Genomic DNA, 111,582 nt, shown 5'->3' on the forward strand with positions numbered 1-111,582 from the left:
TTAGGGTCTTACAGCTGCACGGTGCTGTTAATATGTCTCATTGCAGGACCACAATGAAAGGTTTAAGCAAACAGTGTTTCTAAGCAACCAGTGTTCTCCATTCTTTCCCCCATACTTTCATTACTGATTTGTTCTTGCAGAGCTCAGAGTACTTTATTAATGCTTTTCCATTCATTCCAACAATGTCCTTAGAAAGACAAAATAGAAATTATTTCCCCATGGGACAGCTGAAAAAATTAAGGGCAAAAGAAATGAAACGAAATGCCCTTCAAAAGCACATAGCTGTCTGGGGCAGAACTCATAGTTCCCATGCACTGTTAGAGGGACTGCAATTACCATGGAGCAGCTTATAACACTGAGAGCAAGATCACATTTCAGAAGAGTCCCACTCTGTCCCAAATCTTAAAGTATGCATTTCATCCAAGTATTTTCTATGTGATAGAAATGTAATACTCGTATGTGCCTCTGTACAGCACTGGCCCTACGTGACACACTCGTATATTTCACATTCCATGGCATCAGCCAGTGCATTATCTCCTCTTGATCTCACAGAGCCCAATTTCAGGGCTGACTTTTGCAGTGAAAACACTGTGCTTCCACATGTTTATTTCAAATTGCAGAAAGTGCAGACATTGCAGTTAATGGAGATTTGAGCACGATCCCAGCAGGTATGTTTTAAGAATATTTAATACACATTATTGTAATGCGCACCTGAAATTCACAGGATGTATTACGTTGGTGCAAAAGTGATTGTGGTTTAAAAGGTTAAAACCAATTGCAAAAAGCGCAATTACTTTTGCACCAGCCTAATAAGAGTCATGCAGAGCCTTTCACCTCTCCTCACACGTATACCAGAGGTGCCAAAAAAATATACACAAGTGGACACTTTGGTCAGCGTTGCTCAAGCCGTAGTTCGCCGTAACCAGAAGTGTCTGGATGCTGACGGTAACCACTTTGACCATCTCTTGTCATTGCAGACGTCATGCAGACATGACTTGTATTCATCTTTTGTGATCGGTATATATTGAGTATTACAATTATAATGCAGTTTTGCCTTTCTTAAAATGTGTATACTTTTTTGGGCACCCTCTGTTTATCTACATGTACATGCACACACACTGCCCCCCAAACAGGCTGCTTGGTCATTGGGAACAAATACCTTAAAGGAATAATTCTCTGTCCTGTCCTTCTAGAAAAAAGTCCCACAGTGACTGCAAGTGAAGAACATTCCATTTATACATTCTGGAACCTCTGCTCCCAGAGTAGCTAAGGGATTCACTTGGTTCAAAAGACATGTTCTTTGCCTCTGTTGGAGGCATAGAAGACATCTAACAAGATTGGGCAACCCTTCCGCAAATCCCATTGTTCTTAGAAAATTCATGAGCTCCAACCAATGGGAGCAAAACCATTTATGAAGAACGGTACATCTGCATTTCTTTAGCCAGAGCTGGAGTGTGCCATATTGAATTGTACTCTTTGCATGCAGGTGTTATGTCATACAATAATGAGCAGTGGCTCCTAATAGCATGAGTGTTTACTTCCCCTAAAGGGCTAGGGCTCTGTCCCACATGGTGTTCAAAACTATTCAATGTGCCCTTTATAGTAGCCTGGTGTATGGCCATCCACAGAATCAGTTAAAACAGACAATGAATGAATGTCATATATCAGGAAATAGATTCTTAGTAGGGAATGGTGTTAAACACAACAACAATACGATGCATCCAAGGAATAATCACTATCACCCTGCTGGTACTAGGTCTTGGAAATACATGAAATGTACGGAGAGCCAGAAAAAGAAAGGTGCTCGGGACTCCAGCAATTAAGCTTAAGTTGCCAATTTGCTGCAAATCCTTTTTTCCACCAATCTACTCAAAGCGATGATATGATAGTGTTCTTCAAACCGTGTGTCTTGCTACAGAAATACCCACAAATACTGGCCAGCTTTATCTTCCTATGTCCTTTATTAAAGTATATGCATAAAATTGTTGTTTCTTTTATATATTATGGTTTTGTTAAGCCATGTTGGCAAAGCCTAAAATTTCATACCACTCTGATGGAATTTTCTTTACATCTCATTTCAGGGGGTTTAGTGGCATTTATTCACTTTTAGGTTAATTGGTACGTTTGGTATGTAGACTCCTTGGTAACATCTCATCTTGCAAACACCCCCCTTCCTGTGCTCAGTATTTCTCTCTTACAATTCAACATGTATATGAGTTGGGAAATTAGCAGCAATGGCTTTTAAACAGAAAGCTGACTAGTTTAATGTTCAGTCTCTGCTCAGCCTCACACACCTTTTGCCTTTATCTCTGTTTTTGTGATAAAGAAAAAGAAAAAGGAAGAACCTGTCTTATGTACCTAAGGGTGATATGAAGTCCGGTTCACATTTTTGTACACCTACGACTATGTTTATTATTCTCCGGATGCATGGCACTAGAAAAAAAGAACAATGATTCTGAGAAAAGAACACAGTGGTCCACTTGCTCCTGACTTATACATTAGCCTCAGAGAAATATTTCAAGAGACACTTATGAAGCCCCCAAATGAGGTTCCCCTCAATAGATGCACTATTTGCACAAAAGTCCTTTTCGGACACAATGGAGAAAATGCCCCTCAATTAGCCAACAAGAAGTCAGAAGTCCTCGAACATGCAGAGCATTGAAAGCTGAAGTTTGCAATAGTCATTAGTGACTGTGACTAAATACAAAAAAGTACTTACTTTGTCCTAGGTAAAGACCTCAATCATCTCTGACGAAAATCCCATTTTATTTATTCCAATGTATCACCTACAAACAGCTGAAATTTGCATCACAAACACAATAAAAAACACACAATTCAACCAGAAACAAAAGACAACTAATTTTTTTCTAGATAAAAAAAGGTATAAAAGAAGAGACGTTTATACAAGAACCTTATTTGAGTAGAAGTTACTAACGAAATTCAAGGTATAGATGTTTAAAAGGAAACTTTATACATATAGATATAAAGACGTATGTATAATGGTTTACGTAGGAATGTGTAAACATTAACATGCATTTTCTTCATGTTATAAACAACAAAATTTTCAAATTAATTACCTCACCATTTGCAGGGACATTGAAAAACTAGTCAGTTTCTCTTTGAATATTAAAATACTCATTCTCACACAGTAGCATAATGTTTCAATGTTTAGACTTCCAGCTCTACAGGGGTGGAAAATTTAAGATATCAAAAAGCACATTTTAAGCAAACTTTTAAAAAAGTATTTGAATATGTTATGGTTTTGAAAGAAATTTTCCTCAGAAACCTTAAGTGAAATACTCAAAATAATTTTGCAAATTAGCACATTATCAGACCTAGATTCTAACAATGTTGGCAAACACTAAAATAAATCTGGCTTTAGCATATAAGAATTTAATGGCATTTGTGACAATATGGATGGACCTAGAGGGTATTATGCTAAGTGAAATAAGTCAGACAGAGAAAGACAAATACTGCATGAATTCACTTATATGTAGAATAAAAAAATAAAATGAACAAACAAAACAAAAACAGACTCATAGAAACAAAGAACAAACATGGTTGGGCTGTATATAGAGGGATGGGTGAAAAGAATGAAAGGGAATAGAGTCAATAATAGTGTGCTAATTGCACAGTGACAGATGGGTATAAACTTAATATCTAATCACTATGTTGTACAACTGAAATTAATATAATAGTGTATGTCAACTATACTTTAAAAAGGAAAAGACAACTACAAAAAAAGAATTTCAATGAAAATAAAATACAAATCACTGTAGAGGGAAAGTAAAAATTTCCTTCTTGGAGCAATAAAGGATTGTAGGTTACTAATTAGTCAAAAATTGTCATTAAGGTATACTTCCCAATCCACTGTGATACCATACATAAATTACCTCGGACGATTAGAAAGCACTTACTGGAGTATTGTGATTCAGAGGGACCCAATACAAATTCAATTCTAAAGTTGCTTCTGAATCACACAGTCTGACAGTTGAGGGCCGAAAGTTCTGTTTGAGATGTTAAATATCAAGGGGAGCTACTGGGGGAAATAAACCTAGATGAGAGATGAAACATTAACATTTTAACCCCCTTTCCACTTGATTATTATTTCCTCTGAACTTTGAAGTCTTCTATTTTCAATCTTAAAATTGTAATGTTGTTGAAGGTAAAATTAATTTACCTCTTCTACTTCTATCCTTTTAGCTGACTGATCCAGAGACAACTTCAGATTTGCTCTCACTGCCTCTGTCTGATTATCTTAACAGAACTATCTGGAGCATCTATTTCTAAACATTATATTTAAATATTTTCATTTGTCATCAACTTATGAAGTTTTCTACTTTTTCCTCACCTGGAAGTTTTGGATAACCTCAGTTCAGCCAAAGTTATCAGAAACAACTTTATATTCACATGGCTGTTGTCAAGGGGACTAGACACTACAATCCCACTTGATTAATAAAACAATGTATTTGGGCGGGGTATGCTTTTATTTCTCTTAGGTATATGCCTAGGACTGGAATTATTATTATACCGTGTCACTGTATGTTCAACTATGTGAGGAACTGCCAAACTGTTTTCTAAAGCAGATGCATCATTTTACATTCCCACCAGCAGTGTATGAGGGTTCCCATCTTTCTACATCCTTGCAAACATCTCTTAATTTTTATCATAGATATCTTAATGGGTATGAAGTGGTATCTCGTTGTATTTTTTATTAAAGTATAGTTGGCAACAATATTATGTTACAGGTGTACAACACAGTGATTTGACATTTCTGTATCTTATGATGTGATCACCATACTTAGTCTAGTAACCATTTGTCACCGTGCAGTTATCACACTATTATTGACTAGATTCCCGTTGCAATCTTTCTACTGCTATCCAATCTAGCTTTTAAATCTACTTCTCCATGATAATAGTTTTCACTGCCATGAACTATCATCTTTGTGAACACTTATCGGAAAAGGGGGGTAGTAGGAACAATGGGACAGAGAGAAGTTGTTTGAACTTAGTTGAGGTTGTCTTAAACCAAAGACCCTAAACCTTACTTTGGTCATACATACACACACAGAAAATTTTACCATTTCAGAGGATTTCCAGAGACTCTGAAATATATTCATATACCCTAGTTAAGAATTCCTACCCACAGAAAAAGCAGAGAACCCTATGATTTCACTGATATGCGGTATATAAACCAAAAACAACAAAAGAACAAGACAAACAAATGAGAAAGAAAAACTCATAGACACAGACAATAGTTTAGTGGTTACCAGAGGGTAAGAGGGGTGGGGAGTGGTGGATGAGGGTAAAGGGGATCCAATATATGGTGATGGAAGGAGAACGGACTCTGGGTGGTTAACACACAATGGGATTTATAGATGACGTAATACAGAATTGTGCACCTGAATTCTATGTAATTTTACTAACAATTGTCACCCCAATAAACTTTAATTTAAAAAAAATAATTCCAACTTTAAATTGGGTCCCATCTTTACAGAATTATCAAATGAGTGAACCTGTATGTGCTACTGCGTTACCTTATCAAACTGGGCTACAGGTTACGAATTAATGCAAAGTCTATTACTGAGGTTTATTATAGTTTCAGTATTTGCATACTCCTCCACCGGATTACCTGAGGCTTTGGAGAAGTTGGTTGAACAGTAGAATGGTTGTTGCTAAGGATATCGGAGAGATGGGTTATTTACACAGCAAGTACTATGTAAAATCCTCTCTTCAGACAAAGGGGCCAAATGTTTCTCATCAAATTCAAGAAGTTTTAAGATGACAACTGTTTGTCATCTTCTGTTATTTTTAGTGAAGTTGACATTGGTTTTTAAATGTCAGAAATGGGTTTTTAAAGAGAGTTTTCTATCATAAGCATCATATTCCTTTTTATTCTTATTTTCTCTCTGAGAGAAGTGGACCACTTGCCATGCTAACTGCTCTGGAGTAGTGGCGTAGAGGTAAATTTTAGGGATTTTAAAAAATATATGGTATTTTTCCCATTTTTATGTATCTACAGTTGACAAACATGAAAACTAACTAATTTCCAAATCAAAGGCCTCTAGTAGAAATGTTCAAATTAAAAGCCAAAAAGTACAGCATAGAGAATATAGTCAATAATCTTGCAAGACCTATGTATGGTGTCAGGTGGGGACTAGACTTATGGAGGGATCACTGCAGAAATTATATAAATGTCTAACCACTGTGCTGTACACCTGAAATTAATATAAAATAATATTGAGTGTCAGCTGTAACTGAAAAATACATAATTTTAAAAAATAAGTAAAATTGGAAATAAAATCAAACATTTGAATTTACTTCTTGGCTATAACACCCAGCTGTCCTTCCTCCCACACCTCAGCAAAACCACCACCAATTCCTTTCTAGAGCACTAATGGCATTGATCATACTTAGGCCTCCCTTGTCAGCATCCAGACATCATTAGTTCAATCTAAGTCATTTCATGTTACAGTTCCAGTTGCAGGAAATGACCCACCATCTTCTTCACTGCATTACAGTTGGCAAGGCACCTACCAGAAATTCACAGGGTAGGTAATGAGACATGAAGAGCATAATGGCTTGACAGAAGAGCTAAGCATACATCTTGGGTCTGCCAATTAGTGAAGATATTAAGGAAATGTACAATTCTAGGACGAATTCTTTTTTCATCCTCTCTAACTTACCAGTATGTACAGTACTGGGAAGTAAAGAGTAGAGGAAGGCAACAACAGAAAGGAAAGCCACATAAATGAGAACTCCCTAGAACTACAAGTGAACTCAACAAAACGCAAACTATAGTGGGCCAAAGAACTGACTCCCATTTCGGTTTTATCTGTGGCTACAAGCAATCTACCAACTGAGAAGTTTGGAAATTAGGGAACAGTTTCAATGTACTGAGGGATAAATTTATATAAAGAATATTATTAAAATATTTTCCAAGAGTTGTGTGTGCTTCATTGTTGAATTTTGTGCCAACAGTCAAGAAATAACCAAATAAATAAGACTGAAGTATTTCCTTTTTACTACACCCAGTTCCAAAAATTATAAAGCATCTTTAACACAATTTTCTCTATTATTCCTCAAGTGAATTGCTAATTCAGGTAGAAAGTCAAAACATAACTGTACTATTACACAAGAGAATTAATTTTCCTTCAATAGCTTAGTCTGTTCCAAAGTATTTCTGTCCAAAATGTGTAGGTGCAACAGGATGGAGTTCAGTAGTTAAAATTGTGATCTCTGGAAACTCTTGAATGATTGATTTGGCACCTTCAAAAAAAGAAGAGGAGGAGAAGGGGAGGTGATTAGAAAGCACAAATTGGTAAGTACAAGATTGTCATGGGGATATGAAAGTCAGTTTGGGGAATACAATCAATAATGTTATAAAGATTTTGTAGGGTGTCCGGTGGGCATTTGTCTTATTAGAGAGACCACTCCATGGACAGTGTAGATAGCTGACCACTGTGCCGTACACCTAAAGCTGAATAATATTGCATGTCAAGTATAATTTAATATGTACACAGTCACAGGACATGGAGTACAGTACAGGGTATAGAGTCAATGGAATTGTAACAGCTCTGCACAATGTCAGAGGGGCAATAAATTGGGGGAGGGGGTTATCCCTTTGTGAGGGGTGTAAATGTCTAACTATTACATTGTTTTGTATACCTGAAACTAATAAAAATATAAATGAAGAAGAGGAGGAAAACATTATACTCATTGCAGGATTTTTTGGTAACAGTAATTGGAGTTCATGAATTTTATAGTCAGTCACTAGACTCCATATTGACAGAGGACAGAGAGCAGTGACCTTTGGATACCTAGTCAGACTTCGTTAATCTCTCCTTACTTTTTTTAATGTCTAATATCTGAAAAGCTCTGACAGTAGTCAGACTACACCCTTCCCACTCACTAATAAATTCTTACAATTAAAATGTTTTACATCCCAGAGTTGAAAAAAAATCAGTTACAGCAACTTTTGCCCTGAAGAGTCTTTCATTCTGTTTTATTTTAAAGGCAGGTGGAATAGAGAGAATACAGTTCTTTCTGAAAACGATCATACATAAGATGACGGTCTCTCAACTGGAACACAGGTGCAGGGACTTCTTGGTATGTCACATAGATTTTTTGATGTCATTAAATATTTTTCAAAAACATGATTTAACAGTTACATAATATTACATCTTTTGAATATATATTTGTTTAAGCATTTCCTTATTGTAAGTCATTTACATACGTTTGAATTTTTTCTTACTCTAAATATAACTCTACAATGATTATCTTAAAAACTAAATTTCTATATGCACCTATGATTATTTTATTAGGATACTTGAACAGTTGTCCTAGATTGCGTGGCCAAAAAGTGGGGTCTGGAGCTGGCCCGCTGGCTAGGTGGTTGGAGCTCTGTGCTCCTAACACTGACGTCGCTGGTTCGATTCCCACGTGGGCTAGTGAGCTGTACCCTCTACATCTAAGACTGTGAACAATGGCTCTCCCTGGAGCTGGGCTGCCGTGAGCTGCTGCAGGCTCCCGCAGGCTACCGTGTGCACCGCCATGCACCGCCGTGAGCAGCCAGTGGCCAGCATGAGTGGCCGACCGACAACCAGTGACTGACTGCCTCAGCCAGGGGGAGCGCAAGGCTCATAATACCAGCGGGCCAGGGAGCCGTGTCCTACACAGCTAGACTGAGAAACAAACTAGACTGAGAAACAACAACTTGAACCGGAGTTGGGGGGGAGGCGGAAAAAGGGGAAGAAACAAACAAACAAACAAAAAAATGGGGTCTGAAATTCGGCTTACCTGCCTCAGGAAATGGCAAACACTCAGTTCTATCACCAGGCTGTTTGAGCACAAGTCTAACTTAAGAAACAATAAAGTACTGTTCCCCTTCCCCAATAAAAATAAAAAAGAAAGAAAGAAAAAGGAAGAAAGAAAGAGAAAGAAAGAAAAAGAAACTTCTGCTCTTTGCTTCACAGTGTGAAGCTTACTTCAGTAAGACCCCCCAGGGCTAGCTAGAACCTCTCGTTTCTTGCTGTTTGGAGAAATAGGGACCTTTCAGCCATTTGCAGGCTCCACCCAGGAAAATACGGCCATCAGGAAAACAATTGCAACCTCCTTCCTTGGGCTTATGTCATACTCTCCCATTTGAATGTAAACATGAGAATCGTGGAAAATATTATCACTAAGCGTAGAGATTACAAATACAAGTTGTAACTCCCAAAATTTGCTTTAGATTTAATGTGGAAGCAAATAAGCTTTCCGTCAGAATGAGAGGCTGGACAGATGGACATGCAGGGCCTCAGGCGGAACTTACCATGAGGCGTGGAGAACAGACTGAGAACGATGATAACATTGGGCTGAACTCCATGTTCTATGAGAACCTTCACAGCTTCAATCACAGTGTTTCCAGTGCCTGAAACAAAACGCATTGCCAACTTAACATTTATCTCAAAATGTCTTCAATGTTTCTCTGAAGTAAAGGCAGCTTAGTATCTAGCATAAGACACCACTCGGCAAAGCTTCATTTGAAGGTACCTGTTCTTTACCAGAGGCGTTAGTTTCAGTAAATGGACACGACACACACATTTTTCAGTTTTCTAATGCACAACAAGTACTAAATTCATTCAGTATGAGAGACATCAAATTTAATACCCACCCTCCAGCCCTAACCCCAGGAGGCCATGCCATGTGTGATCTGAGTAAGCTTAGAAAACCAAATAAGACAAAAAAGTATTTTGTCCAGAGGGAACAAATCCTTGAGATAATCATGGCTATACTCACTGGGCTAGACAGGGGACACGTTTCAATCTATGTTCAGTGTTCTATAAGTTGTCTCATTCGATCCTTTGCTTCAATGTATTCATTTTAAGAAACAATCTCTTTGGTGCTAATAAAATTTGACTCTTATCACACAGTGAAAATTGTCCAGTGAACTGCCCAGAGCAAGTCCAGATCCAACAGAGAAAAACACATTTAGAAATAATTTTTGCCTTGATACAAAGGCAAGCTTTAAGTGGAATTTAAACCCTAACCAAAGGTTACAGATCCAACTCAAGCCACTCACTGAGAATCGGATACATCAGAAGGACTTTTCTCCTGTAAATGTCTGGAGGGAACTTGGCATAATATACTTTGGCTCTTTGAGTCTCCTCATCACTCTGAATCAGGATCTTTCCAATCCGTATGGATCGACAGCAGTCTCGTAAACCTTGTTCCATTGCTTCACCTTGAAGAAAGAAATAAAAAAGAAGGAAAAAACAGTTACAGGGAGATGGAGTGAAGTCCAAGAATAGGTCAAAGCAGTGTTTGTGAGTGTAACAGAAAAACTGTACTGATGAAACTATACTATGTAACTGTTTTTAATGAATCCATATTGAAAACCACTGCGCTCATGTGATCTAATTAAATTGTGACCTTAAAATGTAGGAGGTGTAGACGTGGTAGTTGGGAAGCTGAAATGAAACTTATCTGTAAAACAAAGAAAATAGGATGATGATTCTTTAGTTCTGATAAGTTCATATTTTATACTCAGTGCAGGTCAATGAAACTAGGATAAGCTACTTTAATTGTGGCTTGCAAGTTTTAGAGCTATCATGCTTCCATGATTACAGGAAATAAAGTGTTTTGTTAAGCTGCTCCCTGATTTTTTCCAATATCATTGAACATTTTACTCCTATTATTTTAAGGGAGCCTTTAAAACACCTAAACTTGTTATTTTCATCTGAAAAACTATAAAAGGTGTATGTAAGAATGGGGCTACAGGCCAAAGGATCTCCTTTTAGATCAAGGTGGCATCAGGAAACATCACTTAGCCTCAGCAATGACTTCAGTTGCAGAGGTTTTGCTGGCAAATAGTGAAAAAATAGTGTATTAATTCCCTCTCCCCCCAGAGAACCACAACCAATAGCATTCCCCTCCACCGTGGGTTTCTGAACATGGAGCTATTTTTGAGTGTGAATTCTTTTAAGGAAGCGTTTACCAAAGTCAATCATTCTCATACCACCTTCAAGCCACATGTCTTCACTCATATGCGGGATATAAAACTGAAAGCAACAAAGGAACAAGACAAACAAATGAAGAAACAAAAACTCATAGACACAGACAACAGTTTAGTGGTTACCAGTGGGTAAGGGGGGTGGGGGGAGAGAGGTGAGGGTAAGGGGGATCAAGTATATGGTGATAGAAGGAGAACTGACTCTGGGTGGTGAACTCACAATGGGATTTATAGATGATGTAATACAGAATTGTATACCTGAAACCTGTATCATTTTACTAACCAATGTCACCCCAATAAATTTAATAAAAAATAAAGAGTTCTGCTTGTACTATTATTTACTTAATATTTTTTCTTTAACTGTTTTCATTTATATTTACTTTAAGAGGAAACCTTATGCCACTACTATAAATGTAAAAAGCTCCTAATATATATGAAATTTGACCACTAAGCTCTTAAGGTTAAAAACAACCCTGTCTCTGCATCACTCCAAAGTCATCATTGTTTGAGAGCTACCTTTTAATACAAAGGGAGTTTAAATCTCCTATTATACTTGAGGTATTCAATTATTCACACACAAAACTTCACAGCCAGAAGAAGAAAAAAGAATGTTTATATGTTTTTAAAAATAATAATCCGACTGTTTCCAGTGTAAGTGGGACTTCTACTGTCTCTTGGATCTTGCACAAAAAAAGAATTAATTAAATTACTGAATGGAAATAATCATCCCCATGTAACAGGTATAGGTTCTAGTTACAGACATATGATTTGGCTGCACAAATACAGAATTGTACACCTGAAATTATGTAATTTCATTAACAATTGTCACCCCAATAAATAAATTTAAAAAAAAAGGTTGGTTTTGAAGGGTAATCAGTTGGACTCAAACACAAACACAACATTTATAAGACCAGCCATTGGAAATACCTGAAGTTACTGACAATTTACTGCTTTTGCCTATATGGTCACATACCCATCAAATATAAAACTAGGTTACTATGGCAGATGCAGTCAGCAACACACAGGCCGGGATTCCAAGGCACCAGGAGGGTGGGCAAAACAGGTGGTGAGATGTAAGCTAAATCTGCAGTGATGACACACAAGACCACCTCTGCTGGCAAACAGCTGAGGGTTTCTACGCAGAGACAAAATCACACATATGCAGACCTACCGCTTCTCATTATGCTGACCCCACAATTTCCCTTCTCAAATTTCACTCCTTCATACTTGTACCCTGTTGAGAAACAAAACCAAAGAATTTATCTTTCATCATTGGAGCAACCTACTTATTTTATCAAGTGTCTATGGCTTAAAGCAATCCTTGTCCAGACATATTGCATAACGTCTTAGGTTCCCTGTGAAAGTAATCAGAAGAGTCAAGATTTTTCCATAGTTATTTCTTAATTCTTCGTAAGAAACTTGTAGGCTTCATCAAGTGTGAATAGGACATATGATACTATGATATTCACAAACACACTCCTCAAACTGAATTCAGAGCAGAATGCTATAAACCTCATCAGTTCAAACTGGCCCCACTGCGAGCCCCCATTCTGCCTTAAAAAGCAGGTGACAGACACTGAAGTCATTACCAAGATATGTTCAACCCTTGGTCTCATCCTGAATTTGTATCAATTATGATGCAGTAAGCTCAGCCCTCAATTTGCATAATGTCAGCCTTTGAATACAACAGCTTCCATTATTTACTAAAGAACTAAATCAGAATTTCAGATTCCTGAAATAGTGCGCTTGGTTGCTTTCTACTTGAGTAGAACAAAGCACCTTCTCCAATTCGCATTGTTTCTAGTTTTCTTTTTCTTTTTTACTTCTCATCCTTTTACCTGGAGTTTCAATGCCAAACCAGTCCAACCACTTATTAACACCAGCAGCTTCCCCACAGGGCTAAGATAAGCTGCCAGCAATTCTTAACTCTGCTCCCAATGGGCCTTCATCAAAGCAACACCTGCACCCTGAAGAATATTTTTTAATCTTTAAGTTGAATTGACAAGAAGCCATTAAGAAAAAGTCAGCCACACAGATTTCTTCACTAAATGTGTCCAGGTTTACTAACTTGTTTAAAAAAGCAGCTCTGGGGTGGCCGGATGGCTCAGTTGGTTGGAGCGCGGGCTCTTAACAACAAGGTTGACGGTTCAATTCCTACATGGGATAGTGGGCCGTGCCCCCTACAACTAAAGATTGAAAACGGCAATTGGACTGGGAGCTGAGCTGCATCCTCTACAACTAGATCGAAGGACAACGACTTAGAGCTGATGGGCCCTGGAGAAACACACTGCTCCCCAATATTCCCCAATAAAAAAGAAGAGCAGCTCCACCTAGACTCGTCACTCTGCATACTCAGACTGCTTTCTTTCCATTTCCCCCCAGTTCTATCTCAGAATTTTTATTAGGAAAGTAGGAGAGTAACAGCCATGGTTACCTGTTGGAGTGGTCACCATGCATTCCTTATATGGTAGTTGATTCAATCCCTCTTCCACAACAAGTCTGATCTAGAAAGTCAAAGAAAGAGGAAATTGAAAATCTGCTAAGAATCTCCTGTTCCCTCTTAGCCTCCAGAGCTGAACACTAGGTAAGATTCAGTAACACACTAGGCAAGTATGCAGATAGATCCAAATGCCAGGCTGCTAGGTATCCAACCGTGGTTAGGCACATGACTGCCAACCAAAGCCTCCAGTATGCCTTCTGATTCTCATTCGGTCGGTCCATACTCTATTAAGAGAGATTCACAACTACAGCAAGTGACAAGAGTCATGGTAGACACCCTTGGAAGTAATAAACTTCTGGTTACTCTGGACATAGCACCCAGGGGGAACTTGTCAGCCTTGCTCGGTGCTTTGAAACTGTTAAGTTAGATTCTTCTTAAGAAAGTCCATCATCATGCAAATAAACCCTGAAACTTTTTAGGAGGAAATAAATGAGTGGGTGGGGCTGAACCCATTTATGGAGCTTCAAGGAGGAACCAGTTGAACTGGGGCTTCTCAGCTAAAAAAATAATAATAATTAAAAAAAAGGCTCACACTGATCTTAATATGTGATACAGAGGACAGAGTCCCTGGAAACTACTAGAAACAGCCTTTACAAAGCACATGTGATATTCCTTAGGACAGGGACCTGGAGCCTACAAAAGTAAAGGCAGTGCTGGATCTGCAATGCAAATGTGTCCAATCAATATTACATTAGTGAATGAGAATGAGGAACAGCAGGGACAAAGGGCAGGATGCTGTGCTGTCATCACAACACAATACCCTGTTGCCATTAAAGTGATCAATGCTAAATAGGTTGACACTTCATCTGCCAGCAGCACTAGAGTGAATGGTACAGGAACCTCGATATACTGCTGTGGGCACCCGCACTCACCTCTAACCTCAACCTTCTGTAGAGGTTAATGTTTCTTTTCATTTTTAATTTATTAGGGTGACAATTGTTAGTGAAATTACATAGATTTCAGGTGTACAATTCTGTGTGACATCATCTATAAATCCCATTGTGTGTTCACCACCCAGAGTCAGTTATCCTTCCATCACCATATATTTGATCCCCCTTACCCTCATCTCCCTCCCCCCACACCCCTTACCCTCTGGTAACCACTAAACTATTGTCTGTGTCTATGAGTTTTTGTTCCTCATTTGTTTGTCTGGTTCTTTTGTTGTTTTTGGTTTATATACCACATATCAGTGAAATCATAGGGTTCTCTGCTTTTGCTGTCTGACTTATTTCGCTTAGCATCACACTCTCAAGAACCATCCATGTTGTCACAAATGTTCCTATATCATCTTTTCTTACCGCCGAATAGTATTCCATTGTATATATATACCACAACTTCTTTATCCATTCATCTATCGAAGGACATTTTAGTTGTTTCCATGTCTTGGCCACCGTAAACAAAGCTGCAATGAACATTGGAGCACACGTGCCTTTATAAATAAATGTTTTCAGATTTTTTGGGTAGATACCCAGGAGAGGGATTGCTGGGTCATATGGCAATTCAATTCGTAATTTTTTGAGGAACCTCCACACTGCCTTCCATAGTGGCTGCACCAGCCTGCATTCCCACCAACAGTGTATGAGGGTTCCTTTTTCTCCACAGCTTCTCCAACACTTGTTACTATTTGTCTTGTTGATGACAGCCATTCTGACTGGGGTGAGGTGATATCTCATGGTGGTTTTTATTTGCATTTCTCTGATGATTAGTGATGTTGAGCATTTTTTCATAGGTCTATTTGCCATTTATATGTCCTCTTTGGAGAAATGTCTCTTCAGATCCTCTGTTCATTTTTCAATTGGGTTGTATGTTTTTTTTGTTGTTGAGTTTCATGAGTTCCTTGTATATTTTGAATATTAGCCCCTTATCGAAGGCACTGTTTGCAAAAATCTTCTCCCATTCACTTGGTTGCCTCTTTATTTTGTCGATGGTTTCTTTTGCCGTGCAGAAGCTTTTAAGTTTCATATAGTCCCATTGTTTATTTTAGCTTTTACTTCCATTGCCTTTGGAGTCAAATTCATAAAATGCTCTTTGAACCCAAGGTCCATAAGTTTAGTACCTATGTTTTCTTCAATGCAGTTTATTGCATCAGGTCTTATGCTTAAGTCTTTGATCCATTTTGGATTAATTTTGGTACATGGTGACAGATAACAGTCCAGTTCATTCTTTTGCACGTGGCTATCCAATTCTCCCAGCACCATTTATTGAAGAGGCTTTTCTTCCATTGTATGTTTTTAGCTTCTTTGTCAAAAATTATCTGTCCATATTTATGGGGTTTTATTTCTAGGTTCTCAATTCTATTCCATTGGTCTATGTGTCTGTGTTTCTGCCAATACCATGCTGTTTTGATTATTGTAGCCCTGTAGTACAAACTAAAGTCAGGCAGTGTGATACCTCCAGTATTGTTCTCTTTTCTTAAGATTGCTTTGGCTATTCGGGGTCTTTTGTGGTTCCAAACAAATCTGATGATGTTTTGTTCTATTTCTTTAAAAAATGCCATTGGGATTTTGATGGGGATTGCATTAAATCTGTATATTGCTTTGGATAATATGGCCATTTTAATTATGTTGATTTTTCCAATCCATGAGCATGGAATGTCTTTCCATTTCTTTGTGTCTTCTTCAATTTCTTTCAAAAATGTCTTATAGTTTTCAGCACATAGGTCCTTCACATCCTTAGTTAAGTATATTCTTAGGTATTTTATTCTTTTTGCTGCAATTGTAAAAGGAATTGTTTGTTGTATTTCTTTTTCTGAGATTTCATTGTTAGTATATAGAAATGCAGTGGACTTTTGTATGTTGATTTTGTAGCCGGCAACTTTACAAGATTCCTTGATTGTTTCTAACAGCTTTTTGGTGGAGTCTTTAGCGTTTTCTATATATAGCATCATGTCATCTGCAAAGAGTGAGAATTTAACTTCTTCATTCCCAATTTGGATGCCTTTTATTTCTTTCTCTTGCCTGATTGCTCTGGCAAGGACTTCCAACACTATGTTGAAAAGCAGAGTTGATAGGGGACAGCTCTGTCGTGTTCCTGAATGTAGAGCAAAGGGCTTCAGTTTTTCACCATTAATTATGAGATTAGCTGAGGGCTTGTCATAGATGGCCTTTATTATGTGAAGGTATTTTCCTTCTATACCTATTTTATTAAGTGTTTTAATCATAAATGGATGTTGTATCTTGTCAAATGCTTTTTCTGCATCAATTGATAGAATCATATGATTTTTGTCCTTTATTTTGTTTATGTGATGTATCACATTGATGGATTTGCAGATGTTGAACCATCCTTGTGCCCCGGGAATGAATCCCACTTAGTCGTGATCAATAATCTTTTTAATGCATTGTTGTATTCGATTTGCTAGAATTTTGTTTAGGAGTTTCTATCTGTATTCATCAGAGATATTGGTCTGTAGTTTTCTTTTTTTGTGTTGTCCTTACCAGGTTTTGGTATCAGGGTAATGTTGGCCTCATAAAATTACTTAGGGAGTACTGTCTCTTCTTCAATTTTTTGGAAGAGTCTGAGCAGGATTGGTATTACATCCTCTTTGAAGGTTTGGTAGAATTCACTAGTGAAGCCATCTGGTCCCAGACTTTTGCTTTTGGGAAGGTTTTGGACGACTGATTCAGTTTCGTTGCTGGTGATCTGTTTAGATTTGTCTGTTTAGATTTTCCAGTTCTTCACAGTTCAGCGTTGGAAGGCTATATGTTTCTAAGAACTTGTCCATTTCTTCTAGGTTATTGAATTTGGTGGCATATAGTCCTTCGTAGTATTCTTGCATGATCCTTTGTATTTCTGTGGTGTCCATGATAACTTCCCCATTTTCATTTCTCATTTTGTTAATTAGTGTCTTCCCTCTTCTTATCTTAGTGAGTCTAGCCAAGGGTTTGTCAATTTCGTTAATCTTTTCAAAGAACAAGCTCTTTGTCACATTAATTTTTTCTATTGTCTTTTTGTTCTCTATTTCATTTAGTTCTGCTCTGATTTTTGTTATTTCCTTTCTTCTGCTGACCTTGGGTTTCATTTGTTCTTCTTTTTCTAGTTCTTTAAGGTGTAACATGAGGTTATTTATTTGGGATTTTTCTTGTTTCTTGAGATAGGCCTATAACGATATAAATTTCCCTCTTAAAACTGCCTTTGCTGCATCCCAAAAATTTTGGTAGGATGTATTTTCACTGTCATTTGTTTCTATGTATCTTTTGATCTCTCCTCTAATTTCTTCTTTGACCCAGTCGTTCTTTAAAAGTATGTGGTTTAGTCTCCATGTATTTGTGATTTTTCCTGGTTTTCGTTTGCAGTTGATATCCAATTTCAAAGCCTTGTGATTAGAGAATATGTTTGTTGGATTTCAATCTTCTTAAATTTGCTGAAGCTGATTTTATGTCCCAATATATGGTCTATCCTTGAGAATGTTCCATGTACACTAGAAAAGAATGTATAGTCTGATGTTTTAGGATGAAGTGCTCTATATATGTCAATTATGTCCATTTCATCTAATGTGTCATTTAGGGCTGCTATTTCGTTATTTATTTTCTGTTGGATGATTTATCCATAGCTGTCAATGATGTCTTTAAGTCCCCTAATACAATTGTGTTTTGGTCAATTTCTCCCTTTAGTTCTGTTAGTAGTTGCTTGGTATATTTTGGTGCTACCTGATTGGGGGCATAAATATTGATGACTGTTATGTCTTCTTGTTGTATAGTCCCCTTAACCATTATGAAATGTCCATCTTTGTCTCTTGTTATCTTTTTCATTATGAAGTCTGTTTCATCTGATATAAATATGGCTACACCTGATTTCTCTGGGTACCATTTGCTTGGAATGTCAATTTCCACCCTTTCACTTTGTGTCTATGCTTGTCCTTGTAGCTGAGATGTGTCTCTTGGAGACAGTATATGGTTGGGTTTAGTTTTTTGATCCAATCTGCTACTCTGTGCCTTTTTATTGGTGAGTTTAGTCCATTTACATTTAGGGTGGTTATTGATATGTGAGGATTTCCTGTCATTCTATCTTTAGTTTTCTGGTGAGGCTGTGTCTTCATTGTTTCTTTGCCTTTTTGTTGTTTTCTATTATTTCTGTGTGGTGGTATTCTATGATGTTTCCCTCTGTTTCTTCTTCTTCTTTTTTTTTTAATTAAATTTATTGGGGTGACAATTGTTAGTAAATTTATATAGATTTCAGGTGTACAATTCTGTATTACATCGTCTGTAAATCCCATTGTGTGGTCACCACCCAGAGTCAGTTCTCCTTCCATCACCATATATTTGATCCCCTTTACCCTCATCACCCACCCCCCACCCCCTTATCCTCTGGTAACCACTAAATTATTGTCTGTGTCTATGAGTTTTTCTTTCTCATTTGTTTTTCTTGTTCTTTTTGGTTTATATATCACATATCAGTGAAATCATAGGGTTCTCTGCTTTTTCTGTCTGACTTATTTCACTTAGCATTATACTCTCAAGATCCATCCATGTTGTCACAAATGCTCCTATATCATCTTTCCTTAACGCCGAATAGTATTCCATTGTGTATATGTACCACAACTTCTTTATCCATTCATCTATCGAAGGACATTTTGGTTGTTTCCATGTCTTGGCCACCGTAAACAAAGCTGCAATGAACATTGGAGTACACATGTCTCTATAGTGTTTCTTCTTTTATTACAGTATATATTTCAGTTCTGGATTGTTTTTGAGTGGTTACACTTAAGTTTACGTAAAAGGAAGTTTCATATTTAGAGTACTCCATTTTCTTCTGCACACTTACTTTCTCCATTCCCATATTCTAGTTCAGGCCTTTACTCTCCCCCTTTTTATGTTTTGGTTGCCACAAATTGTCCCTATTGATGGTGGTCGAATAGCCTCCTTCAGTATTTCTTGTAGTGCAGGTCGTGTATTAGAAAATTCCCTCAGCTTCTGTATGTCTGGAAAGGTCTTTATTTCTCCTTCATATCTAAAGGATATCTTTGCTGGATATATTTTCTTGGATCATAATTTCTCTTTTTCATTAGTTTGAATATTTGGTTCCACTCCCTCCTGGCTTGTAGAGTTTCTGCTGAAAAATGTGATGATAATCTAATGGGCTTTCCTTTGTAGGTTACCGTCTTCTTTTCCCAGGCTGCCTTGAGGATTCTTTCTTTGTCGTTGACTTTAGACAAGTTCAATACAATGTGCCTTGCAGAAGGCCTGTTGAGATTGAGGTAATTAGGTGTTCTATTTGCTTCTTGGATTCGAGGATCCAGTTCTGTCCACAAGTTTGGGAAGTTCTCATCGACAATTTGTTTGAATATATTCTCTGTTCCCTTCTCTCTTTCTTCTTCTTCTGGTATGCCCATTATTCTTACATTGCTCTTTTTGATGGAGTCAGCAAGTTCTTGTAAAGTTCTTTCATTTCTTTTAAGTCTCAAGTCTCTTCTTCCATCTGTGTAATTTCCAGGTTTCTATCTTCGATATCACTGATTCTTTTCTCCATCTGGTCAACTCTACTATCTAAGCTGGTTATTTCATTCTTAATTTGTTCTATTGAGTTCTTAATCTCCAGAAATTCTATTTGGTTCTCTTCTAAAATTTCAATCTCTTTCGTAAAATGCCCATGTTGTTCTTTGATTGTGTTTCTGAGTTCATTAAACTGCCTTTCTGTGTTTTCTTGCATCTCGTTGAGTTTTTTAGAACTGCAATCTTGAATTCTCTGTCATTTAAGTCTCATATTTCCATATCTTTAAGTTCCTTTTCTGGAGACCTTTCACTTTCTTTCTGAGCTGTCTTGTTGCCTTGGTTATTCATGGCAATTACTGATTTATTATTTGTCTTCTAGACAGCTACAGGAGTGGCTTCTGCAACAGGTTGATAGAAAGAGGTCTTTCTTTTGTTTTCCAGTACTTGTTGGTAGAATATTTTATTTTCTCTCTGACTGCAGCCTATTTTTCCTCTCTCACACAATAGCGCTATGTTTTCTCTGCATTATTCCAGCTTCTCACACAATGGGGGGATTCCCTGGGAGACAGGCTTCTCCTCTGTTAATAGTTCGCCTGGGTCAAAGGATGCAGTGTCCGTGTGGGTATGCGGAGAGCTTTTGAAGTTCCAAAGCTCTTCCTCCACCAGATTCAGAGCCCGTATGTTTCAGCAGTACTGTTTACAACTGCAGGGATACGCCCAGATAGGTGAGGCGGGGTGGGGGAGTGAGTTGTGAGAGGTGGCCCAGAGCAAAAGCAGCGACCACCACCACAGCCTGTCCTGCTTCCACAGCTCCCTCCATTTTGCCGGAACTAGTTGGGCTGCGAATCTGTGTCTGCAGTCCACAGTTCTCAGAACAGCAAATATTCTGTTCTTTTGATCTGACATTGCTACTGTTCCGCTTCTAGCACTGGGCAGGTGGGGGCGGGGCGAGCTCTGGGAGGGTAGGGAGGGGGCAGCTAGTCTCAGTGCCTAAGGCTTCCATTCTCTGCTCAGCGGTGAGGGCTTAAATCTCCGATTTCAGCCTTCTTCCCTCAGTCTTTTCTCCGAGGTCTCTGCCGTGCGCCTTGGGTTCAGCCATTTTATATGCTGCCCCCTCAGCCCTGTAGGCCATAAGCGGAGCCCTAGCAGTCCGAGTTCTTCCCTTTCCCACAGCTGCGGTAGTTCCGGGATGCAGCAAGCTCGGAGCACTGAGCCAGGTCTGCGTTCTGTGCCCCGCGCGGCTCCGTCACGGCACTTCTCCCTTCCCTCCTCCCCCCCTCGCGCGATTCTCCTACCTTTAGATGAATTTAGTAGTGGGCCTCTTTGTCTTGCCTGTCTGCTGTGCAGGGAGTCCTTTGTGGAGTTATTTTTGTTCAATTAGTTGTAAATTCCAGGGGAGCTTTACAGAGGCTCACCTCTCGCCACCATTTTGATGACAATTCGAGGTTGATGTTTCTCTTTTCTTTAGTTTTGTTATTTTATATAATTGCTCTTTAATTCAGTTAAGAGACTAAAGGAGAATAAATATGCAATTAAACTGTATTTTGTAAGAGGTTAATGTTTCTTAAGAGCAAATTGCAAGGGAAGAAGAGGATCCCTTTCCTCGAAGAGCCTAGATCTCCTCCAAGGGGACTAACACTCCTCTAAAGAGTCTTACTTCTTAATCTGACTGCCAGGGAAACAAATGCTGATAAATTAAGGGTTTAACTGTCAACTACAATGGGAACCATGTGCTAGAAGAGACAGTGCATTAGAAACCCTCAGCAGTGGAAACCTAAAAGCTCCATCACTCCACCCCCACCTCCCAATACCAGGACCTTCACAGCCAGCTGCAGAAAACATAGGGGCCCAATTATCACCCCGTCAGGTAAATTACACCTTGGGTCCTTATTATCTCATGTGACTAAGACATAATGCCTGCCCTTTCATGCAAGCATTTTACAACATTTATGAACTTAACTCCTAGTTTCTATAGAAAAAAGAAAGCAAAAGAAAGAGCAACCATTTTCTACCAGTGAACACCAAGACCTCTGTTTTCCCCACAGCAGCCATTGACACAAGTTCCTTCCTCCTTGAATCTGTTCCTTTGGTTTGATGACATTTATCAATGACAGAATGACCCATCACTCCAGGAATGTCAACTACATTTGTCTTGATGCAATCAAAGTTATGGCTGCCCTTACAAACTCGAATAATTGTAAATGGAAGCAGCATCTGAAGTAAGAATATTTAAAGCCAGAAGTAGAACAGGAGTTGTTTACATTCTTTTTTTTTTTTTGCCATTGTGCACTTTTATTTTTTTTATTTTTTTGTAAGTTCACATTTTAGTCAATAAAAATGTGTTGACTTCAACAATGCAGATAGTTTTAAAATCAAACAACAGATTTTACAGTGTGAAACACAAGTCTTCTGCCCCTATACTTCCACAGTCAAGATTTATACCCCAAAGAAGCAATAACTTTTAACTCTTTTGGTTTACTTTTACTTTCAAAATAATATGCTTATAATGTTTTCTCTTTTTTTGTTTATTAGTTTCAGGTGCACAAGACAAGGTAATATTTAGACGTTCATCATTTATATCCCTCACACTGTGGCACTGTGGATCCCCTCCCCCCACTCCCCCTTCCACTATCCCTCCGACATCGCACCGAGCCATCACATTATATATATAAAATTATAGTTGGCATTCATTATTGTTCAGCTTCAGGTGTACATTGCAGTGATCAGGCATCTACATCTTCCCTGAGGTGGTCTCCCAAATGGGACACGTGTCCATCAGATACCCTACAAAATCTTTATAACATTATTGATTACGTTCCCCAAATTATTTTTCAAAAACCCTGAGGCCATTTTGTGGTTACCGACTGTTTTCTAATCCCCTCACCTTTCCCCTTATCCCCACCCCCTCGCCCATCTAACAACCCTCAGTTTTTCCTCTTTGTCCCCAGAACTGTTTCTGATTAGTTCATTCACTTATTCTTTTCTTTAGATTCCACATATAAGTGAGATCATATGGTACTTGTCTTTCTCTTTCTGACTTATTTTGCTTAACATAATGTTCTCTAGATCCATCCATGTTGTTGCAAATGGTAAGATTTCTTTTTTCTTTATGGCTGCGTAATACTCCATTGTATAAATGTACCACAGCTTCTTAATCCAGTCATCTACCAATGGGCATTTTGGTTGTTTCCATGTCTTGGCTATTGTGTATAGTGCTGCAACATAGGAGTAACATATACATAGGAGTGCATAATAAACATAGGAGTGCATACAGATTTTTGAATTGGAGTTTTGGATTTCTCCGTATAGATACCTAGGAGTGGAATTACTGGATCACAGGTTAGTTCCATTTTCAGATTTCTGAGATACCTCCATACTGTTTGCCATAGAGGCTGCACCAATCTGCAATCCCACCAACAGTGCACAAGGGTTCCCTTTCCTCCACATCCGCGCCAGCACTTGTTGTTTGTTGATTTATTGATGATAGCCATTTTGACTGGGGTGAGGTGGAATCTCATTGTGGTTTTTATTTGCATTTCTCTGATGGTTAGTGAGGTTGAGCATTTCTTCATATGTCTGTTTGCCATCTGTATGTCCTTTTTAGAAAAATGTCTCTTCATGTTCTCTGCCCATTTTTTAATTGGGTTGTTTGTTTTTTTTGGAGTTGAGTTGAGTGAGTTTTTTTATACATTTGTGATATTAATCCTTTATCGGATATATCATTGGCAAATATCTTTTCCCATTCAGTAGGATCCCTTTTTGTTTTATTGATGGTTTCCTTTGCTGTGAAAAAACTTTTTAGTTTGATGTAATCCCACGTGTTTATTTTTTCTCTTACTTCCCTCGCGCGAGGGGATATATCAGTAAAAATCCTACTCTGGGTAATGTCTGTGAAGTTTCTTCCTATATTTTCTTCTAGATATTTTATGGTGTTTACACTCTTTTGAGATAAAGATTTTCCAGAAGGAAAATCTAAGTGAAAATTAACAAGCCACTTTTCTCTGTTTCCCAAAGTAAATACTGAATTTCGATTGTAAACTCTACGAGATGGGACCATGTCTGTATTGTTTACTGCTGTACGTCCTCCCCCTGCAACACAGCCTAGCACAGTGCCTGACTTACAGGAATTCAATATCTATTTGATGAATGGATGAATACTAATGAGCACAGCATTCCAAGCACTGAGCACACTTAGATATAAACCCAAGAAGGAAACACAGTGCTTACCCTAAAGACGAACCAATTTGGCCTGAGATCCTCTCAGATCACTCTATCTAAATAGAATCGAGCATGGTAAATCCTTAACAGAAAGTCCCTGAGGAAAGCACAGATAGTCCAACCTAACATTTCACCTGTGAGGATAGTACAGGAAAGAAGCAACAAAATAAATACTCCATGTAAAGTATAAAGAGAGTTATCAGATTCTGTGCATTACATGGATATCATAGGATAAGTACTGTGTTTCCCCGAAAATAAGACCTAGCCAGACAATCAGTTCTAATGTGTCTTTTGGAGCAAAAATTAATATAATACCTGGTATTATATTATATAAGACCCGGTATTATGTTATATTGTATTGTATTGTACTATATTACATTACATAATATTGTACCGGTTCTTATATTATACTACGTAATTACTATGTAATATAAGACCCGGTAGTAAAATAAGACCAGGTCTTACATTAATTTTTGCTCTAAAAGACGCAGTAGAGCTGATCGTCCGGCTAGGTCTTATTTTCGGGGAAACACAGTACGAGGTCTTCCTTATATCCTTGCTTTTTCTTTAATGTACTTCACTGCCCTAAGATGATGCATTAAGGGTCACTCGTGACTAGATTACTTGCAAGATCCATTTGAGAGGCAGTGACACCTGAGAACTACGGAGAATGAGTTCATGGGCAATGCTTTGAGGTGAAAAGGGATTGACAGAGCTTTAATGCAACAGTAAAAACAATACTTCAGGAATCCAGCAATATGATGCTTACTTGGTACAATCTCTCTCACCCCCACAATGCTCTAGACCAAAAAAGCCCCTCGAGCTACAATGATTATATTGCTAGGAACAATAATTAAATAAAAATGAAAAGCCTCTACCTACCAAACGATCCGCAGAAAACATGAAGTCCCCTCTACTGGCTGTCCTAAAAAAAAGAGTAGTATAAGTTTTAATGTAGATTAGAGCTTTAAGGTAAAATATTACTTAATACATATATTAACACTGATATTAACACCTATTACATACTAAAAGCTTAAAAAAGTAACATGTATAGACTATTACTGAGAAAATGTATTTTCACTAGGATATAGGAATTTAAATGTTATGACTTGATAAATATTATTGAAAATATTTGATATCAACACTAGATATAGGAACTGGAAAGATCAGGCAGTCTCCCACCAAGCTCTAAAACCCATATTACCAAGATAAATAACACATCTACTTGGTCTTTCAATCCTTTTTGGAATCCTATTTGGATAATAGCACAAATAAATGCAATACTTTTGCCATTGCTTGCAAGAATGCATAACCTAATTTCTGACCTCCTTCTCTGTTGATTGACAGACAATTTGTTCCTTTTGTCTGTTTTTCAATCAAATATTTTCTTCCCTAGATCTTTCTGTCATTTTCCTGTGCATTTCTTTCTGGTCAATACTTTCATATCCTGAGGTACCCAAGTAATAATAATCCAGATTTGCACAAGCTGTGAACCAGACCAAAAGGGAATGTTAAAAGGCTGACTTTTTTTCTGTACATAAAAAGTCTAGTATTGTTCCTCCTCCTTCTCCCAAAGTTGAATGATTTGACTGAACAGACTGGTTTACAGTTTATGTACTTCAAAATCTCCATCTGCCTATCCATAGCATACCTAAAATACTCCCCCACAGAGCATTGAAATGACATATGCAAGGTTTCTTAGAGTATCCACAGTTCTATCTTATTATGGATATTAATGAAGCCGACAGGAAACCATAACAGCCTAGATATGTCAGAATTTAGCTTTTAAAATTATTAAATTGGCCCTTCTTAAGGGTCATAGCTATGCTGGAATGGAGTCATATCCTGAGGCCTGTAGGCCAGCCTGTAAAGCAGGTTTCAGAAGGTACACTCTGCTTAAGATAACAGAAGAATGCAGCCTGTTAAGCATCAAATATACGGCACTGTTCTCTTTTCTGTTCTTACGATAACATCACTGACTCACAACCCCAACCTGTCTTACTTCTCTTTCTTTTCAAGACCACCTTTCTGCAGTCACGTACACCTGGACAGGACGCCACCAGGAGCTGAACCATTCATATTGCTGGAGCTTGCATAAGAACTGACCAGTCAACACAGCCATGACCCTGGACCCCTTACTCATGATTACTCATGATTTCTGCCCCTAAAAGCCCCACATTGTAAGTCCTTGGGGAGTTCAGACTTGAAGTGATCCAGCTTCCCATTTTCCTTGCATGAAGCTCTGCAAATAAAGCAACCCTAATTTCTCCACTGCAAAACTCAGTGTTCAGTGTCTGCCTCTGCTGTGCACCAGCGGGGAGTAACGTTCTTCCTGTTTGGTTCCATTAATTCTCTAAAATATGGACCATAATTGAGCAATAACAACAATATAGGTCTGAATTCTTTAAATATTCCCTAGACTTGGAAAAATCTGTCCACACACACCTACATACACAGAGAGAGCCCATTTAAAACAGGCTCTATTTTATGTACTGTGGTTTTCAAATAAAACTATACTATTACACTAGCACCCTTCATTTCTATAATTAATCTTTACAACATGCATGTCAAGGAAGAAAAGGTCAGTGAAATACAAAAAAAAAACACAAAAACTGAAGCATACTGCTATTTGCTAGACCTGTACAAAGTTGTCTAGGCAACCAGAACACAGTTTTTCTTTTTTCTTTTTTTTTTTTTAAAGATTTTATTGGGGAAGGGAAACAAGACTTTACTGGGGAACACTGTGTACTTCCAGGACTTTTTTCCAAGTCAAGTTGTTGTCCTTTCAGTCTTAGTTGTGGAGGGCGCAGCTCAGCTCCAGGTCCAGTTGCCATTGCTAGTTGCAGGGGGCGCCGCCCACCATCCCCTGCAGGGAGTCGAACCAGCAACCTTGTGGTTGAGAGGATGCACTCCAACCAACTGAGCCATCCGGCAGCTCAGCGGCAGATCAGCTCAAGTGCCATGTTCAATCTTAGTTGCATGGGGCGGAGCCCACCATCCCTTGCGGGACTCGAGGAGTTGAACTGGCAACCTTGTGGTTGAGAGCCCACTGGCCCATGTGGGAATCGAACCGGCAGCCTTCGGAGTTAGGAGCATGGAGCTCTAACTGCCTGAGCCACCGGGCCGCCCAGAACACAGTTTTTCAATAGGGAAAAAAAGTCTGGATTTATCTTAAAGAAATACCTAGTAACATTATCTTGGGAACACATTTGTAACATTCATTTTTAATTTCTGAACAGTTACACATAAGTTTATTACATAGAAAAGTTATATTAGGTTAAGTGATCAGAGTTGACCAGATCTGTAATTTTGTTTTAGAATCAAACACTTTAACACCTTTCAGTCTCTCCCACAATATCAGCTTCAGCTAACTTTTGCATAAGGAGCACCTGCTCTACTTTCCAAAAAAGATACACACTATGAGAACCTAATATGAAGTCAACTCTTGATAGCTGCTATTTGACAATTAAACCAGTCACTGCTCCAAGTCATCCCACTGCAAACAATAATTACTAACATCTGTCCCGCTGTTTTAGACAGACTTGAGACCTGTACTGTTTACTGTAAGTCAATTTAGAAGTTAAAGTACAGCTAAAATCCAATGCTCCTCCATCTTGCGTGCTTTATATAGTTACAACATGCAGTCCAGCTGGCTGGACCCCCATTCCCTGTAGCAGTCAATTCAGAAAGCGATCCCTTCACTAGATAGACACTAAGTACTTCAATATCTTCTATTATCAGACCGGTCCTTAGTGTGCATGCATGAGGCCACATCAAAACAGACAGGGACATAAGCCCCGAAGAAGACTTATGTAGGGTGCCTGTGGTAAGCGGGACTGTATTTCTGTACATGTAGTTATGGAAGGTGCCGTCACTTCATAATATCCTATCCTGTTTGTGTGAGGGGTGCCGATATTTGAAGATAAAAGCAACAGAGGCTTCTGTTAGGAGATTTGATTGACAGAAACAAAACTAAAACACTGTCTCCAGCCTAAATAACTAAGCATCAATTAGTCGTGAAAGGTTGTAGTGAATCTTTCCATACTATTTCATAGCAGGACAAACATGATCTGGGGTTTTCAGGTTGTCAGGGTTTTCAAGTTGTCAGGGTTTTCAAGTTGTCAGAATGTGAGTTGTATGTACAGTTTAACTTCTTTTATTGTCTCTTGAAAGCTCAAGAAAGCAGCACCTATGGATGCAATCCGAAGCATGCATAAATGCACACTTGAAGGCTTGAAGTGCCTTAAGGTTCACGGCTCTTCACCGGTTATAACAAATATTCACAGACAGTAAAGTATTGTGTTTTAGTCTCCCACAAGCTCCAAGAGATACTACCGTTGTTTCCCCGAAAATAAGATCTACCCCAAAAATAAGCCCCAGTTAAGATCGTCAGCCAGGCGGATGCATTTAGTACATTATGACGATGTTCCAGAAGAAGATGACATGACTGTATTTGAGTAAATGTAGATTGTTGTACATGAAAAAAATAAGATCCCTGCCGGCTTGGTGGCTGATGTGTTTGGAGCACGGTGCTCCTAATGCCAAGGTCACGGGTTTGATTCCCACATGGGCCAGCGAGCTGCGCCCTGTACAGCTAAGATTGTGAACACCGGCTCTCCCTGGAGCTGGGCTGCCATCAGCCTGAGCAGCTGGAGGTACGCGTGGGCTGCCATGCTTCCGTGGGCTACCGTATGCTACCGTGTGCTGCCATGAGCGGCCAGTGGCCAGCGTGAGTGGCCGGCTGCCAGCGTGAGCAGCTGGCAGCCGGCGAGAATTCCTGTGAGCTGCTGTGAGACAACCGACTGCCTTAGCCGGGGTGGAGCGCAAGGCTCATGATACCAGCCTGGGCCAGGGAGCTGTGTCCTACACAACTAGACTGAGAAACAATGGCTTGAACCATAGGGGGGAGGGAGGTGGAAGAAGGGGAAAAAGAAAAAATAAGACATCCTTTGAAAATAAGTGCTAATGCATCTTTTGGAGCAAAAATTAATATAAGACCCGGTCTTATTTTTGGGGAACCACGGTACCAACATCCTCATTTTACAAATGCAAAGTTGATTGTGGTGATGCTTGCACAGCATGAACATACTTAAAAGCCACTGAATCATACACCCGAAACAGTGGATTATTGGTATGGTATGTGAATTATCGCACTAGAGATGTTATTTAAAAAGCGACCATGAAAAATGCACATATAAATAACATTTCCCAGATAATTTCTGAAGCCTATCTACAGGGGCAGTAGGTTCCAAGACTCAAGGTCAGTAACTCCTGCTCCATAGAAATAAGAATCATCATCCAATTTTCTTTGTTTTACAGATAAGTTTCATTTCAGCTTCCCAACTACCAAACCTACACCTCCTACATTTTAAGATCACTATTTAACTAGATCACATGAGTGCAGTGGTTTTCAATATGGATTCATTAAAAACAGTTACATAGTATAGTTTCATCAGTACAATTTTTAAGAGCTTCAGAAAGAACCCTCAGTAATTGAGTATCTATTATTTGCAAGGCATGGCTGCAATTCAAAAATGTAAAAGACACAATGTTTGTCCTCAAGGAGCTTAAAATCTGATAGGTGAGATAAGATTGATACATAAATACCAATATACGAAATAAAAGGTGAATATTGCATTAAAAAGGCTAGGGAAGATCAGCATAGGGAGAATGATTAGGGAAACCTTTTTGGCAGTGGTAGACATTTAATGCTGGGCTTGACCTTGAAGAATATGTAGGACTTCAACATGCAGAGTAGAGACAATTGCAGATGAGAGTGGAAGCAGGGATGTTTCAAATTAGTTCCAGGGATCCAAAAAGAGGAGCCTCAAGGTCAAGGTAAGGCTTCTGGACTTTATTCGGTATATCCCAAGAAGTCACAGAAAGATGCTGAGTAGGGCAGTTATCGAATGAAAGTGGTGTATTTATCAGCTTGATTGTTCAGTAATGTGTGGATGTGAGTGGGGTAGAGAAAAAAATCAGGAGAAAAAGTGAGTAATATGATTTAAGGAGTGGCATCCTGACTCAGTTTAAAAGGTGAAAGCACCCATTGAAAAGGGAGTTTTTGACATGCAGCAGCTACTCCTTTAAAGTGCTGCCAATATGCAAGCCAACTATATACATCGGTTAAGAAACCCCATGTACAACATGAGTTTTGAGACGTCAAAATAGCATTGAACATGAAATTTTAGCTACCTTAGCTTTTGGGGTTAGAAGGGGCGACAAAAGCTCCTTTAGACTCCTTTTGCTGCATTCAATATGCAGGAAACAGTTGACATTCTGTAAGTTTACAATAAAACAATCCTGATAAGAGTTGGATGATAAGCTTGCATGTGACCAAGTAAACATAAACTCCAACACCGAAAGACCTTACAGAAACTGAGAAATCTGCAATAAGGAATACTAAAGGGCCAGATGGCCAGTTGAGCCAAACAGAATTTTCTTGAAGTTGGTTTATTTCTATTTGTGAGCTTCAGGTGATTGGGGGTAGAGTAACCTTGGGTGGTAACCATTTGTGGGTTACGGCTTTACCGCGTGGACCGGCACCGGAAAGGTAACGTAGGCGCGTTTCCGTGGCTGGGATGGCAGGATTCCTCCAGACGACACAGAGAAGAAGCAGGAGGGTACCTGGAAGGCTTCCTCCCCACCACAAAGCATGGACGAGGAAAGAGGGTGGCAGGGCTGGGTCATGTGACTCGGTTCTTTAAAGAAAAGCTTTGGCCAAATTTCCAAGGACCAGTTTGTCAAAGCCAGGAAAATTACCCATTAGCCCCATTATTTCTCATGCCCGTCACCCCCCTTCTCCCCCGCCATCCTATACCTCCCTCCCTTCCCCCTTCTGCTCTCTACTCACTTGTCCCGGATGATGGTCTGCAGCTCCCGGATCTGATCATTCATCGGCAACAGCTTAAGCTGCGCCCCGATCTGCCCCGACAGTTCGCAACCCCCTAGGAGGGAGTCACCGGGAGGTGCGTCACAGTTGCCCCTACCACCGTTGCTGTCTGAGTTGAGGCTGGTGTCGCCGCAGGCCTTAGAGGCCCCCTCCGCCGGGGCGCGGTCTCCTCCCGCATGATCCGGGATCACGTCGCCACGTCGCGGCGGCTCGAGGCTTGAGACAGAGTTTACTTTTTGGTTGTGACAGGGCATGGAGTCCGGACACCGTAACTCCGTGGCCATACACTGGACCCCTGGCTGTTCCCGCTGGTACAGACCCCTAAGGATAGAGGAGAGAACTGGCCGATGCTCACGTGCTCTGTCAGTTGTGCCCGCCCCCTCGGAACCTGAACGCTTGGCGGCCGTGTCACCCCCAGCCTCCAAGGATTCCCTTTGGCCCCGCCTACCAGGCGCACAGACTGCCTAGACACCTTATTGGCTTCTCCCACTGCCACTCTGCAGCGCATTGCGTGTTAACCCTTTGAGTCAGCGCAGCTGCGTGGGTTCTCGCGCCTAGTCTGGCAGATCCGTTGAGGCTAGGAATGCTTCCGGGATACCCTAGGGATTCTGCACGCGGAACCTAGTTTGAGTGTTAGAGCCAGGAAAAGCTATGGGTGCAGGGTGATAAAATGATTACACCCACAAGGTCCCTGTGTTCAGACTTGGTGTCTTGGCAGACACATTATACTTCAGTAACTGCACCTTCACTTAGCTCGTCTCTGTAATCGAAAGAGCAAATAAAACATGCCTAGCAGGCTGCCCAGGAGCCTACCCTCTAGACTAAACTGTTCTACAATCTGCAGCTTCCTAACCTCATATACTTGCCTACCTGTCACTTTATGGTTCTCTAACAAGATACCACAGACTGGGTGGCTTAAAATCACACATTTATTTTTCACAGTTCTTCAGGCTGAAAGTCCAAAATCAGGGTGCTAGCATGGTTGTGTACCGGTGAGGGACACCGTACTGGTTTGTAGATGGCTGCCTTCTTGCAGTGCCCTCACATGACAGGGAGACATAGATCATCTCTCTCATGTCTCTTCATAGACAAGCATTAATCCCATTTATAAGGACTGCACCCACATGACCTAACTACCTCTCTAAGCTCCCACCTCCAAATATCAACACATTTGTGATTAGAACTTCAACATATGAGTTTTGGGGAGGCACAAACTCAATCCATAGCAATACTGAAAGCTGATTTGCGATCAATTTGTGAGGCGAATAAAACATCTTAAGATTTTACTTTTTATGCTTCATTTTCCCATCCCAGAAAGTGCCCTCACACTCCCTCCCCCCATTGAGATCTGTTCATTCATTCATTCAACAAGTATTTATTGAGAACCCACTTTGTGCCACACACTCTTTTTTAGGTGTTGGGTGGTAAAACAGAAAAATATCCCTGTTCTCATGAAAGTTACACTCTATTGACAAGGAGACAGATAATATATGAAATAAATAAGTGAAATGTGTATTATACTAGATAGTGGCAATCAGGGAAGGGAAATACGGAGTGATGACAAGTAAAGCACAGCATTTAAAACGGGTGGTCAGCAAAGCCCTCGTGGAGAAGATATCATAAAAAACAATGATCTGAAAGAAGAAAGGAAGCAATCTGGGAAGGTAGCTGAAGGAAGAGTGTTCCTAGAAGAAATTAGACATCAATAATAGAAAGATAAATAATACACTATAAAATAGGCAAAAGAGAGACACTTCCAGTTCTGAAGAAAAGGGAGTAAATTTCCTTTTGGTCTTCCTCCAACTAAATACAAGCCAAAAACCATGTATACTAGATATAAAGCAAACATAAGAAGACTCTAAAATGTAGGAGAAAGACAGAATGGCTAAAGACACCAAGACCCAAGGAATGACATGGTGGTGAGTGCTCTGAGTTTTGTTTTTATCTCATATATCCTGGACTAGGTACTAGAAAGGTCAACAAGCAAAAACAATGCCAACAGGCATGGACCAAAAAACAAACAAACAAAAAAACAACCCAATAAAAGCATACTCTGTCTTGCCAAAGAACCAGGAACAGGGCAGCCTACCAAGACAGAAAACTTCAGACAATCATCTCTCTACGCCAGTCAAAAATCATAGGAAAAAACTGGGGCTCTACTCCCATCAGCAAAGGCTGGGTGTGGAGCCAAGACTTCCACTCTTAGCTTACCATCCGCAAGCAAATGGACATGGAGAAAAAAGTATGTGGAGATGGAGAAAATTAATGACATCCTAAAGTAAATGGTTAAAGAAAGCTGTCCAACAAAATTTGCCAAATTTCTCCAAATGTTGCCTACAGTAGTTAGCTGAATTCCTCATAGGGTGACATCTCAACAGTTGCCTGGAGTGTCAGTACTTAGACTATGTGCTCCTCAAGGGCAAAGACCATCTTTTTTACATGATCTCTCCAGTGGTTATCATAATGCATGACACATATGCATTTGCAAGGTGGGTTGTAAATGATGGATCAATGCCCAGAATGTAGATGCTTCATCATGTGAACTTAGTGTGATGCCATTCTTCCCAAGGTGTCTTGACATGAACAGAATCATTCTACGTGTCTTTTCCTGACATACCTACCGTGTTTCCCCAAAAATAAGACCTAGCCAGACAATCAGCTCCAATGTGTCTTTTGGAGCAAAAATTAATATAAGACCCAGTAATATACTATAATGGGTATTATATTATATTATATTTATATTTTATGTTATGTTACGTTAGGTTACATTATATTATACCTGGTCTTATATTAAAATAAGACTTGGTCTTATATGAATTTTTGCTCCAAAAGATGCATTAGAACTGATTGTCCGGCTAGGTCTTATTTTCAAGGAAACACAGTAGTATTAATTTTTGACCTAAACCATCTGCAAATTCTCCTGAGCCACAAGGTAAGGAAATCAGTAAGTCTTACCTGATTCCTGCAACTGATTAATTGGAGAGTCTGTTATTTTTACCAACCAATAAGATATAGAAACTTTCTGATACAAGGGTACACCCTTGCTCATTAAGAGATTTTGTCATTTGAAAGAGGAAGAATGTCTTGAATACTAGGGTTTATCTTCATATTTATTTGGAGTAAGTTAATCTATAAATTTAGGGCTACAATAAAGAACTATTGATGAAACCCACTTATCATCAACTGTTACTGATACCAAATACAAAAATATCTTCCTCATCTAAGAAATATTCTGCACATAATTTTTGATTCTGCATATTTCTTGTTTTTGCATTTGGCCTGATACAGTACTGAAGTCACACCTCTGCATCTTCTTCTATTTCACCCTGGGGAAACAAATCCACATCTTGTGTCTATACAATGAACCCTTGCGCTCCAATTACTTCAGCTTCTCCAAGATCCATATGGGCTGCTTATCAGTCACTAATTATGTGGAGCTCCATTCAGAGGCTATTGAAATGCACTGTTTAGTAGAGGAATCAATTAGAAGGCAGAAAAGGCTCTCAAAAACTCTTAAGGCCTCAACCTCTTGTGCCACATCCAGGATTTTATTGTGAGCTATCAGGTCCTAATTCTTTTTTGCAAATCTTTATTTCTGTCCCTCTAGCCGTAAATTCACTTAACCTCAATAGATTATTCTCAAACAGATGGCCAGACAGAATACACCAAAATTCGTATCTATACTAGTCCCCAAGTGTTAAGCAAAACCTTAAAAAAACGAATATTCTTTCTAATGTACAGCTTCCTCTCAAAAACAAATCACTCCTCTGCAATGCAGAAAATACCATTCCATGGAATTATCACTTTTATGCTCAGTATTTCCTGGCCCCTACCTCTTATACCACAACCTCTATGTAGACTTCAGGCAATTACCCAGCCAAAGTCAGTATCACAATAACCGCTCATACTCCTGATTAAAGAGAGAAGCTATTCATGGTTTGGACCATTCAAAATCACTACTTCAACATACCTGTCTCAAGGACCTTGCTTCTCAATTTTAATGTGCATATCAATAATCTGGGGAATTCTTATTGAAACGTAGTCTCCGAATCATTGGTCCCAGTGAGGCCTGAGATCCCAGGTGATGCCAATTCTGGTGGTCCCTGGACCACATTTTAAGTAGCGAGATTTTAAGGGAAATAAAACAAGGCAATGTCATAGAGAGTTGCAGGAACAGGGGGTAGCTTCTTTAGCTAAGGTGTATCAGAAAAGCTTCTTTAAGCAGGTGATATCTGAGTCATTAAAAAGTCTCCAGTTAAGATGTTCCAGGTGGAGGGGAAAGCAAGTGCAAAGGCACTTAGGTAGGAATAAGTTCCGGTGTTTTCTAGAAACAGGAAAGACCACTGTGGCCTTCCTGAAGTACTCAAGTGTTTCTTCCACATTTTGGGTATAATTAAATGAAAAGAGCACTGTATTTGGAGCCATAAAACCTAGGTTTGGTCTTCATCCCATTAGCTCTGTGAGCTTTGTCAAGTCACAACCTGTCTCAGCCTGTTTTCTCATAAATATGGGAATATTAGTAAATAATGCTGTCGTGCGGGGGACCCTGCTCGCTGCGCCATTTGTCATGCAAGGTGTCTTGCGGGGTCTCTGGTCCTGCTCCCCACATAAGAACGCAGGATATAGTGAGGCCAAAAATGAACACCCATGGAGCCATAGGTAGGGGAGTCATACCACTATATTCTCTCTGGCGGCTGTGTTGGAGACACAGAAAACAGGAGCCACACGATCCGCAATCCACACTCCGCTGCTTGCAGGCTCAGCCACCATCGTCTTGCTGGCCCCCATTCGCTGCTAGTGTAGCCACAGCAGTTATGTTAGTGGCCAATGGCTCACTGGTTACAGCTGACGGCCATCCAATCATAGTTGATGGCCATTTACTACCCGAGCCAGCACCTTTCTGTGTGAGGCCGAGACCTAGAAACTGCTTTCTGGGGCTCTGTCACCACACTCCACCCCTACAGGGTTTTGCCTCACAATCTATGCGACAAGCGTCTTCCGTGAGGGGCCTTGTGCGAAGACCTTGGAGGTGAATGCAATATCCTGGACACAGCCAGGCTCTCTGGGCACAGCCAGGGTTTCTCAGGTCACCACCAGTACTTCTGGGCACAGCCAGACTTCCTAAGCTTCTTAGGGTACCACCTGTCTCCCCGGGCACAGCCAGGGTTTCTCAGGGCACCACCAGTACTTCTGGGCATGGACAGACTTCCTGGGCTTCTTAGGGTACCACCAGTCTCCCTGGACACAGCCAGGGTTTCTCAGGGCACTGCCACTCTCTCTGGGCACAGCCAGGGCTCTCAGGGCACTGTCACTTCCTGGACTCAGCCAGGGCTCTCAGGGCACTGTCACTCACTCTGGGCACAGCCAGACTTCCTGAGCTCAGCCAGGGTTCTCAGGGCACTGCCACTCACTCTGGGCCTCTCAGGGTACGGTGCTGGAACAACAGCGACTCACAGTCAAGGTGCTTACATATTCTCCATGGCGGCTGGTCAAGACTCAAAAGCAAACATCCACCAGTTCCACTACATGGTGGTATGTTCCGAAGCAAACAGTCAAGAGGTCCATTAAATTAGGAATGGAAGGCAATTCCCCATAGTCCATAGTCATTCGCCAGGGCTGTCCTGGGGGTGAGGGAGGACCTTGACCTCACCTGCATCTCCCGTGGAGGACTCAGAAAGCTTTCCTTCTAGGACTATAAGTCCTGCATCAGGGCTGCCTCAGCAAGAACTTCCCAGCCCACAGGGCCACAACGACCTACACTTTCTCCGGCCTATGCTGTTTGTAGGAACCAGCCCTACACAGGGGTCCAGCTCTCCAGCAGCTGCTCCTCCTGGTCTTCCTGAGACTGAGTGTTCATACACACAAACTGCTCCATCGCCCTTTGGAGAGCTTTGGCCAGCATCGTACCCTGCTAACTGCGCCATTTTTCATGCAGGGGACCCTGCTCGCTGCGCCATTTGTCATGCAAGGTATCCGGTGGGTCTTTGGTCCTGCTCCCCACATAAGAATGCAGGACATGGTGAGGCCAAAAAGGAACACCCACGGAGCCATAGATAGGGGAGTCACACCACTATAGTCTCGCTGGCAGCTGGGTTGGAGAAACAGGAAGCAGGAGCCACAGGATCCACAACCCTCACTGCGCTGCTTGCTAGCTTAGCCACCATCTTCTTGTTAGCCCACATTTGCTGCTAGCGTAGCCATAGCAGTTATATTAGTGGCCAATGGCTCACTGGTTACAGCTGATGGCCAACTAGTCATAGCTGATGGCCATCCAATCACAGCTGATGGCCATTTACTACCTGAGCCAGCGCCTTTCCACGTGAGGGCAAGAGCCTGGAAACTGCACTCCTGGCTCTGTCCCCATAAATACCTAACGTCAAAGGTTGATGTATTAAATAAGGTATGAGAAAGCATTTTGTAACTTAAAAATACTACATATAGGTACAGTTATTGCTTAAATAAAGTGCTGTCATGTGATCTGTATCTGCAACAGCTATTTATAGTGGCTTTTATTGTGTACTCTAATTTGTTTCAGACACTTATCTGCAGGCCAAGTTGCTGAAGTTTTCCACCAGTGCACAATTCTCACTTGCTTCATGTTCTATTTCTGGGTGCACTGGAAATTTTCTTTGGCTTATTTGGCTCATGTTTGCAACTTGTAGCTTATATCATAGAGTAACTACTTGGGTATTCCAATGTTATTCACATTTCTTAATCAGAGGAGTTAGCTTACAATGAGTGCTACTTCAGTAAAAATATGTTGACTCCACTAAAAGACCTCACAATTGTTCCAAACCAATAATGCCTGTAGGTGATTCTAATGAAACTTCTCCAGAATCCTGAGAAATCATCAGTAGGGTTGGGTGTCTCAGAATTCTGAGGTCTTGCCTGATTTAATATCTCACGATTTTATATGGCCTCTAGAGACTTCATTTAACTTTTGTGTTTGTAGGCAGCATATTTAGTGTAAAGAACAGTGGAAGAGCATTCAGGATACCATCATTCTAGTTCTGACTATCATAACGTGGCCCTGGTCTTCTTTATCTACTAGAAATGAGGAATAGCCCCCCCCCAAAAAAAAAAACTATTAAGATCCAACAAGATAATATGTATGAGAGTTTCTGAACGCATAAAAATTAAAGATGTTGGGGCCGGCCCGGTGGCCCAGGCAGTTGGAGCTCCGTGCTTCTAACTCTGAAGGCTGCCGGTTCGATTCCCACATGGGCCAGTGGGCTCTCAACCACAAGGTTGCCGGTTCAACTCCTCGAGTCCCACAAGAGATGGTGGGCTCCGCCCCCTGCAACTAGCAATGGCAACTGAACCTGGAGCTGAGCTGCGCCCTCCACAACTAAGACTGAAAGGACAACAACTTGAGTTGGAAAAAAGTCCTGGAAGTACACACTGTTCACCAATTAAGTCCTGTTCCCCTTCCCCAATAAAATCTTTAAAAAACTAAAGATGTTATTTTATCACATTGTATTTGACAATCTCTCACAAAATATATATTGTATATGTTCCTACATTTTAAAAAAGTTGGAGCATTACTGGACAATGCCTTACCTGGGTAGAAAGATTCAGTGGTAATATTCAGCCCTACTAGAACTCATTAGAAGATTCTAGGGTTTCCCTAGTGTAGAGTGTTGCTCTCTAACAGAGTAGATGCTGAATACATGTTTACCGATGATGATATAGGCATTAAAGAAAGAGGCCATTACTGCTCTGTTAACAATAAGCCAGAAACATGCAATTAGTAACTAAGTTCTGTCAATACCATGTCCATAATATCTCAGGAACTGACTTACTGCCATGGCTGCTGCCACGTTAAGACCTTTATTTTAGGAGTGACCTATCACATTAATGCCACAACTCCAATCTGTGCCTCCAGTCCAAACTTCCCACTGAAGCCAGAGTGGTTTAATGGACATACAGATTTGATCACATTACTTTCATGATTAAAACCCTTTACTGGCTCCAGGATCAAGTATTAACTTCTTAGAACGAAATACACGGCTGAAATACACGGCCCTTCACCATCAGGCTTCTGCTCAGCCAGGCTCATCTCTGACTACTCTGCCAGACAGTCCCTTAACTCTTCAACCCTCAACTCTTCAGCCTGGAAAGGTTTTCTGATGCCTTCTGGCTTTTAGCTCGCAATTTCATTTTTGAAAAAATTTTATTGGGGAACAGTGTGTTTCTCCAGAGCCCATCAGCTCCAAGTTGTTGTCCTTCAGTCTAGTTGTGGAAGGCACAGCTGGGCTCTAACCAACTGAGGCATCAGGCCACCAGCCATTTCATTTATATGGAATTCCCTTCAACCTCTACAGTGTAAAACATTATTATTATTTAAATAACTCCGCAAAGGCATCCTCTTCCCTGGAAAGCTGGAGTGCAATAGGACTTTTGAAACAAAGTAAAGCTAACTGCCTGGGACACGGACATTCTTCATGCGCAGGGAGCCTCTACAAAAGGAGTTCATAATTTTCATCTTGTGTGACAGGTTTGAGCATGCAGCAATGAATATAAAATTGCAACTGCATTACTGTCTCCAGGGTTTCAAGTAACATTTACACTTGGAAATGCTGTTTCCCTGATAATTGTAAACATATTTCAACATCCTTTTGTTTGATGATAGTGGTCACAAAAGAATATGAACCCGCCTTTAAACATGGACTTTACATACATTTTCACTTTACTATCTGTCGGCCAATCAGCTGTTTTGAAATAATTAGGGGCACTGCCGAAACCAAAGGGCAGAGCTAGAGAGGCAAATTAGCAGAGTAAAGCTTTGTGCGTGTAAAACTGTCCTCACAAGCAGCAGACCAAAGGAAAATTGCCCCTGGGTTTGCGCGAAAGAGATCAGCGAAGTAAGAGCGCTTACAAGAGGGAGAGTGAATCTCTGGGCTGCAGCCTCCTTCCAGGGCAAGTTAATATTTGTCGTTTCCTGTACGCTAAGAGTTAATGCACAGGAGATAAGAATGTGCGGAGGGAAAATGCAGAGTGGTGTGTGGCACTGAGTTGGAGGTGGTAAGAGAAGAGTGAAGTGATGGACAAGGTAAGGTTTCCAGATTTAGCAAATGCAATATTTGAGACATAGTAAAAAATGAGGCATTGTTTATCCAAATTTAAGTTTAACCGCTCATACTGCATTTTATCTGGCCAATCTAGAAGAGAGAAAGGCGATATCACTGTGATGTTCCAGGTTGTGTAAGAAACACACTCAAAGGCCCGCCCTAGACGTAGTGGAAGCTTTAGAAAGGCTGTTTCCGGTCTTGGGCTCTGGAGAAACAAGGGGGAGGGGTGAGAGGCTTAAGGCCGCCGAGTGCGGTCCGCCAACATCCCATAATCCTCCGCTCTCGGTTCCTCTTTCCTCGCTGAAGATGGCGCTACTCACGATACATACCTGGCGCTGGGCAGCGGCGGCAGCTGCTTTGGAAAAGCGCCTGCACGTCGCCATTCTGATCCGGCCTCTGGTCTCGGTGAGCGGATCAGGTCCGCAATGGAGGTCACGTCAGCTCGTTGTCTCGGGAACCACTCGAACCTGCCAGGTGAGATCCCTTTCACATAGAACAGTGAGGTGAAGGGCGAGGGGACCTATGGGGAAAACGCTGCACTCATGACCTCGGGTCAGAGAAAGCGCCGAGAGGAAAGGTTGTCAGGGCTAACTGGAACAGCAGTAGCTGAAGGAAACTATGGGTAGTAATTTGAGGAAGAGGTGAAAAAGACCTTTGGGGGTAGAGCCCATGGGAACGGGACGGGAGGTACCGGACCGAGGGGACGCGCAGAATTTAGTGTTTTCTCTCCGTTGAAGAGATGGGATCGACAACATTCCCATAGTGCTTACCTTTGTAAATGCAAGGAAAAGAGGGCCGCTCTCCAGAGTTAGTTAGGAATGGAATTTGGGACCACTTTTCTCACGGTTCAGATTTCACTCAGTCGGAAGTAGCAATTGGAACCGCACTGTGAGATGACAGCAAGCTGCGTATGAACAAGCGGCAAGTTGAGTTGGCACCAACGTTAAGTTTCTTGCTGACAGGGCTCTTTCACTGGCCAAAACCGTTAATTATCTTTCTCTCCAAAACAGACCTTCCTAAATTCGTATGTAAACACGATTGTCTTTTGATCTGAAAATAGTGTTCTTCTGTGTACACAGGTCACTTTCAAAGCCATAAAGCTACTGCTTATCTTTATCTGATGAATGTAGCTATGTTTAAAGTGCCTCTAAATATTTGTGTCTATTGTTATCTCTCAAGAACATTTTCTTTTATTGTTTGTACTTTCCCTACTCCAGTGTATCTTTTTCTTTCCTGTGTATCAACAGAATGTTTAAATGTCACCACTTACTCATGAGTATCACTAAAGTATTGTCAATTTTGTGTTAAAAAAAAACAACACAGCCTTTTCAAATTTTCATTCTTTGTCAACAAATATTTAATGGCTACCCTGTCCATAGCACTCTGTTACCGTGTTTCCCCAAAAATAAGACCTAACCAGAAAATAAGCCCTAGCATGATTTTTCGGGATGATGTCCCCTGAACAGAGCCCTTAATGCATCTTTTGCAGCAAAAATTAATAGAAGACCCAGTCTTATTTTCGGGGAAACACGGTACATACTGCGGTACAACGAGAAACATACAGTAGTGCCTTCAAGATGGGTCAGTTTAGTGAAGGAGATGGGATCTATGCATTACAAGAGAAACTAGAAAACAAGGTAGGTTAAATATCAAATGAATAGTATGAACAATAAGGACTGTAGACATCCAGAGGAAATAGTGGTAATTTAGTATCAGATTATAGAGAGGATCTCATGCTGGTGATAGAACTGGGGAGAACATTCCAAGCATGGAGAATGACGCTGAGCTTGTGGAATGCATTCCTTCAGTAATTAATGAACACCCTTCACAGCAGTGAACAGAACAAAATATTGGCCTGTCTTTAAACAGTTTAAAATCTAGCAGGGGAAATAGGTGAAGTAAACAGGCAATAATAATAGTATAGGAGTGCAGTGATGGGGAAGGTACAGAGTCCTGGAATAATATACATGACTTGACGCGGGGAAATTGCCTTGAGTGCCTGATACCTAAGCTAGGACCTGAAACAGGAGAAATTGGCTAGTTAAAGAGGAAATAATAGCATGTGCAAAGTCCCACGGGTAAGAGAGACAAGACATGTACCTTTTGTAGGACTGCATATGGTTTAGACTAGTGAGTTCAAGATAGGAAGTGGCCAGTCTGGATCATGTTATTAAGGTTTTTACAAACTTCATAATTGCAAGTTTTTAACACATGATCTCCTGGGAACCAGTCTTGTTCTGTAGTCCAAATGAAGTTAAGGTAAAACTTGTAGGACTTTGTCAGGCCTGAAGAATGACGGGTAAGAGAAGTCATTAGGAGCTTCAGGCAGGTTATGGCCATAACACATTAGCTTTCTCTTTTTGGTAACACTGTCCCCACAACTTCCTGCACTCTTCTCTACATCCTACCATTTACTTTGGTTACCATTTCCCTAGTGTGAAAAACAAGGGAAGGATGTTACCTTTGATTTTCACTTCTTAAAGCCATGGGACTCTTGCCATCTTTTGGAAAAATGTGGATTTAACAGGGAGATGAAGGAATGCTTGTAACGCTTTTAAAGTAGAACCTGATAATAGTGTGAGGCACAGTCAAATTAATTACTGACTCGTGATTAAGATTACAAAATAAATATTGAATGCATGCTTTTAGGACAATCAGTATGTAGTATAATATTTTAGAGCTGAAAGAAACCTTAGTGCAGTGTTACGAAATCATATTAGTGGGTTGGATCAGCACGTTTTCAAAGATGAAATTCAGTAGAATAGGAAAGAAAATATAAGTGCTTTATACATATTAAGGGAAGTATTGTTTTATGTACTTTTGTTTTACACACACATATGTGATTACTGAGATACATTGTAAAGTATGTTTTCACACAGCATTATGCCCTAGATCTGTGCTGTGTAGTGTGGTAGTCAGTAGCTTCATGTGGCCATTTACATTAAAATTAAATTAAACATTTCATTTCTCAGTTGCATTAGCACATTTCAAGGGCTGACTAGCTACCATGTTTCCCCGAAAATAAGACCTAGCCGGACAATCAGCTCTAATGCGTCTTTTGGAGCAAACATTAATATAAGATCTGGTCTTATTTTACTATGAGACCAGGTATAATATAATTAATATAATGTAATATAATATAATATAATATATAATATAATGCAATACTGAGTCTTATATTAATTTTCGGGGAAACATGGTACATAGATATGGAATGTGTCCATCATTACAGAAAGTTCTGTTGAACAGCGCTGCTCTAGAGAATGTCATATCTGGCCCTTCTAATTTTGCAGATGAGGAAACTAAGTCCTAGTATAGAAAAATGACAATCTTTAAGGTCATTCATTCATTTATTGCCTTCTGTGTGTGTGAGGCATTTTTATAAGGGTAAATAAGACTCTAGCAGACACCAGGCACACAATAAATGTTTGTTGAATTGTAAAGATACTTGTCGCAATACATTACATGTAAAAGTGTTTCTTAAAATTGGAAGATTTTGAGTGATAAGATTTAAATTGTAATGATTTATTATACAGCTGCCTCTCTACTACATTAGTTAATATTAAAAGGACTTACGAATTTTGAATGATAGAATTTTGGGTTTATTTCATTAATACTTAAATGGTAGTAACTGAGGCATCATATGGTTAATCCACAGAGTCCTTGATTCTTGATCCTGGTATTGATCATACACTTGCTTCATTTGTTTTTTTAAACATTTTTGTTGAGATTAATTCACATGCCATACAAGTCACTCATTTAAAGTGTGCAGTTCAATGGATTTTAGTATATTCAGTGATGTGTACCACCATTACCATGCTCAATTTTCATTTTCATTACCTCAAAAAGAAATGTGTTACCATTTTGGCTATCACCTCCCATCCCCTTCCCCTGCCTGCCCTAAGCAACCACAAATTTACGTTCAGTCTCTGTAGATTTGTCCATTTTGGACATTTCACATAAATGGAATTATACAATATGTAGTCTTTTGAGACTGGCTTCTTTCACTTAGCATTATGTTTTCAAGGATCATTCATGTTGGGCATGTATTAAGTGTCATACTTTTTCACTGTTGTTTACTATTCCATGAGACAGATACACAAGATTTTATGCATACCTCAGTTGATGAATGTTTGAGTTGTCTCCATCTTTTAGCTGTTATGAATAATGCAGCAATAAACATTCATGTGCAAGTTTTGTATGGACACAAGTTTTCATTTCTCTTGGGTGTATAGCTGGGAGTAGAATTTCTGGGTCAAATGGTAATTCTATGTTTAATTATTTAAGTAAGGAACTGCCAGACTTTTTTTCAAAGTGACTACACCATTTTACATTACCATAAGAAGTGTATGAGGGGGTGGCCGGTTAGCTCAGTTGGTTACAGTGTGTTGTTGGTAGCACCGTGGTTGCTGGTTTGATCCCCGCATGCGCCACTGTGAGCTGCACCCTCCTTAAAGAAAAAGAAAGAAAGAAAGAAAGAAAAAAGAAGTGTATGAGGATTCCAACTTCTCCACATCCTTGCCAGTAGTTGTTGTCTGACTTTTTGATTGTAGCCCTCCTCATATGTGGGAGGAGGTATCTCACTGTGGTTTTAGTTTGTTTTCCCAGATGACTAATTATGGTGAGCATCTATCCATGCGCTAATTGGCCATCTGTGTATCTTCTTTGGAGAAGTTTATTCAGGTCGTTTGCCCATTATTTAATTGGGTTATTGGTCTTTTATTATTGAGGTGTGAGAGTTTGTTATACGTACATTCTAGATTCAAGTCCCTTGTCAGATATATGATTTGCAAATATTTTCTCTCATTCTGTGGGTTATTTTTTTACTTTCTAGATAATGGCCTTTGAGACACAATTTTTTTTCATTTTGGTCAAATTTATCTATTTGTTTTCTTTTGTTGGTCATACTTTTGGTGTTATAGCTAAGAATCCATTGCCAAATATGAGGTCATGAAAATTTACCCATATGTTTTCCTGAAAGGATTTTATAACTTAATTCTACTGAGATATAGAAATATTACTCTTGTATAGCTGTAGTTCTTTTTCTCTACTTTGTTTTATATGTGTGTGTGTGTGTGTGTGTGTGTGTGTGTGTGTGTGTTGTCATGCAGGGTCTCTGGTCCCACTCCCCGGATGAGAACGCAGGATATGGTGAGGCCAAAAAGGAACACCCATGGAGCCATAGATAGGGAAGTCATACCGCCATAGTCTGTTTGGCGGCTGGGTTGGAGACACAGGAAGTGGGATCCACACGATCCTAAACCTGCCATCCGCTTCTCTGCCAACCAGCCAACCCCACTTGCTAATTGCAATCCGCTGTGCTAACTGCAATCCACACTTGGTAGCTCAGCCACCATCCGCTGCTACATCCAGTGTAGCCACGACAGTTATATTAGTGGCCAATAGCTCACTGGTTACAGCTGATGGCCAAATAGCCAAATAGTTGATGGCCCTCTACTACCTGATCCAGCACCTTTCCCCGTGAGGGCAAGAGCCTGGAAACTGCACTCCTGACTCTGTCCCCACATGTGTGTATCTCAATCATCTATAAACATTGCCATCCTAACAGTACATTGTCATAATTATTACTTTATATAATTTTTATGAGTTTTAAAGAAGCTGAGAGAAGAAAGGAAGGCAAGTAAATATTTATGGCTTTTGTTATATTAGCCATCATATTTATCATTTCTGGTTGTCTTCCTTTGTTCTCTTGTGTTTCAGTTACCATCTGGAGTCATTTCTTTATCCTAATGTAGCTGTGCTCCCACACTTTGTGATGTTATTGGCAAATATATTGCATCTTTACATATTAGAGGCTCAACAACACATTATATAGAATTAGTTTGTCTCCCTAAGAACATCCAGACCCGCAGAGAACTTTATTTTTAGTCTATTAGAATTTATTTCCATAGAGAACTTTCATAAGAATTTATTTGAGCCAAACTGATGACAGTTTCCTGGAAGCAAGCTCTCAAATACTCCTGAGAATGACAATTTTTGGTTCTTTTGTGCATTTGCAAAGAAGGAAGGAATGTAAGGAAGTTTACATGAAGGTGGGAAAAAACAAGGTGGGGAATGGCTTAAGGCAAAAAGAAGCCTTTTATTAAACAGTTATATGACTGGAGTATGACTGCCCACCATGTCCTGCCCTGTTAAGGATTTATGATCAGATCACCCTGTGAGGTTACTTTTGGCCAGATTTATTACAGCACCACTTTTTCATCCACGATTTTATACAATTGCTTTCTAAATTATTTGAAAGAAAAAAGTACATGCATTATGAAGATGCCCTTACTTTATAGAGAATATAGTGGTGTGTGTGGGGGGAACTCTCACAATATCAACAGTATATAGACACATTAGGAATGAATTTATATAGACTGTTTCAGACCCTTATGGCCAAAGCTAGCAATCATTACTAAAAAATCATAAAAAAAAATCTGAAATGGAGAAAATACTGCAATATTCAATATTATGCTGATGTTGATTCTCCCCGAATTAATTGATAGCTTTAATGGAATTCCAGTCGAAATCCCTACAGGAAATTTTGAGGAGCCCTTCATATAATTATCTTAACAGCTTCTCTGGAAGAATAAACTGGTGAGAAAAGCCAAGAAGATTTTGCAGAAAAAGAGTACTGCATTGTTTTTGGTGGGAGAAACTTAGTTTACCAGATACTAGACTAAATTAAATAGTGTGGTACTGGCATATTCATAGACAGGGAGGTTAATGAGACCAAATATTAAATGTTGAAAGAGACTTAAATATAAATTTAGTGTTTGACAAATTCCTTTTTATCACAAGGAGATATGTCTTGGCAAAATTTGTTTTATCAAGTGCTTTTCTAAGTAATAGAACTAAAGGAAACTGGCTTTAATGAATTTTGCTTATCTGAGGACTCAGATAAGGTTTTCAAATCTTGGTTTCCTCTACCTTCACACCCATTCCAAGAGAATCTAGAACCTGGTTTTGGCTAATTGTGGATTTTTCTATTAACTCTCAGATCTTGAAAAGTCGTATACCCTTTTCTGATCTTCATTTATTTTATTCATTTAACAAGTCTTTATTGTTCACTTACTATATACCAAATAATCTTTTCATTTGTGAAAAGGAAGAAGGTTGGGGGTTGAATTAAGTTTTATTTAAGACCAACTGTTAAAATAATATGAATTTATTATTGTGATTAAGTGAGATTTAGGACCTTTGCAGGTAGTAGAAGTGTTTTTGAAAGAAGTGAAGAAAGACATACAGAGTTTTTGTTTTATTTTTATATTTGAAAATGATTTTAAAAGTACTTTATTAATTTCTACCACCCCAAACCCCCTGCCTCTGGTCATCACAATTTTGTTCCCTATGCACTTGTTTTTGTTTTTTTTTAAGATTCCACTTATAAGAGATCCTATGGTGTTTGTCTTTCTCTTTCTCAGTTATTTTACGTAGCATAACACCCTGGAGTTCCATCCATGTTATCACAAATGACAGGATTTCATTCTTTTTCTATGGGTGACTAATATTTTATTGTGTATATATGTACATTTATGTATATGTGTACATATGTGTGTGTATATACACACACATTTATCCATCAGTGAACATTTAGATTGTTCCATATTTTTAAAATCTTTAAAATCTTTACATTTCTAATCATGACAAAAAAAGACTTAGATATTTACTTAGTACCATATACAAAAATAAACTGAATGAATTAATGATTAAATATAAAATTAAACCTTAAATCAGTGAAAATAAGTGAAATGACCATTTATCTATTCCCAGGGTAAGAATGGATTTTCTAAGAGCAAAGAAATAAATAAAATGGATGAATTTAATGATGTAAATATATATTTCCTTTTCAAAGATGACATAAAAAGATCAATTTCGTAACATAAGAAGCCTGTAAAGAATTGATAGACATAATATATAAAAACTCACACAAATGAACTTTTTAAGATTCAGATCACTATTGAAAGATAAAGAGGTTACCAGGACATTGATAGAAAAAGAAATATTGGATGACTAGTCAATAAGTATAATGAAAAGATGTTCAAATTCAGTAAAAACAAAGAAATATGAATTATAAACAACAGACAAGTCTTTTGCATTTTATTCAATTGACAATAGTAAACACATGCACACAGACACACGCACACACCAGTGTTCCTCCCATGCTACTGGGAATGTAAGTTGGCAAAGCATTTCTGGAGGGCGATTTGCCAGATGGAACAAGAACCTTAAAAAAATGTTCATATCCCAGGAGACGTCAGCAAAATGATGGAGTAGGTGATAATCAGCTTTCTGTCCCCCACAAAAAGCAACAGGCAGCTACCAATGAAGAAAAATAAACTGGAGTGTGTGTGTGGGGTGGGGCTGGACTCCAAAGTTTAATTAAAACTACAGTGGAGCAAAACAAAACAAAAAACACTAACCATACATAAGGGATTGCCGGGGAGATGGGCATAGCTGAGGCAATGTCTGGAGAGGCTAGAAGCAAACAAGTGCAAGGGCTGTCAGTATCAGCCATGTGGAAGGTGACACTGTGGTCCCCAGTGGTCTGCTCTGTGGAGGGGACCCCAGCAGTCTGTGCTGCTGAGGACTTCAACAGCACCTGCAACAGCTGTGGCCTCCCTGCAGCTTTCACAGCTGAGGACCTCAGTGTTTCTCTGTCGAGACTCTAGCTGCCTTTTCCCCTGAAGACACTGGCAACTTTTGTACTGAATTAACCAACAGCCATGACCACCATGAACCCCTCACTCCAGAGAGAGGGACACTGCTGACCCCCAAAAAGGAGTTGCTGTTGCACTGCCACCCCACTAACTGGGCATGCATGCTGGTGTTCCAGAGCCTGGCACTTTGGCTGCAAATTAGTAAAAGTGATACACCAAATTGGCAGAATGAAGGATAAAAATCATATGATCATGTCCATAAATGCAGAAAAAACATTTGACAAAATTCAATGTTCTTCTGTGATAAAAAAAAAACTTTAAAAAATTAGGTATAGAAGGAAAGTACCTCAACATAATAAAGTCAATATATGACAAGTCCACAGCTAACATCATACTCAATGGTGAAAAGCTGAAAGCTTTTTCTCTAAGATCAGGAACGATACAATGATGCCCACTCTCAGAGCTCTTATTCAACACAGTACTAGAAATCCTCGCCAGAACAATTTGGCAAAATAATGAAATAAAATTGGAAAGGAAGAAGTGAAATTGTCTCTGTGTGCAGATGACATGATCATATATATAGAAAACCATGAAGAATCCACCCCAAAACTACAAAAATAAAAAAAAATCCTTCCATGTATGTTGCCTTCTAAGAGTTTTATAGTTTATATTTTTATAATTTGGTAATCTATTTTGAGGTGTGTGTGTGTGTGTGTGTGTGTGTGTGTGTGCGCGCGTACAGCTAAGAGGTCCAATTCATTCTTTTATATGTAACTATGTAACTATCCAGTTGCTCCAAAACCATTTGTTGAAAATAATATTACTCTAGTTTTTTCTTGACACACTTGTCAAAAATTAAATTGACTATATAAATGTATTGGTTTATTTCTGGACTCTCAATTCTGTTCCATTGATGTATGTTTAATTTTCTTCTTCAGTTACATTTATCATTCACATGGTGGATCTCAGTTTCCTATCTTTAATTTATCACTTTTCCTTGAATCCTTTTTTGTCTCATTTACTTTTTATTATTAGCATTTTCTTCTTTCTCACCTGCTTTTCTTAGGACATTATATGTTGAGTTTATTTGCACTTGTTTGTGTCCTGTTGTGTTCTTTGTAATTTGAGCTTTATTTCTAAAATGCATTTTTTTTTCTTTTATTTATAATTCTTTCTTGAGCTCTCTCGTCTTTATTTCTGGGATTACCCAATTTTGATTTATGTTCTTTCATATATTGTGCCTTTTTAAAAAAATAATTAACTTTGTTTTATAAGCATGTCTTTCTGTTAATGCTTTTCTTGTCTATAGGGTTGTCATTCTGTTTATTATTTTGTATTTTTTTAATTAAAGTTTATCGGGGTGACAATTGTTAGTAAAGTTACATAGATTTCAGGTGAACAATTCTGTATTACATCATCTATAACTCCCATTGTGTGTTCACCACCCAGAGTCAGTTCTCCTTCCATCAACATATATTTGATCCCCTTTAACCTCATCTCCCTCCCCCCACCCCCCCTTACCCTCTGGTAACCACTAAACAATTGTCTGTGTCTATGAGTTTTTGTTTCTCATTTGTTTGTCTTGTTCTTTTGTTGTTTTTGGTTTATATACCACATATCAGTGGAATCATAGGGTTCTCGACTTTTTCTGACTTAATTCGCTTAGCATCATACTCTCAAGATCCATCCATGTTGTCACAAATGTTCCTATGTCATCTTTTCTTACCGCCGAATAGTATTCCATTGTGTATATATACCACAACTTCTTTATCCATTCATCTATTGAAGGACACTTTGGTTGTTTCCATGTCTTGGCCACCGTAAATAAAGGTGCAATGAACATTGGAGCACACATGTCTTTATGGGTTTATTTTGTTTTGTTTTGTTTTTTTTAAAGATTTTATTGGGGAAGGGGAACAGGACTTTATTGGGGAACAGTGTATACTTCCAGGTCTTTTTCCAAGTCAAGTTGTTGTCCTTTCAATCTTAGTTGTGGAGAGCGCAGCTCAGCTCCACGTCCAGTTGCCCGTTGTTAGTTGCAGAGGGCGCAGCCCACCATCCCTTAAGGGAGTCAAACCGGCAACCTTGTGGTTGAGAGGACAGGCTCCAACCAACTGAGCCATCCGGGAGGCAGCTCAGCTCAAGGTTCTGTATTCAATCTTTTTAGTTGCAGGGGGCGGAGCCCACCATCTCTTGTGGGACTCGAGGAGTTGAGCCGGCATCCTTGTGGTTGAGAGCCCACTGGCCCATGTGGGAATCGAACCGGCAGCCTTTGGTATTAGGAGCATGGAGCTCCAACTGCCTGAGCCATTGGACCGGCCCTATTTTGTATTTTCATACTAAGTTTGTATGGAGTTTGATCTTGATCATTTTCTGTTGCTCATTTTTATGTGAAATGACTTTGCCTGAGCTTTTAGGAGGAGGCTTGGTTCAGCTAGATTTTCTAACTCCACAGAGCTCCCTTTTGTGTTGTTCTCAGCTTGTTTTCTGTGATATCCTGGCCCTTTTTCCCCCTCATTACTTTTGTCTAGGCCTTCTTTCCCCTCCTTTCTATTGTCCTTGTCCCGCCTAATTTTAATTCCACTTCCAGCAGTTGCTCCTAATTTGTGTCCTGAGAGGGAGCTTTGTTGGTCAGTTTTGAGAGTTCTTGGATTAGACTGCTCCAGCTCCTTCAGAATTTATTATCCCAGATCTCTTGCATTTACCCACTATTGGGATGGAAACAAGCCCGTCCTGTTTCACCTACTGTTCCAAATTTGGCCACTGAATTTTACAGTGAATATTATGTGAATATTCTCCTGCTCTCGGGTTTGCATACGGCCTCAGTTTATTACCACAGCATCGTTGATATGGTGCACGTCATGTGGCTCTTGGTGGTTTCTCTATTTGTGCTTGTATTTTGAGATTCAAGGGGGATTTCTTGTGTCCTTATATGTTGTAAATGTTCATAAGTTCTGTTCTTGGTTTTGTATAGTTATTGTTTGTAATATGAGAATTCAAGAAGATGAAAATATTATGCTTCCACTGCCTTCTCATCTCCCCCATCATATGGTTTCTAACTATTTTTTTCTTTATTGGGGTAAAAATCACATAATATGGAATCTATAGTCTTAACAAAATTTGAACTATGCAGTACAGTATTGTTGACTGTAAGCACAATGTTGTACAGAAAATATATAGGACTTAATTCATCTTGTATTACTGAACCTTTATACCTATTGAACACAACTTCCCAGCCCCTGGCACCTGCCATTCTACTTTCTGCTTCTATAACTTTGACTACTTTACATTCCTCACATAAGTGGAACCAGGCAGTATTTCTCCTTCTGTGACTGCCTTATTTCACTTAGTATAATGTCCTCCACTTCCATCTATGTTGCCTCATATGACAGGGTTTCTTCCTTCCTTCTTTCCCTCCCTCCCTCCCTCCTTCCTTCTTTTTTTACTTCTTTCTTTCAACATTTACTTAACATACCTCACTTGTTACTTGAGTTGTTTTCTTTTTTTAAAATTTTTATTGGGGAATATTGGAGAACAGTGTGTTTCTCCAGGGCTCATCAACTCTAAGTAGTTGTCCTTCAATCTAGTTAGTTGTGGAGGGCGCAGCTCAGCTCCAACTCCAGTTGCTGTTTTCAATCTTTAGTTGCAGGGGGCGCAGCCCACCATCCCATGTGGGAATCGAACCAGCAACCTTGTTGTTGAAAGTTCGCGCTCTAACCAACTGAGCCATGTGGCCACCCCTCCAGAAGCTCAGCGGCAGCTGGTTGTCTTCAATCTAGTTGTGGAGGGTGCAGCTCACTGGCCCATGTGGGAACCGAATCAGCAACCCTGTTCAGAGCTCACACTCTAACCAACTGAGCCATCTGGCCGCCCAACAGGGTTTTTTTTTTTTTTATGGTTGAATGATATTCCATTGTATGTTTGACATTTTCTTTATTCATCCATTGATGGACACTTAGGTTGCTTCCACATTTTGGCTGTTGTGAATAATGCTGCAGTGAATATGGGCGTGCAGATATCTTTTTGAGATCTTGATTTCGATTTTTCTGGATAAATACCCAGATCTGAGATTGCTGGATCATATGGTAGTTCTATTTTTAACGTTTTGAGGAACCTTCATACCATTTTCCACAGCAGCTGCACCATTTTACATTCCTACTGACAGTGCACAGTGTTCCAGTTTTTCCACATCTTCACCAACAGCTGTTATTTTTGTTTTTTCACAATGGCCAACAGGTGTGAAGTGATATCTCACTATGGTTTTAATTTGTATTTCCTTCTGCTGCTAATTTCTAGTTTTATTCTATCTTGGGTGGAAAAAATACTTTGTATGATTTCAGTCTTTTTAAATTTGTTTTGTGACCTAATATGTGATGTATCCTGGAGAATGTTCTACGTGCACTTGAGAAGAATGTGTGTTCTGCTGCTGTTAGGTGGAATGTTTTCATTGGTCTGCAGTGTTGTGCAAGATCTCTGATTCCTTATTGATCTTCTGTCTGTATTTTTGTCCTGTTATGGAAAGGGGGATTTGTTAAAATCTATTATTGTGTTTCTGTGTGTTTGTCCCTTCATTTCTGTCAAGGGTGTGTTTCATATATTTAGGTGCTCCGATGTTGGGTGCACATGTACTCATAATTGATATATCTTCCTGGTAAATTGAAACTTTTATCATTATACAATATCCTTCTTTGTGTCTTGTGACAGTTTTTGAGTTCAAGTGTATTTGGTCTGATGTAGTTGCCATTTACATGGAATACCGTTTTCCATCCTTTCGTTTTCAGCCTGTTTGTCCTTAAGTCTAAAGTGAGTCTCTTGTATATAGCGTAATTGGATCTTTTTTTTTTTATCCATTCAGCCACTGTGTGTCTTTGAAGTGATTATTGATAAGGACTTAACTATTGCCATTTTTGTTAATTGTGTTCTATCTTGTAGCTCTTTGTCCTGCTTTTGCTTTCATGCTACCTTTGGGTTCAAGGTTATCAGTTAGGAAGATGACAGACAGTAAAATCACTAAGCCCGGTAATGTTACTGATATTGTTAATATAATGTTAGAAATGTACGTCTCCATTCCACTACTTACTAGCTGTGTGAACTTTAGCAAGGTAACGTCTCTGAGCCTCAGTATCTAGTCTGTAATATGGATAATAATAATAATAATAATAATAATAATAATAATAATAGATACCAGCCGAATAGTGAATGCTCAGTGAATGGTTCTTACTAAAAATGATTATAGTATAGCTGTTTCTATTCCACATTGCTTTATAATGCAAAAATACCAAGATCACAGTGAAAATACAAAAAGTGAATAAAATAATAACTATTCGGGCCTTCAGTGAATCTGCTGTTTTGTTCTGGGCTTAGTGTCTACAGGGATGAACTCCAATTGAAGGGTTTTTTTGTTTGTTTGTTTTTGTTTTAGGTGGATGAGGGTGGGAAGGCAGTCAAGATATATCTTACCGTTACATTTGTTGTGCTGTGATATTTATGCCTGCATCTGTCAGTTTGAGATTATAAACTCCTAAAGTATAGGATCATGTATATCAATTTTTTTGTGGAGCACAGTGTGTAAGATAGAAACCTTTTTGTATTGCAACAGTGAATCCATTTTCACAAGGTTGGTAGGGCAATTTAGAGCAAGGTTTATTTACTATTGAAACATTGTAGAGGGACTTTAAGGCTCTAGGTGCTTCTCTTGAAGGTATTTAGAAAAAAATACCTCTTGAAATGCTTTTAAGAGAGCTGTCAGTTTCCTTCCTGGCCTTATGTGAAAATAAGTGTTCTAGCCATTGTATGAGTTATGGTCATCTTATGGGATTTTCAAAGTGTTGAAAAGAAGAGTGGATATTTTTAGAAAAAACTGACAGGTTTTCAGGGCTCGAAGAGATAAATGAGGTAAATGAGAGGCAGCAAAATTAAGACATTTTTGTGTATGTATGTTTGAGAGGGTGCAATGTCTTTTGAAAAGGTGCCGTTTTTCATTTGAGAAGCTAATTCAATTGTTTTGGGCCATAACTGTGTTACCAGGAAAACACCGTTGCATTCTCTATCATGTGTTCAATTAGACCAGGAGGAGCTAATGGAATAGAGGTGAGCAACCTTCTCAGGTTGGAGTGCCATTAGCAGTGCTAAACTAACAAAACCAGGCAGATGAGAAAGAGACATCTACCAAACGTAGAAAGAGGAACAAAGAAGGAGTAGTGAGGAGGTAAAGAGACACCAATGTCCAACTATAATCTTATGTGTATAATGTGATGGCTCGGTGTGAGGTCGGGGCGGTGGTGGATGGGGGGAGGGGGGTTCACGGTGTGAGGGATGTAAAAATAAAATAAAATAAAATAAAACTAAAAAAAAGAGTTATTTATAAAAGGACTGGATGGTAGATTAGAAACTGTGCCTCTCTCTTCTTGATAGTAGACTATTTCAATTTGCTATTGGTCAATTCTATCATTAGATTTGTCTCTAAGAAAAATCTAGACATTGTAAGTTTCGTATCTACTTATGTGGAAGTTTGCTTTGTGAGGACACAATATAAATATTTACCAAATTGGGAAATAAAAATATTGAAACAGTAAAAAAAAAAAAAGAAAAAAAGAGACACCAATGTTGACAGCTGTGTCAGATTACTGCCAGCCTCAAATGCCCATGTTACCTACCTCCATAATAGAAATGAACTTCCAGCATGCTAGAAAGAAACTAAATATGGTTAAGCCAAAGGAATTTAAAATTCACAAAACCAAATGCAGGCACACTTTGTTTAATTTGGCATCACTTTATTGTGCTTTGTTGATGTTACTTTTTCATCAACATGGAGGTAGGACCCTCCACCAGCAAAAAGATTATGACTCGCTGAGAAGGCTCAGATAATGGACAGCATTTTTAGCAATAAAGTATTTTTAATTAAGGTATGTACATTGTTTTTTAGACATAATGCTCTTGCACACTTCATAGAGTACAGTGTAGTGTAAACATAACTTTTATATGCACTGGGAAACCAAAAAAATTTGTGTGACTTGCTTTATTGTGGTATTCACTTACGGTGGTCTGGAACTGAACCCGCAATATCTCGGAGGTGTGCCTGTACCTTCTTTAAAATTCTTTTTGCATCTAGTGCTCAGCAGGAACACATTAGGAATCATGCATGTGCCCTGAAGTTGGGTTTGTGTTTACATCAATATTCTCTTTTTGACTTTCTGCATTTCTGTTATAAGCAAAGATTACATCACATATTTCTTACCAAAGAACTGCCTGTTATCAGACTTTGTTGGAATGCTTATGAAGACAATCAAGGTATTCTGGATATGACTTGCGTAATGAGCCTTGCAGAATAACCCAAGTAAATGAAAATCTTATCTTGTATGAGTTTTTCAGGGTAATTTACTCATCAGTGGCAATCTGACCCAGCCATAAAGAGCAATAAACATAAATGAGCATTTATAGAAAAACATAAGTAAATAAAGTGGCAGGTTTGCTAATGATGCAATTGTCCTGTCATAGAGGTTAGAGTTAAGAAATGCTTGTGAGTTCTTGCTCAAGTACGTATTAGTAAACACAAAGAGCGAGAATCTTTTTCTTTTTTTAAATGTATGTTGATAGCATGGCAATTATTTATTTACTTATTCCCCCCACCTTTTTTTCTGCCTCCCCCTCACTCCGCTTCAAGCCGGTTCAAGCTAGTTGTATAGGCCACAGCTCCCTGGCCCATGGTGGTATTATGAGCCTTGCGCTCCCCCCGGCTGAGGCGGTCAGTCACTCACAGCAGCTCTCGCCAGCTGCTGGCCACTCACACTGGCCACCGGCCACTCATGGCAGCCCAGCTCCAGGGAGAGCTGTTGTTCACAGTCTTAGCTGTAGAGTAGGGATGTCCAAACTGCGGCCCACGGGCCAATTGCGGCCCATGATCCATTGTTAATTGGCCCGCAGCAAATTCCAAAAATATATTTAGTTTACTTAAATAAACCAGGTGAGGCAATACGTATTTCACCTCGAGTGAGTGGCCCGGCTGTTTGTGTATTTTACCGCATATGGCCCTTGGTGAAAAACGTTGTAAAAAGTTTGGACACCCCTGCTGTAGAGGGCACAGCTCACTGGCCCATGTGGGAATCGAACCAGCGACCTCGGCGTTAGGAGCACGGTTCTCCAATTACCTGAGCCACTGGGCTGGCCCTGAGAATCTTAACTTACTGAAAGTTGAAACTGTAAAATGGCAGAAAATAGGTCGAATTTCACTTTCTCAACTTCCTTCATATTATCAGCATTCTAGCTGCAGTGTGAAATGCGTAAACACAATGGGGTTGGACTCTTAGAAGTACTGAGGTTCATACCAGTTTCCAAAAGTTCTTGGGTTCTAGTAAGCCAGCTCAATGAAATGGTTCACTATTAATTGTGTCTGAGATGTACCTTTGGTGACAAAGTTCTCTTTATGCGTTTGTCCCCTAATATCACGATTTAACATGAATTGGTTCTGAAGTTTTTTCTTTACCTTTTCATATTCACTCATTAGTTTTTATTCTGAAATTGGCAGTTGACTTGTAATCCTTTGTTACTCTGTTAGCAAACAGCATGGAATGTCACACCACTTAGCTGAAACATGAAGCAGTGACCAAGTTTCATGATGACAAAAATGTCATAAATGAGTTTCTTATATGAATGAGAACCACAGCTAAACTTCACAGAAGTTGCCTGAACAAACATAAAAACTCTGCAGTTTGATGCTATCTGCTATGTAGGCCTTGCTGTTGCTGGTGTCATGCCCCCAGAGATGTGAAAATTAAGTAGATAATGGAGCACTGGGTGAGGAAGAGGGAGTCTGTGGATATCTTTTTTCCTGAGTTGGTTTTTGGTGGCAGTGGCAGCAGCGACTTTTCGGTGCAGCTGTTTTGCTGTGATACTCTCAGAATCCTTGTAGGCTGCAAGGATGTTGAAAAATCATCTAGAGCTGAAGCTGGCAATCGGTGGCCCTTGGACCAAATCCAGTGTGTTACTTATTTTTGCAATGCCTCTGTACTAAGATTTTTTTTATATTTGTTAATGGTTGGGAAAAAGATCAAAAGATGAATAATTTTTGTGACAGATGGGAATTATATGAAATTTAAATTTCAGTGTCCATAAATAGTTTTATCTCAACACAGCCACACTCATTTATTTATGTATTACCTAGAGCTGCTTTTATGGTACAGTGACAGAGAAGAGTAGTTGTGACAGAGATTAAATGCCTGCAAATACTAAAATACTTACTATTTGGCCTTTTAGAGAAAAAAATCTTTGTTAACCCCTTTCTAGAGTCATCAGATTTTATAGCAATGGGGTTCAACGTGATGATTTTTGTGGCTTAATTAATGAAGACCCAGGTGATGTGAGCTGTCCAAAATTCTATTGCTATGCTGCCATTTATTCATTGATTCAAGAAACATTTACTGAATATCTAACACAATGAAGGAAATCCTTTATCCTTCAACTTTCAGATGAGAAATATAATTACAAAATCTAAGAAATCAGTATACCATTTTCTTCTCCTCCCTTTCCCCTTTTTTCCCCTCTACCGCCTCTCATGGTCCTCTGCTCTCTCTCCCTTCCTTCCTGTTACCCTCTCTCCTTCTCAGCTAGCTTATAGGAAGTTGGAAAAAACAAACAAATTTAAACAACATTTATCTGAGGCTTTTATACTTTTAAAATAGGTTAAATGGAATTTTAAATTACAACAGGTTCTCTTTAAAAATGTTTTAAGAGCTTAATTTTAAATGTTTTAGGTTTTGTCATGATCAGGTGATAAAAAATTCATACACAACTATTTGATACTGTTAAGCATTGCATGCATCAGGGATGTAGAGAGATAAATGTAGTTTTGTTTCCAAAGTTTCAGGAATGCAGAATGTTTAATTGACCCCAACATCCCTGGTGGATTAACAGTTTATAAATTGTTCTTGATCTCTTTTTATTATTAGGTAATTCTTCAGATGTCATAAACACTGAGCATAACTTGAGTTATGAAAATTAACTATTGTAAAAAAGGATGCAATCATATTAGTAATTGCTAAAGAACTTATTTAATAGGACGATTTCTTGTTAAGATTGGATTTTTACCTTAAAGGAAGAACATAATTGTAATGGAATTGTTTTCAATTTTATTATCCTCCTCACTTGCGTCTTGGTCATTCTGTCTGTTGGTGGTTTTGGTGTTGATATTCATTTTATAAATATTTATTGAATGTTTACACAGAGCAAGATATTGTACATATGCCACTGCTTACTGATGCTTCATATTTTTAATGATTCGTGGGTGAGTAGTGCTGATTTAAATGAGAGCGTGCATTATTATGCTTGGAGGCCACTGAATCCTTAATTTTTAGGTTATTTGAGAATTTCTTCTTTTTTTAGGTAAAATAAACAGGACTTTCCAGTGTAAACATGTTAACTTATCTGCATCTTCAAATAGACTGACATATTGTAATTTTCAGTACTGCATTTATTTGGTATCTGTGCACATGAGTCATGTCTGTTATCTTTAGTAATAGAAGATCTGATCAAACAATATGGTCAATGTTTAAGTACAAAAAATTTATTACAATAAAGACACATTGCCATGAGTCCCCCTCAAAATACTCTCCCTCACTTCCAGCACACTTATGCCATTGTTCTTGCCACTTTCTGAAGCAGTGAAGAAATCTTCTTTCGTGAGTGTCTTTACTTCATCCTCCATCATGACAATGCTCCACGTCACACGTCACTTCTGGTATACGGCAATTTTTGTCAAATACATCACGGTGTGTCCTCATCCACCTTATTCACGGGATCTGGCACTGTGCAACTTCTGGCTTTTCCCCAAGGTCAAAACGACCATGAAAGGAAATCATTTATGTGTAAAGATATATGTGCTCCAATGTTTACTGCAGCATTATTTACGGTGGCCAAAACACGGAAACAGCAAAAGTGTCATTCAATAGATGATTCGATAAAGTAGATGTGGTATATATGCACAATGGAATACTACTCTGCCGTAACAAAAGATGAAATAGTGCCATTTGCAACAACATGGATGGATCTTGAGATTATTATGCTAAGCGAACTAAGTCAGACAGAAAAAGCCAAGAACCATATGATTTCACTGACGTGTGGGATATAAAACTGAAAGCAACAAAGGAACAAGAGAAACAAATAAACAAAAATTCACAGACACAGACAACAGTTTAGTGGTTACCAGAGGGTGAAGGGGGAAGGGAGATAGTAGATGAGGGTAACGGGGGTGAAATATATGATGATGGAAGGAAAACTGACTCTAGGTGCTGAACACACAATGTAAAAAGAAATCCAATTAATAACAGCAGCCTTTTCGTGGTACATTTATACAATGGAGTATTACGCAGCCATAAAGAAGAAAGAAATCTTATCATTTGCAGCAACATGGATGGATCTAGAGAACATTATGTTAAGTGAAATAAGTCAGAAAGAGAAAGACAAGTACCATATGATCTCACTTATATATGGAAACTAAAGAAAAGACTATGTGAATGAACTAATCAGAGTCAGTTTTGGGGACGCAGAGAAAAAACCGAGAGTGGTTAGATGGGTGTGTGGGAGGGGGTTGGGGATAAGGGGAAAGGTGAAGGGATTTGGAAGCAGCTGGTAACCACAAGATGGCCTCAGGGTTTTTCTTTTGAAAATTAATTTGGGGAAGGTATTCTATAATGTTGTAAAGATTTTGTTGGGTATCCGATGGACATGCGTCCTATTTGGGAGACCACCTCAGGGATACTGTGGATACCTGATCATGGCATTGTACATCAGAAGCTAAACATTAATGAATGCCAACTATAATTTTATATATATAATGTGATGGTTCAGTGTGAGGTCGGAGGGATAGTGGATGGGGGGAGGGGGGTTCACAGTATGAGGGATATAAATGATGAACGTCTAAGTATTACCTTGTTTTGTACACCTGAAACTAATAAATAAATTAATTAATAAAAAAAAAAAATAACAGCAGCCTTTTCATTTCATTCCATAAAAATCATATAATTCAGAGTTGGAAGGAACCTTAGAGAGAATCTAATCCAACCCTCTAATTTTCAAATCAAGTTTCACAAAATTAAAGTATATTTTTTGATAGTCTTTTATTTTTCAGTTACAGTTGACATATACTATTATATTAGTGTCAGGTATTACACATTTATGTAACTTACAAAGTGATCAACCCAATATATCAAGTACCCACCTGGCACCATACATAGTTATTACCATATTATTCACTACATCCCCTATGCTGTACTTTACTTCCCTGTGACTATTTTGTAACTGCCAATTTGTGCTTCTTAATCCCTTCCCCTTTCTCACCTAGTCCCCTAATTCCCCCCCATCTGGCAACTGTCAGTTTGTTCCCTGTATCTATGAGTTTGATTCTGTTTTGTTTGTTTGTTTATTCTGTTCTTTAGATTCCACATATAAGTGACATCATATGGTATTTGTCTTTCTCTGTCTGACTTGTTTCACTCAGCATACTACCCTCTAGGTCCATCCATGTTGTTGCAAGTGGTAAGATTTCATTCTTTTTTTATGGCTGAGTAATAGTCTATTGTACATATGTACCACCTCTTCCTCATCCAGTCATCTCTTGATGGGCACTTAGGTTGCTTCCATATCTTTGCTATTGTAAATAGTGCTGCAGTGAACATAAGGGTGCAGATATATTTTCATTTTCATTTTTGTTTTCTTTGGACAAGTTTCTGTTATAAAATTTGACAATCTTTTTAATACATTGTTGAATTCAGTTTGCTCATATTTTGTTGAGAATTTTTGCATCTGTTCATCAGGGATATTTGTAACTTTTTCTGTAGTGTGTTTGGTTTTCATATCAGGATGATGCTGGCCTTGTAGAATGAGTCTGGAAGCATTTCTTCCTCTTCAAATTTTTGGAATAATTTAAGAAGGATAGGTATTAATTCTCATTAAATGTTTGGTACAGTTCACTTGTGAAGCCGTCTGGTTTTGGACTTGCGTTTGTTGTTTTTTTGACTGTTGAGATTCAGTTTCTTTACTAGTAATTGGACTGTTGAGATTTTCTGTTTCTTTGATTCAGTCGTAGAAAATAGTGTGTTTCTGGTAATTCAACCATTCGTTCTAGGCTGAATATTTTCTTTTTTTTCCTTTTTTTAATTTATTGGGGTGACAATTGTTAGTGAAATTACATAGATTTCAGGTGTACAATTCAGTATGACATCATCTATAAATCCCATTGTGTGTTCACCACCCAGAGTCAGTTCTCCTTCCATCACCATATATTTGATCCCCCTTACCCTCATCTCCCTCCCCCCACCCCCGTTACCCTCTGGTAACCACTAAACAATTGTCTGTGTCTATGAGTTTTTGTTTCTCATTTGTTTGTCTTGTTCTTTTGTTGTTTTTGGTTTATATACCACATATCAGTGAAATCATAGGGTTCTCTGCTTTTTCTGTCTAACTTATTTCGCTTAGCATAATACTCTCAAGATCCATCCATGTTGTCACAAATGTTCCTATATCATCTTTCCTTAACGCCGAGTAGTATTCCATTGTGTATATATACCACAACTTCTTTATCCATTCATCTATCGAAGGACATTTTGGTTGTTTCCATGTCTTGGCCACCGTAAACAAAGCTGCAATGAACATTGGAGCACACGTGTCTTTATGTATAAATGATTTCAAACTCTTTGGGTAGATATCCAGGAGAGGGATTGCTGGGTCATATGGTAATTCTATTTGTAATTTTTTGAGGAACCTCCACACTGCCTTCCATAGCGGCTGCACCAGTCTGCATTCCCACCAACAGTGTATGAGGGTTCCTTTTTCTCCACAGCCTCTCCAACACTTGTTACTATTTGTCTTGTTGATGATAGCCATTCTGACTGGGGTGAGGTGATATCTCATTGTGGTTTTTATTTGCATTTCTCTGATGATTAGTGATGTTGAGCATTTTTTCATGACTATTTGCCATTTGTAACTCCTCTTTGGAGAAATGTCTCTTCAGGTCCTCTGCCCATTTTTCAATTGGGTTGTTTGTTTTTTTTTGTTGTTGAGTTTCATGAGTTCCTTGTATATTTTGGATATTAGCCCCTTATCGGAGGCACTGTTTGCAAAAATCTTCTCCCATTCAGTCGGTTGCCTCTTTATTTTGTCGATGGTTTCTTTTGCTGTGCAGAAGCTTTTAAGTTTCATATAGTCCCATTGTTTATTTTAGCTTTTACTTCCATTGCCTTTGGAGTCAAATTCATAAAATGCTCTTTGAACCCAAGGTCCATAAGTTTAGTACCTATGTTTTCTTCTATGCAGTTTATTGTGTCAGGTCTTATGCTTAAGTCTTTGATCCATTTTGAATTAATTTTGGTACATGTTGACAGATAACAGTCCAGTTCATTCTTTTGCACGTGGCTATCCAATTCTCCCAGCACCATTTATTGAAGAGGCTGTCTTTCCTCCATTGTATATTTTTAGCTTCTTTGTCAAAAATTATCTGTCCATATTTATGTGGTTTTATTTCTGGGTTCTCAATTCTATTCCATTGGTCTATGTGTCTGTTTTTCCGCCAATACCAAGCTGTTTTGATTATTGTAGCCCTGTAGTACAAGCTAAAGTCAGGCAGTGTGATACCTCCAGCATTGTTCTTTTTTCTTAAGATTGCTTTGGTTATTCGGGGTCTTTTGTGATTCCAAACAAATCTGATGATTTTTTGTTACATTTCTTTTAAAAAATGCCATTGGGAGTTTGATGGGGATTGCTTTAAATCTGTATATTGTTTTGGGTAATATGGCCATTTTAACTATGTTGATTCTTCCAATCCATGAGCATGGAATGTCTTTCCATTTCTTTGTGTCATCTTCAATTTCTTTCAAAAATGTCTTATAGTTTTCAGCATATAAATCCTTCACATCCTTGATTAAGTTTATTCCTAGGTATTTTATTCTTTTTGCTGCAATTGTAAAGGGAATTGTTTTTTGTATTTCTTTTTCTGAGATTTCATTGTTAGTATATAAGAATGCAGTGGACTTTTGTATGTTGATTTTGTAGCCAGCAACTTTACTGTATTCGTTGATTGTTTCTAACAGCTTTTTGGTGGAGTCTTTAGGGTTTTCTATCTATAGCATCATGTCATCTGCAAAGAGTGATATTTTAACTTCTTCATTCCCAATTTGGATGCCTTTTATTTCTTTCTCTTGCCTGATGGCTCTGGCAAGGACTTCCAACACTATTTTGAAAAGCAGAGGTGATAGGGGACAGCCCTGTCGTGTTCCTGAATGTAGAGCAAAGGGCTTCAGTTTTTCACCATTAATTATGAGATTAGCTGAGGGCTTGTCATAGATGGCCTTTATTATGTGAAGGTATTTTCCTTCTATACCTATTTTATTAAGTGTTTTAATCATAAATGGATGTTGTATCTTGTCAAATGCTTTTTCTGCATCAATTGATAGAATCATATGATTTTTGTCCTTTATTTTGTTTATGTGATGTATCACATTGATGGATTTGCGGATGTTGAACCATCCTTGTGCCCTAGGGATGAACCCCACTTGGTCATGATGAATAATCTTTTTAATGCATTGTTGTATTCGATGTGCTAAAATTTTGTTTAGGATTTTTGCATCAGTATTCATCAGAGATATAGGTCTGTAATTTTCTTTTTTTGTGTTGTCCTTACCAGGTTTTGGTATCAGGGTAATGTTGGCCTCATAAAATGAGTTAGGGAGTACTGATTGTTCTTCAATTTTTTGGAAGAGTATGAGCAGGATTGGTATTAGATCCTCTTTGAAGGTTTGGTAGAATTCACTAGTGAAGTCATCTGGTCCCGGACTTTTGCTTTTGGGAAGGTTTTGGATGACTGATTCAATTTCTTTACTGGTGATTTGTCTGTTTAGATTTTCCAGTTTTTCACTGTTCAGCCTTGGAAGGCTATGTGTTTCTAAGAACTTGTCCATTTCTTCTGGTTATGAATTTGGTGGTGTATAGTCCTTCATAGTATTCTTGGATGATCCTTTTTATTTCTGTGGTGTCCGTGATAACTTCCCCTTTCTCATTTCTGATTTTGTTAATTAGTGTCTTCTCTGTTTTTATCTTAGTGAGTCTAGCCAAGGGTTTGTCAATTTTATTAATCTTTTCAAAGAACCAGCTCTTTGTCACATTAATTTTTTCTATTGTCTTTTTGTTCTCTATTTCATTTAGTTCTGCTCTGATTTTTGTTATTTCCTTTCTTCTGCTGACCTTGGGTTTCACTTGTTCTTCTTTTTCTAGTTCTTTAAGCTGTAACGTGAGGCTATTTATTTGGGATTTTTCTTGTTTCTTGAGATAGGCCTGTAATTATATAAATTTCCCTCTTAAAACTGCTTTTGCGGCATCCCTAAAATTTTGGTAGGATGTATTTTCATTGTCATTTGTTTCTATGTATCTTTTGATCTCGCCTCTAATTTCTTCTTTGACCCAGTCGTTCTTTAAAAGTATGTGGTTTAATCTCCATGTATTTGTGTTTTTTCCTGCTTTGTTTTCGCAGTTGATATCCAATTTCAAAGCTTTGTGATCAGAGATTATGCTTGGTATGATTTCAATCTTCTTAAAATTGCTGAGGCTGAGGCTGCTTTTATGCCCCAATATATGGTCTCTCCTTGAGAATGTTCCATGTACACTTGAAAAGAACGTATAGTCTGATAGTTTAGGATGAAGTGCTCTATATATGTCAATGATGTCCATTTCATCTAATGTGTCATTTATTGCTGCTATTTCGTTATTTATTTTCTGTTTGGATGATCTATCCATAGCTCTCAATGATGTATTTAAGCCCCTAGTATAACTGTGTTTTGGTCAATTTCTCCCTTTAGTTCTGTTAGTAGTTGCTTGGTATATTTTGGTGCTCCCTAATTGGGGGCATAAATATTGATGACTGTTATGTCTTCTTGTTGTATAGTCCCCTTTACCATTATGAAATGTCCATCTTTGTCTTTTTATTTTGTTTCACCCTGAAGTCTGTTTCATCTGATATCATTATGGCTACACCTGATTTTCTCTGGGTACCATTTGCTTGGAGTGTCAATTTCCACCCTTTCACTTTGTGTCTATGCTTGTCCTTGTAGCTGAGATGTGTCTCTTGGAGACAGCATACGGTTGGGTTTATTTTTTTTATCCAATCTGCTACTCTGCGCCTTTTTATTGGTGAGTTCAGTCCATTTATATTTAGGGTGACTATTGATATGTGAGGATTTCCTGTCATTCTATCTTTAGTTTTCTGGTAAGGCTGTGTCTCCATTGTTTCTTTGCCTTTTTGTTCTTGTCTTTTATTTCTGTGTGGTTGTATTCTATGATGTTTCCCTCTGTTTCTTCTTTTATTACAGTATGTATTTCAGTACTGGATTTTTTTTGAGTGGTTACCCTTAAGTTTATGTAAAAGAAAGTTTGATACTTAAGAGTATTCCAGTTTCTTCAGCACGCTTACTTTCTCCATTCCCATATTCCGGTTCAGGCCTTTACTATCCCTCTTTTTATGTTTTGTTACAAATTTTTTATGTTACAAATTGTCCTTGTTGATGGTGGTCGAATAGCCTCCTTTAGTATTTCTTGTAGTGCAGGTCGTGTATTAGAAAATTCCCTCAGCTTCTGTATGTCTGCAAAGGTCTTTATTCTTCCTTCATATCTAAAGGATAACTTTGCTGGATATATTATTCTTGGCTCACAATTTCTCTCTTTCAATAGTTTGAATATTTGGTTCCAGTCCCTCCTGGCTTGTACAGTTTCTGCTGAAAAATGTGATGATAATCTAATGGGCTTTCCTTTGTAGGTTACCGTCTTCTTTTCCCTGGCTGTCTTGAGAATTCTTTCTTTGTCGTTGATTTTAGACAGCTTCAATACAATATGCCTTGGAAAAGGCCTGTTGGGATTGAGGTAATTAGGTGTTCTATTTGCTTCTTGGATTCGAGGATCCAGTTCTGTCCACAAGTTTGGGAAATTCTCATCGATAATTTGTTTGAATATATTCTCTGTTCCCTTTTCTCTTTCTTCTCCTTCTGGTATGCCCATTATTCTTATATTGCTCTTTCTGATGGAGTCAGAAAGTTCTTGTAGAGTTCTTTCATTTCTTTTAAGTCTCAAGTCTCTTTTTTCTTCCATCTGTGTAATTTCCAGGTTTCTATCTTCGATGACACTGATTCTTTTCTCCATGTGCTCAACTCTACTACCTAAGCTGGTTATTTCATTCTTAATTTCTTCTGTCGAGTTTTAATCTCCAGAAATTCTATTTGGTTGTCTTCTAAAATTTCAGTCTCTTTCATAAAATGCTCATGTAGTTCTTTGATTGTGTTTCTGAGTTCATTAAACTGCCTTTCTGTATTTTCTTGCTTCTCGTTGAGTTTTTTCAGAACGGCAATCTTGAATTCTCTGTCATTTAAGTCACATATGTCTTGTTGCCTTGGTTATTCATGGCAATTACTGATTTATTATTTGTCTTCCTAGACAGCTACAGGAGTGGCTTCTGCAACAGGTTGATAGGAAGAGGTCTTTCTTTTGTTTTCCAGTACTTGTTGGTAGAATGTTTTATTTTCTCTCCGTCTGCAGCGTTTTTTTCCTCTCTCTCAGGGTAGTGCTATGTTTTCTCTGCACTATTCCAGCTTCTCACCCAATGGGGGGATTACCTGGGAGACGGGCTTCTCCTCTGTTGATAGTTCGCCTGGGTCACAGGGCACAGTGTCCCTGAGGGTATGCGGAGAGCTTTTGAAGTTCCAAAGCTCTTCCTGCACTAGATTCAGAGCCCGTATGTTTCAGCAGTTCTGTTTACTTCTGCAGGGATCTGCCCAGATAGGCGGGACCAGGCGCAGGGTGAGTTGTGAGAGGTGGCCTGGAGCAATGGCGGCAACCGCTACCACAGCCGGTCCTGCTTCCACAGCTCCCTCCCCTTTTCTGGCACTAGTTGGGCTGCGAATCTGTGTCTGCGGTCCACAGTTCTCAGAATAGCAAATATTCTGTTGTTTTTCTTTTTTAAAAAAGTATTTAATTTTTTTATATTTATTTATTTTTCTTTCTTTTCTCTCCCCCTTTTTTTTGGAGGGGGGAAGGGAACAGGACTTTATTGGGGAACAGTGTGTACTTGCAGGACTTTTTTTTTTTTCTCAAAGTCAAGTTGTTGTCCTTTCAATCTTAAGTAATGGGGGGCCCAGCTCAGCTCCAGGTCAGGTTGCCGTTGCTAGTTGCAGGGGACGCAGCCCACCATCTCTTGTGGGAGTCGAACCGGCAACCTTGTGGTTGAGAGCCCACTGGCCCATGTGGGAATCGAACCGGCAGCCTTCGGAGTTAGGATCATGTAGCTCCAACTGCCTAAGCCACTGGGCCGGCCCTATTCTGTTCTTTTGATCTGACACTGCTACTGTTCCGGGTAGGTGGGGGTGGGGCAGGTGGGGGCGGGGCGAGCTCTGGGTGGGTAGGGTGGGGGTGACTAGTCTCAGTGCCTAAGGCTTCAGGTCTCTGCTGGGCAGTGAAGGCTTAAATCACCGTTTTCAGCCTTCTTCCCTCAGTCTTTGCTCCGAGGTCTCTGCCGTGAGCGTTGGGTTCAGCCGTGTTATATGCTGCCCCCTCAGCCCTGTGGGCCATAAGCGGAGCCCTAGCAGTCCCAGTTCTTCCCTCTCCCACAGCTGCGGTAGTTCCAGGATGCAGCGAGCTCAGAGCACTGAGCTAGGTCTGCGTCCTGTGCCCGCGCGTCTCCGTCACCGCACTTCTCCCTTCCCTCCTTCCCCACTCGCACGATTCTCCCACCTTTAGGTGACTTTAGTAGTGGGCCTCTTCATTTTGCCTGTCTGCTGTGCAGGGAGTCCTTTGTGGAATTATTTTTGTTCGATTAGTTGTAAATTCCAGGGTAGCTTTACAGAGGCTCACCTCAGACCGCCATTTTGATGACGTCCTTCCTAAGCTGAATATTTTCAAGGCTAGTTGAAAGCTTTGTAGATAGCTCTATTTTGTAAGCTAATCCAACAAGCATTGAAGTCTACCACCCTAGCCATATTGCAAACACTGTGGTATGTACCATGGGAGACACAAGGTTAAAAGAATCTGTCCTTAATCTTAAGAAATTTACCATGTAGTAGGAAAGACAAAACTTGTGTAAATTACTATAGCATGAGAAAGACTGTGAAGTGTTAAAAGATATCTTGTTTCTAAACATATATGTGCGAGCCCGAACAATAAGAAAAATAATCAGTTGTGTAAAATCCACTATTAAATTGTAAAGCAAAAATGTATACATATGGAAAGTAAGTGGGATGTGATTAATTAACTGTGTAATATACTTTGCTTGCAAATGATAGAGTAACAGATCACATAGTACTGTATTAGCAAATGATAGTAGGAAGGCTGATATATTGTCTAAGTCAGATTTTTAAAGATCTGAATTTCTGGAATGGCTAACAGATGGCTTGGTATCATCTTTACCTAGGCTCTCCAGACATGGCCGCTGATAGAAAAGAGGACATGTTGGCATGGTCATGCAGGAGGAGGACTCCACACAGACCCGAAAGAAGGGGTAAGAGCCAATAACAAGTAACTGGAGATTCTTATAGATGACTGTACTTGCGTAGAAGGTATATCAAAGATAACCATATTCCAGACTCCTTCGATTGACTCGTGTAACTGCAGATTTTCTAATACAAAACCATGTGGATTGATCATGGTTATTTAGATGAGATTTTTTTCTGGCTTAAAACAAACAAAAAATTATGATTGACTAAAAAAGAAAAAAATTAGTTATCAACCTAAACATTTTAGTTCTTTATTTAAAATATCATTGGTTGAGGATACTTGTTATATAATCTAGCCTTATAAATAAATAGGTAGATTAGATTTAGCACTTATAAGTAATTTGTATACATGTGGGTGTGTGTTTTAAGGTTATTGTTTTCCCTTCTGAACACTTAGTTTAGAAAGATTCTGGAATGTCCCCTAGTTTCATGGTAAATTCTCCATCCGCCTGATCCATTTATTTAACTTTCCATATTCTTTATCATTATTATTATCATCATACAGACAAGCTAATCAGTAGAGCCACTGAAATGAAAAAATTTAATTGTATTATTACACTTTTTCTGAGTGAGTGAAAATGTTGGAACACTGTTAGACAATTCTCCATCTGGCACTTTCTCTGTGCTTGTCTTTATTTTCTTCCTCCTACTTGACCCAACCAGTTTATATGTGGTATCTCTAAGTAGAAATGATATTTTTAGGGTTATTGGCAAGGGAACAAATAGGTTTGGTGTTTTTTTTTTCCCCTTCTGCCTCCCCCTATCCCACTCCGGTTCAAACCGTTGTTTCTCAGTCTAGTTGTGTAGGACACAGCTCCCTGGCCCATGCTGGTATTAGGAGCCTTGTGCTCCCCCGGCTGAGGTAGTTTGTTGTCGGTCAGCTGCTCATGGCAGCTCTCGCCAGCTGCTGGCCACTCACACTGGCCACCCGCTGCTCATGGTGGCACAGCAGCCCATGGCAGCTCACACAGACCTCTCCCAGCTCCAGGGAGAGCCGTTGTTCACAATCTTAGCTGTAGAGGGCGCAGCTCACTGGCCCATGTGGGAATTGAATCCGTGACCTCGGTGTTAGGAGCACGGAGCTCCAACCACCTGAACCACCGGGCCAGCCCTAAGGGCACAAATTTTATGTAAAAGTGCTCTCTAAATTGTGGAGAGGTAAATATTAGTTATTTTATTGGTGGGAGGCGATTGGTAAAAAAAAACCTTTGCAGTGTTTTTCTCCCTGTTTCTTTGATCCCCAGAATAGCTCCTTTTTTTTCACAGCACTGAAAACACATCACTTTCATATTTCTGTCCCATTTTTTGTATATTACTACTCTTCATAGCTGTCTTTAGATAAAGCAAAATATTTTAAGGTAGAATTTTAAAAAGTTAGTACACATACTGAGATTTGTTTATTCATGTATTATTCTTGGCATGATATTTGCCAGTTTCCAGGATTGTCTGTCACCAAGGTGTCTTAAGGATACTTGCAAATAATTCTCTAAACACAGCAAAAATATGTTGACTGATAAAGGAAAAGCAGTCACTTCTCTTAGGCTCAAGCAATATGAAGTTCAAGATAGTTTCTTTATTCTCCTGTCAAATTGAACAAAGCAAAAATCATTGTAATACTTTATATTTGGTCTCTTCTTTATCCTTTTTTCCCTGCCTTCTCTGTGTTACTTTAGCCTCCCTAGCTAAAAGGGATTATGGACTAACAGCTTTCAAGCCACACCAGAAAAGAGGCAGAATGGAGTTCTTTTAGTATTAAGAGCCTGGCCTACATTTCAATCTCAGCTCTACCACTTCCTAGTGGAATGACCTTGAGCAAGTTAATCTCTGGGTGTATCAGTTTCTTCATCTGTAAAATGGGGATGATAATCATACCAAAGGGAATTTAAATGAGCTACCTCCCATGGGGTACGGCTCTTAAGTAGTGCCTGCTCTGTAATAGGTGTTCAGTAAACATTCGCAGCTGTTACTCTACTGTAAGATTGTGAATCCCGTCCTCCACCATTATCCATTCATTTAGAAAGCATGTGTGGAATCCAGGCTTTGTGCAGAACTCAATGTTAAATACAGTAGCTACAGTGATGAACTCTTGTTTCATTCCGTGCTTGACTACCTTTTCTGGCAAGAGCGATGAAGTTACTGACCTGAGAAGCAAAATGTGTATTCAGCTTATCAATATACAGATGGCAGTAACATCTGAACAATCTACCCAGCGAGCTGCTCCAGATGTGTTCAGAGGTTTTTGGTCCTTTTTGTGCCCTGACCACGTGGTTATTAGCCCTTCCCACTTTGAGCAGCCACCTCCATCTGTCGGGTCCCCCTGTTTAAATTGAACACAGTGCAGTTTGTGGCTTTCCACTCCCACATACAAGTCAAGTTCTTCCGTTTTATAGATGTGTTTGCTTTTGGCCCACCACGCTCTGATTGTATCCAAGCAGATATTCCTTTCATTAGTTTTCTTATCTGCCAGGCCTCATATGAAACTGTATGTTAATACCAGATAAATAAATATTTAAAAATCTGTCAAAAATTGCGAAGACTTAATAAATCAAGTATTAGATATACCTCCTGGATATTAATAATTTGTCCTTATGTGTTTAAGAATAGATACATTTATTAATTGAATAAATATTTATTGAACGTTGTTTCTGGTATCAGTGAAGTTTCTTTCTCAGGCACCTGCTTTATTCTTTTGCTTCACTTGCTTTTCAGTCACTTTCTTCTATTTGTCAGCTTTCTGATATTTCCAAACTAATTTCTAGGGGAAGAAATACAACACAGTTTTGTTATCATAAAAAACATGAGCCAATTTGAATTCCTTTTATTATTACCCTTGTGTTTTCTTTCAGACTCTGATTGCTTTCTTTTATTATGGCTAGCTAATTCCAGTATATAGTTAAGGACTTTCTAAAAATGGTTATTCCTGGTAGCCAGTTAGCTCAGTTGGTTGGAGCGTGGTGCTGGTAGCACCCCGGTTGCCCATTTGATCCTTGCATGGGCCACTATGAGCTGTGCCCTCCTTTAAAAAAAAAAGAAAAAGGTTATTCCTCAGACTAACACTACTAGTTTTATGTTTGATGGGGCTTCAAATGTCAGTTCCATGTTTTAAATTTAGCCAACAAGGCCACACTGTATATGTTGCAAGCAGAAGAGGACTCTAGATTCACTTCGACTTTGACGGGCCTTTTAGTGATATTTCTATGGTGTTCAATTCTAGAGTTTTTTTAAATTAATTTTTATTGGGAAATATTGGGGAACAGTGTGTTTCTCCAGGGCCCATCAGCTCCAAGTCGTTGTCCTTCAGTCTAATGCTGGAGGGTGCAGCTCAGCTCCAAGTCCAGTTGCCGATTTCAATCTTAGTTGCAGGGGGCGCAGCCCACCATCCCATGCGGGAATTGAACTGGCAACCTTGTTGTTGAGATCTCGTGCTCTAACCAACTGAGCCATCCAGCTGCCCCTCCTGAAGCTCAGTGGCAGGTCGTTGTCTTCAATCTAGTTGTGGAGGGCACAGCTCACTGGCCCATGTGGGAATCAAACCGGCAACCCTGTTGTTGAAAGCTCGTGCTTTAACCAACTGAGCCATCCCGCCACCCCTTAGAGAGCTTTTTTTTGGTCATGATATAATCAGCCGAGTTCTGTTTTTAAAATAACTTTTCACTTTTACTTACAGTGGAAAAGATAAACAGAAAAGTTAAAGAATTTCATGTTTTCTGTTTATGTGTAAGCAAGACTTAAAGAAAAACTGTTATATCAACAGTTGGTTCCTTCAGGAATTTTGACCCTTGAGAAGGAATTTCCTTTCTTTAAATTATTGTTTTTCCCCCTTACTATAATATAATTACTCTTTATACATTCCCACCCTTTTTTTAAGAATGAGATCTTAAAATAGGTGTCCGAGCTTTTTGTGTTGCTTAGTTTGAAATGAAAAGATTAGTTGATGTGAAGGTGATGTCTAATTCAGTCTCAACTTTGGGGTTGGTCTCTTTTCAGCTTTAGGTAACCCTTTTGTCTTTCAGGATTACCAGTGGGTGTCCAGTATGAATGACCTGTGGTGATTTTGAAAGGTGGTATATTGTCTTTAAGGATCTGAATTGAGGCCTTCAATTTTATTTCATTCTTGTGCAGCAGGAATAAGTAGGTTTAAAATTCTTTTAATATGTGCCTCAGCCTCTGAAATGCCTCTTCAATTTGGCCTCTACTTTAAAAAAAAACCACAATACATTATTTTTCAAACATTATAATATATCTAAACTGTAACCGAAGTCATGTACTTTACAGCTTAATGGATCCATAATGCATGATTATACAACTTCAGAACTCATTTCGTTAAATGAAGTGGTGATATTTTATATATTATTAAATCAATGCATTAGAATAATTTTCTTGCTCTCAGCTATAACTTCTCTGTGTCCTTATTGAGCAAATGTGAGGCTATGTTGTGGAAGGTTTGGACAGAAGAAACTGTTTCTAAAGATGTGTGGAAACAACCTTTTTGCCATTATTTCATCAAGAAAAATAAAACAGCCAAACCTGTGAAATGGGAAAGTGGTTGAAATACCCCAGTTTGTGTTACAATGTATTAAATTACACTTATTTAGCCATAGTTGGATTGAAATGGTGAATTTTAAAATTACAGCCTTATTCCCTTTTCAAAAATACCTTTCCAGTTAGGACTGTGTGTGTGAGTATGTATGTGTATAAAATCATTAAGAACTATACTTTTAGCATTTCATGTTTTTGCCATCTTATGTAATTAAAGCAGCTTAGGACAGTGGTCGTCTTTTCAGAACAATATGAACACTTTTATTTCTGTTTACTCAATAAACTAAGAGACTACAAAAAGAGTTTGCTGAGCCTTGGGGGGAATAACCATGATATAAAACTACCCTGTATTATATGATGTGTTGTCCTGGGTTTCTGATATGTTGACAGTTTCCCCCCATTCCTGGCTGTGCAAATCTACTTGAAAGTATGTGACTTTCCACCCTCAAAATGAATTACATTTTTTCTTATTATATGTGAGCTACAAAAAATAAAAGCAAGCAAAAAGAATGTAAAACATCATCCGTGATTCAGTCTAGTCACAGCTACTGATGTTAACACTTTACAGACACATTTGTAAACTCATACACATATCACATTTTTTTCCATGAAAAATAACTTTTTTACTCTGCGTTTTTTACTTCCATGTGTCTGTGTCACCACATATATTTCTGAATGACTGTATTTTGTTGTATGCATTCACTGTAATTTGTTTACATGGTTCTCTATTGTTGATCATTTAGGCGGTTTTCAATTTTTTTTCCTACTAAAACAGCATGGGAATAAATATTCTAATAGGTAAACTTTTTGTTTCTTTATTCTGCAAGTATTTGTTGAGTACCTAATGTATGCCAGCCACCGTCTTTGGTACTGGATTCCAACAGGGAGCACAAAACAGAAAGTTACTACTCAATGTGGAATTGAAATTCTAGCAAGATGCAGACGGTAATCAAATAAGCACATTGCCAGATATGTAGTTTATAACTGAAATCGATACTCTGAAACAGGAATACTGTTGTGTGAGAAAATACAGCCAAGGACCCTCACTAGGATTAGAGAAGATCTCTTGAGGAAGTGCTGCTGAGCTGGAGAGAGGCATTGTTCCCACAGAGGGAACAGTGTCGTGCAAAGGCCCTTGTGCAGGGGGATTACTATATATTTCAGAAATGGAAAGAAAGCCAGTGGGTCACGACCACTGAAAGTCGTGGTACACAACATGGCTAGAGAGATAGTCGGGGCCAGGCCAGGCTACAGACTTGGATCTTGACCCTAAGAGTCGTAGGATGCCTTTGAAGGGTTGTAAGCCAGCAGTAGTATCTGATTGCAGAGTGAACTAACTGGACAGGGAACAGAGTAGGTGCAGGAAGATCAGATAGGAGTTTGTTGCAGTGGTTTAGGTAAGAAATGATAGCTTAGATTAAGTTGGTGGTGGACATCGAAGTAGACAGGTTCAAGAGATTTTTAAGAAGGAAAATGGATTCAACTTTGGGGCATATTCTTAAGTTTCCAGAAATGGCATTCTCGGGGCAAAGAGCTGAATTATTTTAAAAGCTTATGGTAGATATCAAATTGCTTTCCAGAAAGATTGTCTCAGTGTAGTCTCCCATTAACAGTGTACTAGAGTGCTCATTTCCCTACACCTTCACTAACAATGAGCATTAAACACTTTTGTTTTTTTCCTTTTAATACCATTTTCAGAAATTGAGTAAATACTTCAATTTTTAAAATGGGGATTATTTTACCAACTATAATAATATAGTAGTTTTGGAATACAGTTGTCCCCCTTATCTTCAGTTTCACTTTCTGTGGTTTAAGTTACCTGCAGTCAACTATGGTCTGAAAAAACTAAATGTAAAATTCCAGAAATAAACAATTCATAACTTTTAAATTGTGCGCCATTCTGAGTAGTGTGGTGAAATCTCATACCCTTCTGCCCCAGATGTGACTCATCCCTTTGTCCAGAGTCTCCAGGCTGTATATCCTCCCCGCCCATTAGTCAGTTAGTAGTCTGGGTCATCAGATCAACTGTCATGGTATCACCATGCTTGTGTTCAGTCATCCTTATTTTACTCTTTAATGGCCCAAAGCCAGTCACATAATTTATTACACTATGTTGTTAGAATTGTTGTATTTTATTACCAATTATTATTGTTAATCTCTAAGTGTGCCTAATTTATAACTTAAACTTTATCATAGGTATGTATGTACAGGAAGAAACAGTCTATATAGGGTTCAGTACTATCTGCGGTTTCAGGCATCCACTGGGCGTCTTGGAACATGTCCCCTGTTGAGAAGGGGGGACCACTGTATATATATTGATTTTCTTATTTGGGCTTTAGAAAATGTAGTTTTGATTCTTAATATTATGCTTCTAAAGCTGAAACTAAAACAAATAATTTAATGAGAGCGTTGCCTCAGGAACATGGGTGAAAGAAACTGTAAGATAGATTTACACAAAATTAAACATGACTGTATTGTGACTCTGTTCTATCACGAGCTTGGACTTAGGGCTTCAAACTGTTTTCAATAAATATACTGATAAAGAGCCCAAAAGTAGTATATGAAGATTTTTGACCACAAAGATGAAAATACAGAAATGGTTTTAAATTTTTATGTAATGTTTTAATGCTTAATAGGTAAGGAGTAAATGATAGTACATGCCCCCTCACCTCCACTTTTTTGGCGCTGAAAGTAAGACATTAAGAGAAATTAGTAACTTTTTAAAAGCAATTGAAATAATTTCTTCTCCCCAAAATAGTTTGTTTGAAAGATATTGACCTTAGATGCACAATGAAAGTTATGTTTGTAATGTCTTTATAATTTTTCTCAAATAGGTACATCATTCTACATTATTGAAATATGTTTACATTTGAAATGACATGTTACTCACTGCTTTGTTTTCTCTCAACAGTTAAAAGATGTTGATACTCAGAAAATCATCAAAGCAATGCTTTCTTATGTGTGGCCCAGAGACAGGCCAGATCTACGAGCTAGGGTGGCCATTTCCCTGGGATTTTTGGGTGGCGCAAAGGTAAGATTATTGTTGATGTGAGAAAGACTGTGGCATTTTCTAGTAATGAAACTTGGACATTGTCACCTTTTAGGACCCTTATTTACATGACTCTTAAGCAATCAGCAGAGATTCTATGGTAATGGCTGATTTATCTGTGGATCAGACTTAAAACAGCCTTGACTTTGTGGAACTCACTCCTGAAACCAGTGTGAGATGCGGGATCATTTATTGTAACACAGCACAAAGCAACTTTCTAAAAAGAGACCCTCAGAGCCCTGTCGGCTCTTATTTAATACATATCTCTAGTAAGCCTGGCTCTCAGTTCCCAGTAAATTGAAGAAGATGGAGACATTTTAAGCACATTGATAGTCATAAGTGGGAAACAACAGTGAGACAACAAGGGCAAAAAAAAGGAGGACACAAAACCAGCCCCCAAAGCTGGGCATGTTCGTACCATTCAGCAGTGTGTGTATGCTGGAGTTGCAGCTTTGCTTGTTTGTAACTCGCGGCTCATGTGGGTGAATTCCTCCCGGATATAGGTAACCCTGGAGAGACTGTTCTTGGACACCACTTTCTTCTGGTTGCCCGACCTTGATAAGTCTTACAGCAAGTGCCCGACTATATAGCTTTCCTGCAGAACAGATACCCACTTGTCTCCACAGTAGTAATTTGTGATGATGTAGCCACAATTGCTGATGGCCCAACTTACTCCCTATGGTTTGATACTTGTGATTCAGAGAGGGAAATAAAAAAAAAATGATGAAAAACACTTTTTAAAATAAAACAATGCTACCTGAAGCCTTTGAATTGGGAAGTATGATTGCTGTCCTGGAGTACTTTTTTAAATTAAAAGACTTTATTTTAGAGACATTTTAGGCTTACAGAAAAATTAAGCAGGGAGTACAGAAAGTTCCTATATACCGTGTTTCCCCCAAAATAAGCCCCAGTTAAGATTGTCAGCCAGACAGACACATTTAGTACATTATGACGATGTTCTGGAAGAAGATGACATGACTATTTGAAGAAATGTAGATTGTTGTACATGAAAAATAAGACAGCCCCTGAAAATACGCCATAATGCATCTTTTGGAGCAAAAATTAATATAAGACCCGGTCTTATTTTTGGGGAAATAAGGTAGAAGACCCAGTCTTATTTTCGGGGAAAGACAATATCCCTCCCGCCAAAAATCACACTCAATTTTTTTCTATTACTAACATCTTGCATTAGTGTACTACATTTGTCACAATCGATGAGCCAATTATAAAGTAAAATACATTCTTATTAATTGAGTTTAGAAGCGGAGGCCAAATGAGTCCAGGGCTCGTGCTGCCTGTGCCGCTCAGCCAATAGGCCGACACAGGAGTTGGTTAGGTCATAGAATAAGCGTTTATTATCAGAGCACCAGTGGTCTGAGAAGACAGTGGGTTAACACCTCCAAAAACTGCCTTCCATTTTCAGACCTGCTGGGGGTATTTAAGGGGAAATGTGGGCGTTCCTCCAGAGGCTACGTGACAGGTCCAGGGATATGCATGGAGCCTTCCCTCTGGCGATGTGGCTCTCTAGTGGTCACCAACCCAGGAGCAGAGATGACAGTAACCTGGAAAGAATGCTAAGGCCATAAAGACTGTAATCGGCAAGCACAGGGGTGGGGGGGGGGCACTGTGACTAGTAAGCAAACATAAGTTTCAGGGTAATTATCTAAAGCAGGGAACTGGGACAGGGGACATGCTAAACTCAGGAACTAGAATGGGACATTCCAAGCCCGAACCACGGGGAGGGGTTGATCATCTGTTAAGGTCTAGGGCAGGGAGAGGCGAGGCCTCTTTTGTGGGGGTCACAAACGGGCCTGTTTCAAGTTCATAATTTACATTAACATTCACTCTTTGTGTTGTAATTTATATGGCTTTGACAACCAGTGACCAATTGACTTGTCCATACTTTCGCTTTTTCTGTAACGTCCTGTAGTTGGAATCACACAGGATATAGCCCTTTCAGACTGCCTTCTTTCACTTAGGAATGTACACTTCAGAATCATTTGTGTCTTTTTGTGACTTGATAGTTTGTTTTTTGTGCTTTGTTTTGTTTTGTTTTGCTGAAAAATATTGCCTTGTATGGATGCACCATGGGATGTTTATCCATTCACTTGTTAAAAGACATCTTGGCTGCTTCCAGATTTTGGCAGTTATAAACAAAGTGTAGTAAATATTGTACGCATGATTTTGTGTAACAAATTTTCAACTCATTTGTGTAATTACCAAGGAGTGCAATTGCCAGATTATATAGTAAAACTATATTTACTTTTGTGAGAAACTGCTGAACTGTCTTCCAATTGGTGGTTAGGATGCAGAGGAACTGGTGGCAATGCCACTCTGAAAGAGTATGGCAGTTTCTTAAAAAGTTCAGTGTACACTTACCATGTGACTTCACCATTGCTCTCTTGGGCATTTATCTTAAAGAAATGACAAATTATGAACATCTGTATGAAAATGTTCATAACGCCTCTATTTGTAATAGCCCCAAACTAGAAACAACCAAAATGTCCTTCCAGGGTAAATAGTTGAAAAATTCTTTTCCAACCTTAGAGAACCTTAAGGGCATTATGCTGAGAGAAAAGCCATTCTCAGAAGGCTACCTACTGTATGATTTCATGTATAATATTCTCAAAATGACTCAACTATAGAGATCAAGAACAGATGAGTGGTTGCCAGGGAACAGGGAATGGGGTGAGGCAAGGTGGGATAGGAGTGAATATAAAAGAGGGTTCTTTTGTGGTGATGGAATAGTTTTGTGTCTTGATGGTGGCAATATTATGTGGATCTGAACATGAGATAGCATTGCATAGAACCGTGTAGACGACACACACACACACACACACACACACACACACGTTTAGAAATGGCGAAAACTGAATGAGTCCTGTCTAGTCAACAGTATGTGCCAATGTACATTTCTGGTTTTAATATTGCCCTACAGCTATATAAGATATCACCATTACGAGATGCTGAGTGAAGGGTTATGGGTCTCTTGGTACTACTTTTGCAACTTTCTGTGTGTCTGTAATTACTTCAAAATGGAAAGTTTTTAAAACTTCACATTTATCTGAGATGGTTTAAGTCTAGTTCTGCTGAAGTCAGAATATTAGGGAAAACCAGTATTAGCCATTCCCCATCTCCCACATATCACAAGGCCAATGAAACCCACACGTCTGTATTAACAAAAACATCCACACATATACAATCCTTTCCATTTCTTCTGTGGTTTTTATTCTTCCGCTTTTTAAATTTACTTTTACAGGAAAACTGACAGTAACCAACACTGTGTATTAGAAAGTATTAGAATGCAGGTCAGGGGGCGTGGCTTTATTATACGCAGAGCTTGGAATCTGCTCGAATGTATTTCAGTTACGACTGTAGCTGGTTTAAACAGCACATTTGAGAGCATCCATTTTAGGGTGTGAAAGTAGTGAAATATATGCCTTATATGCTGCTGATATGTATGGCTGTGGTGTACTAGAAAACATTCTGCCTTTCAAGTCGGAACAGACCTGGACTTGAATCCCAGCTCTGCTGCTTACCAGACCCAAGTTTCCTCAATTGTAGGGCTAATACCCATTTCAGAGAATTGTTATTTCATTCAGTTCTGATTCAACCATCTGTAAAAGGTGTCTAGCACCATCCCTGACTCATATAGCTGTTGTTCAGAAATGTTTGTTTTGCCATAAAAGTTTCACTGAGTTTTAGAGGTAGTATATTCATACACGTGTACCTACAGACAAAGTGAGTGATAAATATATAATAAGAATGATAAATACTCAGGTATAACCTACAAAAAGGAGGAGCTGGGAAATGCAGTGTGTCATATGGGCTGTGGTTTTTAGGGAAGGCATCAAGAATGCAATGGGATTCCAAGTGGGCTGTGAAGACTGGAGAGGTGGAGAGGTAAATGGGGTGGGGGTGGGGGATCATTATAAGCAGAAGCAAGAGCCTGAGGCTAGATGCTTATACAGAGTCACAACCGAGAGTTAATACTTCTTGAAACCTGCTATTCTGTTAGATTATGTTAGAAACCTTACAAGTGTTACATTCTTAAAAGTATCCCAACACCTGCTGTGTATTGTAATGATACTGCTTGCTTGCTAAGACACTTGCATCCCTTCGGTGGAAATCTTGCATTACATGGCTCCTGGGTCGTGGTAAGCTGAGGCTTGGTGACAATTAATTCTTTATGTTTAACAGAGATGAAAGACATAATAATGGAACATTATTTCAGTGTTTTTCTTAAGCCTTCTACAATTGTTTTCACATGTTATTAATGTATATGAATTTAATTTCTTCAAAGAAAACTTTGGCGGTCTGACCAACTTCCTGTTCCTAAATGATGGCTGATGTTCTTTTTTTTTTTTTTTGGCACTTTAAAATGTTAGTCACTTTTATTTGTATTTTCTTTCTTTTTATTTATTTATTTATTTATTAGTTTCAGGTGTACAAGACAAGGTAATACTTAGACGTTCATCATCCACATCCCTCACACGGTGAACCCCCCGCCCACCATCCCCCCGACCTCACACCGAGCCATCACATTATATATATAAAATTATAGTTGGCATTCATTAATGTTTAGCTTCTGGTGTACAATGCCATGATCAGGCATCCATAGTATCCCTGAGGTGGTCTCCCAAATAGGACGCATGTCCATCAGATACCCAACAAAATCTTTACAACATTATTGAATACCTTCCCCAAATTAATTTTCAAAAAACCCTGAGGCCATCTTGTGGTTACCAGCTGCTTCCTAATCCCTTCACCTTTCCCCTTATCCCCACTCCCCCCCCATCTAACAACTCTCGGTTTTTTCTTTTTGTCCCCAAAACTTAGTTCATTCACATGATCTTTTCTTTAGATTCCGCATATAAGTGAGATCATATGGTACTTGTCTTTCTCTTTCTGACTTATTTCACTTAACATAATGTTCTCTAGATCCATCCACGTTGTTGCAAATGATAAGATTTCTTTCTTCTTTATGGCTGCGTAATACTCCATTGTATAAATGTACCACAGCTTCTTAATCCAGTCATCTACTGATGGGCATTTCGGTTGTTTCCATATCTTGGCTATTGTGTAAAGTGCTGCAATAAACATAGGAGTGCATACTGATTTTTGAATTGGAGTTTTGGATTTCTCCGGGTAGATGCCTAGGAGTGGAATTACTGGATCATAGGGTAGTTCCATTTTCAGATTCCTGAGATACCTCCATACTGTTTTCCATAGTGGCTGCACTAATCTGCAATCCCACCAACGGCTGATGTTCTTGATACTCTAACTTTGCAGAGAAATCTGAGTGATTGAATATTTGCCTTGAAATATGTGAAAGCATTATACCCCCGATTTTCGTATTTTTTGGGTATTCTCATTGAGAAATAGGTTGGTTTTTGAAAGTTACTTTGGTAGTCAGTGGGTTTCATTTTGTATGGTATTGGAGAAAGTAATCTTTTGTGGGGCAAATGGATCTAGCAGTGTTGTTTGTTTTTCCAGTGGTGAATCAGGCACAGATACTTACAATTGATTTGGTTTTGAGATCCCTTTCGCTAAATAGTTTCAGTTTTACCATTATTGTGATGAACGAATAATTTTACACTTATTGAATATCTATTGTATTCAAAGCATGGTGCTCAACATGGGTAGGATGAAAAGAGGAATATGATACAGACTATCAAGGAACTAGTAGAAAAGCAAAATACGTATATACACCAGTAACTATAATCTAAGGCAGTTTGCTCTAAGTGCCATGAGCTCTGTGGGATAGCAGATAACGGAGGCAGGAGAATTTGACTAATGCACATAGCTTGTAAATGCATATTAACATGGCAGTCAGTGTGAGGTGGGAATTCGGAAACAGCAGCTCTTCCAATGCCGACGATTTTATCTTTAGAAACTGGGAGAATCATTTACTAGCAGTAAATGGTTAATATTGAAGCATTTCCTTCAATACTCGTTTAAGGTAAATATTTGTGCTTTGATAAAGAAATGTTTTTACACACGATGGGTAATTGCTGCTTTTGTGTTTTCAGGCCATGAACATTGTGGTTCCCTTCATGTTTAAGTATGCTGTAGACAGCCTCAACCAGATGTCGGGAAACATGCTAAACCTCAGTGATGCTCCAAATACAGTTGCAACCATGGCAACGGCAGTTCTGATTGGCTGTATGTGTGATTCTTTAATCTGTCTACAGGTGTTGACTTTCTTCAAGAGGGTTTCATTGTATTTGAGCAGATGACCTTTTCACTACAAACACAACTTAGCACTTTGGATATTTATTGTTTTATGTGAGAGTTTTTTTTGATACGTGGTTTAAAAAAATTCTTTATATGATATGCTTTCCAAAAATTCTGTTAATTGCAGTCTCATTTTCCAAGTTCCACAAAACAATAACATGAAATAAGACATTAAGTTTTTAACAACCACTTCTAATAGTTAGGCTCCTTATAAAGATACCTTTTCAGTAAGGCTATTTATTTTCTTGCTGTTGTTAGTTGTTAAATAGGAAATAGCTAGACAATGTTATATGTGCATTGATGCTTTATTAAATCACATTCAATAGCTATTACCCAAATGTACAGTTTGTAAAGAAGAGAATATGATGATTTGTGCCCCCATGCATTAGAAAGGACAGTTTATGATGCTTAGGAGACTTGAATGGGGCTGTGCTTTAGTCAATGCACTTGCTTTTTCAGGATCTCAATTTTATCATTTGTTATTTGGGGGAAATTGAATGAGATGTAAAAACCTCAACAGAGACTGTACATTTATCCACAATAAGCCTGCATGAGCTGTTTGTTATTTGTTAAAAGTATCTCATTGGAAAAAAATCTTTCAACATTTGGAATCTATGGGGGAAAAACACTGAAAGGGATCCATTTTGCTGGAATGATCGGTACTCACTAGACTAGATGCTTTCTAGGTTTCTTTAGTGTAAGTACTCAGTGATACAGTCATTCATTGTACAGACTCTTTCTGAGCCTTACCATTATTACACTCCTACGAGTCTAATATTTTCACACTCATTTTTTTCCTTTGAATGTATTTTAGATGGCGTATCAAGAGCTGGAGCTGCCTTTTTTAATGAAGTTCGAAATGCAGTATTTGGCAAGGTAGCCCAAAATTCAATACGAAGAATAGCCAAAAATGTCTTTCTCCATCTTCACAACCTGGATCTGGCTTTTCACCTGAGCAGACAGACAGGAGCTTTATCGAAGGCTATTGACAGAGGGACAAGGGGTATCAGTTTTGTCCTGAGTGCTTTAGTATTTAATCTTCTTCCCATTATGTTTGAGGTGACTCTTGTCAGTGGTATTTTGGTAAGTAAAACATTTTTTGTAACAACCTTTTATCTTACATTCTCATTAGTAGCTATTTACTACTTGAAGCTATTGTGGTATTGGATGTCCATGGTTTGAAAGCAAAATACTGTGATGCCAGAAGGGTTATGCAGTTTCTTTGATTATTTTGCCAAAAGATTCAGGGATTGTTCAAAATCTTTCTCATGTTGTTATTGTAAAGATCTGTTCGGTTCTACACCCAGATCAGTCATTTAGCTGGTGCTTGCAATTTTTTTGTTAGAGATTTTTATACAGAACTTTGGACTGGTATGGTCAGATTATCTGGTTTTCTGTTCACCACTCATAACATTTTAGGCAATTTCATGTTTTATAATTAAAGGTGGATACATGCATCTTTATTCCTTTCATGGCTCTGGTTATTATCAGCATTTGACAGTAGCACCAATGGGGCAAGTGCCGTTTGGCTTCCTTTCCTTGTTACCTTAGATTTTTGAAGCTATTTGATTTCTTATGCAATGAATTATTCATTTATTCAGCAACATATTTTTTATTAAAGTCTTGACTGAGATGTGCTGTTGTATATTACAAACTGTCTGACAAGAACAGCGACTGTTTTTCATTTTTTCCCCCATTATATATTTTGATTTTTTTCTCTTCAAGAATTTTAGAAGCTATATATTGCATATGTATTATTTTAGTATACACTATCATAATTTAACACGCATAAAGAACTGCGTATTTTTAAAAAGTGTTATTCAGCAACCTGTGCACTCCTGAGTAGGACAACCATGGAATATGTACTACTGATTCAATTAACTTGTTCTTCTCCATTTTAATTTATGTTTTGGTTTTTCTAATCCTTTCACTGTTTCTTTTGTTCTTTCTTTCTTCCATATAGCCCAGGATTCTTTTGTGGTCACAGGACTTCCTTTAGCCATTCCTTTAGGCTAGGTCTGCTGAGAACAAATGCCATTAGTTTTGTTTGAGCCTGTAGGACGTAGAATGTGGTTTGACACTTCTCTCCTTTAAGCAGTTAAATCATGTTAGTGCCACTTCTATAGCCTCCATGGTTTCCTATGAGAAATCCACCACTTATTTTGCCCCTCATTTCTCACTTTGCCTTGTCCAGTATTACAGATGCGGTGCCCAGTTTGCCTTGGTGACCCTTGGGACACTTGGAGCGTACACAGCATTCACAGTTGCCGTCACCCGGTGGAGGTAAGGTAGTCAGTCCCCTGAGCCAGCCAAGGTCCAGAAGTTAGTTATACTTTTCTAGTGGATGTTTCACACCTATGCAAATCTTTGTGTTGCAGAACTAGATTTAGAATAGAAATGAACAAAGCGGATAATGATGCTGGTAATGCCGCCATAGACTCGCTGCTGAATTATGAAACTGTGAAGGTAATATGTTTACTAGACTTTCCTCACACTGCACTAAGGTTCATTCTGCCCTTGAATGTGCTAGGTGCTGTCAGTTAGAGCTTCTGGTTCAGCTGGTACCTGCAGGTGTGATGGAATTGTAGTACTTCATGTTTTCCTTTTGTTTACACCATTTTTTTGTGGTATCATCAGAATTTTACCTTCTGAGTTAATCTATAAGTAACAAGAGTGTGGTTAGCATTTTGATTCAGAATGAACACTAAGCTGGTCAGTTTTACTGCTTGTCCTACTGGGTGCCTAACATAGTGCTTTCCTTTCATGTACTTGTTCATTTTTCCATTTAACAATGTTACTGAATGCCCCTTGTGTGCAAAGCACTATGCTGAGACTTGTGATGGGGGATGATGGTTTATAAAGAAAAAGTTTCATATTTAATCCTTGCCCTCCCAGAATTTGCTAATCTACTAGGGGAGTTGACGTCAGTGTGGAGGTGACCAGTGTATTGAAAGTCACTTTTTAAAGTGGAGTGTGTCTGTGCATGAAGTCTGATGAAAAGGATACTAATCACTTAAGAGAATAATTTCTAGTTACACTTGTATGTAGTTACTATTTTTGTATATTTTGTAGTATTTTAATAATGAAAAGTATGAAGCACAAAGGTATGATGGATTTTTGAAGACATATGAGACTGCTTCGTTGAAAAGCACCTCTACTCTGGCTATGCTGAACTTCGGTCAAAATGCTATTTTCAGTGTTGGCTTAACAGCTATAATGGTGCTGGCCAGTCAGGGAATTGTGGCAGGTAATGGATTTGTGGGTTTCATGTTATCGACGTTTTACTTTATAAATGAAGATCCATGAGAGGAATGTGTATATTAGTCTTAATTATAGAGCGAGTTCAATGTGATGTGCTTTAACATCATTCTAGTACTTTCCTTTTTGTGTCAGAATGTATTTTCCTCACTGTATGATGTTTTCTTCCTTTTGTTTAACACAACAACTTTATTGCTGGAATTACTGGTTATACATTTTCTGGGGTTCAGTCTGATTCTTTCAGGAGTAACTTCTTTTTTAGCATTTAATATTTCTAATTTCTCTTATAGACTTGAAAGGTAATGTAATTAATTTAGTGTTTAGTGCAAAGGACTAAAACACAAGCATACTTTTTTTTAGAATTACTAGTAACCTTTTAACATTTCTATTAGTTTTTCATTTGCAAAACATTTAAAAAATACATAATATGGGTGCCTCTTTTTTGTTACCTACCCACTCAGTTAGGATTCATTCATTCACTGTGACCTTAATATATGGTTTATCATATTCAATTGTGATACCCATTTGCCCCAATTTTTTAATATATACTTTTTAAAAATTTCTATTTTACATTACAAAGAAACTACCCAGTGTCTTAGGAAGAAGGGAGAGCTTTTTAGCCTTCCATTTCTATCCTCACTTAAACCATTCTGGTTTTTTGCATATTACATATAGTGTATGGGTGGACTTTTCCATTCTACTTACCATGTATCAAGTGCCCTGTGTTCCTAAATCATGAATTAAAATGCTTTGAAATTTAAGTAGTCATAAGAGTTGCTGATTTTATATAGTTTGAACTGTACTGCAGAGTAATAGACTATAAACTTCTCTATCTTAAACTGGAAATGTTTATAATATCTAAACTATCCTTTTTTTACTTCTGCCGACTGCATATTAAGGTACCCTTACTGTCGGAGATCTAGTAATGGTGAATGGACTGCTTTTTCAGCTTTCGTTACCCCTGAACTTCCTGGGAACTGTATATAGAGAAACTAGACAAGCACTCATAGATATGAACACCTTGTTTACTCTACTCAAGGTAGACACCCGAATTAAAGTAAGTAATTGATTTAGTGCCTTTTTAAAAGCATGTGAGCTTTATCCCACTAATAGGATTATTCTAGGGGAATATTTTTACATCACCATGTTAGCACACTGGTATCTTTTTTGCAAGAATTGGAACTGTCAATCATGTATATTCCAAGGTCTTTATAGCTTTCACTGCTATGTTTAGAAACCTTACGTGTAGCAAAGAATATTATACCTGAGGGTATATTTTGTTAACTTGAAGTATTTGTACTTGCACTTGATTTACTTTTGCTAATCCTGATATAAAATGTGTGGTTGCCTCTCCTCACATCCACGACTTCCTTACTCCCTTGTCTACCATCCCTCTCTATCTGCCACCCTCATCCCCCGACCTTCCCCAAAGCTCAGACATGAAAGCATCCAGGATTTTTGACCTTAGCAGTGAGGGATGAAAAAATAAATCTTTGGGTCGGCCTGGTGGCTCAGGTGGTTGGAGTGCCATGCTCCTAAAGCCGAGGTCACTGGTTTGATTCCCACATGGGCCAGTGAGCTGCGCCCTCTACAGCTAAGATTGTGAACAACGGCTCTCCCTGGAGCTGATTTGCCATGAGCAGCTGGATGTCAGCGTGGGCTACCGTGTGCTGCCAGGAATGGCTGGCAGCCAGCGGGAGTGGCCGGCAGCCGGCGAGAGCTGCCGTGAGCTGCTGTGAGTGGCCGACCGACGACTGGCAACCGACTGTCTCAGATGGGGGGAGCGCAGGGCTCATAATACCAGCATGGGCCAGGGAGCTGTGTCCTACACAACTAGACTGAGAAACAACAGCTTAAACCAGAGTGGGGGGCGAGGCGGAAGAAGGGGAAAACAAAATCTTTAAAAGCATGCTTGGAAGTGGTCTAATTTCACTTATAAACCTCCAAGGTCCTTCCCCATTACTTTCCTTTTTCTCTCTGAATTAGAAAATTATCTGGATAGCTGTACTCTAGGTGGTATATAAAGTGGTATTTTTTTCTCTTCTCTGCTAGGACAAAGTGATGGCATCTCCCCTTCAGATCACACCACAGACAGCTACGGTGGCCTTTGATAATGTGCATTTTGAATACACTGAGGGGCAGAAAGTTCTTAATGGAATATCTTTTGAAGTCCCTGCAGGAAAGAAAGTGGCCATTGTAGGAGGTAGTGGGTCAGGGTGGGTAATTTAGTTATTTATAAAATTCTGCATTGATGAATGAGTCCCAATGTAATATTCTTTCTGTATCACAATCAAATTACTACTGTGGTTTAAAACGGGGGTTCACTAATGGCAATAGGAGCTAAATAAACTTTCCTTGTTTCCAATTTCAGGAAAAGCACGATAGTGAGGCTATTGTTTCGCTTCTATGAACCTCAGAAGGGTAACATTTACATTGCCGGTCACAATATACAAGATGTGAGTCTGGAGAGCCTTCGGAGAGCAGTGGGAGTAGTGCCTCAGGTAATGACATGAATTCAAGGCATTAGGCCCTACAGGCAAAATTCTTTTACCAAAAAGACTATTAAAAACAAAGTGAATGGAACATCTGCATGACGAAAAGAGTTTTTAAGCCTTAGAAAGACAGCATAACATAAAGGAAAGAGCCCAGACTGGAGTCGCAAAGAACTGGATTCTAACCCCAGCTCTAACCCTTGTAAGTTCTGTGATCTTGGGCCTCAGTTTCCTCTTCTGTAAAATAAGGGTCCCATTTCTCATATAGGATTGAATTATTATGGATTAGAGAGAATATGTGTGAAACATCAGGCACCATTTCCATCACATAATTGTTCAGTAAATGTAAACTATTGTCATTTTGAACAGTTTTTGACAGTGAATTTATAAAAAATAACAATGCAGGTTGGCTGCCGACTGCAAGTTTGTGTGCCTTGTTCCCCGCTGCCCCTTCAGTCCCACACCCAGTTCTTTACCCATAGTAAGCATTTAATGAGTATTTGCTGAATGACTTTAGGGGGGAAGTAAATTCAGAGTAAGCTGAAAAGACAAGAAGGAGACAGCTTTGTAGGATGTGTTTTTCTTATGTGGAAAGCCACTAGAGAGACCTGGGAATTAGTTGCAGCCTAGAATCCGAATCAAATCCCTTGGAGACCTGTAAAAAAGGGATCAGATAGGGATATATAGCTTATAAACAATCCCCAAGTTATCTGACACATCGTACTCTGTCCTGTCCTCCCTCTCTCTGAGAACCCCAAATGCTAGTGTACATGAATTGAATCACCCAGGGAGAGCATTGAAATCCCCACTCTCTTTCACGTACCCCAGTTCTGCTTTAGGAGGGCAGTGTGGGGCCCACAAACCTGCATTTTTGAATATGCTGCCTAGGTGATTCTGATACAGATGATTCATAGACTGTATGTTGGGAAACACTGACCTAAACGGTGTATCAAGTGAACCGAATTCTGGGCTGTGCTTACTTAGGACTCAGTGTCCTGATCCATCTAATGAGGTATGACTAGATTCCTACCATTGTCTTGTATAAAAGAAAACATTTTGTTCACTAAAGGAAAATAGGAAAGGAAAGAAAAGGTGATCATTTGCAGTGCTGGTCTTAGCAAAATCAATCAAATCAAACTGGATACCACTTTTCACTTATGAGATTGGCAAAGATTTTAAATTTCATAGCATGCAGTTTGGGCAGGGCTATGTAAAATGCCTTTTTTTGCTGATGGAAACATATAGCTTTCCTGATGGGCAAATTGGCAATATGTATCAAGAGCCTGACAAATATTCATACCCTTTATTCCAATAATTCTGCCTATAGGAAGTTTTAGTAAAGAAACAAACGGATGTGAACAGAGCAAATACTTCACTTTTGTAGTATTTATAATAGTAGAAGTTGGAAACAATATAAATGTCCAACAATAAGTAGAAGGTTAAATTATCATCATAGTATCAAATATACAGCCATTTGTAAATATCGTGTTTGTAAAGAATAGTGAGTATTAGGGAAAAATACTCAGGCACAAAGTTTGTTGAAAAAAAGGATACCAAAGCAAAACATAATATCCTCCCAATTTTATAAATGAATACACGTCAGGAGAAAAAAAGGATAGGAGAAGCATTTTGGGTAATAGTAGTTATGGCTATCTGGTAGGATTATAGATGATTTAATTAATTTTTATTTCACCTAAGTTTTTATATTTTCAAAGTTCCCAGTTACCATTTGTTAACTTTTTTCTGAATATAAATACTTAAAAATAAGTACTATCTCTTTATAGAACATTAATCTCATTGGGTTTAAGTACCATGTCAGTAAAAGGATATTCTATATTAGTGGGTATATAAATGATTAAGATGTTATTTGAAATAATATCTGTAACTAGGGCTGCAGAGGGTGTGGAGACCTGGCACCTTCATACACTATTAGTTGGAATGTATACTTGTCAGAGCAATTTTGGAAGACAGTTGGGCAATACTATCGATAGATAAACATGATTACCTTTTAACCTATCGCTCTAGTTATAGGAATCCTTACAGAAATTCATGGGGGCACAAAGTCATATATACAATGCTATTTTATTCCAGCATTCTTTGTAGTAGCAAAAATTTGGATACTACGTTAATGTCCTTCAATAGAGGTATGGATAAATAAATTAGGATGTATACTTAGTATTACACAACTGTTAAAAAGAATGAGGTGGGTTGCTGTTATCGGCATATACAATCTCCAGGATATGTTAAGTGAAAAAAGCAATTTGCAAAATGGTACATACAGTATGGCCCCACTTGTGTTGAAAAAAAGTGTATGTTTAGGCATATAAATGCATCAAAAGAAGTCGGGAATGATACACAACAAATTGTTCATGGTTAGCTCTGGAAGGGCTGAGGGGTCACGAAAGGGATTAATATCATGTTTTCCCCCTTCTGCTGTTATATCTTTACTGTTGTTGTAATTTTTCTGAGCATAAATGTATATGTCAATGTCCTCCAGGATGCCGTTCTCTTCCATAATACCATTTACTACAACCTCTTATATGGAAACATGAATGCCTCACCTGAGGAAGTGTATGCAGTGGCAAAATTAGCTGGACTCCATGATGCAATTCTTCGCATGCCACATGGATATGACACCCAAGTAGGGGAACGAGGACTCAAACTTTCAGGTAATCAGAGATTTTTGATGTGCCCCCCACACTTGTATACTCCCTTCAAACTCTAATTTATCAGAGCCATTTTCTAGAAGGATTACAAACCCGCTGCTCATCCAGGCGCTTTAGACAAGGTACCCCAGTCTCCTTTCCGTCACTATGAACATACTAGAAAGAACTGTTCTCAAGTCATACAGTCATTTTTGTTAACTTGCAGCCGCAAACACGTGAGTGCTTAATAGTAAGTGGTGGATATATGCTCAAATCACTGTTTACTTGTTATCCATATTCTAATATTAAAGGAAAGCCAAGATCATTCATTATTCACCTGGGAAAGCAGAAAGAGTATGGAGAAGTAATTTGACAGTAAATAGTATATCTCATCATAATTTCCTAGATCATCATGGGATGTTTTCAGTACTTTACACTTCCTTGTACTTGACATGCTCAACTGCTCTGCTTCCTTTCTTTGTAATTTATTTTCTAATAACAGTTGATGTATAATATTGCAGTAGTTTCAGGTGTACAACGTAGTGGTTGGACACTTATGCACTTTATGAAGTCATCATCCTGATACCTCCAGTATCTACCTGGCACCATACACTTAACTGCTATACTTTCCTTATAGCCAATTTCATTTTCATGACCTTGTTGATTCAATGGTCAAGTAAATTCGGGGGCTTGTACATGTCTATTTGTTTAACTATGAAATCGATAAGTTTAATAATGAGTTATCCTAAAATGACTGGATTTTTTTGAGGCTCCATAAGTATATGTTCCTTTGCCCTAAATTATCTGAATTCTAAAGTATAATGATAATCTAATGCCTGAAAGTATTAACGTCACTCATATAAACATACTACATCCTTTACCTTTGTTCTTCATTCTAGTTTAGTTTAGAGTAAGGCAAAAAGAAAATGAAGAATAGGGTGCATGATTTTAATGAATCCCCATTTCTCGTTACAAACTAGCTTCATTTATTAACAATATTGATTAGGTACATACTGTTTGCAAGCTACTATGCTAATTAAATGATTTGATAGTAAAAAAAACTTGCTTAACGCAGGGTTGCCACAAATCTCCAGTTTGTAAAAAAAAAATGCAGTATCTGAAACACAGTAAAGTGAAGCACAGTGGAAACAAGTATGTCTTGTAAGCATAGTTCTGTGTAATATGGACGACCTTAGACCTACAGAAATCCCTGTGAAGAAAGGAAGATTGCTTTATTTTCACTAGAGAATATTTAAGAATAAATGTGAGCTTGCACCTTGTGAGAGGAAGTCAGTTAGGTGTAGTCCAGATTCCACTGGAGCTCGTGCTATGACCTTGAGCAAATCACTTAACTTTCCGGACCTCTTGTTTCCTTTCTGTTTTAAAATTCCGTTATACTAGAGACCAAATAGCAAATAACTAAGCTGAAATAAGAGGTATCTAGTATAAACCCTTAAGTTTGAAGAGTGCTGTGAAAATAATAGCTTTTTGTCAAAAAATACTTAAGAATACTGGCTGAATGGTACTTTTTTATGTTGAAATAAATTTAGATATTCGTAGTTTCATGTCTTTAGGTTTTCAGGTTTCAGATGTTGAATTTGGTTTTGGCATTGTCGTCTGTAATACTGAAATTTTTCTGTCTGAGATTGCCGTTCATTGGGAAGTAATATAAAGTACACATAAAGTAACATGTAATGAGCATAATTCTGGTGAGAGGAATAATTGTGGAATCAAAATGGTTACCCCCTTCTTCATTCTTTCACCTGCCATGAAGTCAGAATCCAGAATTACATTTATGTTCCAAGGAATGTAGCTTGTCAAAGGATATACTATGAGCTTAGACTCTTACAACAGAGTAAAATGAACAGTGATCAGGAGAGGTAAATGTTAAAGATATTACTTGGTGGTTATACTCAATGGAAATACTAGAAACATTAAGTATGCCTGTATGCTGTGCTTCCTTAAACTAAAATTTTTCTTTATCAGGAGGAGAGAAGCAAAGAGTAGCCATTGCAAGAGCCATTTTGAAGGACCCCCCAGTCATTCTCTATGATGAAGCCACTTCATCATTAGATTCAATTACTGAAGAGGTAAATGATGATGAATACACAAATCTCTTCAACTCACAGTGCTTAATGTTCTCCTTGGAAGTTTCAGTAAAATGCCTACATCCTTTTGGATTTTGAATGAACTTCAGTAGGAGGTGCTAGAAAAATACCTAGCCCTCTTTCCCCAGATAGCAAGTGTTGATGGTAAGAATGCCAACTTGTTAAGTCCATTTGCAAACGTGTCTCCTTTTGGAACTGTGTGACACCTCATATTACCCTTGCATCTTGCAAAGCTGTAGAAATTGCCTAATCTGCTGACAAAGGGAGAAGGTTTGTCTTTCTGCAATTGCTACTTAATACTCATTAAAGCAACTCTGTGAATGGTTGGGACACAGTACACACCAGGAAGCCCTTTACTTCTCATGGAGTAAGTCACTAAGGTGCAGGTATCAGTTTATATTCGTTTCACAGCACTGAGATATTGTGACATTGATGTCATGGTAACAACATCTTTGTATTAAATACCAAAGTCGTGAATGAATCCCCTTGACCTACAGCTGCAGACAGGCAGATGCTATTTATCAGTTGCTTCTGTTCAGCTACATTTCACTTGAATACGTAGTAAAAGCCTCGTGTTGAAGGATGAGCCTAAGTCCAGTTTCATAGCATGTATGATGTAATATTTGCACATGGAATTAAGATTCAGGGCACATTATTCCATCTGCCCTGTGTTTAAAACAGTTTAATTTCTAAGTGAATTGTTTAGCATAAGGATGTGTTATGTTTACAGGGGCCCTTGAGCAGGACCAGCGTAGGAATCTGCTTATGAGAACTTTTTACTTAAAAATTTGTCTTCCACATTTACCACAAACATCACAGATTTTCTTAGAATTGGCCCTGCACTAGTAAAATACAAGGTCTTCTTTTCCTGGGTAACCATCTACTCTTGGGAATTTCATTTCTTTCATAAATACAGTGTTTAGAAATATGTGTAGGAAGCTATTGGTATGTCCCCATCCCCCACACTATTTCCATCTAGCTAGCTGTCCTTGGACCCAAGTTTCCAAGTACAGCTGTGTATATATACAACTCTTACACATTACAGGCGGTAAATTAAAATGGATTTTGCAGACTGCATTCAGAAGTCAGAATGCTTTTGAGAAAAAGCTCCCTCAAGTTACACATACACAGTTGGCTTTTTCATCCTTTCTGTCCTGAGTTTGAACTAAGGATAGGCAAATGCTCCTCATTTCATTTGGCTCTCATTGGCCAGATAAGCAGCAGTGTCACTGGATTCATCATCATGGCTTATTTGTTTGTTTTTAAGTATAGAAAATATGCACCATCCCCCAGACTTTGTAATTTAAAGAAATGGTGCCCCTGTTAAAGATGATTTTTTCAATGATAATGTGGTCATGTCTGCTTTCCCTTTTTGAGTGATTTTCTCCTCTTTTTGGTTAATTATTCGATTAGGTCAAATGTTTGGTAGTGATAGAAAATTTATATAATACAAAATTAATTGGCATTTTGTATGCTCCCATACAAGAGCATTTTGTATGCTCTTGTACGTGTAAGGAGTGTATGATTAACTTGCATTTCCCTAGTCGACAGATCTTTTTCCCTCCTATTCTTGTCAACCTTGCAGACTATTCTTGGTGCCATGAGGGATGCAGTGAAGCACAGAACTTCTGTTTTCATTGCACACAGACTTTCAACAGTGGTTGATGCAGACGAAATCATTGTCCTGGACCAGGTGAGACCTTGAGCTTCACAGTTTACTGTGTGGAGTTGTTACAAACACAAGGAACTTAAGTGTTGTTTCTAAAGAGATACAGGCTTTGTGTTCTGAACGAGAACCTCTGAATGAGGTTGAATTCTGATGGCATTCTGTTTTTATCTCCTTTTGATAAGAAATAATGCATGCTACATCCAAGAGGGAATAAACTGTATTAGCTCACTCTTTATTAAAGTATTAAAAGCAAAGTTAGACAAGGAAAGCATTAAATCCTCATGATAGAAGCAGGTCTTAAAGGGTGTGTTTGTGTGTGTGTGTGTGTGTGTGTGTGTGTGTGTGTAAAATAATTTTTCTGCATTCGTTTTTGCTCTGTACAGAATCTTTGCTCAGTGTCATTACTGTATTTCATATTTTCATTGTCCTAATAGCTGTGCATACCCTTGTCTAAAACAAGATTACCATAAAATGGTAATTTCCAAGCATGCCCATTTTTATTTTATATTTTTTTCTCATGGGGAAAGTAAGAAAATGGACAGCCTGCTTTGTCTCTTCTAAGGGAATTGCTATAAGAGTGTTCTAAATAAATCAGAGTACCATATTATGATTGGCACATTTGAAAATTGTAATAGTTTTCCTTTTCTCCTTTTTGTAAGTACTTCTCCCCACCCTACCCCCATCCTTGATATTTCTAACATTGTTCAGTTTTTCACCTTCCATTCAGACTTTTTAATGATTATCTTTCCTTGGTAGTAAATAAGCATTCAATTCTTTATCATTTTGAAAGCCTGAGTAGTAGGAGTTAAGGTAGAAGAGGCATTCTCATATACTTTCTATATTGGATTATTGAGAGAGACTTTTTCACACCACTAAAATTTCTTATGCGGTGTTCAGTTCTGTGGTGTATATATTAGGTTGGGGCAAAAGTAATTGCGGCTTTTGCAATTATTTTTAACCTTTTAAACTGCAATTACTTTTGCACTAACCTAATATTATTTCCTTTATAAGTTACCTGTGTACTTGAGACCCTACGTCTTTTGTTGGTTTGTACATAAATGCCAACATTCATTAGAAAGTAACCTGATTTTTTTCAGTATGATTGTACCAGTATGTCTTAAATGGGAAATATTGTAAATATACTTTATTATTTCATTGATGTCTAAGAATCTGAAATAAAATCTGCTGTTTTGTACTTTTTACTAAATTTTCCAATTGTATGCAGTCATGCAAATACAGCCTTTTATTATAAATATAAAAAGGCATGTGCTTACCTGCCTCATGCCATGGGGCTCACATTATCTGTAGTTAGATCACTGCATTGCCACCTGGGCTTTGGATTCTAACTGGAGCTAATTTATTAATGATTACAGCACCTGTATCTAAAATGTCTTTATAATTTGATGAGTCTATAATTGCTTGATTATGAAGATCACAAAACTAATATGATTTCGTTTGTTCTGTCAGCCGTCTCTTGTAGTATTAATGTTGAGTCTAAGTCTACATAAGAAGTAGCATTCCCAAAGCCCTTCCTTACTCCCCACAGCCTGGTGATTACCTCTTCCCAGCATTTGCAAGAAGCTATGTGTTTACTTGTCAGCAAATTGAGTCAGGGAGGCTCTGAACACAGAAATATTACCAAGCAAATTAACAAAGAGGAGAGAGATTAACCAGTAAAAACACTAGGCCACAGACCCTTTTTGTGCCGCTGGCTCCAAGAACCTTGCCAACCGGTTGTTTATTTCCAGTACTATCATTACTCTTTCCCTCAGCAGCAAAGAAATTGGAGGATTCTTCTTGGGAAAAAACAATAGTAAAGTCTTTGATGTCGGTCTTATCCATTGTATGTATGTACCGAATGGGAGAGGTTATTCACAAATGATATATCTGATAAGAGGCTAATATCCAAAATATATAAGGAACTCATACAACTCAATAACAAAAGGGTGAACAATTCTATCCAAAAATGGGCAGAGGACCTGAAGAGACATTTCTCCGAAGAGAACATACAGATGACCAACACACATGAAAAGATGATGAACATCACTGATGATCAGAGAAATGCAAATGAAAACCACGATGAGATATCACCTCACACCTGTCAGCATGGGTATCATCAATAAATCAACAAACAAGTGTTGGAGAGGCTGTGGAGAAAAGGGAACCCTCGTGCGCTGTTGGGATTGCAGATTGGTACAGCCTCTATGGAAAACAGTATGGAGGTTCCTCAAAAACATCTTACGATTTGTGACAACATGGATGGACCTAGAGGGTATAATGCTAACTCTATTCACTGAAAAGGCCTAGAAACAGTGAGGTCCAAGTAGGTCTTGGGCACTAAATGCTGTTTCTCATTAAGACACATGATGAACAAATGATAAATTTAGAAAGTCACATTGTTCAACAACCGTTGTAATAATTGATTTAGATAAGGATCATCATTGGTTGCTAAAACCATATAGTGAAAAAGAATTAGAGAATAGAATATTAATAGTTTGAAAGTTTAACCTATAGATTACCTATTAATTACAAAGAGAATAAATACGTTTAAAATAGAGAAATCTGGTAGACACTACCTTACCCAAGTGATCAAACTTAGTATCATTAATTGTGGAGCAAATTGACATCATGTACCTCCTGATGTAATGTACTGAGAATACATTATCACCTATATGGTATTTCTAGCAAAAACATTTAGCTTGTATCTAATAATCAGGAACAGCTAGATTAATACAACGTGAAGGGTATTCTTTCAAAAACAAGCCTGGGGCCGGCCCTGTGGCTCAGGGGGTTAGAGATCCATGATCCTAACTCCGAAGGCTGCCGGTTCGATTCCCACATGGGCCAGTGGGCTCTCAACCACAAGGTTGCCGGTTCAACTCCTCGAGTCCTGCAAGGGAGGGTGGGCTCCGCCCCTTGCAACTAAGATTGAACATGGCACCTTGAGCTGAGCTGCTGCTGAGCTCCCAGATGGCTCAGTTGGTTGGAGTGTGTCCTCTCAACCACAAGGTTGCCAGTTCGATTCCCGCAAGGGATGGTGGGCTGTGCCCCCTGCAACTAGCAACAGCAACTGGACCTGGAACTGAGCTGTGCCCTCCACAACTAAGACTGAAAGGACAACAACTTGAAGCTGAACGGCACCTTCCACAACTAAGATTGAAAGGACAACAACTTGACTTGGGGAAAAAAAGTCCTGGAACAGTACACACTGTTCCCCAATAAAGTCCTGTTCCATTTCCCCACTAAAATCTATAAAAAAGAAAAACAAGCCTGGATGTGTTAAAAATGTCAGTGTCACGCACACCCACAAAGACTCGGAAACTTATAAATTCAATGTGTTGATCCTGATTGAATCCTGGATGGAAAAAATACATATAAAGAACATTATTGGGACAATGGAGGAAATATAGACTCTATGTTACATAAATTTCTTGAGTGTGATAATGTATTTCAGTCACATAGAAGAATATTCTCATTTTTAGGAGATACCTGTTAGCGAAATATTTAGGGGTGAAATGTAATGATATCTGTAACTGATTCTCAAATTATTTAGCAAAAATAGTGTAAACTTAGAGGATGAAGATAGAGAAAGCAAATATGGAAAAATTGACAGTTGCTAAATTAGGAGAAGCATATGCACCTTCATTGTTCTTGCAACATTTCAACATTTAAAATGAGGGTGGTAAATAAATACTGAACAAGCAGAGAACAAGAGATTTTGGAAATGAAAAATGTCATTACTTAAATAAACTCAAGGAAATTTCCAAAGAGTAGAACATAGAGAGAAAAAAATCAAGAAAAGATAAGAAAACGGGAGAATTGGTCTAAGAAGTCTGACATCTGACTAGAAAGGGGGGAGGAAATTATCAAATAAATAATAATTCAGGACTTCTGCGTATGAGCTTCCATATTGAAAAGGCCTACGGAGTAACCACCACATCGAATGGAAAGAAAAGACCAAAACCACCAAGACACATTATCATTAAATTTCAGAATTTAAGATAAAGAACCTAAAAGCTGGAGAGGACTATCCAGAGGGGAAAATTGAACTAATAGATTACCAAATATAGTTGATTATGAGAAAAGTAATGTTCAGTCGGGTTTTATGATTCTGGAATAAAGTTTAGAAAGCATTACCAACAGTGACACTGAAAATTAAGCAAATGAAAACAAGGCAGTTAGTGAGTCCAGGAAGAATGAAAAATTATATGGGAGAATAATTGAAATCCTAGGACCTACTTGGCTCTATCGGTAATACTTAACACAGTCATTAATAAGGTTGCTGAATATTAATTTAAACAACACTTATGATATAACAAATGATATTAGGAGACTGAGGAATGAGGCATTGGGAATGTGAGATAGTATGAGTGTTGAATCACCTATGTATATGTGATGTAAATAGTTGCCATTTACAGAAAATACCACCTTAAAAAAAATGTTACCTTCCTTTTCTGCCTTCAGAATGAAAAATTAAGCATTAAAATGTTATTTGCTTGAAGTGATTTTATAGTAGGGAGTTTCATAGCTTTTTGCTTGTTCACTGGACTGATAGCTCAGCAGTGAAGAAGGCATTCCTACTTCACTTTTACCCATTTACACTATAGATCAGCAATTGGGAGAGGTGTTTTAATGAATGCAAATCTTCAAAAACCTTCAAAGTCCTGAGATATGTATTTGCTATTATTTTGCTGGTACTTGACCTTTCTCTGTGTCTCTCTTGTTTTTGCTTTTTAGGGTAAGGTAGCTGAACGTGGTACCCACCATGCTTTGCTTGCTACCCCTGGCAGTATCTATTCAGAAATGTGGCATGCACAGAGCAGTCATGTGCTCAGCCAAGATAACCCAAAATGGCATGCAAAGAAAGAAACTATGTCCAAAGAGGAGGAAAGGAAGAAACTCCAGGAAGAAATTGTCAACAGTGTGAAAGGCTGTGGAAACTGTTCCTGCTAAGTTACATGAGGCGTTTTCTTTTCTTTCTTTTTTTTTTTTTTTGACTTCACATTTGCACTGAAGCAGAATTGTTTTATTAAAAAAAAAAACCTTACATTCCCATTATCTATACTCCTCCTTTTAGATAAGCTGTGTTTGAAAGGGGATTTGAATTTTACTTCTTTCATAATCTATTTTATGTGGTACCTGTCTTTATCCCCAAATTATTTTCTTTTTACTGCCTCAGTTATGCTCAAATCATCATTTTTGTTACTATTTGGCTTTACCCCATTTTTGAGGACTGATAGCCATTTCATATCCATAAACAGATGAATCAGATTGGTTTCCAAATTTTTGTAGTTTTTAAAATCTCCTTTATGCTGATAATTTAGATGGAAGGTCTGGTTTTTAAGATAAATAAAAAAGAGGACAATGGGGTTCATTGTTTCTCTTTCCTTGCTGCCCCCACAGAAATACTTCAATGATAGATACCTATACTTACATCTTTTAAAGTACTTGGCACTATATACCTTTTGGAGGGAAAAACCTTAATTCTCATGTTTGTATGTAGAATGTCCTTCATCATTAACCAGCATTATAACTATCATCTAGTGGTGGGAATTTTATTTTTCCACCAAAATGAGGCATTGCTTTTGTTTTGGACAAAACTTTATGTATTTCTCTTTAAAGACTTACAACGCTGATGTAATTTGAGAGTTGCCATACTGGGAGTGATGGAAAGAGCTTAGGAAGTTAATTGCCTTTCCTATTTCCATCTTAAATGCACTGCTTTTGTTATCTGAAGTTATACAAAGAAACAACTAAAGGAGATATGTGCAGTGTGTGTGTGTGTGTGTGTGTGTGTGTGTACTCATGTGTATAAAGCAACATCCACTTAAAATGGTGAATCTTTAGGTAACTAGGACAGGGCTCGATGATCAGGGCTGTAATCTGTATTGACACTTCAGAATTACTTTATTACAAGATCTTCCCTTCCCTTTTCGGCAATTTAAATTGCTGAACAAGGAGGAACACAAATGAAATAATCAGGTTTTACCTGCTAGAATTAGTTACTAAGATGTTGGTATGTATTCACTTAGAAAGCGCCTCTCTTTTATAATTTGAATTTGCTTTAATTTGGTAGTAATCATTCAGTTAGAAAAACTGTGTAACTAATGACCAACTACATGATTGTGTGTAATGAGGTTTTATTTCTCAGAAAAGGTCTTAAAGTATTTTACTGGTTTATGGTTTTAATGTGTTTTAAATGATAATTTGGAATGGGTGAGAGAGATGGTTTTCTCTGCTTTACATCGTCATTGGTAGGTGGATATCTAAACTTATCTAACTCAGGTGTACAGTTTTGTTATGTAAAGGCAATTTGATAAGTAGCTTGAAGCCACTCTCTCACAGTCAGTCTTTGACTGCCGACTAAGTAGTACACTCTTGCTTTTGAAGTTGTAGTTAACACTGAGATAGGTAATCAACTGCAAAATGGGTTTTTTTTCTTTGGACATACCTTCCTCTGAAGCCACAGACATTAGTGCTCTTCTAAGGGAAAAATAAAAGCACTTCCTTTGAATAAATCACCTGTGTTACTAGAAATGTGGTCAGTCTAGATAGAAATTTTGCTTCTGTTAGTTCCTTCTGTACATTTCTAATGATGCTGATGGAAAAGATTTAGCTTAGTTGCATAATCAAGCAGGTAAGAATGACGTAACCATTAGTAATATTCATTTTGATTGTGAATAAATAAGTGATCCTATGATATGGGAAACATTTAGTCAAAGAAGGATAGGAATATTTTTAGGGTGGGGATAATTTCCCCACTAAGTGATCTGAAGTGATTCTTTTTCACGTGATTGGAGGTGTTTTCTAGACCATTGGTTCATTATGGTCATAAACCAGTATTTTCAGCTAATAAAAACTTAAGTTACCTGAAACACATAGTTTTTGTAGGGGCTATAAGTGAGTTAAATATTTTTCTCTTAACTCTTAACATCATCTTAAGATGGTTGCATACAGTGAAATAATATATGAATTAAAATGAAAGGAAAGCTTTTTAGGATGATTTACTCAGAAGAAATTACAAGAAAAAGGACATTTATTACAATTGCATTACAATATTACATACACAAAGGATAAAGTGTATACATTTCTAAGTCAGAGCTGCAACATAATTTTTAGTGTATTGGGATGAATAACCTACAGTTTTGGAATATGGGCTCTGAAAATGGAGCAAGATGATAGGGTTTTGTTTCTTATATCCCATTATTTTAAAGATTAAAAAATTTGCTTTCTTCCTAAGGGAATCCCAATTTACAAAAATTAAATTGAAACCAAGGTAATTTGGGATCATAAAAACTGGGCCAGATGCCTTCTTGGAGGTTTTTATCATAGAAATATCTTGGTGAGCAGATGGGCTCATTTGGAAATTGAGGGTCATTTCTTAGAATCAGAAAAAAGCCTTAGCATCTAGATAAACCCAAAATATGCATTTACTTTTCCTCTGTAGGGATTTTTACCTTAAAATAAATATTTTGCCTTTTCCCTTAGATATTGACAAAGTTCAGTTTGTGAAGATGGCTAATTTAAAAATATGTTTTGCATTAAAGGCCAGATATTTAAAGATTATATGATTCCTTGTTTCTGGATCACTTTGCCCATACTGCCATCTTGCTCCTATCCTTCCTAATTGGTGGATGTGTCCGTGTATATTCATAATTCTCTTACCTTGTAGCTTTATCATGGCACATTCTGTTGTGGATTAGTAGTTGGAAGCATTTCAATATTTGCAATGGCAACTTTCTTAAATTATAGAAAGGCCCCTTCTCTCCCTGCTTTGAGTATATAGATTTGGAATGTAAATGGTATATTAGGTGACAATATTAAGTCAAATAAACTAGTTAAAACTGATTAGTTAAGACAAAATGACTCAGCGAGAGAGGCCCTTTACGACAGTTTTATTGTTATAGCAATCTGTGCAGATAATCAGTACTAAATAAACAATATATCTTTGTAACTAGCAATGGGTGTCCCATTGAAGCAGTTCTTTTCTGCAGTGCTTAGGGAGAACTGATATTTTGCCATTGACACACTCAGAATAAGTACAAATAATTAATGGTCACTCTGGGAGTGTGGCCTTTTGCAACCTTTTACAGAAGGTGAAAACTTGGAATTGTCTCAGAGAGAAAGTAATTGCTTGCAGAGCTTGTAATATGGGTAAAATGGTAGCAAATTATACTGCTTTCACTTAGAACTAAGCTGTCATATTTTTGATGACCAATCAGTGAAAGGCAACATTGTGTTGCTCCCAGTTTCTCAGCTGTAATGATCAAGAATGAAATCTTTGGGGTGGAGAAATGTCTTGACAGCAAGCCATGCATTAAACTAGCATTTTGACTAGCTAGGGGGAGTTGGATTTTAAGTATGCATTCTAATTACAAACAGGTTGGAACATTTTTTGGTTTAAAAAAGGCAGTGGATTATTTCTGTATTTCCTGTTCTCACACAGTGGTGGTAGAATGTTTTTCACTGATGAGTTTCTATTTAATTTCTATTTCATAAAATAAGATTTTAGACTTGGAAGGAATTTAGAGGTCCTTTCATACAATTTCCTCATTCTACAAATGCAGGAACTGAACTTCAAGAAGAAGTCACTGAGCTTGCTAGAGGCCAAGTTGAAATGAAAATCCTGGTTCCTGACACCCAGTCCATTTCTCTTTTTGCTGGACCATATTTCCACTCAAAAGTTACGTTCAAAAACGTAGTTGACTCTTGAACAAAATAATCCATATATAAGTTGATCCACATACTGCAAATCTGTTCAAGGGCCAACTGTGTATTGAAGAGTGAAACTCCAAGAGTGGTGAAGTAAGAAGTTCAATAGATCCTCTCTCTACCAAAAGAGCACTATAACTAAAAACTATCTTTTTAAAAACAATCATTTAGTCTCTATAAATTGTCTAAAGAGCATATAGCAAATGGAGAAACATTTATTCAAGAAAACCTATTAAATCTCAATAAGAACAGCAAGAGTCTGTGGCATTTAAGGAATTACCAGCACACTCTTCACCCCATCAGGTCTATGTAACAGAAGTTCTACCCTGGGTGCTCTATTCTGGCATGTGTAGTGAAGATGTTGAGGAGGGTAGGGCTTCCTCTTTCCCCAGCTCCCACTCGGGCTATGGTTTCACCCCCTGGCAGAGGTAGCTGCCTGCATTTCTCTCCCTTCCCCTCCCCAAACCCTGTGGTGCAGAAACTGTTCCAGGTAGACACAGCCAAGAGGACTGCAGATTCCTTCCATCCTCAGCTCTCACCTTTAGCTCTCACATACACTGCTCCATATGTATGCTGAAAGTACTGGAGCCATGATTTCTTTCACCCCAGCTGACTCAAATGTTGGAAGTTTCACTCAAGGAGAGGAAAACTGAGATTACCAGGGACTGCCACCAAGCCTCAATGCCCAGTTGGAGAGCGGTAGTTTCACTCTGGAACCCCAGTGCCCAGCTCTGGTTCTTTCCAAGGCCGCATGTATGAGATGAGGGCAAAGACTTCCCCCACTCCGTCTCGGGACTAACTTCGTTTGAAACAGAGCATGGAGAACTCCATCCCTAAGGACATTATTAAAAACAATGGAGATCTTGGTGGAGAGCAATTAGGAGGAGCTAGTGCAAGCAGAGCAGCCAAGTTTAATAGAACCCTACAGGGAGCCAAAAAGAGCCCTCCTGGGAGCACAGTCAACTTGGGGTTGAAAAAGTTGTGTGCATGTGCTGGGCCATACCCATTTAGGAAGATCAGTGCAGAATGTGGGACAGACTTAAAAGCATTTCCCAACACTTGCAGACCCATCAACACAGGGCAGAAGCTTTGCTAGCAAAAGAAACTTGGCCAAACACTGACCAATAAGTTGCTCTGATCCAGAAGTGACAGTTAGAAACACAGGCTTAAAAATAAAATCACTCATCCCTGGCAATCTGGAAGGCTGCATATGTCCAAGGCCATGCCCTCTCAGAACACAAAAAGAACCACTAAGCTACTAGTCCCTGCTGAGCATCAGTCAAAAAGTAAACTACCTGAACTATGTTAGCAGCCACCAAGCACACACATCCAATGGTAAAGAGTAAAAATGGTACTGACTAATAAGTACCTTACGCTGACCCAAGTGCAACCCTTAGGTAGCTACAATAAAAGATTGGCATAACATCAGGCTGCACACTTTAGGAGAATAACCAAGCAAACTGATCCCCCAGAGGAGGGCGATCATTATCCATAGTTGTTACAAGATTGTATAAAATGTCGAGCTTATAACAACAAATTATAAGACATGCAAAGAAACAGGAAAGTGTCACCCATACATGGGGGTGGGGGGAGCAGGCAATAGACACTGCCTTAGGAGAGGCCCACATGGCGGATGTACCAGACAGAGTTTTATCAATAAAGAAATAGAAATTATTTTTAAAAGAACCAAATGGAAATTCTGAAGTTGAGAAGTACAATCATTGAAATGGCAAATTACTACAGGAGCTCAATAGTATATTTCAGCTAGCTGAAGAATCTGAACTTGAAGATACGTCAATAGAGATCATGCCATCTGAAGAACAGAGAAAAAAATAATGAAGAAAAATAACCTCAGAGAAATGTGGGACATAATTAAGTATACCAGCATATTCATAATGGGAATACCAGAGGAGAGGAAAGGAACAGGAAAAAAAATCAAACAGAAACGTCTAAATTTGATGAAAAACATTAATCTACACATCAAAAAACCTCAACAAACACCAAGTAGGTTCACACAGAGCTCACACCCAGACACGATAGTCAAATGTTGAAAGCTAAAGATAAGGAGAAAGTCATGAAAGCAATAAAAGAAAAAATGATCACATACAGGGAAACCCCAATATGATTAACAGGTAAAGTTTCATCAGGAACAGTGAAAGCCAGAACACAGGGGGATGATATATTCAAATTGCTGAAATTAAAACTATCAACCAAGAATTTTATATCCAAAACTGAAGATGTTACCAGATAAGTAAAAAAAATCTATTGCTAGTAGACCTGTATTGTAAGAAACACAAAGGAAATTCTTCAGGCAAAGGAATCTAAAACCTAAAAACTTCTCTTGACTTAGAAAGCAACCCCATGAAACAATATGTGTATTATTCTTTTGTTGGGGGTGGAAACAAAGGTGTCTTGGAGTATGGAAATGATACCAGATGATGTCTAGAATCCACAAGAACAAGTAAAGAGAGCCAGAAATGGTATATAAGATGGTCAATATAACAAACTGAATATATACCTGCTGTCTAAGATGTTTTAAATGATAAACGATCATATAAAATACAGCTGTACCATGAGGAAGCGATGCAGTGTTCTCTCCTGAGCTTGAAGCCGGCTATTGGAGGTGTGTCCGCAACTGCCTTTAGCTATCAATGATTGTTCTCTTCCTGGGAGAATAAGAGGGAGAGGACGCAGTCTGAGTGATATATCTATATCTATATCTGTTACAAACTCAACAATACATCTATATATCTGTATTGTTGAATTTGTAGCAGATGTAATATGTATAACAATAGCACAAAAAGATGGGATAGGAAGGAGCTATATAGGAGTCAAGTGTCTATTTCACTGGAACTAATCAGTGTAAATATGAAGTAAATTCTAATAAATTAGGATGTATATTGTAAGCCCTAGAACAACCACTAAGAAAATAACTCTAAAAAATATACTTAAAACATTAAAGATATCAAAATATTACACTAGAACATACAATAGAAAAGAAGGCAATAAAAGCGAAACAGAAAAAAAAGACATGAGGCATAGAAAAACAATCAAAACAGGAGATGTATACCCAGCCATATCAATAACATTAAATATGAATTAAATCAAAAGGCAGAGATTGTAAGATTGAATAAAAAAATCAATATCTATCTTGATTCAACAGATATGCTATCTATAAAAGAAGCACTTCATATTCAAAGATACAAATATGTTGAAAGTAAAAAAGATGGAAAGTGTATATACTATGCAATCACCAAATCATAAGAGTTGGAGTGTCTATCCTAATATCAAACAAAATTAATTTTTAAACAAATGTTACTAAAGATAAAAAGGGACATTTTGTAATGACCAAAGATTCAGTCTGTCAGGAAAATAGAACAATTTATCTTTTTAAATAAGAGACAGAGTCTCGCTATGTTGTCCAGGCTGGAGTGCAGTGGCTATTCACAGGCGCGATCCCACTACTGATCAGCACCGGAGCTTTGACCTGCTTGGTCTCCGACCTGGGCCGGTTCACCCCTCCTTAGGCAACCTGGTGGTCCCCTGCTCCGGGGTGGACACCATATTGATGCCCAACTTAAGTGCGGACACCCGATCGGCATAGCGCACTACAGCCCAGAACTCCTGAACTCAAGCGATCCTCCAGCCTCAGCCTCCCGAGTAGCTGGGCCTACAGGCGCACGCCACCACGCCCGGCAAGATAGAACAATTTTAAACATGCATATAAGAACCCATCAGGATAGATGAAACAGAAGCTGAGAATTGAAGGAAAAAATAGAGAATTCAGCATTAATAGTGGGAGATTTCAAGGCCCACATTCAATAATGGATAGAACAACTACACAAGCAATGAAAGATCAGCAATGAAATAGAAAACTTGAATAGCAGAATACACATGCTGCACAAGTGCACATGGAACATTTTTCAGGATAGACCATACGCTGGGACACAAAACAAGTCTCAATAAATTTTAAAAGATTGAAATCATATACAGAATGTCTCTGGCCACGATAGAAATGATATTAGAAATCAGTGATGTAGAAAAGTTGGAGACTCCAGAAGGAAATTAAACACACTTTAAATATGGGTCAAAGAAGAAATCACAAGGGAAACTAGAAGATACTTTGAGATGAATGGAAAAAATATGTGGGATGCAGCTAAAGCTATCAATAGAGGTAAGCTTCTAGCTGTAAATGCCTAGATTTAAAAACAAAGGACATCTCAAATCAATAACCTAACCTCATTGCTTCTCGGCCTTTTGGCTAAGATCAAGTGTAGTACCTGTTCTTATCAGTTTAATAACCTAATCTTCTGCTTTGAGAAACTAGAAAAAGAAAAGCAAGCTAATCCCAAAGCAAGCAGAAGGAAAGAAAGATTAGAGCAGAAATTGGTGAAATAGAGAAAATAAAATCAATAGAGGAAATTAGCAAAACCACAAGTTAGTTCTTTGGAAAGATCAACAAAATTGTTTCATATTTTAACAGACTGACAAGTAACAAAATAATAAAGACTCAAATTAGTAAAATGAATGAAAGAGTGATCTCACTACCAATCTTACACAAGTGAAAAAGACTAAAAGACTATTGACAACTGTATGCCAACAAATTAGATAACAGATGAAATGGACAAATTTTTAGAAAGATACAAACTACCAAAACTAACTTAAGAAATAGCCAAACTGAATGGGTCTATAACAAGTAGAGATTGTTACTTATCAAAAAACTACCCACCAAAAAAAGCCCAGGTTTAGATAGCTTTGGCACTGAATTTTTTCAGACATTTAAAGAAGTATCAATACCAGTACTTCACAAACTTTTCCAAAAAATAGAAGAGGGAATTCTTCTCAACTCATTCTATGAGACTAGTATCCTGATGGAAAAACCAAAGACATCACAAGAAAACTAGTGCACTATATAGAGATACAGATGTCCTGAAAAAAACACTAGCAAACTAAATCTAGCAACATTTTAAAGGGATTATGCAGCATATCCAAGTCCAGGGATGCAAGATTAATGTAACACCCCAAAATTAATGTAATATACTGTAGTAATAAAGGACAAAAAATATCATTTTAATAGATGCAGAAAAAGTATTTGACAAAATCCAACACCCTTTCATGAGAAAAAATGCTTAATAAAAACTAGGTGTTCAAGGAAGCTTTTTCAACTTGATGAGGGCCATCTATGAAAAACTCAGTTAACATCATACTTAATGATGAATGACTGAATTATGTCCTAACATCGCGAATGAGACAAGAATATTTGCTCTTACCACTTCTATTCACTGTGGTACTGGAGGTTCTAGCCATGGAAAATAGGCAATAAAAACAAAGTTGGAGGATTCTATATAGTATTTGCATAAGAATAGAAATATAAATCAGTGGAATTGACAATTCAGAAATAAACCATTGCATTTATGGCCAACTGATTTCTGAAAAGGGTTCCAAGATGATTCAGGGAGGAAAGAATATTAACTTCAAGAAATAGTGCTGAAACAAAAATATTAAGGTAAACTCTTTCACACCATCTAAAATAGACTCAAAGTAGATCATAAATATAAAAATAAACTCAAAGTAGATCATAAACATAAAGGTAGAAACTAAAACTATAAAATTCTTAGAAGAAAATACAGTAAGTTCATGACCTTAGGTTAGGTTTCTTAGAGGTGACATCAATAGCACAAGCTACATAAAAGAAAATAAATTGAACATCAAAATTAACAACTTTTGTGCTTCAAAAGACACCATCAAAAAAGTGAAAAGACCCTTAGAATGGAGAAAATATTTGTAAGTCATATCTGATAAGGGACTGTATCCAGAAGATATAAATAACATGTAAGTATACTTACAACTCAATAAAAATATCTAATAACCCAATTTTTAAAAATGGGGACAAGATTCGAGCAGAAAATTTGCAAAGACATACAAATGACCAATAAGTATATGAAAAGATGCTCAACAAAACTCATAGACATAGACTATAGTTTAGTGGTTACCAGAGGGTAAGGGGGGAGGGGGGCTTCTCGAAGAGGGTAAACAGGGTCAAATATATGGTGATGGAAGGAGAACTGACTGTGGGTGGTGAACACACAATGGGATTTATAGATGATGTAATACAGAATTGTACACCTGAAACCTATCTATGTAATTTCACTAACAGTTGTCACCCCAATAAACTTTAATTAAAAATAAAAAGATGCTCAACATCATTAGCCTTGAGGGAAATACAAATGAAAACCACTGGGAGATAGCACCTCACACTCACAAGGAGGGCTACAATCAAAGAGACAGAAAGTAAGGATGTTGGCAAGAATATGAAGAAAGTGGAAGCCTATATACTGCTGGTAGGAATGTCAAATGGTGCAATTGTAAGTGAATAATTTTATTATTAAATTAATTTCATAGTTGCCTAGAATATCAGAATTGGAAGAAATCTTAGATGGCTTAGTGCAGGGATCAAGAAGCTTTTTCTATAAATACTCCAGAGTCTTCAAAGTTTCTAATTTTTTCCCACGTTTGGCTCCTTAATTTAGTTTGTAAGCTTTCAGGCCATGTGTGTTCCTTCTTTTTGTTTTTCTTTTAATGTAACACCTAGCTCTCATACAACAATAAATAACTAGCATTAAAACAATGAACTATAGCTAACTTTATGGTGGTCAGGATTCTCTGAAATACATGAAATCCATAAATAATTATTAAGTCCCATCTCACCTTCCTATCCACCGGTAGATTCATTAACATATGAAAATGGATTCCTTACCCTTTCTTTTATCTCACTTTAGCCCACTGGTAGTGGGAGAGCAGCAAAATGACCAAAGGCCTGAAATCCAGAGGAAGAAGAAAGTTTAATCATTGATAATCTGGGAATCAAGTTTTCAGCTATGGAATAATTAGGAATTGACTAAGGAACCCTTGGTTGAGTTGTTTTCCCAGCTGACTTCCCCTCCTGATAAAACTCTGATGGTCAGGCTTTTGTTAAGCAGAGCACTCAAAAGAGAATGAAAAGGACAGCTTTCTAGATTTGTTGTTGAATGTCCTTTTCAAAAATATTTCTGTGCAGGATTTTGGTATCCCTTAGATCCTCCTGTTTTTCATGAGTTTGTGTTTAGGAAAAAGAAAAAATGAAAAGTATAGTAATATAATCAAACAAAGGCTTCATATTCATTTCAAATGGCTGTGTTTTCTCTAAGGTCTCTTAGGTATTTACACTCCTCTTAATATTTTAAGATCACGTGAAATGCCTTAACATATCATTTAATTTCTAGCTCACAATACAACTTGTTTGCATGGTGTCTGCATCCATTTGTGTAGCCATTCTAATTTAATGTTTGAAATATAGTTAATGTTCTAAGAAAGTGATGACTAACATGACCAGCTCTAACACACAGGTCTTCCTGGCTAACAGTGAAAAGTTTCCAGGCCCTGGATGAAGGTTTATGTGAAAGATAGCACAGTAATATCACTAACTCAATAAATACTATGGGTGAAAACTGTGAAAATGTTAGGGCAGATACCGGGAGAATATGGTCATGTAACGACATGCAGAGAATGCCTGGGCTACCAGAAGCTGCAACGTACCCTTAAACTGGCAGGACACT

General features: G+C 38.4%; 2 protein-coding genes across 3 annotated transcripts; one reads left to right on the forward strand and one right to left on the reverse strand.

Moving 5' to 3' along the window:
- Nucleotides 1-7,001: 7,001 nt before the first annotated feature.
- UPRT (uracil phosphoribosyltransferase homolog) lies at nucleotides 7,002-40,541 on the reverse strand. The gene is made up of 8 exons (XM_081041937.1): nucleotides 40,432-40,541; nucleotides 30,993-31,352; nucleotides 25,022-25,064; nucleotides 13,428-13,497; nucleotides 12,165-12,227; nucleotides 10,064-10,225; nucleotides 9,314-9,412; nucleotides 7,002-7,269 (listed from the first exon to the last, which is right to left on the reverse strand). Exons 2-8 carry the CDS (start codon nucleotides 31,313-31,315, stop codon nucleotides 7,163-7,165), a joined length of 867 nt encoding a protein of 288 aa, XP_080898063.1. The 5' UTR covers nucleotides 31,316-31,352; nucleotides 40,432-40,541; the 3' UTR covers nucleotides 7,002-7,162.
- ABCB7 (ATP binding cassette subfamily B member 7) lies at nucleotides 40,316-101,442 on the forward strand. Of its 2 annotated transcripts, none has more exons than XM_081041933.1 (15): nucleotides 40,316-40,576; nucleotides 69,197-69,283; nucleotides 76,729-76,848; nucleotides 82,899-83,031; nucleotides 83,918-84,186; nucleotides 85,298-85,386; nucleotides 85,482-85,569; nucleotides 86,176-86,350; nucleotides 87,261-87,418; nucleotides 88,414-88,577; nucleotides 88,733-88,862; nucleotides 91,351-91,522; nucleotides 93,485-93,588; nucleotides 95,192-95,299; nucleotides 100,013-101,442. In XM_081041933.1, exons 1-15 carry the CDS (start codon nucleotides 40,409-40,411, stop codon nucleotides 100,226-100,228), a joined length of 2,181 nt encoding a protein of 726 aa, XP_080898059.1. In that variant the 5' UTR covers nucleotides 40,316-40,408; the 3' UTR covers nucleotides 100,229-101,442. The 2 variants fall into 2 exon arrangements, with proteins under 2 accessions (XP_080898059.1, XP_080898060.1); XM_081041934.1 differs by having other exon boundaries at nucleotides 83,918-83,979.
- Nucleotides 101,443-111,582: the final 10,140 nt, after the last annotated feature.

Source organism: Rhinolophus hipposideros (assembly GCF_964194185.1).
Source record: "Rhinolophus hipposideros genome assembly, chromosome: X".
Taxonomy (NCBI): domain Eukaryota; kingdom Metazoa; phylum Chordata; class Mammalia; order Chiroptera; family Rhinolophidae; genus Rhinolophus; species Rhinolophus hipposideros.

Bases quoted from the DNA above. Each gene is read 5' to 3' on its own strand.
- ABCB7 (XM_081041933.1), top strand. From the start codon at position 40,409: ATGGCGCTACTCACGATACATACCTGGCGCTGGGCAGCGGCGGCAGCT. The intron at 85,570-86,175 runs GTAATATGTTTA...TATATTTTGTAG, and splicing joins TGAATTATGAAACTGTGAAG to TATTTTAATAATGAAAAGTA. The intron at 86,351-87,260 runs GTAATGGATTTG...CTGCATATTAAG, and splicing joins CAGTCAGGGAATTGTGGCAG to GTACCCTTACTGTCGGAGAT.
- UPRT (XM_081041937.1), bottom strand. From the start codon at position 31,315: ATGGCCACGGAGTTACGGTGTCCGGACTCCATGCCCTGTCACAACCAA. The intron at 10,226-12,164 runs GTAGGTCTGCAT...TCTTTCTTCAAG, and splicing joins GGTCAGCATAATGAGAAGCG to GTGAAGCAATGGAACAAGGT. The intron at 9,413-10,063 runs GTGAGTGGCTTG...GTTTTGTTTCAG, and splicing joins TCTGATGTATCCGATTCTCA to GCACTGGAAACACTGTGATT.